Source organism: Abramis brama, assembly GCF_963993115.1.
Source record: "Abramis brama genome assembly, chromosome: 18".
In the NCBI taxonomy this organism is placed as follows: Eukaryota; Metazoa; Chordata; class Actinopteri; order Cypriniformes; family Leuciscidae; genus Abramis; species Abramis brama.
In genome coordinates this window covers 34,879,011-35,023,189 of record NC_139980.1, presented here as the reverse complement: position 1 = coordinate 35,023,189, position 144,179 = coordinate 34,879,011, and the positions used below count along the sequence as shown (strand labels likewise).

Genomic DNA, 144,179 nt, shown 5'->3' with positions numbered 1-144,179 from the left:
GTTACTGTTGGTAATACACTAAGACGTCATGGTTTGAAATCATGCATGGCACGGAAGGTTCCCCTGCTTAAACCAGCACATGTCAAGGCCCGTCTTAAGTTTGCCAATGACCATTTGGATGATCCAGAGGAGTCATGGGAGAAAGTCATGTGGTCAGATGAGACCAAAATAGAACTTTTTGGTCATAATTCCACTAAACGTGTTTGGAGGAAGAAGAATGATGAGTACCATCCCAAGAACACCATCCCTACTGTGAAGCATGGGGGTGGTAGCATCATGCTTTGGGGGTGTTTTTCTGCACATGGGACAGGGCGACTGCACTGTATTAAGGAGAGGATGACCGGGGCCATGTATTGCGAGATTTTGGGGAACAACCTCCTTCCCTCAGTTAGAGCATTGAAGATGGGTCGAGGCTAGGTCTTCCAACATGACAATGACCCGAAGCACACAGCCAGGATAACCAAGGAGTGGCTCTGTAAGAAGCATATCAAGGTTCTGGCGTGGCCTAGCCAGTCTCCAGACCTAAACCCAATAGAGAATCTTTGGAGGGAGCTCAAACTCTGTGTTTCTCAGCGACAGCCCAGAAACCTGACTGATCTAGAGAAGATCTGTGTGGAGGAGTGGGCCAAAATCCCTCCTGCAGTGTGTGCAAACCTGGTGAAAAACTACAGGAAACGTTTGACCTCTGTAATTGCAAACAAAGGCTACTGTACCAAATATTAACATTGATTTTCTCAGGTGTTCAAATATTGTTCAATATAATTATGTTCAATATATGTATATAATTAGTTCAATATAATTATGTCTCTCACAGTGGACATGCACCTACGATGACAATTTCAGACCCCTCCATGATTTCTAAGTGGGAGAACTTGCAAAATAGCAGGGTGTTCAAATACTTATTTTCCTCACTGTAATTGATGCTATATTTTCACATAGCTTCATGTTTTTTTATCACTCTCATGTATGAATAATGCAATGATAGCCACATAAATACAGTTACTGTAGTATAAATGCTACAGCTTGATACATTTCACACCAGCCATGCGTGTTTTAACAGTGAATTCTGTTCATTACGCAGCTGTCAATCAATAGTTCCAGCAAAGCCTCATGGGAAGGTGTTTTCTACACCCATGAGAAACATGGGCTCTATCAACTGGATAATGTCTCTAATGCAATTTCCCTTTCTCAAGGGTTCACTGGCCGCCAATAGAGTCCATGTCCATGACTTGTTGCACTAGTCTTTTCTTCACTATTGTGCCGTATATCCGAGTGAGACGGTTTGTGGAACAAGAACTCTTCCTTTATATTATACAAATGTGTCATTAAATGTCTACAAATTTATAAAATTGATCCGAGATCAGGTAAAAATATCGTTCTTGAGTTCACAGAGATCATCGCCCCCTAGTGGAGAAACATTGACATTAGTCAAGTCAAGTCATCTTCATTTATACAGCGCTTTAACAATATAGATGTTTCACAGCAGCTTTACAGTGATAACAGGAGATTACAGTAACAGAGATTGTTCAGGCTTTACAGCAGCTCTAGAATAAAGTTATTGTTCAGATAAAGTTAGTTTTTATTGATTCACTTCCGTTGCAAAGATCATTAGTTATTAACTAAATAAATTACAAAACAGTTCTGAAGTAACGAAGCCTCGTTTACTGAAATCACGTGACTTTAGACTTCCTTTGAACACAAATCACAAACACACGTCACTACTTCATGAACTGGATCATTTAGTATCATTATTGTTTTCATATTCACGTCCACGTTCCCCATTGGTGTGTCCTTCCCTCCACTAGATCAACAAGAAGTATTAATTCATGTATTTATAAGGGTAAAGCAGAGGAACAAGGCCACAGTGATCACATGGGGAAGTTTTTAATCGAGCCGATGTGAGCATCCGACTGAATGATGCTCGTCGACGCGTGTGTGTTTATCTGAGACACAGCTGCCAGAGTGTGTGTGTGCGCCTGGACTGAAGAACCGGGACATCCGTGCGGATGAAGATGATAATATTTCCCCGTAATGACGGAAGCTCATTTCCACTGCACAAGAAAAAAAAAAATCATGCTTTGGTAAATCTTAATTATGATTAAAAGGAAAAAATATGAGATAAAAGGTAAAAATTTGGACAAAAATTGTGATTTTAATGTCATAATTTGTCATAATAAAGTCAAAATTATGATGACATAAGCCATAATTAAGTCAACATTACAAGATACTAAGACAGAATTGACATAAGTCACAATTATGAGACAAAAATGAGTCAAAATGATGACATACTAAGCCATTATTATGACATAAAAAGGCTAAATTATTTTTCAAAATTAAGTAACATTTTTTACATACTAAGCCATAATTATGATAAACCGGGCCATACAACGATAATATTTCCCCATAATGATGGGCAGCAGATAATTATGATATAAGTCAAAAGTATGAGATAAAAAGTCAAAATGATGACATAAAATGCAAAATGATGAGACAAAAGACAAAAAAATTATATACTAAGCCATAATTATGATACAAGTCAAAATTATTTTTCTAAGGCACGTTCTGGCTTAATCTAAGCCCTGTCTGTGAAACCACAACTATGAATCATAATTATGGCATATAATTCATAATTATGAGATTAAAAATAATTATTTCTTATCTGTGCATTTCCTGCTTCTGTTGGTTTTGTAGAGCACATTTATACTTCCTCTTTTGCAAACTGCATTTCTTCTTTCCTTCTTTTTATAATAGCTTTTGTTAACGATAATATGAGTTCATCGCTTTCCAAATGAGTATCCCTACACGCATAATCATAGCATGGAAATGAAGGGTCACCGTGACATAAACGCACACGATGATATGCTAATTGCTCATCAGCCCCAAAAGTGCAGTGTGGGAAGTCTTTGTAATATATTAATGTGATCCATCTAATTTATGCACAGCGCATTAATCTTTATTCCATTCCTGAAGCTGTTTGGCATCACCATTAGCCAGCAGGTAATAGCATAACGGACGTGTCACGCTAGGAAAATACAATATGCTAATCAGTTTGATTTGCCATTTTTATCACGTTTAATAACCTTCAGTGTCTGGGTCTTCAGGATGATTTGTGTGTTGTGGATGAAACTCAAACGGCCCATGAAAAGCCCGTGAAATGCAACAATGTGGATGTATTTGTGATGAATTGTATTTGCCTTGCTGTGATGAACTATAGAAGAAGAAAAATAAATCTAAATAATGACAAACTAAAATGAAATGAAATGAAAATCAACATTATTTTTAAAAAAAAATGCTGAAATTATGCTTAAAAAGGTCAATTATGACAGTCAAAATTATGACAAGTCGTAATGATCACATAGAAAGTCAAATCTCAATTTCAAATTTTCAGGGTCAGAATTTTTTATTTATTTCATAATTTAATGACATGTCATAATTATAGCATGTGGAAATGATGACATAATTAGGATTTTTTTTTGTCATAATTTCAACTTTTTGTCAATTTTGACTCAATTTTGATTGATTTATCTCATAATTATGACATAAAAAGTCATCATTATGAGATAAATAAATCAAAATTGAGAGTCAAAATTATGACAAAAAGTCAAAAATTGACAAATTGAAATTGTGACAAAGTTGAGATTATGTCCTAAAAAGTTGAGATTATGACAAACTAAGTTATAATTATGAAATATTTGACATACAATTCATAAATTATGACATACTAAATTATAAGTATGAGATATACAGTCAAAAGTATAAGATTCAAAGTCATAATCATGACATATTAAGTACAAATTAATTTGAGTTTTATACTTTTTTCTCATAATTTTGACTGTCAACTTTTTAATGTAATAATTATAAGTCTATTACAATTTCCCAAAGCACGTTTTTCTCTTATATGTCAGAAATGGGCTTCCAAATGACACAGATGCCCATAAACATTAAATTGAATAAGTAAAATAATAAATGAAATGGTCACTCAAACTGTGAGATGATATTATGATAAAAAAAGTCAAAATTATGACAAAGGGTTGAAAATTATGAAAAAGAGTTGAATTTATAACATAGTGAGTCATAATTATGAGATTAAAAAAATTAATTTTAGATAACATAAAAGTCATAATTATAACATAAAAAGTCTAAATTATGACAAAAAGCTGCAATTATGACAAAAATCATATAGCATATAGCATTTTTATTTCATAGTTTTAACTTTTTGTCATAATTTTGACTCAATTTTGATTTATTTATCTCATAATTATGACAAGTTGAAATTATGACATAAAAGTCAAAATTATGACATACTAAGTCATACTTATTAGATAAATAAAAATTAAAAAAAAGTTGAAATTATGACAAAAAGGTAATAATAATGACAGTCTGAATTGACAAAGTCATTTTCTATTTAAAGCATTAGAAACACAGATGACGATCAAAGAAAAACAACAGCTTGACTTCCTGAAGTCGTGAAATGAACATCTTGAAGCTCTGGTGTGTTTCAGCTTGATGAATTACGCCACAGAAACACAAATCTGCACCTTTAATTGCCTTCATTGTGGATCAGAGAAGCAGCGACACACTTTATAACGTATCCAGAGCTCTAAATCCTGCAGGTTTATTAATCTCTGTATGCTAATCAGTTCAGATGATGAAAGAGCAAGGTCAAACATTCACAAGCTGCAACAGCTTTTGAGTTACAATATCGCTTTGCACCGCAGGACATGAACTTTAACTTGAAACCTTGACATTTTATGACTTTGAGCAAAAACTCTTCCAAATTTCTAAATGGTATCAAGCTGCCGTTGAGAAAAGCAACACATCCAGGGGTCAAACTGACATTGGACTTCAATAACAGTAGAACATAAGTTTGATTTTGCATTAAAACACATTTTCAGGACTATCTCAGAATCTTGCTTCAAAAAGACTTCATATTATACTTTTTCAACCCCAATTCATTTTTATTATAGCACTAGCTTTTCTTCTTTTCTTTTTTTTTTTTTTCTTTTGCTTCATACATGAATTAATGTTTAAGGATTAACTTAAATCCTCTAAACGCTTTTAAAATACTCCACACAAGTTGATAATTCCTTTATTTTCAATCATATTTTACAGTTTAGCATATTTTATATAGTTTTGAATACATGTTGCATACATTTAAGCTCATTTAACAAATATTAAGAGTAAAAATTCAACATTTAGAAGTAATTCAAGTGTAATGGACCAGTCTCTACTGTGCGGAGGAACTTCAGACCGAAATATGCTGTGACTCCATAACCTGTCCATAAACAATCAGTGGACAGTTCTGAGAACATATTTTAACATCCCAAATATTTATATTCTGTATCTTTTTTTAATGAATTCATAAAATGTTATGTAAAGCATCAGATGTTTCCATCACGCAAAAAAAATTGTCTACATGACTCAAATCGTGCCCCTGCATGTTGCTTTGCATAAGATTAAACGATATACAGAACAATAATGAATTTATAGATGAAATCAAATGTACACAAACCTGTATTTTACCGAAGACATGCATCAATTTGACGGAGTTGCACTGCTCTCTCCTGAAGAGGTCACAAAAGCCCAAAATAAATAACCCAAATCCCTAGGTTGTCAGGTCTGACCCAAGATCTGAGTAACTACCCAAAAACTGGGTTGTTATGTTTGATCCAGGATCTGGGTAACACAAAAACTACCCAAACACTGGGTTGTTACGTCTGACTCAGGATCTGTGTAACACAAAAACTACCCAAACACTGGGTTGTTACGTCTGACCCAGGATCTGGGTTACACAAAAACTACTCAAACACTGGGTTGTTACGTCTGACCCAGGATCTATGTAACACAAAAACTACTCAAACACTGGGTTGTTACGTCTGACCCAGGATCTATGTAACACAGAAACTACTCAAACACTGGGTTGTTACGTCTGACTCAGGATCTGGGTTACACAAAAACGACTCAAACACTGGGTTGTTACGTCTGACCCAGGATCTATGTAACACAAAAACTACTCAAACACTGGGTTGTTACGTCTGACCCAGGATCTATGTAACACAAAAACTACTCAAACACTGGGTTGTTACGTCTGACCCAGGATCTATGTAACACAGAAACTACTCAAACACTGGGTTGTTACGTCTGACCCAGGATCTGGGTTACACAAAAACCACTCAAACACTGGGTTGTTACGTCTGACCCAGGATCTATGTAACACAAAAACTACTCAAACACTGGGTTGTTACGTCTGACCCAGGATCTATGTAACACAGAAACTACTCAAACACTGGGTTGTTACGTCTGACCCAGGATCTGGGTTACACAAAAACTACTCAAACACTGGGTTGTTACGTCTGACCCAGGATCTATGTAACACAAAAACTACTCAAACACTGGGTTGTTACGTCTGACCCAGGATCTGGGTTACACAAAAACTACTCAAACACTGGGTTGTTACGTCTGACCCAAGAGCTGGGTAACACAAAAACTACTCAAACACTGGGTTGTTACGTCTGACCCAGGATCTATGTAACACAAAAACTACTCAAACACTGGGTTGTTACGTCTGACCCAGGATCTGGGTTACACAAAAACTACTCAAACACTGGGTTGTTACGTCTGACCCAGGATCTGGGTTACACAAAAACTACTCAAACACTGGGTTGTTACGTCTGACCCAGGATCTGGGTTACACAAAAACTACTCAAACACTGGGTTGTTACGTCTGACCCAAGAGCTGGGTAACACAAAAACTACTCAAACACTGGGTTGTTACGTCTGACCCAGGATCTGTGTAACACAAAAACTACTCAAACACTGGGTTGTTACGTCTGACCCAGGATCTGTGTAACACAAAAACTACTCAAACACTGGGTTGTTACGTCTGACCCAAGAGCTGGGTAACACAAAAACTACTCAAACACTGGGTTGTTACGTCTGACCCAGGATCTGTGTAACACAAAAACTACCCAAACACTGGGTTGTTACGTCTGACCCAGGATCTGGGTTACACAAAAACTACTCAAACACTGGGTTGTTACGTCTGACCCAGGATCTGTGTAACACAAAAACTACCCAAACACTGGGTTGTTACGTCTGACCCAGGATCTGGGTTACACAAAAACTACTCAAACACTGGGTTGTTACGTCTGACCCAGGATCTATGTAACACAAAAACTACTCAAACACTGGGTTGTTACGTCTGACCCAGGATCTATGTAACACAGAAACTACTCAAACACTGGGTTGTTACGTCTGACTCAGGATCTGGGTTACACAAAAACTACCCAAACACTGGGTTGTTACGTCTGACCCAGGATCTATGTAACACAAAAACTACCCAAACACTGGGTTGTTACGTCTGACCCAGGATCTGGGTTACACAAAAACTACTCAAACACTGGGTTGTTACGTCTGACCCAGGATCTGGGTTACACAAAAACTACTCAAACACTGGGTTGTTACGTCTGACCCAGGATCTGGGTTACACAAAAACTACTCAAACACTGGGTTGTTACGTCTGACCCAGGATCTATGTAACACAAAAACTACTCAAACACTGGGTTGTTACGTCTGACCCAGGATCTGGGTTACACAAACACTGGGTTGTTACGTCTGACCCAGGATCTATGTAACACAAAAACTACTCAAACACTGGGTTGTTACGTCTGATCCAGGATCTGGGTTACACAAAAACTACTCAAACACTGGGTTGTTACGTCTGACCCAGGATCTATGTAACACAGAAACTACTCAAACACTGGGTTGTTACGTCTGACTCAGGATCTGGGTTACACAAAAACTACCCAAACACTGGGTTGTTACGTCTGACGCAGGATCTGGGTTACACAAAAACTACCCAAACACTGGGTTTTTACGTCTGACTCAGGATCTGTGTAACACAAAAACTACCCAAACACTGGGTTGTTACGTCTGACTCAGGATCTGTGTAACACAAAAACTACCCAAACACTGGGTTGTTACGTCTGACTCAGGATCTGTGTAACACAAAAACTACCCAAACACTGGGTTGTTACGTCTGACCCAGGATCTGGGTTACACAAAAACTACCCAAACACTGGGTTGTTACGTCTGACTCAGGATCTGGGTTACACAAAAACTACCCAAACACTGGGTTGTTACGTCTGACTCAGGATCTGTGTAACACAAAAACTACCCAAACACTGGGTTGTTACGTCTGACCCAGGATCTGGGTTACACAAAAACTACCCAAACACTGGGTTGTTACGTCTGACTCAGGATCTGGGTTACACAAAAACTACCCAAACACTGGGTTGTTACGTCTGACGCAGGATCTGGGTTACACAAAAACTACCCAAACACTGGGTTGTTACGTCTGACTCAGGATCTGTGTAACACAAAAACTACCCAAACACTGGGTTGTTACGTCTGACTCAGGATCTGTGTAACACAAAAACTACCCAAACACTGGGTTGTTACGTCTGACCCAGGATCTGGGTTACACAAAAACTACCCAAACACTGGGTTGTTACGTCTGACTCAGGATCTGTGTAACACAAAAACTACCCAAACACTGGGTTGTTACGTCTGACCCAGGATCTGGGTTACACAAACACTGGGTTGTTACGTCTGACCCAGGATCTGGGTTACACAAAAACTACCCAAACACTGGGTTGTTACGTCTGACTCAGGATCTGGGTAACACAAAAACTACTCAAACACTGGGTTGTTACGTCTGACCCAAGAGCTGAGTAACTACTCAAACACTGGGTTGTTACGTCTGATCCAGGATCTGTGTTACACAAAAACTACTCAAACAGTGGGTTGTTACGTATGAACCAAGAGCTGAGTAACTACTCAAAAACTGGAAAAAAATAACCCAAAGAATTGACCCAAAAACTCAACCCAGGATTTGGGTAGAAAAAATAACCCAAGATTTTTTAGAGTGTAATAATAAAAATAATCTACAGTATGATAGATACTTAATTTACTTGTTTACATAATTGCCCTGCTGATTCTAACCATCTAAACAACAAGTTTTGACAGCTAGAATATTCTGCTTCAAAGCCGCCATCACTGTAATCCAAAACATTTGAAGTCCAAATAAAGTCAGTGTGACTAATAATTTCCAGCACTTTCCTCATAAAAACACATGACAACTCGCCTCTGAAGTGTGAAGCTCACACTTAAACTCTAATCGCGTCGAGCTTTCGGAAGCTCGTGAATAAACATGAGCTGCATGCGTTTAATTACCGCCCCAATTTGAGCCTTTCGTCAGTCTGAGGTAAAGAGGGGATTATGATATTACACCTGTGAGATGATGACATGTATCTGAAGCTGAAGCAACACGAGTCCGGCTGCTGAAAGCGAGCGGTTCTGTCGGTTCTGATGGCTCTTAACTCCACGTCCAGATGTTCGGGCTCTTATCAGGGTCTGCAGAGGCTCAAACGGCTTCAGTCGAGCACAACCCGGATCAACCTCTGATGCTCGACTGTGGAAACTGATGCTTGACATTTCTCTCTAGATTTATACTCTTTCTGCATCTCACCATGTCTTTAGAGAAAACTGATTTAGTGGGGGTTTTTATGATAGGAGATGTCCTTAAATCATCTAAGAGGCCATATGATGCCCTTGATGTTGTGTTTGGGCTCTACTAGAACAGGAAACAGAAAATATAAAATTAAAACTAATTTAAAATATGGATAAAACAAATATAATAGCATCTCCAAGATACTAAAATAAAACTTTTTTTTGCCAAAGAATAAAAAGATATGCATACATGTAAACGTAATTTTTTTTTGAATGTTCAAAAAAAAAAGCATTCCATTGTATCATTCTTCAAACATTATGGGAACGTTACTTTTGAATGTTCTGAAACAAGTAGCAACATTTTAAAATCTTTAGCTAAACTTTCAACTAAAAATCATAAACGTTCCATAAATAATGTATTTGTGCTAATGTTTTGAGAACATTATTATAGACCAGATAACTTTAAACGAACATTCTATTTTCCATCCATCCAAATAACTTTGAACAAATGTTTTATTAATGTTAATGTAAGAATGTTTGTTCATATCTTTGACAGAACGTTGTGTTCGCTGGGAAAGATCAGCATTAATATTCTGCTCAGCATCTTCTGTTCTCCAGAAGACAGTAACTGGTGTTGGTTTGTGAACACACACGTGTTCTGACAGTGATGTTGTCATATGAAGCCGAGTGTGTTTTCTGTGTGACTCGAGACAGGTTCGTTTCACACTGACGTTTACAAGCTCTCTTAATGAGACGTGATTGTGTTGTGTGTCCTGACAGGTTAGCTCTGATGTCTCTGTTAATGTGACGCAGGTACAAGGAAAGCGAATTACAGACAATTAAATGTGAAATGTCACTGACAGGCCTTTATCGTGTCACACGCGTGAATCAGACACTGTGTTAATAAACAATACATGAAATCGCTGCAGAATTACAGAGCTTTCTTTGAGACTTCATGTTTGTCTTCTCGTCTACTAGACGGCACATATTAAGTGAACTACGTTCTTCCAGTAACGTTAATAAAATGTTCATTGATAGATGGATGGATGGATGGATGGATGGATGGATGGATGGATGGATGGATGGATGGATGGATGGATGGATGGATGGATGGATGGATGGATGGATGGATGGATGGATGGATGGATGGATGATTGGATGAATAATAGAACGTTTCAGAGCGTTCACTGAATAATAAAGTGAATTGGTGACTGTTTATTATAAATAACTGTTGTTGTTTATGATCCTAACGGAGGGGGTGTTGCGTCCCGTGACAGATCTTGCTATACATCGAGTTCCAGAAAGGTTTGCGTTTAAGCAATAATGTAGTTCGACATATTTTTTTTATATAATACATTTTTTTATCTATAATTTTCTTATCTATTATCTTTCATTTTTTTTCTATAATTAATCTGTGTGATCGTGACGTCGATGCGTGTGTGTGTGTGTGTAGTCCAGTGGCTGCAGTTAAAGACCAACTGGAGTCTCTCTGTGTGTGTGTGTGTGTGTGTGTGTGTGTGTGTGTGTGAGTTTGTTTTCATGACAACTGAGGACATTTTTATGATAACACACCTGCAAATGAGGACACTCGGGAAAATACGTGATTTATGAGGACATTTTGGGGGTCCTCATTTTTCAAATGGCTTTAAAAACATACTAAGCAGTGTTTTTTTTTAAATGTAAAAATGCAGAATGTTTCCTGTGATGGGTAGGTTTAGGGATAGGGGCAGTGTAGGGGGATAGAATATACAGTTTGTACAGTATAAAAACCATTACGCCTATGGAATGTCCTCACAAATCACATAAACATGGCTGTGTGTGTGTGTGTGTGTGTGTGTGTGTGTGTGTGTGTGTGTGTGTGTGTGTGTGTGTGTGTGTGTGTGTGTGTGTGTGTGTGAAAGAGAGAGTAATCACTATTTCTCTTTAGAATAAGAGCAGGAGAATGAACTGAAGTAAATAGAGTCCATGTTGATTTCATGCGACACAAATAATGGCTTCAGTCGATACCAATTTCAATACAACAGCAAAAGCTCTTATGAATGAGGAAAACATTGTTTCTCGGGCAATTATTCCAGACAAGTGCAAGAAACGACTTACAAACATTGAAACAAAGAGCATTTCAGGTCGAAATGCAAAAAGAATTTACATTCAGAATCTGAATAAAACACTAAAGCAATCAAACACAACACAAGAAGATTTAATGACTGCCAGTCCTCGATTATGAGATATTATTCATTCACACTGATTTGCTGCTGTTGGTGTTTGACTGTGAAGCTGTAATTAAAATCAGCCGTAGAGTCTCTAACTCCAGGCCAAACTTTGTGTTCATGTTCGATTGTAGAATTTCACATTCAGACAAAACCAGTCAATCTCTTTTTATTTATCAAAATATTTACTCCTGTTATTAATGATATATCAGACAGCATCAGCTCACGATCACCAGGACTCAGATGATAGTTAATGAATGTGTACTTTATTAGTTCAGGGCTGTTAATTAAATATGAGAGAATATTGAATTGGAATATGCAACAGCATGTCATAAATCACAAAGCAATAAACTTTGACTTCTTTACTGTCACTGTAACACAGTCACAACGACATTCTGTGACACAATCCATTTAAAAACAACAAATCAGACAAACATTAAATGAGAAACAACATATTTCAATGAATGAATCCAATGATATATAAAAAGAATAAATAGAAATATAAAGACACGTCAAATCGAGACAAGCTATTTCAATTCTTAAGGTGCTAAACTAATAAATAACTGATTACAAGAATAGTTAAAGAATGATGACAGCAGCATAAAAATATATTGTGATATGCGAAATACTGAAAACAGTCTAAACACAATTATTCTATATAGGAGAGTTTTAGAGGAAATAAAGTTATAGAGTTATAGTAAAAAATCAAAAATAAACACTGTGCATGATCCAATCTAATTAAAGAACAATGAGGCTTTAGTTCATTTCAAAGTGCCGTCTATTGCATCACGACTAAATTGTTTCAGGAATGCATCCTGAGAGATCGTACGTGTGTGTGTGTGTGTGTGTGTGTGTGTGTGTGTGTGTGTGTGTGTGTGTCAGCTGACCGTCTCATATGATCAGAGAAGAACTCCATCTGTTCTTCACAGATTCTGCTGTATGATATAAACACAATCTGCCGAGTGTTAAACACGGACTGAGACTCTGCATATGTGCGGAGAAAAAAGCAGACAGGATCCAGGAATCCATTAATGAAAACAGAGTATGAACTTAACAGAACTTTGATGAATAAATCAAGTCAAGTCAGCTTTATTTATAAAGCGCTTTTTACAACACAGAGTGTTTCAGAGCAGCTTCACAGAGATAACAGGAGAATAATGCAACAGAGTTTGTTTCCAGAAGAAATAGCGTCACAGTCCAGCTTAAGTCAGTCCAGTGATAGTTCAGTTTTGTTGTAAAAAAGTTATTAATTTAGTTCATTTATATATATATCCGCTCTGGAGAAAAGCGTGATGTCATCGTCCAGCTCAGTTCAGTTCTCATATAATGCTGTCAATGCAGGAGATCAATAATATTGTTGAATATTAAATTAAATGTCCCCAACTAAGCAAGACAAAAGCCAAAGGCGACAGTGGCAAGAAAATCAAAAGTAGGCTTTTACACTTAAAACTCAGCCAACATATCCGCATCTGCCGATATATGTTCATTTTTAATGTTATTGGCCTGATAAGAAAATTTGGCTGATATATTAAAGCTGATAAATATTGTATTATTTCCTTCAGCTGAGACACTTCAGCTGAGACTGTTCAGCATGATGGTTTTGAATTGCTTGAAATATGATTGAAATCACTTTTGAAATATGACTGGAAAATACAGTCAAGTGCAACGTGCAGTGCAGGTCTGTCATATCGGCTTCATAAAATTATTACGAGAACATTATAATTGTGTGTTTGGAACGTGGATTTTAATGGAGAGACGTTTGTTTTTGTAATCAGGCTCTCAAAAATGATTAAAAAAATTTGGATTTAGATTAATCAGCCAATATATCGGTTATCGGCTTTCAGATATAAAAAATTATCGGTTATCGGTATCGGCCAAAATGTTCATATTTTGAACGAAACATAAATTACTATGTGCCGGACAAAAGATAATTCATTAATTAGGTAACACTTTATTTTAATGTGTCCTTGTTACACACGTTACATGTATTTACTATAGTAATAACTCTAAATTATGCATAATTACATGCAATTAACCCTCAACCAAATCCTGATCCTACCCAAACCCTATAGTAAGTACATGTAGTTAATTATTATTACTCAGTACTTAAATCTATAATTACACTGTAACAGGGACACATTAAAATAAAGTGTAACCATTAATTATAATATGATCACGTGTACGGTGCAACTCATATTTAAACAATCTATTGCTATCGCTTTGTGTTGTTTACTTTTGTACACGTATGCTTACAGATACAATTTTGATTGTATTATTTGTGTCCCCTTCAAAAATTGCTTTTGAGAAATGTTATGTTTACTGAATTTAGGTACTGTGGCCGACAGTGAGATCAATGAAACCATCAGAAGATATTTGACGTTCATGTTCAGCTGTGACAGTATTCTCCCGTGTTTTTTGTTTGCGGTGTCTTCAGCGTGTTGACGTTTGTTCCAGGATCATTGAATCTGTTTCCCAGCTGATGATTTGCGTGCTGATAAATCACAGCCTCAGGAATCACGTGTCATCTACATGAAATAACCCTGTCCTTCTACAGAAACGGTTCCCTGGTGCCGTTTGATGGACGATCTGGTAAAGTGTGTGTGAGGCCTGAGCTTTGAAACGACTTCCCGTCGCTCGCAGCGAAGAACACGCCATATCAAGCCTTTGATCACGCCTGCGAGTCTGTGGATTCATCTGTTAATATTCCCTGTTTCCATTCAGCAGGTATTTAAGGAAAAAGGTCTTAGTGGGGTTTGAAGTTAAACAGTTTGATGTTCACTTATTAACATATGACCAGCGCATTTAAATATCAACACCTGTTCAGTATTCAGCGTCGTGACCCACCCTGATAAGAGGTTAGCCAATCATAACACGTCATTTACATATATTCTTAAAGGCACAGCAGCAGAAACAGCCTGTTTGCTTGAAAAGGTCAGAGAAAACGCTAGAAAAACATGTAAAGTGGCAAAGCTAAAGAATCACAGGTAATAAGGGTCGCAGTTTAGAGTATTTTTATAACAGCAGATCCGCGACCTACTAGAGAGACAGGCCGAGCTACGAGATCGGCGATTCGCGCTTGAAACATCACGCGCCGATGCTCACAAGTCAGTGGTTAGTAACCTTTTGACTCCGACCTCGTCTACTCCGTGTGTTTCTCTGCCCAGGATGCGACCATCCCTGGTTTCATTCACTCCGGCACCGACTCAACACCATGGACCCTGGGTGATTCCACAGCGGAAGACGCGGGCCAGGACCAGAGCTAGGACCTCTCCGCCCCTCCCGGCCTTCGAGATCTCCACCCGGAACCGCTTCTCCCCTCTACGCGAGACGGAACGCGACGCTGTGATCATCGGCGATTCCATTGTCCGGCATGTCCATGCTACCATAGGTAAAGGTAAGGTGCACACTCACTGCTTTCCTGGTGCTCGTGTTCTCGATGTCGCTGCACAGGTTCCCGGGATTCTGAATGGTGACGAGCCCGTCGGAGCTGTCGTGCTGCACGCGGGAACGAACGACATCAGGCTGCGGCAGTCGGAGGTTCTGAAGAAGGACTACAGGAGCCTGATCGAGACGGTACGCAGTACATCGCCTGAAACAACGATCATCGTGTCTGGACCGCTTCCCACTTACCGACTAGGACACGAAAGGTTCAGTAGATTATTTGCTCTAAATGAATGGTTAATGTCATGGTGTAATGAACAGAGACTGCTCTTTGTAAATAATTGGAATCTTTTCTGGGAGCGACCTAGGCTCTTCCGTGCTGATGGCCTTCACCCCAGCAGAATCGGAGCGGCTCTTCTGTCGGACAACATCTCCAAGATGCTACACACCATATGACTAGTAAGTCAAAGTCCAAATCACACTCTTTGCTGTCCAAACTTAATTGATATAAGTACCAATGTAGAACATTATATTGAAACTTTGTCTATTCCTCGTTTAGTGAGATCAAATAATAAATCTACTGCAGGATCTAGGAAAAATCTAATTGTGATTAAACCAGAAAATCTCAATATTAGTGAACAAAAACAATTTATAAAGCTAGGTCTTTTAAACATTAGATCGCTTACACCTAAGGCGGTTATTGTAAATGAAATGGTCACAGATAATAGTTTCGATGTATTTTGCCTTACTGAAACCTGGCTTAAACCAAATGATTATTTCGGTCTTAATGAGTCTACTCCACCTGGATACTGTTACAAGCATGAGCCCCGTCTGATTGGTCGTGGCGGTGGTGTTGCTATAATCTATAAAGATATTCTTACTGTTACTCAGAAAACAGGTCACAGGTTTAATTCGTTTGAAGTACTTGTGCTAAATGTTACTTTCTTAGATGTAAGAAAGAAATCCCTATTATCTCTAGCCTTGGCTACTGTATATAGACCGCCTGGGCCTTACGCTGATTTCCTAAAAGAGTTTGCAGACTTTCTCTCAGATCTTTTGGTCAATGTCGATAAAGCATTAATTGTTGGAGATTTTAACATACACGTAGATAATTCAAATGATGCGTTAGGGGCTGCGTTTACAGATTTATTAAACTCCTTTGGGGTCAAGCAAAACGTAACTGGTCCCACTCATCGTCTTAATCATACGCTAGATTTAATTATATCACATGGAACAAATCCAACCGATATAGATATTATACCGCAAAGTGATGAAGTCACTGACCATTACATGGTCACTTGCATACTACGTACCGCTGAAATTTGTCATGTTGCGCCACGTTATCGACCAGGCAGAACAATCCTTCCAACAACTATAGATAGATTCTCAAATAGCTTACCTGATCTATCTCAGCTGCTTAGTGAACCCAAACAAACAGATGAACTAGAGGAAATGACTAGCACTATGAGCACCATTTTCTCTAGTACATTAGACATCGTTGCACCAATTAGATTAAAAAAGGTTAGAGAGAAAACTAAAGCACCATGGTACAACAGTGCTACGCATGTTCTAAAGAGAGAAACTCGTAATTTAGAGCGTAAATGGAAACAAACTAATTTAGAGGTTTTTAGAATCGCTTGGAAAGACAGCATGTCACGTTATAAAAAGGCCCTAAAAGCAGCCAGGGCTGAGCATCTCCGCAAACTAATAGAAAACAACCAAAATAAACCTAGGTTTTTATTTAACACCGTGGCTAGACTAACAAATAAACAGACGTTACCTGAGCAAAATATTCCGTTACAGTGTAGTAGTAATGATTTTATGAATTTCTTCACTGAGAAAATAGAAAGCATCAGAAATACAATTGTAAATGTACAATCTTTAATGGTGTCTTATGATTCAGCCTCAATTATCGCCCCTCAAGAAAAACTACAGCGCTTTGCAACTATAGGACAGGAAGAGCTAAATAAACTTATCATTGCATCTAAACCAACAACGTGTTTATTAGATCCAATACCAACTAAACTACTGAAGGAAGTGTTACCTGTAGTGGAAGAGCCTCTTCTCAATATTATTAACTCGTCTTTATCCTTAGGGCATGTTCCAAGAATATTCAAGTTGGCAGTTATAAAACCTCTCATTAAGAAACCACAATTAGATCATAATAACCTAGCAAATTATAGACCAATTTCAAATCTTCCATTTATGTCTAAAATTCTAGAAAAAGTGGTGTCCGCTCAACTGTGCTCTTTCTTACAAGAAAATGACATCTATGAAAAATTTCAGTCAGGATTCAGGCCGCATCATAGCACAGAAACTGCGCTCGTTAAAATCACAAATGATTTACTTCTAGCTTCTGACCAAGGCTTTATCTCAATATTAGTTTTACTTGATCTTAGTGCTGCGTTCGACACTATAGATCACAAAATACTCTTAGACCGACTACAAAACTACACTGGTGTTCAGGGACAGGCATTAAACTGGTTTAGATCATACTTATCAGACCGTTACCATTTTGTCTGCTTAAATGGGGAAAAATCGAAGATAACGTCAGTAAACTATGGAGTACCGCAAGGATCTGTGTTAGGCCCTCTGCTATTTTCAATATATATGCTACCACTTGGTAATATTATAAGAAAACATGGAATTAATTTCCACTGTTATGCTGATGACACTCAATTATATATTTCATCACGACCAGATGAAAACAATAAATTATCTAAATTAACAGAGTGTGTTAAAGATATAAAATACTGGATGACATGTAATTTTCTGCTATTAAATTCAGATAAAACGGAGGTATTACTTATTAGTCCAAAAAACTGCCCACAAAACCTCTTACAATACAACTTTAATTTAGAAGGGTGTCCTGTTACTTTATCCTCTACAGTAAAAGACCTGGGTGTTATATTAGACCGCAACTTGTCTTTTGAAAATCATATTTCATATGTTACAAGAACAGCCTTTTTCCACCTTAGAAACATTGCTAAGCTACGTAACATGCTATCAGTTTCTGATGCAGAAAAGTTAGTTCATGCATTCATGACCTCGAGACTAGATTACTGTAATGCTTTATTAGCAGGTTGTCCTGCATCCTCAATAAACAAGCTACAGTTAGTCCAAAATGCAGCTGCTAGAGTTCTTACTAGATCAAGAAAATATGATCATATAACACCAATTCTGTCGTCTCTACATTGGTTACCTATAAAGTTCCGTATCAATTACAAAGTATTACTACTGACCTATAAAGCCCTAAATGGTTTAGCTCCCGTGTATTTAACGGAACTTCTATCGCCCTACAATCCATCGCGCTCTTTAAGATCACTAAATTCGAGGCTTCTGGTCATTCCTAGGATATCTAAGTCCACTAAAGGAGGGAGGGCGTTTTCACATTTAGCTCCTAAACTGTGGAATGGCCTTCCTGATATTGTTCGAGGCTCAGACTCGCTGTCCAAGTTTAAAACTAGATTAAAGACGCATCTCTTTAGCCAAGCATTCACATAATACCTACCTTTTATACTACAGTTGAATCAGATTGAATGCATTAATATTACGAACAGCAGCTACGCTAATTATTTCCCATCTGCTTTTCTGTTATCATCTCGGGACGCCAGTCCCGAGGTAAATACAGATCGTCAGCTCCAGTTTGTATCCAGCCTCTCATGGAAACTACAGATTCTCCAACACCCGTGCAGAGACGACTCGGCGCCTGTGAAGAGACGACTCGACGCTGGCGATATGTTTATGCCCTAAATCAATACATGATTAACTAACTGTATTTCTCTATGTACATTTCTGAAATGCACTTTCTGTAAAGCTGCTTTGAAACAATATGTATTGTGAAAAGCGCTATACAAATAAATTTGAATTGAATTGAATTGAATAACATATTTAACTCGTGTTCAGTCATATTTAGACCATCTTTAATGGCTTTTAAACAGGGACATGTTGTGAACTGCAAAATATTGTCTTTTAAAATGAGGTAAATTATTGCACTACAAGTAAAAGCAGCGAGTGAAATGATCTGGTTCTGCTCTGCCACTGTTTCATAAGTGCATAATGAATGCCTGGATATATAATGTGATAGGATTCGATGTTTTTAAATGACAATGAAAGAATGCATTAAATGAAAACTTGTCCAAACCACATTTCACTCCTAAAATCAAAAGAAAAGGGAATTTTTTTAAAAGAAACTAAAGCCATTTCAGGACTTTTTTATTTTATTTTATTTTTTATTTTTTGCATTTTCATTATTGTTAAGTTAATTTAGGTGGATATTTTAGTTCTCAGTGCTGATTCTCATTACTGTATTTCTGTACCGCTGAGCTGAACATATAGATCAGACAAGCAGCAACATCAATGGCTGGGTCTGGGAAAACTCCATGTTAACAATCAACACCAAGATGAAGGTTTATCAAGCCTGCGTACTGAACACACTGCTCTACAGCTCTACCAAGAACACAGACTCAATGTTTTCCATATACATAATTTAAGAAGATGAGGAGAGAAAAAAAACGTATTTTCTGACAAAATGTTCAAAAGTTATTAGCAAAAATAGCCATTTTATAGATTCCTGTAGGTGGCGCTGTTCCCAAATTTGGCAGGGACCCTCAGATCATGGTTCCGATAAAGCGCACCAATTTTCGTTTCGATTGATCAAAGTTTGGCCGAGATACAGCCTCTGAACCAGAGAGTACAGACGACAGAGAACAGACCCAACGTCCACAGAGACGAACATGATCTTCACACGCCGTAATTGCAACTGAACATGTCTTTCAAGAATCGGCTCTACAGTCAGAGCAGCAGTAATGATGTAACTCAAACGTCTAGAGACACCAAGACACAGACTCCATTGACTTTTGAGACATAAGGAAACCATATAATTTCTGTATAATGCAGGGTTCACCAATCTCGGTCCTGGAGGGCCGCTGTCCTGCAGAGTTTAGCTCCAACCAGCTCCAACACACCTGTTTGAAAGTTTCTAGTAAGCCTAGCGAGACCTTGATTAGCTGGTTCAGGTGTGTTTAATTGGGGTTGGAGCTAAACTCTGCAGGACAGCGGCCCTCCAGGACCGAGACTGGTGAACCCTGGTATAATGTACTGTGATAAAATACTTTAAATTTTACTAACCAGAGCACAAAAGTTTCATCAACTGTAATATTTCATCATTTTTCATTAATACACTTGAAGAAAAAAAGTTCCAAATGGGTTCTATATAGAACCCTAGGGTTCTTGACTAATCTTTAAAGAACCCTTTATGCCAAAAATGTTCTATATAAAAACGTAGGGTTCTTGACAAAATTTCATACTTTATGCCAAAAAGGTTCTACATGTATAAGTCTTAAAAAAACTTTATACCAAAAAGGTTCTATATAAATCCCTAGGGTTCTTGACTATATTTTAAACAACCATTTATGCCAAAAAGGTTCTATATAGAACCCTACAAAAAAATGAAAAAAAAAAAAATTGTACTTTCAAGTTTTCTTAATTTTTCTTTTGGGTTGAAATATGACCTGGACGTGTTTTTTGAGATTCACTGAAACATAATACAATTTGCACCGAGCAATAAATTCAACAACAACAAAAAAACAAAAAGCTCAAAATATGTTAAAAATGTTGCACTTAAAGAAAGAAGCTGCAAATCCTATCTAATGATGTCGAGTTAAAAGCAAACTCCTTCAATTATTGAACCCTGTGCGAGGACTCGCGCCAGAGACACTCAAAGCAGCTCGCGCTCATCAAAGCAACATTCAGCACAAACACACACTCGTCTCCGGCCATTACATGAGAACTCGATGATGATGAATGTCAATGACATTAAAATATTTCTGAGGAGTGAAACACAAGGGCTGAGAGAACAGCATGTCAAAAAGATTCATCCCGAGTAAGTGACGTGAATTAGTTTCATAAGACGCTTCTGCTCTCGTTCCATCACAGAGGTTTGATTGTGTGCGTTTGTGTTTGTGTGTGTCTCCATTCAGCCTCAATCCTGGCGATGCTGGGATTTCACAGAAATCTTTCTGAGACTTGAATATTTCAAAGCCATCAGAGAAAATTGCTGCGAGCAGATAATGGGCTTTCAAATGCCTGCGAGCTGTTTCTCTCCAAACACCATTTGCCATCCGTGAAAGACTTTTCAAATGAGTGTTTCTGGCTCTGCTCGGCCCTCTGATGCTCCGTGTTCATGGATTTTTAGTTTGTATCTGATGATTGACGCTGTTTGCCAAGTCAAGCATCACTAGTTAATCTATTCCTGTCGATAGTTACGTTCACAATACAGCATGTCTTCCTTTACCGTAAAGCTGAAGTATGCAATAAATAAGAATTCAAAGATATTCACAGACAAACTGTGACGATGGGCTGCAATAATCGCATGACGAAGGAAGATAACAGAAAACTTTTTATTTACAACATAACTCTGAACACTCATGCAAATTCATGAATAATACTCAAACCCAACATAAACAACACTGAACCATGAACAAAAGGATCTAAGGGTGCATTTACACGACAACAATGTACATAAAATGCATTTTTGAAAAGTTCCGTGTACAGATGACATTGTCGAAACGATCCCCATTCATACGGATCCGTGAAACCGCTGTATTATGCATGTCAGGCCAGTAGTTGGCGATGTTAGAATTTGCAGTGTGTAAATACCAATCTCCGCTGGTGTAGTAAATCTACACTTTGCTGGATAAACTCAGTATGTTTTGGTTGTGAAGTACTGCCGCATGTATATAGACTGAACAAATAACACGCATGTGCATCACCGTTTTCAGAAATTCACGTTTTTGTAGTTTAGACAAACAATAATGGTATCATGTTCAAAAACTTGTACTTTGAAACTTTTGCATTTTCAGGCCCCAAAAACCCTGTTAATAATGCATTTAAAAGTTAAGGGCTTAAATACACACAGAGACAAATCAACATAACATGAAACAGGTGCGTAACTCAAATCAGAAACCATGGCGACTAATAAATAAGGAATGATAACTCAGGAACAGAGAAAACGAAACCAAAACACAATGAAACTAAACTAAACATAACCCACAAACAGAGACTACACTGCAAGATTTTTTGTTTTGTTTTTCATTTGTAAATTAAACAAAGACTTTATATAATACTATTACAGTCTTTCTACTTCAAAAGTTCACTTTTAATTCAAACTGTTACTTGATATTTAGACTGGATGGATGGATAGAATGACAGATTTGGTTAGATAGATAGATAGATAGATAGATAGATAGATAGATAGATAGATAGATAGATAGATAGATAGATAGATAGATAGATAGATAGATAGATAGATAGATAGATAGATAGATAGATAGATAGATATCTACATTATACAGGCAATATAAGGCACAGTATGAATAAACTCTAGTCTGAACATCCAGACATGAAAACTTCACCTTTATTAAGAATCTGCTTATGCTGATTATGACGAGTGACAGGAGGCAACAGCTGCTTTCAATCAAACGCAATTATATTGGCTGTCAATCATGCACAACAATAACAAAAGCAATGCCAACTGTCATTTGAAGGCACCCAGATCTCCTCATTAACAAGCTGTGGGTCTGATTGAGATTAACACATTAGCTTTCCATCACTAACATATCAATTATGCAGCCGACGACGGCTTTAGTTTTCCTTTGAATAGGAGGTTGCCGAAGCTTTGCTCGTGTCCTGAGGGGACGGATTATGATGATGGTGGGACTATAAAGGTTCTTTGGACAATTTTATGTTTCTTTCTTCTTTTTATCCTCTCTATTGATCAATAACAATTAGCTTCCATGATTCTTCTCAAAACTCAGTCTGAGTTTAAACAGGTTTTCTCCATCTTTATCTGTCTTTAGTGTGTAATGTTGTTCTTCTCTGTATCAGTGTCAGTGTTTCTGAACTCCTGAAACGCCTCCACTAGGGATTCTTATATTGACCGTTGAACCAAACGTACATTTTTTGAGAGATTAATACTATCAGTTAAACGGTTTAAAAGTTAGCCTAAAAGTTGTATTTTTTAAGTTTGCTGCATGGTTAAAAAAATGATATATATAGCCTATATTTGTTAACTCACGGGACACATTCGTGGGACCATTCGACAGAAAGAGCGACAAAATTACATGCAAAATATACTATTAACTATTAAAGTACAGCAGTAGTACAAGCACAATGCAATATCACCGGCGAAGCAAACATCCACAAGCAAATGAAAGACGCTTCCCGAAGCTGGCGAGACCTGATCTCTGTATTCCCGGGACATCTGAGCCATCGGAGAGGGTGTTTCCAGACTAACCCCACATCATGGAGACATGTTACTTTTTTATAATAAAACTAGACAAGGTGTGGATTGAGGTCGGCCTGCTATTTTTATTTGATGAAAAAAGATTGCCGGTTTTTCAAAGCTTCAAACGGATTAATTTGTTAATTAAGTAAAAAAAAATGGTTTAGTATTTATGTTTTTTATTTTATTCTGTTTTTCTCTGTTGTCACTGTCAGAAATGCTGCAGGTGCGGGAAAATGTAAAGTAATAAAAACATTTTTTTTTTTTTTAACGGGTCACAAACACTCGTCAATTTTATTTTTATTTAATAAATAAAATACTCAGATAACGAGCGGCGGTTGTCGGTCGGGAAAATTAACCGAAATGATCATCCCTATCCTCCTGGTTGAGTTAGTTAGTAGTGTGTTAAACTGGCGGTTATGGTAAGGGGCGGGACATTTCCCAAACACACTCGAAGCGCTCGACCAATCACAACACACTGCTCCAGCCGACCAATCAGAACACAGTGTGCTTTTCAGAAGGAGGGGCTTCATAGAGACAGGAAGTAAACAGAGCGTTACTGACAGACTGGGAAGAGAGGAGCCGCAACAATGGAGAATATGAGGAGAATAATCAACATTCAAGCAGGAAAACCGACTCTAGTAGAGACCAAACTCAACATCAAGACTGTAAAAAGGCATAGCAGGTCCTCTAAAGAAAATCCTGCAGGTTCTGACTGGTAATGATGACATTGTGGCTTCATTCATGTACATCAATACAACTTGAATGCAGCATAAGAGTTTCTACAAACAACAACAGGATTTCTCTAACAGAGTAACATTTTCATCATATCTTAACAAAATGCTAGTGCATATTTTAAACATTTAGCTCTCGGATGAATGGCTCTGAGTGTGTAGTTAGCTGTGAATATGCAGGGAAGGTTAATCACAACCCGGTTATCCAGACATGACTGTGTCTTAATTAGAAAATCCCCCTGATATCTCACAGCATTAACGCAGTTCTCACAGCGGAAACTCAGTGCTTTATATGCATTTCATTAGTGAGCGTCTGTGCGCTTCAGACATTTCTGTTTAATGGGTAAAAATGCAGAATTAGTGTCACAGCTTTGGTGACAATCAAACGACACATCGCTGTGGCGACCGGACAAACAGGTGGAGTAAACAAGATTAGTTCGCTAACTTTTACCACTTTATAAAATGTTGTTTATGTTCGGGGTAACGTACATCCAACCGGTCGATATTTCAGAATAAACCCGACAGGGTGATCAGGATCAGGCCTTCATCACACACACACGCACACGCACACACACACACACAGGCGCACATAACTTTGTGGGGACTCTCCATAGACGTAATGGTTTTTATACAGTACAAACTGTATATTCTGTCCCCTTACACTAACCCTACCCCTAAACCTACCCATCACACACACACACACACACACTAACCCTACCCCTAAACCTACCCATCACACACACACACACACACTAACCCTATCCCTAAACCTACCCATCACAGAAAACTTTCTGCATTTTTACATTTTCAAAAAAATATCATTTAGTATGTTTATTAACCCATTTCCCTCATGGGGACCACTGGCTGGTCCCCACAATGGAGGTGATCTCAGGTTTTACTATCCTTGTGGGGACATTTGGTTCCCACAATGTAATATAAACAAAAACACACACACACACACACACACACACACACACACACCTGAAGGGGTTATTCTGAGATAACACACAGACACAGACACACACACACACACACACTGAAGGGGTTTATTCTGAGATCACACACAGACACACACATACACACACACACACACACACACACACACTGAAGGGGGTTATTCTGAGATCACACACACACACACACACACACACACTGAAGGGGTTTATTCTGAGATCACACACACTCACACACACAGACACACACACACACACACACACTGAAGGGGGTTATTCTGAGATCACACACACACACAGACACAGACACACACACACACACACACACACACAGAAGGGGTTTATTCTGAGATCACACACAGACACACACATACACACACACTGAAGGGGGTTATTCTGAGATCACACACACACACACACACACACACTGAAGGGGGTTATTCTGAGATCACACACACACACAGACACACACACACACACACACACACACACACACACACACACACACACTGAAGGGGGTTATTCTGAGAGAACCACCGGCTGGATGTCCATTATCTGCTTATTACATGGATACTTTCCACATCAGTAAATAATAAGACACGAAATATTGATCTGAGTCAAAATATTTTATTAGGTCTTTAAACGCAAAGCTTCGCGGAGAGATCAAACTAGACGGACATATGAGATACTGTATACAGTCATAACACTTATTACACAGCATTTCAACACATTAATAATTATGGGGATTAGAGATATTGATTTCAGATTAAACTGTTTTAAATCGTACCTGTTTGTATCTTATAATCCAACAGAGTACAGAACAATAGTCACAAAATGGCCGCCACTGCGTTTGTGTGAAACAAGAGCGAGCGAGTCCACGATACTGGATGGCATAGTTAAAGAACTGTACACAAAATATTAATTCGACTGAGTTTTAATATTTTATTAGCTCACCAAATGCAAAACTTCCACGAAGAAAACGGTTCCTAGCGCTGCTGACTTCACTGACCCGGATGAGCCGGTGTTTCTGTTGTTATCGAGGAATAATCTACCGCTAAATGCCGCGATTGACCAATCAGAATCAAGTATTCCACAGAGCCGTGTAATAATATTATATAGGCCCAATTTCTTTGGGAATCTGCTGCAAAAACACTCTCCTGAATGCTTTATACCTGCAAAACACTGTAAGCCTTCAATTTACACTGGTTTGCACTGATGGTTTAGTTGTGATATGGATATTTACACTGCTCAGACGAAAGCACAAAGAAATTGGACATGTATTAATGCACTTCACAACCCCAGAGATTCAAGCTTAAGAGGCTTTTGATGATGTTTTTCTCACCAGTGACAGATCGAGTCATGCCGGGTTTTATCAGGAGGGGTCGTGTGGAGTTTTTCCCCCGGGGAATGTTTTTCCGCCTATGATTTTTTTTTAACCACAGCAGAAAAACAAAAGCGATGTGGATCACAGATGGGGACGTGTCTGCTCGATCAACACTAAGCTGAGAGCAAACGCTTCTGTCTGAGAGAAAGCCAAGTCAAGCATTGCTATTATTACTCAACAACCCCTGAACGTGTGTCGTCCTGCAGCACTTGTGCTCACCGCGTCTCGTTCAGGACAGAAATCATCTTAAAGCAGAGATGCACCAATTACAATTTTTCCGATTCCGATTTCCGAGTTTGACCTGCCGATGCCGATTTTAGCCGATTCCGATTTAAATTTTTCTAACCACTTTACAGCACACACAAACATTTATTTTATATCTTTTCTTTAATAGAACATTCAACATTTTTGAATAGAACATAGGACATTTTTTAACAGACAATCTCTATAGACCTTATGTAGCCCCGCCCCTTGTGTAGCCCCGCCCCTTGTGTAGCCCCGCCCCTTGTGTAGCCCCGCCCCCTTTCAGCGCTGCGCTCGTTGTCTTTTGACTTCCGGTCTGTATTTTCACAGCGATCTTACGTATTTATGAATGAACAGCTCGTTTTAAAATCTTCCCGGTCGACTGACATTTGTTAAGACATCTGCTTTAAACATTACAATCCTCATGATAACTTTCGTTAACTTTACATTAAGTAAATCCACTTCAAAAGCTAATTACTCCTGGACAGCAATGCCATAGAAATATACAGAGCGACTGCAAAAACGGAAGTTCAAAGACAATATTCGAAAGATGGCGGCGCCCTCGTTTCTCTGGGGCATAAGGTCTATAAAATAAAACTATATAAATTAGTCCTGGCATGGGAAATTCACACACATCTCTTATGGAAGAACCATTTCCTTCTTTTCATATCCAATATCCAACTAAGAAAATGTGATATATTTAGCAAACTCAACTTCTGTATGCTATATGCTATATACAAATATAATATATTAATAATATATATACATTTATTATTTTATTATTTATTATTAATAATATATTAAATTTAATAATTGAATGGAAATGTTCTTAGAACATGTTGTTATACTTAAAGCTTCCTACAGAACAACACATCATGTTTTCATATATTTAACAGCAGAAAGTTATTCATATTCTTATTCTTACAGCGAGTCTTCCTACAGATTGACCTTAAAGAGCATTAAATCTTATCCGGTCTAAACTTTTAACGTCCCAGTGGAAACGAGGAACACGTTAATGAATCAGTGTCATACTTATTCTCTCCCTGCTGGGCTCATTATGCCGGTGTGTTTGTCTTTCTCCGCACTCATTTACTATTATTGATTTCTTCCTACGCTTTCAACCTCTTTTCCAATATCAGTAAGTAAGCAGTGCCTATTAATCCAGAGTCTTTACACTGCGAAACTCCCTGTGGTTTTGGCCAGCTGCCATTCGCCCTACATATGGGAATAAAACCAATCCACACACAACGTGGGTGCGTGCGATAACAAACAAGACAGAATGCAAACTTAATTTCGTTTCACGAGCTTCATAAGAAAAAGAGCTGACAGGATTGAAAGAGACGTATTAATTCGGTCTCACACCGTGAAGCTGACAACACACACACGTCTCTGTCATCATTACGCCGTCACGGAGACGCTTTTGTTTTTGTGAGAAGCAGTGTTATTACCTTCTGATATAGTTTCCAGACATTCAGCGGGATCTTGAACTACATTCCTCTCCACATCTTCAGAGTCAGAGACCTTCTTCCAGCCTGATTTATTCTGTTCAGTGCATAAAACATAAATCATACAGAGGTGTAAAGAGTACCTGAAAACCATACTAGAGTAAAAGCACAGATACCTTACAGCGAAAATGACTCCATTACAAGTTACAAGTCACCAATTCCAATACGACTTGAGTAAAAGTCTTAGAGTATCTGATTTTAACAGTACTTTTAAAGGTGCTCTAAGCGATGTCACATGTTTTTTAGGCTGAAACATTTTTTGTCACATCCAGCAAACATCTCCTCACTGTCTGCTAGCTGCCTGTCCCCTGAACACACTGTAGAAAAGCGCGGTCTCTGTAGACAGCCCAGGCTTCACACACGGCAAAACAAACTGGCCCAGCCTGGACCACGAAACATAACAAACAGTGTTCCAGCCAATCACCGACAGGAATGATTTGGGGGTGGGGGTGGAATGATGCGCGTGCACATGAAGGGGGGGGGGGAGGAGAGAGAGAAGCATGAAGAGGGAAGTTAGCTAGAGGAGAGATGTCCTACTAGTCGAGCTAGCCTCCGTTTTGTTTGACAATACTTTGAACGTCAACAAGAAGTGACATCACCCAACATCGCTTAGAGCAGCTTTAAAGGGGTCGTCGGATGCCCATTTTCCACAAGTTGGTGTGATTCTTCAGGGTGTTCATGTAAAGTTTGTAACATACTTTGGTTAAAATTCCTCGATGGTTGTGTAAAACACCCTTTTACCTCCTCAAAAACAGCTCTGTTCACAGCGACCCGTTTCGGTGCATGTCTCTTTAAATGATAATGAGCAACTGCTCACCCCTCCCCCCTCTTCCACGGGGCGTGTCGATTGGCTGAGGGCAGAAATATGCTAATATGGGAAATATGCTGTCGTGGGCGGAGCATGAGCATTAGCATTATTGAGAGTGTTTAGACTTTTTGAGGATTTAAAAAAAATAAATAAATCATTGTGTAGTGGTTGTGTCCACACACTGCAAACACACATTTATATACTAACACCATATAAAAGTGAATTTTGCATCCGATAACCGCCTTAAGTATTTTACTCATACTGAACGTAGGCTCAAAGATGAACTAGTCCTCGACACCAAAGATACATGCCAGTGAAAATAAACAATTGATTTGTAAGATGAGAAATCGTGTTTATTTTCTAAAATCAAGATAAAACTGAACACCTCAATATTGCAATAAATAAAGACATCTAAACATCTATTAACTCCCGAGTCTCAGTTAAGCTCAAGAGCTCAAGAAGGGCATTAGTAAACCAATTTCCTTCAAAAAGCTATCATCAATATAGTGGATAAATAAAATAATGTGAAGTAAAATTAAATAGTCAAAGCCTACTTGCACTGGATGTGGTTTCGGCCTCATCTCGTATATGAAACACCAGCGATTGCACTCGCATTCGTGTAAAGTAGCATTGTTGACAAGTTTGTGTGAGTAAAGTTAAAACACACAGATATAGTTCCTTTAGACGGCGATGTCACTTCTTTATAGCAGTGATAAACTGCTGCAGAAAAAGTTAGTGCCATGCAAAATGTACTGTGTAACTGCATTACTCTTCACAAATGGACTGGAGTAAAAAGTAAATTTACTTGTTCAAAAATGTAGTCTAGTGGAGAGTAAAAGTTGCTAATATATTTGATAATACAAAGTCGCCAAAAGGATACTTAAGTACAGTAACTAATTACATTTACTCCATTACTTTACACCACTGAAATCATAATGAATGAATATGAACATTGAAAACATGAGTGTTTTCTTACTGTAGGTTTAAAGGTTACACTGTGTTTCCACTGACCCTAGACCAGACTTTAATGAGATTACCTGATTTATTTACTTTTAATATATAAATAATCATATTTCTAACCCTCTGGTGCTGCTCGTGTGGCAGTCAAAAATGATTTATTTCATTGAAATACTACTAGTTAGATAATGTTATTTTATTAAATATTTTGTATTTTTAGGGGATTTTATGGTACTGAATTATATTTATGCAGTAGTTATATAATCCGTTTATTCACTTCTTGAGCATTGACGTGAAAATGTAAATTTTTACAACTTAACCAGAAGTTTGGTGTCTTTTTATAAAGACACTTGGCAGATTATTTCTGAAGTGAATAAAGTTTTGAAAGAGTGGACTTAAAGTTATAGAAGTTTAAGTTCACAAAAATACTATTTTAAATTTTTATATGAAATATATATTTTATACACGTTTTACTTTAGAACTGTGAGAAAATCCACTACCACTATGCTTCCACATTTTTGACCACGGACAATAAAACTATTTTTCTTCAGTACCATTTAACCTTTAACCTTTTACATATTATGTAAATTATGATTCTTTATTTATTTATTTTTATTTTTGTGTTTACAGAGCAAGTGCAAAGGTTTCGTACCATTCCCATGAAGCAAAAACAATTTTTTTTTTCATTTTTCATTAAAAAAAAAACATTTTTCAGTCAAAAATATATAAATAATTTATATATATAAATTCTATATATTTTTAATATAAATTCTATATATTGAAGGTAAGACCCCAAATGTGAATAGAACTGAAAAAATGGATATCAGTATATTTCTACAAGTTTTCACAAACAACATGTTTAAATATCCAAATTAGGTATTATCTAATTAAATATACACTCATTTGCATACATTTCCAGAACAGAAATCCGAACATTGGATAAAGCCAGGATCAAAATTCTAGTTTGATCTTGTTGACAGTGGTTTTACAGCGGGGTTTCTGGATTTCTCTTTTTATTACACCATAAATCAGTAAATACTATCGACAGACTGATAGAAATACATTTCCCCATGTGTTTAGGAATAAAATGTTCTAAAAATCAGGTGAATTATATATATGAACAAAGTCCCTTCAGAATGTAGATATGAATAAAGCTGCAGAAGTGGAGATTTCTGACTCAACTTTAAAGAGATGAGTCTATGAGGCGCAAAGGGATAAAGTGCAAAACAAGTTTTAAAAGTGTATTTTGGATATGTGATGTTACAGAAGCGAAACAGATCTCAAAATTGACCAGTGCATGAGAAAAACAATGTTTTGCCTGTAGAGTCTCGCCTTAACAGACAAACTACGAATCATTCATGATCATTCTGTCATAATTCAAGCCTGTACGACTTCATACGCAGAAGAAACTTTGAAGAATGTAGTTCAAACACCACTGGAGCCCATTGACTTTTATTGAATGGATAAACATTTCTACTTTTGTGTCCAACAACCAAAATGAGAGTTTTTTCCTTTCTAACCAAAAAACAACCAAAGCACATTATATGAAGAAAGTTTGTGGCAGAAAGTTCTGAATGTTTCTGGTCCCGTAGAGATCATCTGAAACTGCATTAGGAGACTCTCTCAGGCTCGCGGGCTGAATATTAGATTCGGGAAAAGTCAATAGAGGACCTTGTGATTAAAGTGAATAAATATTCTCGCCCCTCAGAGCGATCTCAAATCCTGCATTTCTCAAACGCTTTCCTGAGTTTTCTTTATTTATTATCGACCGGATAATGCTGACGCGCACTATCCTGCCTCGTGGCTTTATATGAAAGTGCATGTGTGTGAACAGAGAAACTCATGAACGGCTTTATTAACTTCACCTCGTCTGTCGCACTATATCTGCACTCTTCATTTGAGATTTGATTAATCTCTGTATATTTCATATACAATATGAAATACAAACTTACTGCAAAAAATGCTTTTCTTACTCAGTATTTGTGTCTTGTTTCCAGTCCAAATATCTAAACATTCTTAAATCAAGATGCATTTACTAAAGTAGGAAAATGCCATAAGATATTATGTCTTGTTTTATGAGGGAAAAAAATCTAAATGAAGTGAGTTTTTGCTTAAAACAAGCAAAATGATCTGCCAATGGCAAACTTAAAATTGAACTTAAGATAATTTTGCTTGTTTTAAGCAAAAACTCACTTCATTTAGATTTTTCCCCCATAAAACAAGACATAATATCTTACAGCATTTTCCTACTTTAGTAAATGCATCTTGATTTAAAAAAAAATTGATATTTGGACTGGAAACAAGACAAAAACACTGAGTAAGAAAAGCATTTTTGCAGTGATGCGAACCACCAGCCCGTTTCTTGCGGTGTTTTTACATTTACACACTGTAAAAGCTGTATATAAAAGATTATCGGAGAACGTTTTACAAGAAAACATACTACTAATACTATATTACACCTATAAAAATTGGTGTAGAAACAATTTTCACTCAGAAAATGATTGTAAATTTCACAATTAATTACAAAGAAACGGCTGAAATAGCATTTCTTACCAATAATCTTCATTTACAATTTAAAAAAATAATTTTATACAGTTTACACCACATTTTGCTCAGTGCATTTACACATTTGTCAATTTTATCCATTGCATCTAAAGTATTCATATGCATTCAAAACAATCCTCCATATTCACTATTATTATTATTATTATTGGCTAATATTTCAGTCTACATTTCGAGCGGTGACTCTCGTTCTTCAGTAGAGATGTTTGTGCATATTAATTGTGTGTGTTATTCTCACAGCGGTCGCCCGGCCCGTGACGCCCAGACCTGATTGGTATTTCTGAAAGGTTTTTAGCAGCACTGGAGACAATTTACTTCACCTCCTCGTGTTAACTCATTTATTTATGTGTGGCGAATGAAGATTTGGCATTGTTAGTTACACAAACACAATGACATCTCAGGGAGATTAAAGCGTCCCGTCCACCGCGGCGCATGCTGTGAATTAATTAGCTGGTTATGAACAGAACGATCCTTTGGTGTATTAAACACTGCTCACACACACACACACACACACTGCATTACTGAAGCTCAAACATGCTGCATCGTCTCAGAGAATGCTTGCATTAACACTGGTGCGTCAATTCAAAAAGTTACACATACAGTATATGTCCATAGTGCACAAAAATGTCTGTCATAAAACTTCTTAAAATTTTGAAGCGTAAGTTAAGACTTAAGTTTGGTCTCATTTTAAAGAAGATTGGCAGATTATTGTTGAAGTAAAAAAAAAATGTAAAAGTGACAAACAAAAAAAGTTATAGAGGTTTATGTTTATGAAAATGATTTATGAACATTATTTTATATAAAATATCTATTTTATGAAAAATGTTGAACTCTAAAACTGCTAGAAAATCATAAATCTAAACAAGTCGTGGTCCAAACTTGAGGATTATATCTCAAAAAATGATCTTTCAGTCAGAGGGCTCTATCTTGCACCCAGCGTAATTGACTTTGACTCATTCCTATTTCTCACCCGACGCACAGCGGACTTTTCCCTCCACAGACGCACATCGGTAAACTAGGGAATGAACTTGCGCTCCCGGGGGCGGTTCAGCGAAAAGAGGAGGCGTGTTCCAGCGCAAACGTTCCCTGGTGCTATTTTGCAGTTCCAGAAAACAATTCCGCCACAGACCAGGAGAAACCTAGTCTAAAGTCAGCGGCGCGTTATTCAGATGCTGTTTTAAGGGCGCATGTTTGGCCATAATGTAGCGTGTGCACAACACACACACACTTTGATTCTCTCATCACACAGACGCAGCAGTTTTCATTATTGCAAATCATACATTATTACAAGGAAAAATATTACCACACGAGGGAAATCATTGTGGAGTCCATGAAGATGTGAAAAAATAGGCATAAATCTAGCTTACACATTTACCCAAATTATTATACGCCTGTTTAACCGAAGCTAATCTGGGTGTGTTTCTCCATCCCCAATGTCACTTCTCTGTGTTTTACGGCCCTGACGAGAACGTCGGGCAAATCCGCCGTTATAATAGCAATCCGCCATGGAACAAGCGCGCCTGCTCTTAAAGGTGCATTGCGCAACATTTCATGTTAAAAATACCCGTTTTTCTAACCCATACATGCTTAAACAATTGCCTGATGGGCTGAATGAGCCCTTCTCTGATCACTGCGATTGCCTCTATAATCCTGTACAGTAAAATAAATAAGAGGGATTCGGGACGGAATTTGAGACTGGGCGTGACGTCATGCGCGTTCACGCTCACCTGGTAATGTCTGGCAGGTTTGGGTATTCGCCGCCATTCTCCGTATCAGCGAAGAGAACTCGAGCGACAAAACTTTAGTCAACTTTCGACAAAAGTAAAAGATGGATTCAAAGAGATCGGCTTGTAGTTCATTCCAAACCCCAACGCAAACTCCACGTAAGACAAAGAAAAGAAAACATTTGTCTAGTGCCACAGGCGTCGGAATAAGACGAGAGTCAACATCGGGAAGGCTTTCAACAAATGGAGAGATCTCCGGTCTGCACACACTAGGAAGCGCCCGCGCCCTCAGATCACTTGGACGTGGCTGTGTACAAAAGGTAAAAACGATATAAATACTGTTCGTTGGAATCTCCGGTCTGCTCTAGGGCTCAAACGGGATCCTCAGTTGGCTTTTTTCTTGATAAAACGGTAAGATATAGCCCAGTCTCTAATGTCTGATACGGCAAATCTATGACAACAAATGATGTAATAATCTATGAATATTACCTTGAGACATTTGAGTGTACTTTGTTGACCAACTGTGTATGGTATGATTATTATTTTGAGCTTTTACAAAGTAATAACAAAGTAATAACTTATATTGTTCATGAACGTGTTTCCATAATAATACAATCATAAGTGGATACAGTAAACACATAAAACAGTTCAACATGGAGATAGATGGAAACAAAAAACGAAGTTTTCTACTACCCCCGTTTTTCCCTCACACATAAGTGTGTAATTTACTCAAATGCCTTTCCTTTCACATATTTAAAATGACTTGCAGATTTATAACTTTATTACCTCTGAAGACATTATGTAAACAAAAGATTTGTGCGGCTGATGCTCCTTTGGTTATGAACAGCTCGTGCAAGCGTGCGTGTGCGTGTGGTCCATGAGCGTGCACACCTCTGGTTGCAGTTTCGCTTGTCGCCAGAGGGGGCATAGTTCTGCAAAAACTCAGAGACTTGCGCAATGCACCTTTAAAGGGAATGTGAGATGACGCTCTGATTGGTTTATTTCACGTTACGCCCAAACTACACCTATGAGTAATGAAGCGACTTCAGACCAACACATTTTAGATTTGCGACCCGCCCACAAAGTTACTTGCGTTTCAGATCGTTAAAATAGGGCCCAGATTGTGTTTGGATGCTGTAACACATTTCCCCATTAGATGCAGTAAAACTCACTGGGACACAGTGACACACACACACACACACACACACACACACAATTATCGCTGCATAATTTATCCAATTGGCTCTTTAATAGGCCGAAGCAGAAAACAGGAATAAAGCGAGTATTTGCTTTATAGGCCAAACCTGAGAAAATGGCAACATCTGGGAAAAAAAATTGTAAAAATGTAAATTTTAAAGCCTTGCCAATAGACTGAAAGCCTATTAACAAAGATTGCATCATTTTACAGTTAAATAGCCCGATTAAAAATCGCCGTTTTAATGGGTTTCAATGGGGACATTTTTGTCCTGAAGGTCCCGAACTTTTTTGTGTTACTAATGCAAAATAGATTTATTAAAGGAAATGGCGGTGAAATAGGAAAAAATTCCAGTAAAAATACACACCTGTGCCAAAATGTATGCAGTTGGCATTAACACTGGCAAAATTATAAATAAATAAAAAAATGGTCGCACAAGGGTTAATACACTAATATCTTGATGATAAAATGTTTACCAGATATGCAATATAAATTGCTTAGAACAGAAACGATGCATGTTTATACGCAGGAAATGGAAGGAAAAGCAGTGATTTTGCATTTAAAAGCCTGTATGCATTCATGGAAACAGCACATATTATGCAACCAAATCATTTCAAACAAGCATACTGATATTTTATAATTAATAAATACATTCATGAAAAACAGCAAAATTATGGGTTGCACACATTTCATAGAATAGTATGATTTGATGATATATTTGACTTGTTTCAGTCATGTGAACTTATTGAAGTTTTCAAACAAAAATCCCCTTGAAAACTGTAAATAACAGTAAACTGTCAGTATATGATGTGATGTTGACAGCCGGCTCATTAGAAAGTGTCAGCTGTGACATTTCCAGTGTAGAAAATGGACTGTAAGTGTATGACTTCCCAGCCACTACAGATGCTGATGGACTCGTGTGTCACACTGAAAGGAGCAATAACAACATGCAAAACACACATCTGAAAACCACACACTGCCGAGAGAAGCCATCAGGGATGATGAAGACACAGAGAGGCAGTTTAAGGGCTGGGATTATATGCCAGAAAATACATCAAGTCATTGAAAAAAACAAGATGAAGTGTCCAAATCAAGCGGTCTCTCTCGTGAATCAACACTGAAGTGAGTTAAACTGCAGTTCATCGACTGGCCACTAGAGGCCGGCTGCAGAAGAGACTCAATCCCATAGAGCCCCATGTTAAAATGCCCAACTTTACAGCAGAATAAAACATGTTTACAGTCTGGTGCAAAAAGTGGTTTTGGTCTATATTGCTAATTGAGCCCTTCATGACGACTGTGAGGGGGTGAATTATTTTATAACTCATCCATTTAAATTATATTAAGCCTTAAAGTTCTGCATGATTAAGAGATTAAGATCAAGATGGCGACGGCCGGCTCCGCCCACTTTAAACTTCGAAAACGCTCTTCTGAAACACTACAGGTGACGTCACGCACACTACGAACATATTATATACAGTCTATGGTTTAAATATATCCACTTTTGAGCTGATGTATATACAGTATTATAAACGGACTCATATTTTAGCAAGTATACAGTCTAATTAAAGGCTTTGGATTCATTCCAGTAGTGGCGACTTGCACATTCACTTTCCTAAAGGCGTATCAAATTAAAAAAATGAAGAAAATTGCTAAAAAAAAATTTATTCTGCTTTTTTCCATGTTTGTCTGTCTTTAGTGTGTGTAATGTTGCTGTTTGAGGATGACAAGAGGAGTTCTTCTCTATATCAGTGTCAGTGTTTCTGAACTCCTGAAACGCCTCCATTGTATCTTGAGTTTCTTCTGGGAACGAACACGTCACAATATTCCTCATTATAATAATTCATGCGCAGAATAAAGGGGCGGGGCCTGGTTGAGTTAGTTAGTAGTGTGTTAAACTGGCGGTTATGGAAAGGGGCGGGATATTTCCCAAACACACTCGAAGTGCTCGACCAATCACAACACACTGCTCCAGCCGACCAATCAGAGCACAGTGTGCTTTTCAGAAGGAGGGGCTTCATAGAGACAGGAAGTAAACAGAGCGTTACTGACAGACTGGGAAGAGAGGAGCCGCAACAATGGAGAATATAGGGAATATAATCAACAAATCTAATCTTTGTATTTATAAATTGCTTTACTGGTAAGAGTGGCTGCACAGCGTCTTCTTAATGACCTCTGGGTTTTACATGCTTTTGTTTTCCAAAACACTTCAGAGAAACTAAACCGACCCATAATAGAACTTTGTCTGGTAGGTTTGTGTGTGTTTTGGGTCGTACGGCTGAAATTAGGAAAGTATAAGTTTCCTGGCTCGTTAAACACACACTCTGTCTCCTATCGCTGCTCTCGCTGATTGATTTTCTGTTTGTGTTCTCAGTAATTTCCGCTGCTCTTGTTGACTGACCTCCATCATTTGCAATTATATTCAATGCCCAAATTTCCCTGACACTATATTTCTCACTGAAAATGCAAACGCTGCAGTTTAAACATGTTTCACCAAGAGAAATCAATACTGCAACTTCATGATATTAACAAAAGAACTGAACACCAAAACAATTAATGATAGAAAACATAACAGTCTATGATATACAGGATATTATATGTCCTTCGTTACATCAGAAACGAGTGAGTGTGTGTGTGTGCGCGCGTGTGTGTGTAAGTGTGTGTGAGTGTGTGTGTGCGTGTGTGTGTGTGAGAGTGTGTGTGAGTCGCTTTAGATAAAAGCATCTGCCAAATGCATAAATGAAAACAAGACAAACACATTCTCACACACTCAAATATCATCATCAGATTTGTTGACTAATGACCTGAAAATATGTCAATTAATAGCAAACAACATGTTATTGTAGTTTAGTTTAAAAATGTGTAAAAACACACACATAGTCCTAATAAGAGCTCAAGACATCATGACCGTAAACACATCTTAAACTTCTTTTAATTAGAATTTTACAACCAAAATGTCATGTATATCCAATAAGATGCAAATTAAACTCATTAGTAAGGCCATTAAACCAGTGGATGTTAGAGATGATCTCGTCACGCTTTCCCCGCCGATAAAAGAGTGTGTGACCCTCAAAACATTCAAGCTCACAATATAACCAACTCATTCTCATTATTAACCAGGTTAAAAACAGGTTAAAACACTGAGATTAAACTCACGAGAGTGTCCTGGCCAAGAGAGACATGCAAACACACATCAAAACACAATCAAGCATCACAACAGCAATTCTGCAAAGGATAAAACACATAATCTGTTAAAAGTAACTTAAAGGGGTGGTGTAATGCCCTTTTCACAAGATGTAAAATAAGTCTCTGATGTCCCCAGAGTGTGTGTGTGAAGTTTTAGCTCAAAATACCCCACAGATATTTTTATATAGAATGTTAAAGTTGTCACTTTTTGAGGGTGAGCAAAAACACACCGTTTTGTGTGTGTCCCTTTAAATGCAAATGAGCTGCTGCTCCCGGCACAGGGGGCGGAGCTACAAGAGCTTGCACTCCCACACACATGCACTGAACATTTCTAAAACTTTTAGCCTTTTATGTTCAAACCGGATTCAGAAAGATGGAGAGACTCAAGAAGAAGAGACAACATGTAGAAGCAACAGGACATTTCTGAATGGTTAGTTGATGAATTTATGAAGCTGATGTGTAGTTATCTTCTAGTCATTGATTAGCATATTCTGTCTTGATAATCTATAAATCGTGTTCCGGGGGCGGGGTTTATGTAAATTCTAGGGTTGGTGATGTCACTAACCCAGGAGGAATGTGTTGTAGTCTCTACCAGCCGTTTGTTGTAGTCCTTAAAAAGCGATTTCTGTAAAAGCAAATATCTCCCTTTGCTTTGAACTTTGAGCGTTGTAACTTTGCAGATGTTGTTTATGCTCAAACAGCAACATTACACACTAACTAAAGTTAGAAAAGTCAAATCATACTCAACCACCCCTTTAAGACTCGTTTAGTGATGGAAGTGTAGTCAGCTTTAAGATGTTCTGTAAATTATTCAGAAGAAGCATTATATATAAAGCCTGATTTTCTAACTCATTTTATGTTTGTCAGATTATGTTTGTACGTGATTCTGTCACGAATCTCTCGCGCGATTGTGTGAAACACCTCCAGCTTCATTTCTGCTGAATAATTCATGCTTCATTAATTGGAAAGTAAATGAATTCCAATGTTTCCATACATGAATAATGTGAACGATTAGTGTGTCTAAATCATTCAGCAGCATCTCGTGAGAAACCAGAGTGTGTTTCACCTGACGCTCTTCATGCAGAGTGTGTGTGTGTGTGTGTGTGTGTGTGTGTGCAGTTTATAGACACTGCTTATCAAAAACTTTGGAATTATTACGATTTTTGAATGTTTTTGAGTCTCTTCTGCTCACCAAAGTTGCATTTATTTGATCGAAAATACAGTAAAAATTGTGAAATATTATTCCAATGTAAATCATCTGTTTTCTATGTGAATATATAGTAAAGTGTAATTTATTCCTGTGATCAAAGCTGAATTTTCATCATCATTACTCCAGTCTTCAGTGTCACATGATCCTTCACAAATCATTCTAATATGATGATTTGATGCTCAAATGATATATTTTTAAATCTTTTTTTAAATCTTACTCACCCCAGACTTTTAATAATCATAAATGCTCTGAAGGATCATGTGACACTGAAGACTGGAGTAATGATGCTGAAAATTCAGCTTTGATCACAGGAATAAATTACACTTTACTATATATTCACATAGAAAACAGATGATTTACATTGGAATAATATTTCACAATTTTTACTGTATTTTCGATCAAATAAATTCTAAATATTAAAAGAATATCACCAACCTCAACCTTCTGAACGGTGTAGACCTGCTAATGCATGATCTCAGCTTTACTTCACATTAAATAAAATGCCATTTATACTTTTTAATAACTAGAGAAATCAAAACAAATGAGCATTTCAGAGTTTCTACATCCCGATCATCACAAGTCTGTTTCCAAACCCGAACCCGGACCCGTCCTGCAATCTGAGGACCGGGAAACACAGCGTGAACAAAAGCCCATCTCAGATCCTGATATGAAACATCGAGCGCATGATTCCTCACGTCCACAGGTTGTTTTCTCATATTATTTTGAGGCTCATATCAGAGCAGATTCAATTTAGACGAAACATGATGGATTTTGAAGATTTGGGGAGATTTTTTAACCCTCCGTCGTTTGTTACGAGGACAGACTGAGACACAATATATAATATTGATCAGATTTGCAGAGATAAAACATGAAAACATAAAGGCTTGTGATGCTCTTGATCATTCTGACGGCGTGGAAAAGAAAGAGCTTGTTGGAAAACGTTCATTTTCCTTTATTTTTCTGCTAACACTGTAAAATAAGGTTTCGTTTGTTAATTCATGAACTAACAATCAGCAATATATTTCATAAACTAAAACTAATACTGAAATCAAAACGTTGTTGCTTTAAATAAAATAAAGCATTTCTCATTTTACTATCACGACTAAAACTAAAATAAAATTATTAAAAACTATATAGACATATTAAAAAATTAAGTGACTCAAAATATTAATAAAAACTACAGAAATATCGCAATGATACTAAAATAACACTGATTTTTGGTTAGCATTTATTAACCTTTGTTAATGTTAGTTGATAAAAATGTTCATGTAAACTAATGTTAACAAATACAACTTTTGATTTTAAAAATGTATTAGTAAATGCTGAGATTATAACATTAGATTAATAAATGCTGTAGAAATGTTATTGTAAAGTGTTGCCATATTTCTTATTGATTGTATCCATATTTCTTTTACAAGTCTCATACAATAAATTAAAAATGGTATATCAATGAATGAAATGTGTTGTATTATTTATGGTATAATCTTTTATAAATAAAGGATAAATGATTTTTCCTCCCCTGTTGTTCTGGTCACTTTTTGCTTCTGCTGATTTATGATAAATCAGATGACCTTTATGATATCAAAAGTCAAAATTATGATATACTAAGTGGGAAATCTTATGACCTTAAACATTAAAATTATGACATTTAAAGTCAAAATTATGACATAAAGTGTCAAAATTATGACATTAAAAAGTAAAATTATGACATAAAAATTCAGAATTATGACAAAGTAGAAAATCTGAAATAAAAAGTCAGAATTATGACATAAAGAGTAGAAATGTTGACAAAAAGTCATAATAATGATATACTAAGTTTTAGGACAAAAACTCATAATGACATAAAAGTCAGAATTGTGACATATTAAGTCAATAAAAAGTATAATTATGGCATAAAAAGATCGAAATTATGATATACTAAGTGGAAATTCTGACTTTCCCTTTAAGAAGCCATGATTATGACAAAGTCAAATTTATATACCAAATCATATTTATGAGATAAAGTCATATCATGGCATAAAAAGTCAAAGTAAGGACATAAAAGTAGATGTAAATGTATGCCAGAAAACTTGTTTAATAAGTTTCTGTTCTGATTTGTGAGGATATGAGCTTCTGCTGGGGTTTCACTGGAGGAACTGATGGAAATACGTCTGTGTTTCCGGGAGCGTTTATAATGTAAAGGAAATTCCACTCATTATTTCTCAGTGAGACGTAATTAAACTGAAAGTCCAAACTCAGATTTCAGCTTCCGTCTAGATAAACGTTTGCGATGTGCGTCTGTTAAACTCACGACGGTGGATTAGAGTCGTGCTTCTACATGCAGAGTGAAGCTTTGAGGGATTTAAGTCTTGGAAAATGTTCAGTTGTTAAACCCACGTGTGGAAAACTGAGCTTTCTGTGTGAGAAGAACATCTCTAGTGCTTCTCAGGAGTCGACATCTAATAACTAGTGCTTCTCCAACAGGAACTTTAGGAGAGATAAATACTTTTAATCTCCTCGTGAGTCTTCAGTAATGCAGAGTTCGAGCTGTAAAATGAAGGTAGAGCAGCTCACACTCCTAAAAACACAGTCATTAATCAATGACATAAGAAGTCAAAATTATGACATATAAAGTTATAAATTATGACATTAAAAGTTAAAAATTATGACATATAAAGTTAAAATGACATAAAAAGTAAAATTATGATATAAAAAGTTAAAAATTATGACAAAGTAAAATTCTTACATTAAAATAAAATTATGATATGTAATGAGGAAAATCTGACATAAAAGCCTTAATTATGACATAAACATAAAATTAGGACAAAGTTAAAATTACATAAAAAGTCAAAATTATGACTTAAAAAGTCAAAATTATGACATACTGTATCATAATTATGAGATGAAAATTAATAATTCTAACATAAAAAGTTAGAATTATGACAGTTAAAAATGACATAAAATGTCAAAATTATTACATAAAAAAGTACAATTATGATATGCTAAGTGGAAAATCTGACTTAAAAAGCCTCAATTATGACAGAAAAAGTCAAAATGATGACATACTACATCATATTTATGAGATGAAAAGTAATCATTCTAACATGAAAAGTCAAAATTATGATATAATAAGTGGAAAATATGACTTAAAAGCCTCAATTGTGACATATAAAGTTAAAATTACATAAAAAGTAATTTATGACATGACATACTACATAATACTTATGAGATGAAAAGTAATCATTCTAACATGAAAAGTCAAAATTATGATATAAAAAGTGGAAAATCTGACTTAAAAAGCCTCAATTGTGAGATATAAAGTTAAAATGACATAAAAAGTAAAATTATGATATGCTAAGTGGAAAATCTGACTTAAAAAGCCTCAATTATGACATAAAAAGCCTCAATTGTGAGATATAAAGTTAAAATGACATAAAAAGTAAAATTATGATATGCTAAGTGGAAAATCTGACTTAAAAAGCCTCAATTATGACATAAAAAGTCAAAATTATGACATACTACATCATATTTATGAGATGAAAAGTAATCATTCTAACATGAAAAGTCAGAATTATGATATAATAAGTGGAAAATCTGACTTTAAAAGCCTCAATTATGACATCAAATTTTAAATTATGACATTTTAAGTTAACATGACATAAAAAGTCAAAATTATGACATGACATACTACATAATACTTATGAGACGAAAAGTAATAATTCTAACATAAAAAGTCTACATTATGATATACTAAGTGGAAATTCTGACATTAAAATTCGAAATTGACATCATTTAGAGCTTTTATCTCGTAATTCTGACTTTTTATGTCATAAATATGCTTTACCAAAGCATGTTTTTTTCTTATGTGTCAGAAATGGACTTCCATCCACACAAATGTCCTCAGTCTTCAGAGTATAATATTAATATTGAGAGAGATAGCAAGAACCCTGTTGCTCAGTTATTTTCTCTTCTGTCCATCAGCTAAAGCAACTCGTTCACTCAAAGCCACACAAACTGTGAATGTGTCATTATAGATATGAAGACAAATCAGAAGTTAAAGTGTCATTGACTGACCAGCAAATCCAGACAAAGCCGTTCTCAGCATGATCAAACACATCTGGATGTTTAAAGTCTAAAGTTTAAAGTTTCTTCTCTATTGTTCCATATATCCGAGTGAAACGCTCATCAAACACGGTCAAATTTGGGCGGGGCTTGATTTAGTCTGTGGGGAATTGATTGGATGGTTGTGGTTTGCTATTGGTGGATCTCATGTGAGTGACAGGTTATAGCCCCGCCCTCATCATCAGAGAAGAGAAGAGATGTTCAAGATTATTATTAACATTAACATATAACACTGATATATTCCATGATTTCATGATGAGTTCCAGCTCTTCTGTTCTCATTCAGGCTCAATAAGTCTTTCCTAACTAAGTTCAGAACCAGAATATAAACTGATTTCCCTTGATGCCTTCAGAGTTACGGCTTTAAACTGAATGTAAAACTGCCTTGGTGATGAGGAATGTGTTTTGCTTATGGGTTTTATGATATGGTCACTGAGGCTGTGAATGCACATGAATTATTGTATTTGAGAGTTTGACTTTGATCAGCTCAATATGTGTGTGAATCTACTGCCCTCGTGTGTGTGAACTTCAAACTAACTCGAGCCCAATGTCTCAGAAAATAGAATTACATTATATGTATTCGTATAAATAAATGCATTTACTTAAATATTACTTATATTAAGTATAAATAAAATATATTTACTTTTTTATGTTTTTATCTGCTATTCTTAAGGACTTTAAACAGGTTTTGCTTCAGCTGATAAATTCTATATCAGAAAGTATAAAGTCATGATTTTTATATTTTTTTTGTAAATCACAGTTTTAAATTGTAAATTTAAAGGTTGTTCTGTACATTTGCTTTTCTGTATTTTTACAAAATTATTTGCCAGTTTTCAGCAATTAACACAAATAATCCTTCATTGCTTCATCTGTCACAACAAATATGAATATTTTAATCCATATTTTCCCTAATCTGCAAGTCTCTTGCTGAAATAATTCATCAATAATAGTCCGGCTGAAATCACTGTTCAGTTAAAATGACATAAAAAGTCAAAATTATGACATAAAATGTAAAACAAATTACATTAAAAGTTAAAAAAAATATATATTACATACTGTGTCATATTTATGAGATGAAAATGAATAATTCTAACATAAAAAAAAAATGATATACTAAGAGAAAAATCAGACTTAAAAAGCCATAATTATGACATAAAAATTACATATAACATATAAAGTTAAAATGTATGACATAAAAAGTAAAAATTATGCCTTACTACGTCATATTTATGAGATGAAAAGTAATAATTCTAATATAAAGTCAAAATGATGATATACTAAGTGTAAATTCTGACATTAAAATTCAAAATTGACTTATAATTTAGAGCTTTTATCTTATTATTCAGACTTTATATGATTTACCCGAACATATGTTTAATATGTGTAAAACTACAGATTATACTTCTGCATTTTCCCGCCCACAGACAGTCGACAGAGGGTTATTAATAGAACAGTTATTGTGAGTATACGATTATCACTGATAATTGTATGGTATTATGTCTAGATTGTCTACTATTTAAACAGCATTATGGTAAAACTAGAACACAATGGCAATTCTTACCTGCGACAAATTGACAAAAATAGCCGTTTCTTTCAGTTTTTCCCCTGTTTGGCCTAAAACACAGTAGTGGTCCAGTTTGAAACGTTGACAACAAAGATGAAAACAAACAGATTTTTCGTCGCGGTTTTCTCTCAGTATTTGCGGTTCTTTGAAGTGCTTTTAAACCACTGCTTCGTGAAGCTTCGAAACCTTTGCGAATCGTTTGTTTCGAACAATAATCGGCTCTGGGTGCGCATGCGCGTATCTGCCAAAGTCACGTGATTTAAATAAACGCGGCTTCCTTACGCAACTGTTTCAAAATATCAACGATTCGCATCTAGAGGTAAACCCATGAACCAGTGTCAATTGTTTTTACGTGACATCAGATCAACTTTATACATTTGTCATTTTTAATTACGGTACATATTTGTGTAATAAAAAAGGAAGAGTTAGTCAACAGTCTCTTAGATTGCAATAGTCGGGTTTCAGAAGTAAAACCTCCATTTTCTCCATAGAAAAATTGATTTGTAACAATAACTTATAGGCCTAAACCTTTAAAAACAGCCCTACTGTGAGCTATGAGGTTGTTCATTGATAGTATTTGCTTCTGTTGAAGCTGTCAGCCCACATTATTTCAACTTAGTTTAAAAAAAATCATGTTTAACAGCGGAATTCATGGTGAAAAACTACAGTATGCTGTACAGAAAATTCCACCAATCAGAGTCAAAACAAGCAAAACGCCCAAAAGATCTCTTAAGCCCCGCCCACTCCCATGAAGCACTGCGAATGACATAATCGAATCGATCTCCCTACACTCTCAAAATATTTCTATATTTCAATACACAAGCATATTTTGCAGACAATATATTTATATATATATATATATATATGTGTGTGTGTGTGTGTGTGTAAAATTAGAAAATTAAATGCATAGTTTTATATTCCTCCGTTGTTTTTAATTGGATTCTGCTGCTTGCAATGCTTCATGGGATTGTAGTTCTTTTCTTCACTAAAGCCATTAAGTTCACAGTCTTGCGCCTTTATATTTTTGTCCGATTTTCAAATACTTTTTGCTTCAAATCAAAGTTTGTAATGTTATGATTCACCTCGTGGCTGGTTGGCTTGGTTCATGGCTTATAACAGTTTATTTAACAATTACTTTTTTTGAAATCCCTATGGGAGAAATTAATGGAAAAATACTTCCAGAAAAAAACTTTGCTGAAAAAGTGGGCGGGCACTAATGTAAGCCCTCCATAAAACAAACAAAACTGCAAATTAATAAAATAACACATACAGACACTTCACTTTTAATGATATTTGATGATTTGTTAAATGTATTTAATATATTACACCTGCATGGGAACAATACAAGTCGACATTATGACTAAAAGTATATCCTACTCAAGCAAGGCGGTGTTTGACTTTGGTCAAGCGTATCCAATGGGAGCAGAGTGGGAGTGGCCTTGTACGGCAGCATGCCCAATGCATTATGGGTGTTGAAGTTTTCTTACCTATTTGGCAAAAGAAAAGACAACAGCCCCTTTACTCCGCATTCTACGGTTTATTTGTCTATGTTTGTGTTTTTAATCTGCTTTAATACAAACCATGTGTAAATTCATAAGTCGACTCCATTGCTGAGTATTTCCTCCTTAAAACTGCAGTGAACCAAAGACAGTCTCAAAAACATGCTTTGAAATCGCTGGTGTTTCTGACGTCACAAACTACCTTGTAACCAATCAGATCAACGTGTGATCGTCAATGACTACGTTTACATGCAGCCAATAACCCGTTCAAAACCGGGATATTAGCAATAACCCGGTCGCGCACGGCCATGTAAACACCGGCAAAAACCCGGATATGCTCATATCCCGGTTTTTAAAAACCCGGATATTATACCTGGGGTACCCCTTTTCTAACCCGAATTTTGGTCATGTAAACGTGTATAAAACGCGGCATATCCCCATCAAAAGGAACATTTATTTGTGTTCTGCGCATGTTCTATTCGCAAGGAATCTTGGTCTTTTGAGTAGAGACGGCGCATACAAAAACCTGCGTGCCGTATACCGGAAGTAAACAAGAAGTAGAGGTAAACATGGCGAGACGCAGCACAGCACCACACTTTTGGAGCGAGGAGGAAAGCGCAAACAAAGACGATTGCTATCTGCCCCGAACTATTCATTATCTGCGTACTGCTGTTGTTGTTGTTGTCTATGGATACAGGAAGAAGAATCGGAAATGACGCATATTGCGTCTTAAGGTTGTCCGTACGTCCAGACGCTAACCGTGCGTCGCCGTTTACATCGGGATACTGCCAATTGATTACAAATTCCATGTATACAGGAGTAACTCTCTCTGCTCACGCATGTAAACGGGTTATTCCGAATGTTTCAGAAACCCAAATAGTGACCTTAACCCGACCATAACCCGATATTTGACAGCTTGTAAACGTAGTCAATGAGTGGATCTCTGAGCTGAGTGAGTGAGTGGAGGCGGGGCTCATTTGCATATTCATAGAACCGCGTATACTAAATGAGGCAAGGATGTCGAGTTACATTCAAGCTATTATAAGGCATGAAGTAATCTTTTTAAAGGAAAAAAGTTTAAATATGTCCTTTTGGAGATTAAAGATGAGTTCTAAGGGATAAAATTATTGACTACAGGGGATTTCATTGGTCACGTCAATCACAGTACTGATTGCCTACACCAAACACTGATCCTTAAACCTACCCATCACTGTATCCTTAATAAATTAAAATATAGCTGCGAGCAGCGATTGTGGGCCCAAGCTGGTGGCACCGCCACCCTGGTGCCTTTAGTTACACTAAAGGCACCGGGGTGGCGGTGTCACCGGCCTGGGCCCTCCATCGCTGCTCGCAGCTATATTTATATATATATATATATATATATATATACATTATATATATACATTATATATGTATATATATATATACACATTATATATATATGTAACAAAATATATATACACATTATATATATATGTAACAAAATATATATATATATATAATTTTATATAGAAATAAATGGTGTATAATTACATTTTTAGAAGATAGGAGTTTTTTAGTGTTTCCTTTTTTGACATTAATTTAATCCCTCGCCATAGCAAAACCGTTTGAGATATTTATTATCTGTTTACAATTTAGCATCTTTAATGTATTTTCATCATGTTAAAAAAGTTTGGTGGGAATAAAATAAACCACTTAAGAGGAGTGGGTAAAAATACAGAGGCTGATTTTGCAAAGAAATCCACATTCAAACCAAAATATCTGACTTCCTGTTACTCGGAGCTAATTACTGTAAATTAGAAAATTGTCCAGCTCGATGAGACCAATATGTGTACTGATTTTTGTGACTGTACATAAAATTAACCCCTTCACTTTTGTCAAAAGCATTTAGAAAGTGACACACTTCCTGCTGCCAGTTGGTGGCGCTATAACTTTGACTCACAATAGTTACATACATGTGATCGGCCTCTTACCACGAACACACTGCTGAAGTTTCATCAAGATCAGTTAATGTATGCAGAAGTTATAACACTTCGTTTTTATCTTTTTTCGCCATAAATTCGTTTCCTCGCCACGGCCAAACCGTTCGAGATATCAAAAATCCGGCCGCAATTTAGAATCCTCAATGTCTTGACTTCATGCTGACCGAGTTTGGAGGCGAGTGGATGAATTCTCTAGGAGGAGTACATCAAATTCCACAGCATGCATTTTCAAACAACCCATAATAGCCAACCATTGTTTCCTCGCCACGGCCAAACCGTTCGAGATATCAAAAATCCGTCCAGAATTTATCATCCTCAATGTCTTGACTTCATGCTGACCAAGTTTGGAGGCGATTGGATGAATTCTCTAGGATGAGTACATCAAATTCCACAGCATGCGTTTTTCAAACAACCCATAATAGCCGACTTCCTGTTGGGCGGAGCTAATAACTTAGAGTGCGGAAGTTGTTCGGCCCGATGAGATCTATATGTGTACCGAGTTTCATATTAATTCATGCAAGCGTGTTTGATCTATGGACCAAGTTTTCAGACCGTGTCCAAGGGGGCGCTGTTGAGCCCCCCTGCCATGCCCGGGTACCAGCTTCAGCCCGGCTCTGATGGCCGCAGGTTCTGACCTGTGTGGAAAGTTTCAAGAGTTTTTGAGCACGTTAAGGGCCCCAAAAGCCCCTGAAACCTTGAAAAACAAAGATTAAATGGAATAGACAAATCCCCCCCCCCCCACACACACACACAGAGAGAGAGAGAAAATTCTCCAGAAAATCCACATTCAAACCAAAATATCTGACTTCCTGTGGGTCTGAGGTAATGATTGTTATCAAAAATCTGTTCGCAAGAATTCATCCTCAATGTCTTGACTTCATTCACACCGAGTTTGGCGGCGATCGGATGAATTCCCTAGGAGGAGTATTTCACATTCCATTGTATGCGTTTTCCAAACAACGTATAATAACCGACTTTTGTAAAACTTAGAGCATGAAAGTTGTTCGGCCCGATGAGATCTATATGTGTACTGAGTTTCATATTATTACATGCAAGCGTGTTTGATATATGGACCAAGATTTTGGACCCCATTCCAGGGGGCGCTGTCGAGCCCCCCTGCCACGCCCGGGTACCAGCTTAAGTCCGGTCCTGATGGCCGCAGGTTCTGACCTGTGTGCAAAGTTTCAAGAGTTTTTGAGCATGTTAAGGGCCCCAAAAGTGGCAAAAATGAAGAAAAAAAAAAAAAAATGAAAAAGAAAAAAAAAATACTTACGAAAACAATAGGGCCTTCGCCCTTTCAGGGGTTGGGCCCTAATAAGCTGCAGAGCGGGATTTCTGGTGATGTGGTTTGGGGGGAAATTAATTATGCGACAGTGGTCACGTGGTACAAGTAGGAGCTCTCAGGGCATTCCCAGCTTACAAATTTAAATTATGTGCTGTTTTTAAGAGCTGAAATCTCATAATGGACCCTTTTCACAGACTGTTATTACGCGTTCCCACAGTTATCAACTTTGCAAACCTTGTAAAGTTTTCATATTTTTTATTTATTTATTTAAAGGGTCTATTATGGTAAGTAAGTACGACATAGCGTGAACGCACCATGCCGCGGTTCCTTTAAGACGCCCCATCTTCGCCGTGATTGGCTGTTACATGCACGTGGTGAGTGTGTGTGTCGCATTGATCATGATGGCGGCTGATCTAGTGCGAGCGTGGAGCGACGAGCAGCTCAAGACTGAAGAAGTGCCGAAGAAAGAGCTCATCAAATTCATCCAGGATAACGGAGCACACTCGGTAGTGTACACACTACACACTACAGCTGCGCGCTCCCGCGTACCACTCAACACACAACACGCAACGCTGACACTGCGTGCAGAGAGTGTGTGGCAGAGGAGTCATGTGTCAAAACAGTCCAAATCAAATGCATGTTCTATATATGTAGAGAGAGAGAGAGAGGGAGGGAGAGAGAGAGGGAGAGAGGGAGAGAGAGAGGGAGAGAGGGAGGGAGAGAGAGGTTCACATATTTACTTATTAATATGTGCATGCGTCATTATTTCAAACTGTATAAAAACAAGTAATTTATAGAGATACATTTGCATAGCAATGAAAATTAAATGTGCATGATAAAGCAGAATTGTATGCATTATAGGGTATTGTGGAATATAAGTGATGTGTGTATAGGTTCATATATATGTGTGTATACAGGTTAATATATATGTATATGTATGTATGTATATATATATGTATGTGTGTGTGTATATATATATATATATTGATCATCTTGTCATTTGCAGTTTCTAGCTGAACACAAACTTCTTGGAAACATTAAGAATGTGGCAAAGACGGCCAAAAAAGAGCAACTTATTGAAGCATATAACCAGCTGTTTGAGAGCAAGGTAACAAACACACAGAACATCTCATATTCAACATTATTACAGCCAATAATAATAGTCTATTTATAATCGCATAACTATTGTTACAATCACAACCGATAACATTCAGTCTTCGCCCATAATCTAAAAAGAAATGAACCTGAAACCGCCAGTAGGTGGCGGCAAATCACTGTCTTAACGAGTGAGTCATTGAATCATTCACTCAAATGATTCGTTCAAAACTGCTGATTCATTCAGGGACAGAGCAGAAGTTTGTGAGCCGATGATTTGTGTTTCTCTCAGAGGTTTAAAGGCACAGAAGTGGACGTGGTGACAGAAGAGGTTCAAGCTGTTAAAATCCACGACAATCCCAAAGAAATCAAGACAGAGACGGTGGATGAGGTACTATCTTCATCATCATCATCATCATCATAATCAGAACACACATGAGTGTTGAATCTTCATTGGCTATGTTGTTTACATGCACAACTTTTGTTTCAATCAGAATGAATTCAGTTGGAATGAATCTGACTGTAGTGTTTACATGAACGCTGAACATGTGATCGGGTTGATGTGTGTGTTTATATTTCACAAGCTTCAAATCGGAATATATTTTTTGACATGCACGAATATAAAGAGTTTCCTGATGTTTGCGCTTAATAACTATTCTCCTACATTGGTTCTTTATTTTTTTTAAACGGCAGACTTAATATTGATGCATTTCTGGTCATAATTTGGAGATAATGAGCGTATGAGCCGTTGTGCCGCTGCTTATATTGATCACACAGTAAAAATGGCCAAAACCAGTCGTGTGTCGATGAGAGTCTGAAGCAGCACTGGAGGGCCGTTGTCCTGCTCCACTCCACACACGCAGAAGAGGAGGATTATAGGAGGACGAGACACTCGTTTATACCACACTTTATTCAACAGGAGAACAGCTCGTTCAGCGCATCACACGTCATTACGCTATTTCTACATCATTACGCTATTTTTACGTCATTACGTCATTTCTACGCTATTCCAACGTCATTACGCTATTTCAACGTCATTACGCTATTTCAACGTCTTTACGCACGTCATTACGCTATTTCTACGTCATTATGCCATTTCTACGCTATTTCAATGTCATTACGCTATTTCAACGTCATTACGCTATTCCAACATCATTACGCTATTTCTACGTCATTATGCTATTTCTACGTCATTATGCTATTTCTACGTCATTACGCTATTTCTACGTCATTGCGCTATTTCAATGTCATTGCGCTATTTCTACATCATTACACTATTTCTACATCACTACGCTATTTCTGTCATTACGCTATTTCAACGTCATTACGCTATTTCAACATCATTGCGCTATTTCTACGTCATTGCACTTTCTACATCACTACGCTATTTCTGTCATTACGCTATTTCTATATCATTACGCTATTTCAACGTCATTACGCTATTTCAATGTCATTACGCTATTTCAACGTCTTTACGCTATTTCAACGTCTTTACGCTACTTCTACGTCATTGCACTATTCCAACATCATCATGCTATTTCTACGTCATTACGCACGTCATTACGCTATTTCTACATCATTACACTATTCCAATGTCATTACGCTATTTCTATGTCATTATGCCATTGCTACGCTATTTCAATGTCATTACGCTATTTCTGTCATTACACTATTTCTATGTCATTACGCTATTTCTGTCATTACACTATTTCTACATCATTGCGCTATTTCTACGTCATTGCGCTATTTCTACGTCATTGCGCTATTCCAACGTCATTACGCTATTTCTATGTCATTACGCTATTTATACGTTATTACGCTATTTCTACGTCATTACGCTATTTCTACATCATTACGCTATTTCTACGTTATTACGCTATTTCTACGTCATTACGCTATTTCTACATCATTACGCTATTTCTACATCATTACGCTATTTCAACGTCATTGCGCTATTTCTACGTCATGATAGATTTTGTATTTTCAGTCATCAGATTCATTTACATTGTGACTTAGATTTAATCAACTGAAAACAGTGGCTGTGTGAACCAAATGGCCCACAGTCATATGGCCCATACAGACAAATGGCCCATAGAAACTGATGGGTGTGAAACCACATTGCTCAAGGTAGATTGTAGTATAGATCGATCTCCTGTGGGAGGTCCTCACAGTTTTCCTTTGTTTGTAGCCCTTTTGTCTTCATGTATAAAGTTCTGTCTCAGACACAGAACGTTGGGTTAAGATTGTTGAAGGGCGACATGCTAACATCGCTGCTGAAGGACTGCTACACTACAAACCTTCAATAAATTCTTCTCCCCACTCTGGTCAAGCTTACTTATTTTATGTATTGGAGAAATCTAATACATTGGCGAGCCACCCAAACCACTGCTCGGCCAAATACACCAAAATCTAACAGTCATTACGCTATTTCTACGTCATTGCACATGCGCAGTCCTTTCGGTTTCAGTTTTCAATCCGATCAAGTGTTTACATGTTCTCTCGATCAGATTAGAAAAGAAATAAACCATCCCTTTGAATCCGATCGGAATCTCATTGGGATCGAGCTCAGTCGGATCGATTAAGGTGTTTTTGCATGAAGGCTTTCAGTCAGATTGAGCGATCAATGCCATTAACTAACAGATTATTTGGTTGCATGTAAACGTTGCCATTGAGCTCGTGTGTTTCTCCTCAGGGTCCTCCGAAGTTCACCAAGTCCATCCTGAAGAAAGGAGACAAGACGAACTTCCCGAGGAAGGGAGACACTGTGAGCTGCTGGTACAGCGGGACACTGGAGGACGGGACCGTCTTCGACACCAACATCCCAGCGTGTGAGAATATTAATACTGCATGTGTTTTTATATAGAATTAGACTTGTTTTAATGTGTTCTCGGGTCTCAGGGTAATATTTTATCCAATATCCATCCAGTGTTATTTTAGTATCATTGAGCTACTATTATAGTTTTTATTTATGGTTTGCACATTATTAAACATTATTGGAAATTTGCATTTTAATAATATTTAATAATTAATAATAAGTTTGAGAACCACTAGTGAGTCGCTGTAAATCATCTTTAGTTTGATTCTCTTCTGTTGTTCCAGCTGCAAAGAAGAAGAAACAGTCCAAACCGCTGAGCTTCAAGGTCGGACTGGGCCGAGTGATTCGAGGGGTGAGTCACGATTCATTAGTTATCTGAGGGGTGAGTCACGATTCATTAGTGTTTCGAGGGGTGAGTTACGATTCATTAGTGATCCGAGGGGTGAGTCACGATTCATTAGTGATTCGAGGGGTGAGTCACGATTCATTAGTGTTTCGAGGGGTGAGTTACGATTCATTAGTGATCCGAGGGGTGAGTCACGATTCATTAGTGATTCGAGGGGTGAGTTACGATTCATTAGTTATCTGAGGGGTGAGTCACGATTCATTAGTGTTTCGAGGGGTGAGTTACGATTCATTAGTGATCCGAGGGGTGAGTCACGATTCATTAATGATTTGAGGGGTGAGTCACGATTCATTAGTGATCCGAGGGGTGAGTCACGATTCATTAATGATTTGAGGGGTGAGTCACGATTCATTAGTGATCCGAGGGGTGAGTCACGATTCATTAGTTATCTGAGGGGTGAGTCACGATTCATTAGTGATTCGAGGGGTGAGTCACGATTCATTAGTGTTTCGAGGGGTGAGTTACGATTCATTAGTGATCCGAGGGGTGAGTCACGATTCATTAGTGATTCGAGGGGTGAGTTACGATTCATTAGTTATCTGAGGGGTGAGTCACGATTCATTAGTGTTTCGAGGGGTGAGTTACGATTCATTAGTGATCCGAGGGGTGAGTCACGATTCATTAATGATTTGAGGGGTGAGTCACGATTCATTAGTGATCCGAGGGGTGAGTCACGATTCATTAATGATTTGAGGGGTGAGTCACGATTCATTAGTGATCCGAGGGGTGAGTCACGATTCATTAGTTATCTGAGGGGTGAGTCACGATTCATTAGTGATTAGAGGGGTGAGTCACGATTCATTAGTTATCTGAGGGGTGAGTCACGATTCATTAGTGTTTCGAGGGGTGAGTCACGATTCATTAGTGATTTGAGGGGCGAGTCACGATTCATTAGTGATTTGAGGGGTGAGTCACGATTCATTAGTGATTTGAGGGGCGAGTCATGATTCATTAGTGATTTGAGGGGCGAGTCACAATTCATTGGTGATTTGAGGGGTCATTAGTGATCCAAGGGGCGAGTTACGATTCATTAGTGATTCGAGGGGTGAGTCATGATTCATTAGTGATTCGAGGGGTGAGTCACGATTCATTAGTGTTTCGAGGGGTGAGTTACGATTCATTAGTGATCCGAGGGGTGAGTCACGATTCACTAATGATTCGAGGGGTGAGTCACGATTCATTAGTGATTAGAGGGGTGAGTCACGATTCATTAGTTATCTGAGGGGTGAGTCACGATTCATTAGTGATTCGAGGGGTGAGTCACGATTCATTAGTGATTAGAGGGGTGAGTCACGATTCATTAGTTATCTGAGGGGTGAGTCACGATTCATTATTGATTAGAGGGGTGAGTCACGATTCATTAGTGCTTTGAGGGGCGAGTCATGATTCATTAGTGATTTGAGGGGTGAGTCACAATTCATTGGTGATTTGAGGGGCCATTAGTGATCCAAGGGGCGAGTTACGATTCATTAATGATTCGAGGGGTGAGTCACAATTCATTAGTAATTCGAGGGACGAGTCACGATTCATTGGTGATTTGAGGGGTCATTAGTGATCCGAGGGGCGAGTTACGATTCATTAGTGATCCGAGGGGAGAGTTACGATTCGTTAGTGATTCGAGGGACGAGTCACGATTCATTGGTGATTCGAAGGGTCATTAGTGATCCGAGGGGCGAGTTACGATTCATTAGTGATTCGAGGGGTGAGTCACGATTCATTAGTGATTCGAGGGGTGAGTCAAGATTCATTAGTTATTCAAGGGGTGAGTTATGATTCATTAGTGACCCAAGGGGTGAGTTACGATTCATTACTGATTCGAGATTCATTAGTGATCTGTATGATTCATTGATCACCAGAGATCCTCAGATGACAGTGTGTGTGTGTGTGTGTGTGTGTGTGTGTGTGTGCAGTGGGATGAAGGTGTGCTGACGATGAGTAAAGGTGAGACGGCGCGGTTGGAGATCGAGTCGGATTGGGCGTACGGGAGGAAAGGCCTTCCAGATTCAAAGTATCCTTCGTTAAACGCTTCACTAATTGATTATTTGATCATGTTCTTCAGACTGATGATATGCGATTGTTACTTTGGCCTTAACCATTATTACCCAGAATCCCACCGAACGCAAAGCTGATATTTGAGGTGGAGCTGGTGGCTATTGATTGATCATTTCAGTCGACCGACGGGAACCACGTGACGGAGGTTTAGAGGGAACGTTTGTTTAGACATGTTCATTATTAATCACAAGTTATTCAGCCTGACAAAGAGAAGTTTTCTGACTATTTTTGCATGATTGTAAAGCTGCAATAAAAACAAACCCTGAACAGTGTGTTGTGTGCCGTTCTTACACATCCAGCTTTCAAAAACTAAAACTTATCAAGAACTGTATTTTATATATATATATTATGTGTATATAACTCTATAGATATAAATATAAATCCGGTTTATAGTTGCAAATCTGAATATATAGTTAGAACTCTGAATATATAAATTTAAATATTATATATTCAGAGTTCTAACTATATATTCAGGATTTATAAATATATATTCTGACGAGCTATATATTAATTTACATTTCTATATTAGGAGTTATAACTATATATTCAGGATTTACATTTATATATTCAGTTTTATAACTGTACACTCGTATTTACATTTTATATTCAGAGTTATAACTATATATTCAGGATTTGCATTAATATATTCAAGAGTTATAACTATATATTCAGAATTTACATTTATATATTCAGTTGTAACTATAAATTTAGGATTTACTTTTATATGTTATATCTATATACTCAAGACTTATATTTCTATATTCAGTTATAACTATATATTCAGTTTTATAACTATATACTCATATTTATGTTTTATATTCAGAGTTATAACTATATATTAAGGATTTACCTTTATATATTCAGTTTTATAACTATATTCAGAATTTACATTTATATATTGTTATAACTATATATTCAGGATTTGCCTTTATATATTCAAAGTTTTATAACTATATACTCGTATTTACATTTTATAATTCGGAATTATAACTATATATTCAGGAATTACATTTATATATTCAGTTACAACTATATGTTCAGGATGTATAAATCTATATTCTGACATAACTATATACTTGGATTTACATTTATATATTCAGGCCTATCTATATTCAGATTTACATTTATATATTCACAATTTACATATAATTATTTCTTGTTTGGCTCCCCATTATATACACAAATTATGTGTGTGTGTATATATATTTATATGCACATGCATGTATTTTCCATAAATCTGTGATTGCACTACAATTTTTCCTTAAATACACACTATAAAATAGATGAATATATTGATATTTCACGGATCACATGACATGCACAGTAAGCCTGAATGAATGAGACCCATGTCAGCTCAAGCATCTTTATTATGAGCACATGTTTCTCCAGAGAGAGAGTGATCAGTGATGGGTCATGTGATCAGTGATGAACATGATCAGGGTTTAGGAGTTGGCGTTGGGACCCTTCTTCTTCCCGAATGTGGGAACCACGTTAACGAAGCGACGGTTGTACTGGATGCGACGCTTGGCGCGGCCCGTCTTCTTCTTCTTCTTCTCCTGTTTGTCCACCTACACACACACAGACAGAACTGGAGTTAGCCAACAGAACTGCATCTGAGGAAAATACAGGAAATACATTTGATTTCAGAATAATGATAAACAAACGACTCACTTTGGGTGTCTGTCCTCTTACTTTACCGGCACGAGCCAGAGATCCGTGAACTTTACCTGATCAACACACACACACACACACACATTACAACTGAGAACTGAGAACATTCTGGTAAAACACAGGGAACATTAGCCATGGATCTGAGAGCATTCAGATGAACTGAAATACTAATGAATAAATATCAATTATAAATTAATTAAAATTAAATTATAAATGAATAAATTAAATTATATAGTATATAACATTAAAATAATTGAAATATTTCATTATAAATTAATCAAATTAATTATAGATTATATATTAATTGAAATATTCACTTACAAATTATAAATCAATACATATTTATAAATTAATAAAATATAAACATTTTAATTACAATTATATAATATTAAAGTGAGTGTGTGTGTGTGAGTGAGTGACAGTGAGTTAGGGGTGTAACAGTTCACAAAATTCACGGTTCGGTTCGATACGATACACTGGTGTCACGGTTCGATACGATACACTGGTGTCACGGTTCGATACGATACACTGGTGTCACGGTTCGATACGATACACTGGTGTCACGGTTCGATACGATACACTGTCACGGTTCGATACGATGGTGTCACGGTTCGGTTCGATACACTGTCACGGTTCGATACGATACACTGGTGTCACGGTTCGATACGATACACTGGTGTCACGGTTCGATACGATACACTGGTGTCACGGTTCGATACGATACACTGGTGTCACGGTTCGATACGATACACTGGTGTCACGGTTCGATACGATACACTGGTGTCACGGTTCGATACGATACACTGGTGTCACGGTTCGATACGATACACTGGTGTCACGGTTCGATACGATACACTGGTGTCACGGTTCGATACGATACACTGTCACGGTTCGATACGATGGTGTCACGGTTCGGTTCGATACACTGTCACGGTTCGATACGATACACTGGTGTCACGGTTCGATACGATACACTGGTGTCACGGTTCGATACGATACACTGTCACGGTTTGATACGATACACTGGTGTCACGGTTCGGTTCGATACACTGGTGTCACGGTTCGGTTCGATACGATACACTGGTGTCACGGTTCGGTTCGATACACTGGTGTCACGGTTCGGTTCGATACACTGGTGTCACGGTTCGATACGATACACTGTCACGGTTCGATACGATACACTGGTGTCACGGTTCGGTTCGATACGATACACTGGTGTCACGGTTCGGTTCGATACACTGGTGTCACGGTTCGATACACTGGTGTCACGGTTCGGTTCGATACGATACACTGGTGTCACGGTTCGATACACTGGTGTCACGGTTCGGTTCGATACGATACACTGGTGTCACGGTTCGATACGATACACTGGTGTCACGGTTCGATACGATACACTGGTGTCACGGTTCGATACGATACACTGGTGTCACGGTTCGGTTCGATACGATACACTGGTGTCACGGTTCGGTTCGATACACTGGTGTCACGGTTCGGTTCGATACACTGGTGTCACGGTTCGGTTCGGTTCGATACGATACACTGGTGTCACAGTTCGATACGATACACTGTTGTCACGGTTCGATACGATACACTGGTGTCACGGTTCGATACGATACACTGGTGTCACGGTTCGGTTCGATACACTGGTGTCACGGTTCGGTTCGATACACTGGTGTCACGGTTCGATACGATACACTGGTGTCACGGTTCGGTTCGATACGATACACTGGTGTCACGGTTCGATACGATACACTGGTGTCACGGTTCGGTTCGATACACTGGTGTCACGGTTCGGTTCGATACACTGGTGTCACGGTTCGATACGATACACTGGTGTCACGGTTCGGTTCGATACGATACACTGGTGTCACGGTTCGGTTCGATACACTGGTGTCACGGTTCGGTTCGATACGATACACTGGTGTCACGGTTCGGTTCGATACACTGGTGTCACGGTTCGATACACTGGTGTCACGGTTCGGTTCGATACGATACACTGTCACGGTTCGATACGATACACTGGTGTCACGGTTCGGTACGTTTTCGATACAGCAAAAAGAAAGAAATGCCAGAGAAATTTCCTTGATTTAATTTTTTTTTTAACTAAAACTAACATCATAAAGTATAATCATTTTTAACTGAGCAATGATGGAGCTATACTTGACTCTTCTTAGGAGCATATAAAACAAAAACAGCTCCTTAAAAAAAATGAAACGTAATATTGTAGTAGTTATAAACAAAGGTGTATTTTATTTCAGATTAACATTTGAGGGCAGCAATTTTATTCATAATGTCGAAATAAAACCGACGTAATGCGCTGTTTGATCCGTAAATAACGGAGAAATATGAATGTTTCTCACTAGATCTCGCAGCGATGTTATTACTTCAGTGTAGGGATGGGCATCTCCATACCTAAGGCCGATACGATACGCATCTCCATGCATAGCCAACGATACGATACATTAAAGATACATAAGCAGCTACCGATGCGATGCGATTCACTACTATTACGATGCAGTGCGATACGATTTCGATGCGATTCAGCGCGATGCGATTCAATGTAATATGCTATGCAATTATAGATAGTTAACTTTTATTTATTTAAAAATAAATATCAGACATACAGCAAATCATAAAGTAGCTTAAGTGCCTGACTTTTAATGGCTCTTTCACAAACAAAAGATTTGGTTTTCACACAAAAAAAAAATATATTTTTTTGGCAGGTTATAAAATATAAAAAAAAATTTTTTTTTCAGCTGAAAGAAGATGCTGTTTTAACAAACAATAATAAAAATAAACGTTCATAACTGTATTCAAATGCAAATATATATATATCCTACTTTAAGGTTGTAGGTGACTCATGACACGCATCGCACTCCGTAGTGTTGTGATGCGTCATATTCACGTAGCAGCTGCAGCAGTGGTGATGAGAGAACGCGCTTGAGCAACAGTTGAGTGATGGTGATGAGACGCGAATGAGGGGAAATCGCGTCCATCGCGCAGTGCTAAACGTGTCTATCGCGCCGCAAGACCACCAGACGCGCGTCAACGCGTCTTTTTAACATGGAAACCACTAGCTCCAGACGCTCTATTCGCGTTCGTTGTGGACGCAGCAGTTATATAATAAAATATTGGTCACAAAATGATTGATCACTTTCTAAATAGTAGAAGTATAGCGCATCTACTAATAAATATAAATGAATAAATCGTTTTTTACCGATGCAAATATGTTAGAAACGATGCATCGCGATACAAATGTCAACTTATCCGATGCACACTTATTTAAATCGATGCATCGCATCCTTAGCTTTTATGCCGATGCGAATCGGTGAATCTTACCATCCCTACTTCAGTGGCGAATTCAAATGCTTTCTTTACTGGATCTCTTAGCGCTGTGTAGTAACAGTGTCGCTTGATCAAGATCGGCTCGCGCTGCTTTGGTCCAAACTGATAAACGGTCCGTGAAGCACAAAATAACGAGTAGCGCAGTTTCGTTCCGCTTACATTATGTTTGTCATTTGATGTTGGGCAATGTTGTGGTCGATTATCAGCCTGCATGTGAAATAACGAAATGTTGTTCGGCAGGAAAAATTGTCCAACGAACCGTTCAGTTTGTAATGCGTACCGAACCGAAAGCCTCGTACCGAACCGTTCAATACGAATACGTGTACCGTTACACCCCTTGTGTGTGTGTGACTGTGTTAGTGTGCGAGTGTACCTCCCAGGAGTCTGGCGGTGAGCTCCAGTGTGTGTGTGACTGCGGTGTTAGTGTGAGTGAGTGAGTGTGTGTGTGAGTGAGTGAGTGAGTGAGTACCTCCCAGGAGTCTGGCGGTGAGCTCCAGTGTGTGTGACTGCGGTGTTACTGTGAGTGAGTGAGTGTGTGTGTGAGTGAGTGAGTGAGTACCTCCCAGGAGTCTGGCGGTGAGCTCCAGTGTGTGTGTGACTGTGGTGTTAGTGTGAGTGAGTGAGTGAGTGTGTGTGTGTGTGTGTGTGTGTGACTGTGGTGTTAGTGTGAGTGAGTGAGTGTGTGTGTGAGTGAGTGAGTGAGTACCTCCCAGGAGTCTGGCGGTGAGCTCCAGTGTGTGTGTGTGTGTGTGTGTGTGTGTGACTGTGGTGTTAGTGTGAGTGAGTGAGTGTGTGTGTGTGTGTGTGTGTGTGTGTGACTGCGGTGTTAGTGTGAGTGATTGAGTGTGTGTGTGAGTGAGTGAGTACCTCCCAGGAGTCTGGCGGTGAGCTCCAGTGTGTGTGTGTGTGTGTGTGTGACTGTGGTGTTAGTGTGAGTGAGTGAGTGAGTGAGTGAGTGTGTGTGTGTGTGTGACTGTGGTGTTAGTGTGTGAGAGTGAGTGTGTGTGTGTGTGTGTGTGTGAGTGAGAGACTGCGTACCTCCCAGGAGTCTGGCGGTGAGCTCCAGTGTGCAGTGCTCAGTGACTCCGCAGCTCAGAAGTGTGTGTTCGTCTTCCAGTGGAGATCCGGACAGCAGAAGCACCTGCTCCTCCACAGACAGACCCTCCAGAGCCTGGACCTGAGCCTACACACACACACACACAGCATGAGCGCGAGCGCACACACACACACACACACGTCTGAGAACACACTGAGGCTCATGCTCACCTTGATGTCATGGACGGTCTCGTGTCCGGACACCTGGAGTGTGTGTAGAGACTGAGCGCGCAGGAACAGCTGCATGATGAGCTGAAACACACACACACACACACCAGATCAACACACACTCAGACCAGACTCAATCAGGGGTGCGTTTCCCGAAAGCATCGTTAGCCAACTATGGTCGCAAGTTCCCTCGTTACCAATAGAGTTCAGTGGACATTGCGATGAACTTGCGACCATAGTTGGCCAACGATGCTTTCGGGAAACGCACCCCAGACCCGCTAAGACCAGACCAACTCACTGAACCAGACCAGACGTCACGGATCAAAAGTAACAATGATATATTCAAACTTATATATATATAAACAATACCATTAAAAAGTTTAGGATTGATACGATTTTTTATGTTTTCGAAATGTCACCAAAGCTGGATTTATTTGATTAAAAGAAGTAAAAATGGTGAAATATTATTCTACTGTAAATCAGCTGTTGTCTATGTGAATATATAGTAAAGTGATGAAGATTTGATGATCAAGAAACATTTATGATTATAATCAGTGTTAAAAACAGTTCATATTTCTGTATGAAAACATTGATACATTTTATTTCTCAGGATTCTTTGATGAATATAAAGTTTAAAAGTGCAGAATTGACCTGAAATAGAAAGCTTTTGTAACATTATACACTATAATTCAAATGTTTACTTTTTTTTGTGGAAAGAAATGTATACTTTTATTCATCAAGGATGCATTTATACATTTATAATGTTAACGTTACAAAAAGATTATATTTCATATAAATGCTGTTCTTTTTAACCTTCAAATAATCCTGAAATAAAAATGTAAATAACTGATAATAATCATAAATATTTCTTAATTTTAATCTTAATGGTCCGAAACAGGTTTTATTGTCCTTAAACCAACTAATTTCTGATGTATTTTGTAACGGAAACCATGATTTCATGATAACGTTTTCATGATATTTGTCTTTCTGCATTCTCTTAAAGTTACTGTAACTGTTTATCATCTTTTAAGAGATATGAGACTAAATGTTTAATGACAGATATTAGCAGAAACTCGTGTAAGAGTGAGTGTGTCGCGTGCGCGAGCGCCGTGTGGATCACCCGGAGAAAATAAACGCGATTTTAAGGCTTATACTGAGATATTTCGGCTCAGGGTTTGAACATAACACACGATAACGCTTATGAATGCAGTTCATGCAGCATTAAAGTACATTAAAGACGATAAACGCGATAAATAAGTGATTTGATTAGCAGGCCTTACATTTGATGATGCTAGTCGTTCCACAACTGGACGAGGAAAGGAAAGTGCGCATGTGCGGAGCAAAGAACTCTGGGAAAAACGCGGCCCACGTGATCGTGACGTATGCAGCAAGGCTAAATTATTTTTTTATTGAATAAAAATTAACATTATGCGTGCGCGTTCGCTCAAATGCAGATATCGAACGTCATACAATGATGCATACATACATAAAACAGAAAAAGAACAAGAAAAAATAGAAACAACAACAAAAATGAAACAATGTTAATTTTATTAGAAAATAAGTGGAAACTTTGGGAACCACATTTCCTACATTTTATAATGACGTTAAAGTATACACAAACCTTTTGGAACAAATTATTTATGTAAAAAAAAAATCCTGAAATGTATGTAACTATGTGATGTTTTTAATGTGTAACAATGTAATGCATTTAGTTCTTGTGGAATTGAATAAAATGTATTTAAAAAAATTAAATAAAAAAGAACAGATGTGTGCAAACATTTTGAGAACACTAATAAAGACCAGAAGATTTTGAAGAAATGCTTTATTAATGTTACTGGAAGAACCATGAGAGAACGTTCCTTGATAGCGGAGTATATAGGCTATATTTCAAAAAGTAAATGTTAAAATTATTATCCAGTACAAAATGTCGATTATTATTGTGTTTGTTTCCTTCTTGAGCATCAGTCCCTCGATGAATAGATGATCTCAGCGTCATCATATACAGTCACTGTTGAGAAGATTCTGGAAAACCAAAGAAAATCATCTGTTTTCATACGCTCACGTTCTCTGGGAAAGAAGAAAAATTAGGCGTTTAAGACTTTTAATTTGACTGACACACATTTTTAAGAGGCCAATGGTAAACAAAGCCAGCCCGAATATATCAAGTACAAAAATAAAATTAGTTAAAACATGATTTATATTTTGATATAAAAATATAAGATGAGAAATAAGCAAAGCTTTTATCAGTGAAACGCGCGATTTAGCGGAATAAGCCCCGCCTCTTAAATAAAACAGCCAATCATAGACCGTATTCAGCGCGGCACCATGACAGGTTTGAAATCGGGGCTGTGAGGGATTATAGACTTGCTGTGTTTTTAATGGCATCCACTGTAAAAAGATCCTAGATCACTTATTTTCACGAAATTTCGTCAGCAGAACAATTCAAAAACACATTAAATAACAGTACAACCCACTGAAGAGATGTCTATTCCTCACAGCATCGCGTTCATTCCCGCTATTAATCAAAAATGGCGCTGCTGTGAATAATGTCGTTAGAAGCTCGTCACTGTGACTTATGACTGCGCATGCGCGTTGACTGAAACGTAGTTTATGGTTATGATTAACATTTAGGAGACAGTTGTTGTCAGATTTTATTGGTGACTTAAAATTGCAAGCTTGTTGAACAGCTTTGGAAAATCAGATGTGTTGTTCAGAGAGATGACTGAGGCGTTTCCAAGATGGCCGCCGAGTGACATGACTTGGCTTTTCTCCACTGACATCAGACAGTTCTCAAAATATACAATCTCAGATGCTATAGAATAAAACGGTTAGTTTGTTGCTAAACAAAATGCAAATAGTACATTTAAAGCAACAGTTTAGACAGGGCTGCCAACTTTTGAGTTTAGCTTGGAGCGAGAATTATGGGTTTGTTTGTTTTTTTTGGGGGGGGGGGGGGGGGGGGGGGGTGTAAAAAATAAATAAGTGTATTGTGATTGTCAAAACATTTAGTAACGAAACAGAATTGTATTAAACTTAGTGACGTTACAGTTTTTACATGGTGCATAGGCTACGGTTTTAAATATTGCTCGACACAAATTTAACAATTTCAATTTAATTCTTGTGATTTGATTCCAATCTTGATTCGTTTGGATAAATGTGTACAGTAGGTAGGCCTACATGTAAATTTTTCTTAAAATAAATCTCACCTAATGCTGTAAACATACTTATAACATTATATTATAATAGTGCACATATTTTGCAAAATACTCCTATATAGCAAATTTTCTAATGTCCTATGGTCATTAAATGGCTTTCCTGAGGTAAATGTAACGTTATGTTACATTGATCTCCAGCTTTTGACCTCTTTCCGCAGTTGAAAAACACTGACTGATATGTATGAGGCATATACATTTCACTAAGTTGTACTGTATCTTTCAACATGCCTATTGTTCATTTAGATGATCGGTTCACCTGCCGCTTGAACTGAGGCGCTACGATCCGTCACGTCACATTTACAAGCGTCAAAACAGCATTTGTTTGAATTTTGTAATAAAATTGATAGAATCTGAGAATTAGTTTCATATCAAAAGTGTAAATTGCGTGAGAGTTGGCAGCCCTGTATAGATATTATAATGTTAGTATAAACATTCAAACAGCCGCATGAGTAAATGAACCACATTCACAGGCGTGTAGGATGTCAATCTCTTTATTATGAAACCAAGTCAAAATAAAAAAAAACGTCTTCATGTCACGTTTATCTCTGAAAATAGGATCACATTGATTGAGGAGAGCAGATTTCATCTCAAAGTGTTGCATTCTCCACTCCTTCCACACAAATGTAAATCGTTCACCGAACACAACTAAACCTCCAAAAGCACTAAACCAATTAAGCTTCATTAAAAACTCAGTTGCACTTAGACAGAGGGAAGGGGGGAAAGCTGACTTTTCAACAGAAGAGAACACAGAATGTCTGATGCGAGACGGTGTGTGTGTTGCAGCAGTTCGAGCGGGTGTAAAGATGCAGGACTCCTGATGGTCATTATGTGGGAGGCGGTGGGTAGTACTGGTTATACTGACCGTATTGACCGTACTGACCCCAGGAATTCTGACCTCCCCACGAATTATATTGCTGGAAGAGAAAAACACAGATGGTTGTGAGTGTACAGTTGTATAAATAGGGTTCGTACAGGTACTGTAAAAGGACACTGTTTAATGGTGCACATATTTAGGAGGATCTGTTGACAGAAATGCAATATATTCATATCACTGTTTTCAGTGGTGTATAAAGACCTTTCATAATGAACCGTTATGTTTTTATTAGCTTAGAATGAGGCATTTCTCTACACACACCGCGGGTCCGCTTACATTGACGTGTTGTTCTTCGTGATAAGTGAGCTAAAGTCAGTACAATGATGAACAAGTCACAATAATATGCGCAATAACATCATTTTACTGAATAATTAAGTAAACAAATTCTTAATTTATCTTGTAAAGAAACCTGATTGTTTAACTGGCTACTCTCTGCTGTCTCAGACGATGACATCACTTCCTGTCGGCCAGCATAACTTCTGTTGGGTGCAGTTCACAACCTCACCACTAGATGCTGCTAAAAATTACACGCTGCACTTTTAAAGCACTACTTTTTGGTTTTCAAGGAACCCAATCAGAGATCTCACTAATCAAACAATATCCATTATCTTCAAATTTAAAAATAAAAAAGGTAAATAGACGAATAAAAATAAACCAATAAAAACAAAATGGTACAAATAAAGTGCAGCAGATTCAATGACTGTGGTAACACTAGACTGTGGTAGCTGCAGCGCTGATTGTGTGAAAAGATTGTTGTATTGATCAAATTAAACACTAATTTCACATATATTTGCCTTCAATAATTCAAGCACTTTTAAAGTACCCTTTCATAAATTTGGCTGTTTTCAAGGGTTTTCCAGGACTTACATTTCAAAAAGTCAAATTCAAGCACTTTAAAGGTGCAGTATGTAACTTTTTCACTCTACTTAAGCATAAAAATACCATAATATGTTTGCATATATTGAGGAAACATGCTAAGTTCACACACTCGTTTCTCTGAAAAACTCTTCTACTGCCAGTTATTTTACTCTGAAATGTGTGTTTCCAGGCTGGAATGTGTTATTGTTTTGGTCTGTGAAACTGCATGTTGCCAATTTTCATTGTCTATTGCGCTCGTTCCTGTTGCAGTGAGCCGTGTCGAGTCTGAGGCGGCGGGAGAAACGACGATCTCTGATATTTTGAATTTGGACTGCAGTTCCTATTTCCACCACTAGTCATTCTTACAGACTGCACCTTTAAAGCACCCATAAAGACCCATGTTCAGGCATCTATACGGTCATAAACTGACCTGATACCAGTTGTTATAGTTGTATCCTGCATTGTTGGCCTGCATGTCCATCATCTGACCCGAGGCTGCTGATTGGTCGTCTGTTCGCTGTCTCTTTGCATCCGGCTCCTCTGAGCTGCATCATACCAGACAAAACACTCATCTCAACTTTTTGTTACAAGTTCTCTCAAATTGCTGTTTTAAATATGCAAATTAGCCATCTTATTAAATATGCACTCATTTGCATACATTTCCAAAACAGAAATCTAAACATTGGATAAAGTCAGATTCATAATTACTGTTTGATTTAGTTGATGTATTAAGTTTTTCCCAGAGGGGGTTTTGGATTTCTCTTTTGCAGAAAATACCGTCGACAGACTGAAATACATTTTCACCATGTTTTCAGGAATAAAATGTCCTGTATATCAGGCGAATGAAATGAACAAACCGTCAGAATATAGATATGAATAAAACTCTAGTTTGGTGCATGTAAAGCTGCTGAAGTGGAGATTTATGAGTAAAACTCGCTGCACTTAAAGTCCCCTGTGGTGTAAATCCAGCTTTTAATAATGTTTATACATCTATGTGGTGTTTTTAATATGCTTTAAGACAAACCATGTGTAAATTCATGAGTCAAACCCATTCCTGAGTATTTTCTCCTTCAAACTGTATTGTAAAACTAAGTATTCTCTCGGCTCTGTCATAAGTGAACAAAGAAACCGGATGTTTGTCAGTTTTATCCGTGAATTCGGTCCTAAAGTGACATCAGCCTAATATTCCTACTGTTGTCCGTGTCATTAATGTTAATAAAAACAACAAAATACAACAATAAAGATAAAACTATATTTAATTTCTACAGTGAACAAAGTGTTTTTACATGTAGGCCTATTATTAATTTCTGTACCTGAATACTGTTAGACTTTGTAACTTTGTTATTTAGTATTCATCTCTGCTTGTAATTTGTGTATTTGTTCTTATTTTATTACTGTCTGTTCACTTGTTTTTAATAATGTTTGAACTTCATCAGTTAGGCTAGTAGTTTTTGATGTGGTATGATCCGACCCGTGGCTCAAAAACTGTAAATGATCCGAACCGTGAATTGTGATGCGTTCCACCACTAGTAATAAGCACAGATTCACATAATGGCGTGCAGGAGATCCTGTGAGCGTCTCTTACCCGTTCTCTGCTTTCCTCTTTAACGTCTCCTGCTCCGTCTCGAGCCGCTGATGCTGTTCGTACGCCGCCACAAGCCTGCGGTTAAAAACAGTCGAGTTAAAAACAGCTTCCCTAAACTAATGTTCAGGGTAAAGGTCCCTACACACGGAGTCAGAAATACGACCTTGTGTCAATCACCTTTACACACTGCCTCTGAAACTTTCATCCGTCATACAAAAATTCAGATCGGGTTCGATTTTCTGCGTTTTTCGCATCCGTAGCATTTTGAGGTGTTTTTACAATTCAGAGCCAACGAATGACGAATACGAAAAAACACATGAAAATATCGGACTCTGTGTGCAAGGAGCTTAAAGGTGCGGTCTGTAAGAATGACAGCTAGTGGTTGAAATCGGTACTGCAGTCCAAATTCAAAATATCAAAGCTTGTTTTAACGGCAGAAAGACGTCAGTACACTCCGTTTTTCAGTTCAAATCCTCCGTTAATCTACTAACTCTCCTGACTGCTTTATCGGACAAAAATGGCGGATTCGGCGGATTATGATTGGTCAGATCACCTGTCAATCAAACTCCCTGCGAAGGGTCAATTGACAACGAAAGCCGAGGACACTTACAGACTGCAAGTTAATGAGTAGATTTATCCGCGTCTTAATATGCTCTCATTCATATTTTTAGATGGATCGAGGCTTTTTAGGTTGTGTGGAATCTGCAATCTCCGACCCAGTTTGTTTGTTTCCATGGCTACAATACGCTGTGTTTTCCGACAACTGGCATCCCGGGGTGTCGAAATACTATTGGCTGAACTGGCAGTGGGCGGAGTCTCACAGACCAAAACAAAAACCGACTGCTAACACGGAACGTGTAAAATAATCAGTAAAATAACTGTCTGTAAGTAGAAGTGTTCTTCAGAGAAGCGAGTACGTGATCTTAGCATGTTTCCTGAATATCTGCAAACATATGGTATTTTTATGCTTTAGTAGAGTAAAAATGCTACTACACACAGCACCTTTAAGAACAGAGGAAAGTTACGTACACGTTGATGTCACTGCCGAAGTCCTCGAGGAACTCGACCTTGCGCTGGGAGAAGGTGACGCGTGACTCGAGAGGCATCGAGCTGCTCAGCGCTCGGTCGAAGCACGCGATGATCTCCGGCTCGTTCTGCTGCACGTCTCCGCTGTACTCGAGCTCAAGCAGGTTCAGGTACAGCTTCGGGTTCGTCTGCAGGCGCAAACACACACACACAGTCAAACCAGTGTATTCAGACACCTTCAACTAGTGATGGGTCATTCATGAACGATCCCGTTCATTGCGTTTGTCACACGACAAATTAACCAAAGACTTAGAAGGTAAATTATCTTTGGCTGCAATATAATGATTTCTTAATTCAAAATATGATCAAGATTGCGGGGAATTTGGCTGTTAAAAGTATAACATTTAAAGCCACTTAAATGAACGAAATGACTCAAAGATTCGTTCATTCTGATGAACGAGAGAGTCACTAAAATGATCAGAACTTCCCATCACTACCTTCAACATTTCTCACATTATCAGTTTATTCGCAAGAAAATGCTAATAAAATATGAGCAGAACTCAGTTGATATTTGACTGGTTTTGTCCGTCCTTCTGTTAGACTGTCTCACACATGAATTATGTTGAATATCTGTCAGCTGTTAAATTTAACTACACAATTAGATAATACCAGTTTAGCTCAACCAATCACCAAGCAATGCTTCATTGTGTTCAGTCTGTGTGTAAAAAGAGCATTAGCAATTAAAGACAAAACACACTTCAGCAAAACATGATCAGCTCAAGTGTCCGAATCATTTTTGGTCGCAATTTTTATAAATTTTACTGGTAGTCGCTGTATGAAGAATTTTTGGGTATAATGTCACAATAGTAAAAGTATATATATTTTTAAATTATGTTATCATGCCAATAATTCTAGATTCATTAATAAGTCTGAAACTTGTTTTTTTTTATACTGCAATATTTATCACAGAGAGGAGAAAAAAATAATGACAATAAATAAAATAATTCAAAATAAAAAAAATTGCAATAATTTAAAAAACAACAAACTTATCAAATTAAATGGATTATGCATTGTTATACTGGTGCATACAAATGAAAATACTTAAATATTTGTGTTCATTCAGCGAAACTAACACGACCTCGTCTTTTTCGACGGCCTCCATCAGCACTTTCTTGGCCTTCCCGATGCTCTTCTGCACTTTGACCATCTGTCGCGCCAGTTTCACCGCGTAGAACGAGGACTCGCTGCTGTTCTTCCCGTTGGTGATGGCATCCCGCAGCAAAGCCTCGGCTTCGTCCATGTTCCCGTGCCGGCGCTCCAGACTCACCCGTCTCAACCTCACCATGGCCAGTCCCGGGACGCCCTCCTCGAACGCTTTCAGGATGCTCCGGGCCTCATCGATGCTGCCTGTCGGGGGGGCACCAGATTTGACAGAGATCAGTGTCAAACACGCATGCATACGGTGCACACAAAGAGATACTATACACACTACCAGTCAAAAGTGTTAGATCGGTAGATTTTTAGTTTTTATACGAAGTCTCTTCTGCTCACCAAGGCTGCATTTATTTGATTAAAAATATAATTTTTTTGTTCTGTTAAATATGACCATTTAAAATAACTTTTCTATGTGAATATAAAGTGTAATTTATTCCTGTGATCAAAGCTGAATTTTCAGCATCATTACTCCAGTCTTCAGTGTCACATGATCCTTCAGAAATCACTCTAATATGATGATTTGATGCTCGAAAAAAACTTTTAATCAGTTGTTTCCATTTTTTCAGGATTCTTTCATGAATAGAAAGTTAAAAAGAATCGCATTTATTTGAAATATAATCTTTCTTTTTGTGACACTGAAGACTGGAGTAATGATGCTGAAGCTTTGATCACAGGAATAAATTACACTTCACTATATATTCACATAGAAAACAGCTGATTTACATTAGAATAATATTTCACAATATTACGGTTTTGTTTTTTTGTATTTTTAATCAAATGCAACTTTGGTGAGCGGAAGAGACTTCTTTAAAAACATTTAAAATCTTACAGATCTAAAACTTTTGACTGGTTTTGCCAATCTCAACTGCTTGATCGTCATAAAATGTAACTTAAGGCATGAAAATATTAAGATATAAGCATTAACATCATAATTTTCTGTAAAGCTGCTTTGAAACAATGTGTATTTATTGTGAAAAGTGGGATAAAAATAAATTGGACTTGACAAATTACCAGATTTTCTGGAAAATAAGTCGCACCGTGTCAAAATTGAATTGTTGAGAGAGAAAAAAAAAACATTGTATAAGTCACATTTTATTACTTCTTTCAGAAATTATGTAAAATATCGGTAAAAACAAAACATTTACAAATATTAAACTATTCAAGCTGGTTTTCGCCACAGGATAAAACATTTTAAAAGATAATTGCGACTTTTTATCTCACAATTGTGAGTCACAATTATCTTTTAAAATGTTTAGTTTAGTTCATCACTACAGAAAAATAAATAATATATATATATAAATATATATATATATATATATATATATATATATATATATATTATATATTATATATATATATATATATATATATATATATATATATATATTTTTATTTTTTTTTTTTTTATTTTTTTTTTTTTTAGAACAGGAATGAAAAACATACAAGTATAAATGCCATTCACTATAAATGACAATATAAATGCCAAGCCAGAGCAAAACTAAAATGCATTCTACAAATTTTGTTGCTAATTTGAAATATGTTATATGTGGAATTGTGTTATTTCAGGATTCCTCCATTCAAATAGACTTTCCTTGAAAGTAACTTTGCTACGACGCAAGTCAGTAGAGAAGATTAAAACGTCATCAGCGTGCGCTAGTGGTAAATGAACAGCGCAAGATTTGTCAGTTGTGGTTTTTATGTGCGCTGGAAAAAGGAAAGAGGAGAATATGGATGTGGGAAAAGAGGTCAATTTTGCACATGGAGCTTGAGGCAAGTAGTTTTAAGGTTTGGCGTTGATCAATACGCCATTTTATGTTGCATTTTTATCTACTTACATTCCAGAAAATACGGTACTTGATTTTTAGTATTGTTTAAAGGGTTAATACACCCAAAAATGTACTCACCCTCAAGCCATCCAAGGTGTATGACATTGTTCTTTCAGTTAAACAATGTTATATTAAAAAATATCCTGGCTCTTCCCAGCTTTATAATGGGAGTGAATGATGACAGATTTTGAAGCCCAAAAAAAGCGCTTCCATCCATCATAAAATAAATCAGCCGTACGTACGGCTCCATTAATAAAGGCCGTCTGAAGCGTTTTTTGTAGGAAAAATATCCATATTTATACCTTTATAAACTATCATCTCTGGCTTCCCGTAATGGCCGTACGCGAGTCCATTCACTCCCATTATAAAGCTGGGAAGAGCCAGGATATTTAATGTAACTGTGTTCGGCTGTAAGAAGAAAGTCATATACACCTAGGATGGCTTGAGAGTGAATAAATTATGGGATCATTTTAATTTTTGGGTGAATTAACCCTTTAATATCTGTTTACCAAGTCAACAGCGTAACGTTTTACCTTGCTGCTCCTCAAAGGCCGCCCAGAGCAGGTGAACGGTGGGTTTCTTGGGAAGGTGGACAGTGCACGCCTTCTTATAGATGTGCCGAACGCCCTCGGTGCTGTAGCTCTCCAGATACTTGGCATACTTCAGGAGAGAGAGAGAGAGAGCAACAGATAGGGAGAGAGAGAGCGAGAGAGAAAGAGAGACATAGCGAGAGAGAGAGTGAGCGAGAGAGCAACAGATAGGGAGAAAGAGTGAGAGAGAGAGAGAGAGAGAGAGAGAGAGAGAGAGAGAGAGAGAGAGAGAGAGAGAGAGAGAGAGAGAGAGAGAGAGAGAGAGAGCAACAGATAGGGGGAGAGAGAGAGCGAGAGCGAGCAACAGTTTGGGAGAGAAAGAGCGAGAGAGAAAGAGCGAGAGAGAAAGAGAGAGAGAAAGAAAGAAAGAGCGAGAGAGAAAGAGAGAGACAGAAAGAGAGAGGAGGAATAACAGAAGAAGAGGGAAAAGAACACATAAAACTTGAGCTTTCATTTCACATCCCCTGCACTGGTGAATTTCCACAAGATCGTTTTGAGAATTTCTGTTTTAAACCCATCAGCACCTTCATGGAACCAATAAGATAAGTTTCTGTAAGGTAGAAGGAGACGGAGAGGTGCAACGTAGTTGGCAAATGCTGCAGTCAAATCTTGTGTGGCAAAGCAGGCCATCCCCTAATATAACAGATACAGTCAAATATCAACGTTACACGCAAAGAGTGCAGCAAGTTTTTACTGTGGAAGTGATGATATCGTTGATGGGGAAGCAGAGGGTTGGACTGAGGGAATGGAGGCGGGGAACGCGAGCGCGTGTAGCTAACCTTGATCCAGAACTCCTCGTACAGCGCGCAGGCGATCAGGCAGCGCTCGAACAGAACCACCACGCGCTCCGGCGTCCCGTTCTCCAGCTCGAAGTCCAGGTACTCCCTCCAGTTGTGCAGCTGGGTCTTCTCCAGCGCCTTCACGTGGAAGTACGGGCGCTTGATCTGCGGGGGGGAACACAGCGCTCGTCAGATGTAGTCAGGTGTGTGTGTGAGTGTGTGAGCGAGCGTGTGAGTGAGCGTGCGAGTGTCAGAGTGAGCAAGTGTGTGAGCGAGTATGTGAGCGAGTATGTGAGAGTGAGCGAGTGTGTGAGAATGAGCGAGTGTGTGAGTGTGAGCGTGTACCTGTGAGTGTGTGAGAGAGCATGTGTGAGTGAATGTATGTGAGTAGTGTGTGTGTGTGTGTGTGTGTGTGTGTGAGTGAGTGAGTGAGTGTATGTGAGTGAGTGTTGTGTGTGTGAGTATGTGAGAGTGTGTGTGTGAGTGAGTGTGTGAGTATGTGAGTGAGTGTGTGTGTGAGTATGTGAGTGAGTTGAGTATGTGAGTGAGTGTTGTGTGTGTGTGTGTGTGTGTGTGTGAGAGTGAGTGTGTCTGTGTGAGTGTGTGTGTGTGTGTGTGTGTGTGTGTGTGTGTGTGTGTGTGTGTGTGAGAAAGAGTGTGTGAGTGTGTGTGTGTGTGTGTGTGTATGTGAGTGAGTGTGTGTGTGAGAAAGTGTCTGTGTGTGTATGTGAGTGAGTGTGTCTGTGTGAGTGAGTGAGTGTTGTGTGTGTGTGAGTGTCTGTGTGTGTATGTGAGTAAGTGTGTCTGTGTGAGTGAGTGAGTGTTTGTGTGTGTGTGTGTGTGTGTGAGTGTCTATGTGTGTCTGTGTGTGTATGTGAGTGAGTGTGTCTGTGTGAGTGAGTGAGTGTTGTGTGTGTGTGTGTGTGAGTGTCTGTGTGTGTATGAGTAAGTGTGTCTGTGTGAGTGAGTGAGTGTTGTGTGTGTGTGTATGTGAGTGTCTGTGTGAGTGTGTGAGTGTGTCTGTGTGAGTGTGTGAGTGTTGTGTGAGTGTCTGTGTGTGTATGTGAGTGAGTGTGTCTGTGTGAGTGAGTGTGTCTGTGTGAGTGAGTGTCTGTGTGTGTGAGTGTCTGTGTGTGTGTGTGAGTGTCTGTGTGTGTATGTGAGTAAGTGTGTGTGTGTGTGAGTGAGTGAGTGAGTGTTGTGTGTGTGTGTGTGTTGTGTGTGTGTTGTGTGTGTGTGTGTGTGCGTGTTGTGTGTGTGCGTGTGTGTGTGCGTGTGTGTGTGCGTGTGTGTGTGCGTGTGTGTTGTGAGTGTGTGTGTGTGCGTGTGTGTGTGAGTGTTGTGAGTGTGTGTGTTGTGAGTGTGTGTGTGTGTGTGTGTGTGTGTGTGTGTGTGTGTGTGTGTGTGTGTGTGAGTGTTGTGAGTGTGTGTGTACAATCGTTCATTCAAACTAGATTTTTCTAACTAAAACTTAAACTGAAAACTAAATATATTCACATTCACTGCTGTGATCGGTGAGATTTTCAATGCTTTTTAAAATAAGTTTCTTCTGCTCACCAAGGCTGCATTTATATGATAAAAAAAAAAAAGTTATAATGTTAAATATAAAAAGAAAAAAGAAAGAAAAAAAAAAGAATTTATTCCTTGCATTTTCAGCATCATTACTCCAAGTCTTCAGTGTCACATGATCCTTCAGAAACGTAAGAGAAGTGCGGACGCTTGATCAGCGGGCGAAACCAGCGTTCGTCAGAGGTGTGAGTTTGTTAAGGGGGGCGAGACGGTTAAACTACAAGCCGTTCATTAAAACTAGATTTTTAATCGATGGAATGATCGGTAGAATACTCGATTACAAATACATAAATAAAAACATGCACCCAAATAATCAGTTTATAATCAGATTGACGGTTCAACCGAACCGAAAGGAATCGTGCTGCCTTGAAATAATGCAATCAACTGGAAATAAATTAAGCAAATAAATGCATGAATCCAACATTTCCTCAATGGGATTTAAGAAATACCTTGTGCACGTCTAGTGCTGTGATGCACATCTCAACAGATTTAGTCTTACAAACGTGCGTACATTAACGCATCATGTATAACGTATTTGGTCATTGGATGAGACTGAATATTTAACAAGTATTTGATAAAAAAAAAAGCTCACATGCAAACGAGTTTGTGAATCGGCAACATTTTTGGGGTTCATAAAGAATTTTCAGAATATGAAATCGGATTGATTTATTTCGATCAGTGCATGTGACCCTCTGACCAATTTCTTTTTTTGTCAATGAAATTAATGTACTATATTTTAGTTTGATAATGTTTTTTTATTTAATATTTTGTATTTTTAGGGGATTTTTTTTATAGTAAATTATATTTACGCAGTATTTATAATCCATTTATTCATGTTTTGAGCATAGACCTGAAAATTAAATCTCCAACTTAAACTGTGGTAAATCCTGAATGCTTTAAATTGATAGACTTAAGTTTGATCTCTTTTCAAAGACGACACTTGGTAGATTATTACTTAAGTTTAAAAAAAAGCGTACTTAAAAGTAACAGAATTTTACGTGCATTATGAAAAATGCACAAAAATACTATTTTCAAATTTGATATGAAATCTATATTTTCAAAATCATGTTTTACTCTAAAACTGCAAAATAATCAAAGCCATAAATCTAAACAAGTTGTGTTCCACATTTGAGGTTGATATCTCAGTAAATGATCTTTCAGTGAGAGTGTGTTCGGCTGCAGTACCAAACGCTTCCACTAGAGGAAACTCGTCTCATTCATTTCCAATGCGCTCGTTTTACACCGCGAGGAGCACAAGTGTGACGATTTTTACAGGACCATTAAACTTTTTCGAATCATGTCCATGATTTATTTTTTTATTTATTTGTGCTCACAAAGCAAGTGCCAAAACCTTTACCAAGTTTCTTACCATTCCCGTGAAAAAAAACATTTTTAAACTTAACATTTTTTCCGAGCACCAGAGGGTTAAACATATCTAGCATAAAAACACTCACCCCCTCCTCGAAGGCCCATCGCTTGCTGACTTCATGCTCGTTGTGGTTGAACACCTCCTGCCGAGTCTCGATCACCTTGTGCCTCATGTTCTCGATCTCCGTCACTCTCTGAAGGGCAAAACACAGAGTCCTGAGCGTTGCGTCGTGAAAGCGCAAACATTTTATCTCGTCTGATGTCCAGCTACGCAAAAGGTCTACGTCACCATGAGTTTGACAGAAACAGTACGGTTTGCACACCCAGTGAATCAGCTGTGGCCCAAGCCCCGGTGCTGGGAAGGGACGGTGTCATTTCGTCACGAGCCCGTCCCACTTTAAGCCCAAGTCCCTGATTGGATGCCAACCTGGACCCTCAGGTTTTCATTGGCTGCTAACGGAAAGACACCTCTTCAAACCTGCACACGTTTTGCTTGTCTCCAGGATCAGCTAGACGCCCCTGCCTCCCTGTGCCATGTTTGATAACCCCACAGATGGCAGGTTGGCTCTCTTACCTTTGCGGGATCTGGCAGATCCTCCGTTCCCGGCGGAAGCTCTTCACCAGGGGCGTCGTCTCCGCTAGGCTTGTTAGCATTAGCTAGTTCCACCCGCAGCGCCACGAACTCCTCCTCCGACAGGAAGTGCTTGGGGTTGTTGCTCTGCACGTGTTCTTTGAACCTGAACAAAGAGTCAAATTTAAAACCTGTACAAAGAAAATTGAAAAAAACAAAAAAACTACCATATGACATTTTGCGCAAAACCTTCGTGATATTTTCTAAATGTCATGTTAAAATGCCTCATTCTAAGCTAATAAAAATATAACGGTTCATTATGTAAGGTCTTGATACACCACTGAAAACATAGTTATGTATATGATATTGCATTTCTGTCAACAGATCCTCCTAAAATATTACACAGTGCACCTTTAATGTCATCAGGAATTTCTCAGTAGCCGCGTTTCCATTACAGAGTTGCGCAAAACTTTTGCAATATTTTCTAAATGTAGATTAAAAACGGTTGCGAAATGACGGCGTTTCCGTTAACCGATGTTATGCGACTGAAACGTAATTTTGTCCTCTTGCGATAAAGTCCTGGTTCACGTAAATCGCAGCCGCCGCACTAGCCATTATTTTTAATGGAAGGAGACGTATTATACGCGTTATCCAAGCATTAATGGCAAGGAAAGCTCCTTAAACTGTGAGGCACATATGCAGGGTTCGTACAGATACTGTAAAATTAAATTCCAGGACTTTTCAATCACTATTTTTTTTTGGTTTTCAAGCACTACAATCAGAGATCTCACTTATTAAACAATATCTTTATTATCTTTCAAATATCTAAAAAAGGTAAATAGATAAATAAAAATAAACTAATAAAATGGTCAATGACTGCGGTAACTTTAACCATTGAAAGGACACTATGACAAAGATATCGCTTTCCTCTTTCAAAGTGATCTTTCCCGCCATAAATATATTGACCTGAAGAATGAAAGCTGTATCATATACTTGGATAAGAGGAATATTACGCTCACAGCCATGAGAAATGGCTCTATATCTATATCAGACGGGCTGCAGCGTTAATCTTGCATGAAAAGACTGTTTTATCGATAAAATTAAACTAATTTCACATATATTGTCTCCAACAATTCAAGCGCTTTTCAAGTACCTTTTCATAAATGTGGCCGTTTTCATGGTTTTTTTTTAAATGTGGATGATTCAAAATCAATTCTCAAAGGCCACGAATCGATTATTTCCCATATTTATCACCCAGAAGCCAGTATTAGTTTTCCTCCACTTCACAGGCCTGCAGCCTCCATATACAGCTAATGCTGTGAGATTGTGTGTTTTATCTTAAACATAAGATAACCTGATCGTGTTTGATCAAGGCGTGCCACTGCTACGACTCCTCCAACTTTCAGAATCAGTTTTTCATCTTGCATCAAAATCCTGTCTATCCATTGTATGCATTTGAAATAGAGTTGGGTTCTGCTTTAATGTACCCAAGTGTACGTAAAATAAAAAGTTTAATATACAGGTTTGTGGCTCTTAATTTCTTTTTATTAACCACTTGTAAACTTATGTTCACTGTTGTTTTTTATAAATATAGGATTTGTTTTAAATCTATTCATTGAGTCGAATCGAGAATCAAAATCGAGCTTGCGAATTGAAACATCTGAATCGATACCCAGCCCTAGTCACAAATGAACTTCAGAAGCAATGCATTATGGGTTAACGCTGCAGACATCAGAATAGTGGTCGACCGTTATTGTTTTTTGATGGCTGATGCCGATATCTTAGAGAGCAGTGTGTGGCCAATGGTCAATGTAAAGCCGGGAGATACGCACAATTTATATTTATTTTATCAATATTTAATAAATTAGAAATAAATTTAAAACTTTTTTTTTTAAATAAACATGCTTATACTTTAGATGGCAACTTCTTGAATCTGCAATCCTATTACAGTATCCTATTTATTTATTTTTACAAATAAAGTAGTTTAAAAATACGTGAATAAAAAGGATGTAAACACTGTAACGGCACTCAGTAATCTGGTCATTTCGTGCGCACTGGTAATCAAAGACAAGGTAACGCTAATTTTCCATACAGCACACAGTGAAAACGAGATGAATATGACAGTGGGCAACTGGATATAGCATAGCATATTTTAAAATGAAGGATTTAAAGTATTTCGATCACGTCTCCGGTTTAGAAAAACTGATCAGCCGATGCCGATATTTTAAAAATGCCAAGTATCGGTCGACCACTACATCAGAAGTGTTGGATGCGAGTGTATGGTGCTCACTTCTGGAAGTGCTGCGAGTACAGCTGTGTGGGGATGCAGAGGATCCGGTCGTAGACGGCCGTGACGTTGGCCAGCTTGTCCTGCTCCGTCTCCCAGGCGATGTAAGCCTCCCACAGACGGTCCGAGCGGAAGTCCGTGCCACAGGCCAGAACCGCGTGCTCATAGGACCTGAAGGAACACAAGCACAGCACTGAACAATGGCATCTGCATCCGTTTTTTTGTAAAGGTCCTTGCACACAGAGTCCGAAATTCTCGTACGTTAAAAAATTAAATACGACCTCACGTTGTGTCACTCGCGTTCACACACTGCCTCCGAAACTTTCATCCGCCATAAACATTTTTTTTTTTTTTTTAATCGGATCGGGTTCGATTTTCTGCGTTCTCCCTTCCCTGACGTCCGTTAAGGGCTAAAAACTAAAAATGAACTCCCAAAACTTACTGCCAGATTCTGGAAGATGAATTCTTCAAACAGTGGCACAAGAGGATGTGGTGCTGGTCCTTCAAGAGTCCCTCTCAATCTGCCTGTCTATAAAGCCTATAAAAATACAGTCTTCATGTATTTTACTACACTTCAGCTTGTGATTCTTATTAAGAGGGGGACTCTTTCCCTAACCTGAGTCTCTGAGATCCCGATATCCTGCACTTCTGGAGACTCCAGGTAGTTCCAGTTCTGGAAAATGGTGGCGCCGGAGACTAAAGGGGTCCTGATGGTTTCACACTCAATTCTTTTGCAGTTAACATGTGTCTTTTCTTCTCCACCTGTTTTTGTCTGACCCTGCTGACCCAATGAGCATTTCACTGTCCAATGGTCATGCTTTAACTGCAATGTCTAGTATTGCATTAGAATTGCATCCTTCTCCTGGGCATTTAATAATGTTTGACTTTTCAGTCTGAGTTAAATCTCTTTTTTTTTTTTGGCTTATTTTACCTGTAAAAGAAAACGTGCCTAATAATTATGCACACATGAATATAAGGTGTTTTTCATTTCCAGTCTTCAGGAACAATTATATATCACTTATAAATGATAAATACAAAATTAATAGTAGTTAAGATTAATGTGGTTTGGAATTGGTAAAATGTGCCTTAAAAAAAAAAAATTCTAAGGAAATCAATGTGCCTAATCGTTCTGCACGCAGTGGATATTTAATTTCTACAGTGAAGAAATGGATCAATTTACATTTAGTCTTAATTATTAATTTCTGTACCTGAATACTTCTGTTAAACTTTATTATTTAGAGTTCATCTCTGCTTTTACCAGTTAGGCTAGTAGTTTTTGATGTATCGGAGAACTTCAAGTGAGTGAGTGATATATATATATATATATATATTTATTTATTTATTTATTTTTTGCTGAAATAATCCGTGGCTCAAAAACCGTAAATGATCCGAACCGTGAATTTTGTGATGCGTTCCACCACTACTTGCATGTGACTTGTAAACCAAGAAGAAAATGCAACATTGTAACACATTAAGTCCTGTTTCAGAACAAAGCAAACATGTGAAAACGTGTCCAATTTAAGAACTCGTGAATAACACACAACAAGTTAAACTTGTCTATGAGACTCCTGATGTTCTTCCGGTTAGTGCACTTACGCTCTGATGCGGTTCTCCGCCTCCCCGTCGCTGGTGTCCTGGTTCTCTCGCAGGAACGTGATGTAATGAAGCCACAGGTCCACGCTGAGCGGGATGGCCTGAAGACCTCGCCGGTACACCTGCAAACATTCAAATCAGTTCATTTCTTTTTAAAGCACCTTTATAAAGCAGGATATATACAGGAATCATGGAGTTAAATTTAATGCCTTTTAAGACTTGTTTTAAAGGGGTCATCGGATGCAAAATTCACTTTTATATGCGATGCGATCTGGGAAAACCCATCGGATGTCGCACTGCTACGTTTTCAGTAAGGTCTAAAAATAGATTGAATGTCAGGTTGTTGTTTTTTGTCAAAATTGGGTTTTCATTAAATTATTATTCTATAACATCTTGTCTATCATATCTGAATATATCTTGGCCAAATTCACTAGTTTAATGCAGAAAAATAGCGAATTATAGTGGCAAGCTGAAAAGACTGTCTTTCTCTTCAAGAACCAGAAAAAAAAAGCCCATAGCTCTCCTTCTCTTAAAGGTCCCATGACATGCTACTTTTTGTAGGCTTTAATATAGTCCTTAGTGGTCCCTAGTACTGTATCTGAAATCTCTTTCCAAAAATTCAGCCTCGGTGCAGAATTATAGCCACTACAAGCCAGTCCCAGAATGAGCTTCCTTCAGACGGGCCGTTTCGGTGTCTGTAGCTTTAAATGCTAATGAGGAGGAGAAAGGCGGCGCAAGGTGGAGGGTGGGTGTGGCCTTGACCATCTTGCGCAACGCTACCATGCACGTTTATGTTGGATATATTGCAATGGCACGAAGACACGCAGTCGTTCAAGCATTTCATTTGACCCAGAATCTGATCCAGATGGAGAAGCAACGGATGAAGAAGTTGCAACTCAGCGGCTCCAGCAGGACGTTTCCGAATGGTTAGTTTACAATATTATGTCTGGATACGGTACTTTATTCGGATGGTTTACAGTTATCATCATGTAGCTAACGCTAACCTACTGTTGCCTTTTCATGAGAGATCTGTAACGTCTGTGTTTATCTTATTACAATTACATCAAGCTCTGCGATCTTGAAATGCGGATATCGCGCGCACCATATAACCAACAGGAGAACGGTTATCCAAATAACAAAGAAGTGTACAACACTCGCGTTACAGTGTGTGTAACTTGATGCTGTCTACCTTTACATTAGCACAGGTAACTGCATAGCTAATGTGACAGCCACATTCTACGTGTAACAAGCTAGGTAACCATAAACAGTAAAGCAACACACTTATATATCATTTGTTGACTTGTCCGACATTCAGCAAGCCCAGCTCTGTATTGACCCTTCGGGGTTTATTTGTACATCCAATTATTGAGCAATTATTATGCTTCGCTCGCTCAAAAGCCATGATATCTCTCGTGGACAAACTAAAATCGTGCGCGCGCGTTCTACTTCCTAGCTCATTTTCTCATGGGCGAGAAATATTCTCTGGGCGGGCAAAGAAGAGAAAGGGGAGGAAACATTTCTCCTTATAACGTCATAAGGAGGAGATTCAAGATCAGCCCGGTTGAGCCTCCATTTTCTCAAAGGCAGAGAAAAATAGCAAAAGCTCGATTTAAACCGATTAAAATTTCTAGAAACTTGGGGACCATATACAGGCTAGGCGAACTCATATTAGTGTTAAAAAACCTCAGAAAGTGGAAATGTCATGTCATGGGACCTTTAACACTACAAAGACAGTTCCCCTATCAAAATAAACCACATAACAGAACGTGCGTTTCCCTTGATCAGACTCACCTCATCAGCCATCTGGATGTAACCATGTTTCCTCTCAATATCAGCATATTTCTTCCAGTACCCATAACAGTACGGATAGTGCAGGAAAAACGCATCAAATGCCTTCCTTGAAGCCACCAGGTGGTTCTGAAACAAAAGAAATGCTGATGAATGCTTGTGATGCTTTGGTATTAAAGGATTAGTTCACCAAAAAACTGAATTCGCTCCAAACCCATAGAACTTGTTTATCTTTAAAACACAAATGAAGATGTTTTAATGAAATCTCAGAGATTTCTGTCCCTTCACCCAAAACTCTTCAAAACATTCATAAAGAGATTATAAAATAAAACAATATGAATGGAGCAGTCTTCTGAAGGAACCCAATCGGTTTATATTATGGGATGCACCGATGTGAACATTTCAGCCGATACCGAATAATTATTTATATTTGAAAGCCGATAACTGATATATTGCCCGTTAAATCCAAATCTTCATATAATTTGAGAACCTGCTTACAAAAACAAAAGTCTCTCCATTAAAAGCCACATCCCAAACACACAATTATAATGTTCTCGTTATAATGTTCTGAAGCTGATATGACAGACTTGAGCAGCACATGTTGCACTTTACTGTATTTTCCTTTTTTCCAATCATATTTCAAGCAATTCAAAACCATCATGTTGAACAGTCGCATCTGAAGTGTCTCAGCTGAAGGAAATAATACATTATCAGCTTTAATTTATTGGCCAGATTTTCTTATTAGGCTGATAACGATAACATTATAAATTAACATATATCGGCCGATAACGATATGTTGGCCGATATATCGGGCATCACTAATTTATATGATGAACCGATTTAATCAAGGCTTTTACTCACATATAAAAATTGATCAGCGAACGTACATAAAGCACTCAAACATGGTAAACAGAAGCTCAACTGTACTTGATGATGATCTCTTTTGTATTGCGATATATTGTAGTGAATAAACTTTCAATGGAGGGACTTTTTATCAGAAATATCTTAATTTGTGTTTTGAAGATGAAAGTCTTCAGTGATTTACCTCTTGCTCCACGTATTGCAGAAGGTAGACCCATCCGTTAAAGTCTTCCGGGTTATCTTCCACGACCTTCGAAAGACGCTCGTATTCTGTGGGAAACTCCGGCTCTTGTGGTTCGGTTGGTTCTGTTGGTTCTGCTGCTGTTTCGGCTCCTGGTTCTGCTGGTTCTTCTTCTTTGGGAGCGTCTTCCAGCTCCATATTGGAAGGGCTCTCGGAGTCTCCCGTCTGTTTCACCAGATCCGGCTCCACCGATTGGTCCACGACGTCTCCGTTCGATTCCGTCGGCTGCACGTCAACCGGGTTTGAGTTTTCCAGAACGGGATCTGAAGGACTGGTCTTCGGGTCAATGTTTTCCGCTGCGGATTTCAGATGCTCCAGCGAGAACAGCTGTAACTGTTCCACGGCGGACTCGTGGGTTTCCGGTTCTGGGAGAGGGGGAGCCGGTGCCGTGGTCCAGTCGGGTGCGGTCGGTTCTGAGCCCTCCATCGCAGACGAGTCCCCGTTATCAGGGGCGTTCGTGTCCAACATCCCGGTCATGGGCTCAGCTGAAACAAACCGATGGGAAACCGTTACGTAAAACAGGTTTTTGACCCCCAAACATGATCATTGTCATTGAAGCGATGCGTTTTTGTAAGAAAAAAAAAAATCCATATTCATTTCTGTTATATTAAAAAATATCCTGGCTCTTCCAAGCTTTATAATGATGCCTTAGAATTTGAAGCCCAAAAAAGTGCATCCATCCATCATAAAAGTAATTCATACAACTAAGAAAGAGACTTTTTGTAAGAAAAATATCCATATTTATAGCTTTATAAACTATAATCACTGGCTTCTGGTAACAACCGTCATTGAAGCCATGCATTTTTGTAAGAAAAGTATCCATATTTACTAGTTATATTAAAAAATATCCTGGCTCTTCTGAGCTTTATAATGGGAGTGAATGGTGCCTTAGATTTTGAAGCCCAAAAAAGTGCATCCATCCATCATAAAAGTAACCCATACGACTCCAGGGGGTTAATAAAGGCCTTCTGAAGCGAAGCCATGCGTTTTTGTAAGAAAAATATACATATTTATAACTTTATAAACTATAATCATTGGCTTCCGTCAACGACCGTACGAGAGTCTAGTTCCGGCGGAAGTGACCTCTGACCCGACACACGACAAGCGCAAGCTTAGGTGACGACCGAAGCAAACAACAAACTCAAGCTCCTCCCACATCTCGCTTTAAAAAGTCTCATTTTAGACTTTAAATTCGTGACCAATTCGGGTTTTTTTTTACTCTATCCTCTGCGCTTCTACGTTCGTCAATAAGTCATGCGTCAGGTCAGAGGTCATAAACTCACGTATGGCCATTACTGGAAACAAGTTAATAAAGTTATAAATATGGATATTTTTCTTACAAACACACTTCACTTCAGAAGGCCTTTATTAACCCCTGGAGTCGTATGGTTTATTATGATGGATAGACGCACTTTTTTGGGCTTCAAAATTAAAGGCTCCATTTACTCCCATTATAAAGCTTGGAAGAGCCAGGATATTTTAACATAACTGTGTGTTCGGCTGAAAGAATAAAGACATATACACCTAGGATGCCTTGAGGGAGAGTAAAGTATGGGATCATTTTCATTTTTCTGAAGACAACAATCATCTCATAATACTTTTGCTGGCAAAATATGTAAGTTGTAATGCAATATGCGCTATTAGCACAAGATAACGTTAGTTTTCAGCCTATTTAAACAGCAGGTTTAAATATCGATTGATATGAATGAATCTACAAACTCTGTGCAAACCGCAAGTTTACATCAAATCAACTCAGATGTTTTGGAATATTCACTATAAAACACACACACAAAAAAAAAACATGAACGGAAATTAAAACTTCAAAAACCTTGAGAGTTTATTTATAGTTATATTAAATGTTTGTAGCGTTTCCTGGTCAAACGACACACGATGGTTCGTCGAAGTTAGTTTGCTAAAAAATAGTTAACGTTAGCCTACTGATCAAAACAGGCTTTACAACGCGTTCGATTTGTTTTAAAAGGCTAATCAGTTTTCAAACCAGGAAAATATGTTATACAATTATGAAAACGTTTTCAATAGCATCGGTCTGGTTTCGGCCTGCTCTTTTCACGCGTTAGCTGAACTGCTAACGACCCGACGCCGTTGATTTACCTCAGAGTGTTCTAGAAAAGACCGCGCGCGAATCGCGGGAAATACACGGAAAGAAGGATACTTACCAGAATCTTCCATGAAACTGGGTTAAAACGGCAGATATTTGCACAACTTCTTCGAAGTTTTTATGCGGCTGATAACATGTGGTCGAACGGCCGCGCTCTATCGCATTCAACACCAGCTGCGACGAGGAAAGGACACGAATGCTTTGCGCATGCGCACTGCGCTACGAAACTCAAAACACAAAATAAAAGGCGCCGCGGCCCAATTTTATTATTATTTTTTTTTAATCAATTTGGGATAAATATGAAAGCCATTTCCGCCACATGAAAAATAAATAATGCTTATATCTTGATTATGACATAAAAAGTCATTATGGAATACTAGATACATCATAATTTTGACTTTTTTTGTCATAACTATAACAAAATTGTGACATAAAGAGTCTTAGTTATGACATACAAAGATAAAAATCATGACTTTTTATGTCATTATGAATTTTAAGCCAGAAATTCTACTTTATCTGCATTCAAATCTAGTCTTAAAGCATATCTATTTTCGTTGGCTTTTAATACATTGTAATGTCTTGTTTCGTTCTTCTCTGTTTCCTTTTATCTGTTATCTTATGGTCTTTTATTTTGTATTGTACAGCACTTTGGTCAGCCTTGCTGTCATTAACTGAACTGAATTCAACTCAAAATGATGATTTACAGAAGCAGATCCATAAGATTAGACAAAATTTGACGTTTATTTGAAACACCTGATATCAAAGTGTAGTTATAGCACTATGAAAATTATATTTGCGGTAAATGTATAAATGTATAGGCCTTGTGAAACAATATCAACCTGCGTTGAATGAAACCCTAAAAATGGCCAAAACCCCCTTTTTTTTTTCTTTTTTTTTACTTCATTCAACAAATCAATTCACTGCATATTAAGTACCTGCATCCCGTCTATATGTGTTTTATTGGCACAGAAGCTTTACTTTTTTGTTAAGATGACCTAAAACACAAGATTTTCTTTCTTTAATTATTAAACAAAATATATTGTATAAACACAGTAGGCTATTGAAAGGTCTTATTATGAAACTGATATTCAACTATTTTATTACTTAGTTACAGCAATAGTCCTGTTTTGGTTGAATTGAATAACTGATACCAGAGTATTTTCAAGACCTTAGTTTTTACATATGATCAACATTTCAAACTATTCGGAAATAAATGTTGGGTTTTTCCAGTTCATGGATGTAATCGGCTCTTGAGTTCAGGGTTAATAAATAAGGAAGTTGACATGCAAATTCTTTGAAAATAACACAGACATCAACCATTCAGCTTAATGCTGGTTAATTTATTTGCTACACGTGTAAAAGCCCATTCTTAGGGGAGAAAAATGCAAATATACATGTATTTAAAAGATTTGCATGGTGATTTATGATGATGTACAAGGCATTTTTTGAAATCGATGGCACGTCATAAGCTCCGCCCTTTTAACGTAAAAATGGCGCTAGTGAGGGATTGGAAAGACAGTTATGCAAAAGCTCTCCGGTTTATGTGGTCGAATATTAAAAATGTTTAAGTGCAATGCATATCTGAACGGGTATTTTAAAAAGAGTTGCCTTTAAAAAAACCAACACAATTATATTCTTCCGAGTCTCAATGTCGTCCATTTCATTCATCTCGCGCTTATGAATCCTACTATAGCGAAGGTTCACGTTCATCTTTTGAATATGAATGAGATCATGCGTGCGACCGTTGCTGGATTAATAATTAAAGGGACAGTTCACCCAAAAATGAAAATTCGGTTATCACTTAGTCACCCTCAAGTTGTTCCAAACGTATGAGTTTCTTTATATATAAAGATATTTTACAAATATTTTAAAGAATGTTGTTAATCAAACCATAGCCTACTATGGAAAAATACTATGGAAGTCAACTGTCTGGTTACCAACATATATGTATATTATTTTGTGTTAAGCAGAAGAAAGACATATTTTCAGGGGCCAGTTGCATAAACATAGCCATTAAGATCTGGTATGACGTCTAGCAGTTATTGAAAGGGCATTCAGTCTTTTCAATATCAAATTAAGCCAAGTTTTTATGTAACTGATTTAAAAAAGTTATGAACAGTCTTATAGAAAAACAAATTGTTGTCTAACTTGTAAGACTAGTCTTAGCGGTTTATGCAACCGGTCCCAAGACATTCTTTTATCTTGCTCAATTTATATTTTCTTATATAAGTTTGACATAACTTTTTTCAGAATAAGACATGTTTTACACATCTGTGTTGGGGAAAGTTACTTTTAAAAGTAATATAGCCTATTACAATATTGCATTACTCCCTTAAAAAGTAACAAATTGCATTACTTAGTTACTTTTAATGGAAAGTACATACATTTGTTTTTGTTTTGTTTTATATATATATACACACACACACACACACACACATGTTTAATTCAGTTCTATTTCCTACTCCACCCACCTTTTGTCTCCCATTACTTTTAGTTGAAATAAATTAAACTTCCAAACAAAATTATTTGAAATATGTGTGAGAACATCTTATTCCCTATAGCATCCTATAGAAACTTGATTTCACAGTTCTTCTCAAAAAATAATAATTTACAGGTTACGAAGAACTTACTTAAAATTCCCATTAACTCCAAAAACCAAGGAAATCCATTTTAAAATTATAAATGGTGTATATCCATCCGGTGAATTTGTACAACAAAGATTTGGATTTGAAACTAGTAATTGTGTTTTTTTGTGATAATATTGAAACTACTGATAATTTATTTTGTCATTGTATATGTAGAGGCTTAATGGCTTGATATTCATGACTGGCTTCTTTACCCAAAGGTTCCTCATCTCGAAGTCTTCTCTCACAAAGACATTATTTATGGACTTGTAATGGAAAACAACAAAGATGATTTTTTGGTTAATACCATCCTTATTCTAGGTCATTTTTTTATACACAAATCTCAATTTCTGAAAGTGAAACATTCTGTGTATTTCACAATGAGTTTTTTTCTTATACAAATGCCCTTAAAATGATGAAAAGTAAAAATGCAAAAAACTTTTTGCTATTATAGAAGAATATGAATTGAAAAGTAAACCCTAGCCCCCCCTCTCTTCCTTTTTTTTCTTTCTTTTCTTTTCTTGTTTTCTGTAATGTACTTTTGCATCTGATCCTACTGTCATAGTGTTATGTATTTTCGTTGCCATGTTGTTTGTACATGACATATTGTTCAAAAAGAAAAAATATATAAATATTTCTTTCTGGAAAGCTGATGCAGTTCTTTGATGTGTGGAGATGTTGCTGCATAGTGGCCAATGCAGATAAAGATATAAAAATATAAAAAAATATATATAAATATATATATGTATATATATATATACACACACACACACACACAAACACACACACACACATATATATAATGCATATGCAATGCATTAGCCTATGGGCATGCACACACACACACACACACATACACACAATATGAATATATGTATATGTATTATACGTAATATATGAATATATATTACAAACACAAACGTTTATGTTAGATGCAATTAATCACAACCACCAACACTGGTATAATGTGTAATGCATTATAAAATATAGCCTATTTAGATCTGTACAGAGAAACCTAAATGAGTAATTAATAGGTATTAACTTAGCTTTATATAAATATATAAATGAAACTTTCCAAGGAGACAAGCTTATTTTACTGTGTAATCAATTCAATGGCAAATGCCAGTCTGTTGAATATTAACTACGATGTGCTGACGCAGCTACTATCCGTCCAATGGCGAAACACGCCTCATGAATATTAATCAGCAGAGCCTTCGCCATAGTAGGAAGCGAACGCCAAATGGCGCAGTGCGCGTGAGCTAGTGATGGGAAGTCCGGCTCTTTTCAAAGATTCGGCTCTTTTGGCGCGGCTCCCTTAGAAGAGCCGGCTCTTCATTTATTTCAATGGCTCTTCTTTTAGGATCACTCGGAGCTTTCTATTTTAGTCCAATTTCGCAATTGTGAATGATTTGTGTGTTGGTAAGCAATTTTTTATTCAGTGTTTTCATAAAAGCCTTATTTTTATGCATTTGTTCGTTACAAAAAATACACAGTTACTATTATTTAACATTTTAATACAACTTTAATTGAACAATTGAACACAGAACCACAGCAAACAAATCAAATAAATAAAGGCAAAAGTTTTAACATTAGCATTTAAATCCGGCTCCCACCACTACACTCTCTTCGGAGCGTATGTCCCTGGTGTGATCGTGGTCTGTCCTCGCATGTGTTTGGCCGCATGGTGTGCCCATCCAAATAAAGACCCGTCCCAAATAAAGATTCGGCTCTTCTCGTTCGTTACAAAGAATCGGCTCGTTCGCGAACGACACATCACTAGCGTGAGCGAGAAAGCGGAAGTAGCGGCTGAAGCGGGTCCGCACCTTTTCCGGTAATACCGAGAGGAGAAGCAACACGACCGGGACCGAGAGAACCAGGACCGGAGAGAACCGAGCCGGGCCGCGCGATATACGAGGTGAAGCGGGGGTCACGTTCAGTACGCGTACGGAAACTAACGTACGAGAGTAAAGTTAGTTGTGTTGGACACCCCTCCCTTTTCTCATCCGCTTTCTCTTGTGTTTCAGGGACAGAAGAGGGGAAAGAGGAAGAGAGGGTTTGTTTGGACCAGAACCAGAACTGATGATCTGAAGTGTGTGTGAAGGGAATGAGCGCGAGCGAGCGGCGACCCGACAGTCGGTACACAAGAAGGAAGTCAGAAAGAAAAGGCCTATTTTTGTTTTTTCTTCATGCATGTTGAGGTTTGGTCAATGCAAACTCACATTTCCCAACTGTATTAGATCAATTTTTTTTTTTTATTTAAGGAAAAGCGTTGAGTCATATGTATTTTTGTGAAGCTGCAGGACCAAAAAAACACACTTTTTGCAACATACATACTATATATGCACAGCCAACAAAATGGGGAAGATGCTTTCCAAGATCTTTGGCAACAAGGAGATGAGAATATTAATGCTTGGACTTGATGCGGCAGGAAAAACGACGATTCTTTACAAACTCAAACTGGGACAGTCGGTCACGACCATCCCGACCGTCGGGTTCAACGTGGAAACCGTGACGTATAAGAACGTGAAGTTTAACGTGTGGGATGTTGGCGGTCAGGATAAGATCCGGCCCCTGTGGCGACACTATTACACCGGCACACAAGGACTGATCTTCGTAGTGGACTGTGCGGATCGGGACCGGATCGACGAGGCCCGACAGGAGCTTCATCGCATCATTAACGACCGTGAAATGCGCGACGCCATTATCCTGATATTCGCGAACAAGCAAGATCTCCCCGACGCCATGAAGCCGCACGAGATCCAGGAGAAACTCGGTCTGACCCGGATCAGGGATCGCAACTGGTACGTTCAGCCGTCCTGCGCTTCGACGGGCGACGGACTCTACGAAGGGCTCACCTGGCTCACGTCCAACTATAAATCATAATGCGAGTCAAAACTTAGAAGCAATTAACCAATAACTCGTTGAGTTTTCTTTTCTTTTTCATACGCCCGTTCTTTGCTTTCTTTCAGCACTCTGTATAATCCTTCTGTTACGTTTCGAATGTTCGTAAAGTAGCGCCGTACAACGATTAATCGCGATTAATCGCATCCGAAATAAATGTTGTGTTTGCATAATATGCGTGTATATATATATATATATATATATATATATATATATATGTATGTATGTATGTATGTATGTAATTAAACATATATATTATGTGAGCAGAAACTTTTAAACTTTTGGATGCGATTAATCGTGATTAATCGTTGCACGGCTCTACCGTAAAGTATTACTTAATTCAGAAGCTGTGGGAAGGTTTGTTTTTCGTTTTGTTTGTTTTTTGTCTGAAGATCCAGTTGTTCTAGTCCTAAATTGGCAGCTTGTTTGTTTACCTCTGTGCCATCATCACTTATATACCGAATGTATGGAGAATAGCTGCAGTGCAGAGCATTCAAATAAACACCAAACCAAGCAGAACCAGTGTGTTTTCCATGAAGATGCTGAGCGTTTGATTGCATTTCAACACTTTCCCCCTGAGCTGCTGGTGATGTAAAGCCAGGAGAATTATGGGTAATGAAAACAAGTCTTTCTGAACTAATCCATCTATGATAACCGGTCTCAGTCCTGGTTCTGGTGCCGGTTCTCTCTGAACTGCGCCAATCACACCGAGCCTCTTATGTCTCCTGATAAATTAATGCTTTGTTTTATTATTTTGACTTCTATGTTATGCTGAATAAATAATAAAATCTGTATATATATATATATAAATATATATCAAGTATAATGTGATTGTATCGTCTTGACTTGGAAGAACGTGCCAGTGCCTCGAAATGCAGAATTCAGTTTAAGTTTGTTTGTGATTTTCACAATACGTGTTGTTTCAAACCAGCTTTACAGAAATGCTTGTTTCAATGTTACAATTTAGGAAGTGTTTCATTGTCGTCATGTCAAGAATGACTTTAACACACGCAGAATGTCGTTAGTTTTGTATAGGGATGTATAGGGATATACCGATATATCGGCCACCGTATCGGTATCGGCCGATATTATGTTCATTTTTAATGTTATCGTCCTGATAAGAAGATGTGGCCGATATATTAAAGCTGATAATGTATTATTTCCTTCAGCTGAGACGCTTCAGTTTCGCACTAATCAAACATGATGGTTTTAAACCCGAAACCTAAAAATTGCAAAAATTGATTGTTCATTGGAGGGGTCCGAGACTATAGGACTTTTGTCGCACTTGAACCACGAATGCACGCAAAAAATGTATGGATTAATTTTGTGGTTGAAATTTTAAAAAGTAACAAATCCTTCCCTCTCGTGTCAATTTGACCCCCTTAGGAATGAATGGAATGTGAGGAATACGTCAATGCACATAGAAAAAACTAAAAATGCTCAAAATTAAAACTAAAATTACTAAAACTTTACCAAAATTTTTTTTTTTTATAATGTCTAAATGTGTATCTGAATGCATACTGAAGAGAAATGACTTTAGGAGCCAGTGGAAACAGCTCATTTGCTCCATCTAGAGTCATGAAATATCATATTATTTATTTTCCACAAGAGGTCGGCAAAGACACCAAATGTAAGATATTTAGAGCTGAGTTAAAAGGGTTATGCATGAAATAGTGAGTTATTTTGAATTTAATTTGAAAGAATGAGAGGAATGTGCTTAAATTAATATTTATTTAATTATTTGTTGATCAAATCTAGTAATTTAAAGGTAAAAAAAAAATTGCATTAAAAAATATAAAAAAATATCAAAATAAAATAATCTGGACAAAACATTTTTAGTAGAATTATCGGTATCAGGCAAAATTTTCATATCGGTGCAAAAACCGTGTGTTTTGGTAGAAGGCTTGTTTTCATTTGTATGTCTGATATTGTGAGGTGAATTAATCATGACTTCTGTGTTTCACGTCTGAAAAGAGTGTTAAAGTTCATCATTAGATGATGTGAAGACGATGTTCTCCAGAACGCGTTTCTGTAAAGCTGCTGTTTTGCAATCTTTGAATAACAAACATCTCAAAGATGAATTAAATGCAGTTTCCTGGTACACGTCGCCAATGCTTTCATAACTCATATTTGACTAATGCATCATGAAAACAGGTTCTGTTCACATTTAACCCCGTAATTAAAAGTGAAAAATAAGAAATTAATGTTGAGTTTAAAATTAAGACTGTGATACATTTTTCAAACACGCTTGGGGAAAACAAAAAAGGTTAATTGGTTTATTTTCTTAATGCAACACATGATTTCTTACTGTGGTTTGATTTTGCTGTGAATTGTGACCTGATGGAAATTTCAGCGGTGAAAAAAGGTTCAATGGGGTTCTTGATTTAATTTTAAAGAACACTTTATGTCAAAAAGGCTCTATGTAAAGAGAAATGTCATAAAGTCCCCCTGTAGTCAATCATTTTATCTCTTAAAACTCATCTTTAATCACCAAAATGACACATTTGAGTGTTAAAAAAACTCTTCATGCCTTAAAATATCTAGAATGTAACTCGACACCCTTGCCTCATTTAGTATGCGTGGTTCTATGAATATGCAAATGAGCCCCGCCTCCACTCACTCCCTCAGCTCAGAGATCCACTGGTTGACGATCACACGTTGATCTGATTGGTTACAAGGTAGTTTGTGACGTCAGAAACACCAGCGATTTCAAAGCGTGTTTTTGAGACTGTCTTTGGTTCACTGCAGTTTTAAGGAGGAAATACTCAGCAATGGAGTCGACTTATGAATTTACACATGGTTTGTCTTAAAGCATATTAAAAACACCACATAGACACACAAACAACATTAAAAGCTGGATTTTCACCACAGGATGTCATTAATTAAAACTATAACATGATCCCATGATGGGATGGTCCTCTACATGAACAGAACCCTTTAAGGTCCATATAGAACCTTTTTGCATTATTATCAATATTTTTTAATTTTTTCTCTCCTTTAATTCTTTCTTCTGTCTGATTGATCTTCTGTTCTGTATAAACGGCTCAAGTTCCTCCTATAGTGTGTGTTATAGTTACTCTTGCATTAGAAAACACCACTAACATGTGTTCCGGTTTACCGAATGTTTCTGGGAGGATTTTCCACTCAACCTTATGGAATGTTTGGGATGTTCCCGATGTTTTCCTCACTCATTTTCACTCCCGCTGTTGTTGATCTGCTTTTTATAAACACAGAGATCTCAGGAACTTCAGATCCGAGCCTTTTTTAGTGTTTCTTGAGTCGAGCTGAAACACTGCAGCATTGATATCAGTGATAGAACTAAATCATGGAGTTTTTCTCTCAATCACACACTCTCACACACACACATTCACTCACACTCATACATACACACTGTCACATACCGGTACGCACACTCACACTCACACACACACACACACACACACACACACTCACTCACTCACACACACACTCTCTCACGCACACTCACTCACTTAGTCACACACACACACACACACACACACACACACACACACACACACACACACACACACACATACATACATTCACATATGCACACTCACTCACACACTCACATACACACAACGAACACTCTCTCTATCTCACACACACACACACACACCCACACACACACTCACTCACTCACTTACACACTCTCACACACTCACATACACACAACGAACACTCTCTCTCTCTCACACACACACACACACACTCTCACACACACTCACATACAAACACACTCACACTTACACACACACACACACACACACACACACACACACTTGGATGCTCTCCACTGATCAACACTGTAAAAAATTATATGATCAGTTTGTCACATCAAGTGTCGAGAGTCAATATGTGTTTTCATTACTTTAAGTCTTCAAAATAATTTTTACTGTACATGAGATTCAAATTGATTATAAGTCAGATTAATTTATTACTGTAGAAACATTAGCTGATGACATGCAATTGGATTGTACTTCAAAATGTAAAGTGATCATGAAACAGAAGTTTCTCTGGTCTGTTCTCCTCTATAATGTGTTATTATATCATAATCATATCTGAGTGAAACAAGAGCAGATGTGGGCGGGGCTTGATCTGTGGGGAGTTGATTGGATGGTTGGATGGTTGTGGTTTGCTATTGGCTGATCTCATGTGAGTGACAGGTTAAAGCCCCGCCCACATCATCAGAGAAGAAATGCTGCAAGAGGAACTTATTCTGATTCAAGATTTGTTTCCATATTTGTATTGACATTTAAAATTTGTTTTACTTTTTGTATTTTCCATTTAAATTTTAGTTAAAGTTTTAGTCATTTTGTTGTCATTTCTTTTTTTTTTAGTAAAGACATCCATATAGTGTTTTATTAATATTTTGAGTTCAGTTTAATTTTCCATTTCCATTTTAGTTATTTAATTTTTATCAGTTAGTGTTTTTTTGTAAACATCTATTAATACTTTTTGTTTGAGTTTTAGTACATCAAGTTAAAATAAATGAAAGTTTGACTTTTACTATTTCTATTTCAAGTAACAAAAATATTCTGTTTCATATTTCTGTTCTCAGAGCTGCTATTATTATTATTATTATTATTCTGTTCTCTTTCCCACAAACAATCCCTGGGAAAGAGGAAATCACTGAGCTCAGTTTCCTTCCTTCCTGTTGCAGGAATGCTGAAAACATGCTATAACAATCATAAATAATACGTGCAGCGGGGATTCATAACGCTTAGTCACTCATTAAAATCCAGAAATGAAGATGCGTATAACACTCACATTGCTTAAAACTAAATATATGAAATATCTGAACGTGAATCTCCCAAACAGTGACTTTTTACACGAAAACAAACAAAAATAATATATTCAAAATATATTCTTAATATAGTATTGTTGATTTCAATAAGTTGCTTCACACATAAACGATGTGTATTTCAGCTTTGTGCTTAATCTTTTTAAGTTAATAATACTCAAAATGTAGTTACAACCACTTCATGTATTATATTAATGACCACTTTAGGATTGGACTTTATTTAAATATGAGAATAGCCCAAAAAAAGTGAATTTGAGTTAGTATTTATAATAAATATTATTTTATTTAGTCTATTATGATATGGAAATTAAAATAAATAATGTATGTCGCCTACAACAAAACTAAATGATGCAAACAATTTTTCTTTTGTTTTGCATAATAAATCATTTATTAAATAAACAAATGGTTTATAATGCATATTATTTTATTAAGTCTATTATGATATGCAAATAAAAATCAAAACCACAAAGAAAAATGTTCTGTTGCCTACAACGAAACCAAATGATGCAAACAATAAAAAATTGCATTAAAAAACAATCCTTTATGAAATAAACATGGTTTACAGTAATTTCCTCTTTAATATTAATAATTATATGATAGGCTATTACATTTGCAGTATTTGTTCGATGTGCTCGACTATTAAAACATAGTTCTTAAACGATATTTAGTTTCTTCTCTATGATCCACGATGTTGGCTTATGCTAGACTTCACAATCATCAGACACATTTTTACTCTGTTTTACAGTGACGTAATGCTCAAAGGCAATCCGGGACACGTCATAGCGCGCAACGCCGAGGGGTGCGCGCGCCTCACAGATTTATGAATGAACGCACAAAACGTCACCTTAATCCTTCACTAATGTCAATCACACACACTATCCGAAGAAATATCACAGAGTCAGTGATCTAGGACCAGGTTGGCGTTTATAAAGCGCGCGTTGGCATCGCGCGTCCCCCCCGCGCCTCACATATGGCTCGCGCCACTCCGCCGCTTCTGGACCAGATGAACGGATTCGCTCCGGGTTCTTCACGCGCTATGATCCAGCGAAGAGCCATGCGCTCGAGACGCGATTCCCGCGCGCGTTCCGTGTAAACCCGACGCTTCTCACCAACGCTTGATCGGTTCTGCTGACTCGCGCGGCTCGACCCGGTTCTGTGACACCGAGAGTGTGTGTGTGACTAGAGGAACAGTGTGTCCAGTCCCATGTTGCAGCCGAACCAGCACGAACATGCCCGCTCAAAAGATCCGGTGAAATACGGCGAACTGGTGATTCTCGGGTGAGTGATGATGATGATGATGATGATGATGAAGCGCATTTACTACAGCGGCGCCGGAATTGTGACTCACAATGTAGAGTTAAAAATAACCCAACTATGGGGTGGTATAGCAGAACCTTCCCATCTGTGGGTTATTTTAACCCAATACACTGGGTTAAAAGCAACCCAACAGTTAACTATTTGTTTTTATTTATGACATTACTTTAATAAATAAAATACACTTTGTTTCAAAATGCAGATTGTTTATTTGTATAAAACAATAAATAGGCTATGTCTCAACAGATATAAATTTTTTGAATTGCAAACTAAATATTGGTGAGTCTAGCATTTAATGTAAATATAGCTTGCATAATTGTGTACATAAATTAAAAATACACAAGTGTACATACAACATACATATTTAACCCAACAACCGGGTTATTACTAGAAATTACGCAACTTTAAAAATGACGTTTTTGGAAAAAATAACCCAACATAGTGACCCAATATGTGTAACCCAACAGTTGGGTTCAAAAATAACCCAATGTTTTTTACATTGTATACAATATGGCAACATTTAAATGAATTTGTTACAATTTGGCAACATTGTTGCATCACTGTGCGATAGTTCTGAGATCTGACTTATAATGCGATTTATGTTATTATTAAACAGTGTACATCACATTTACATTATTACAAATAAATAATTTTATTGTTGCGGCTCTATGCTGCTGATTGCTGATGAACTGTTCAGAAAGGAGGGCTGTGAACCTGTTAATGAAGTTATTATTAACTAGTTCTCGACCGATTTTTACAGAACGATGCTGCCGATATACATAAACTATTTGATGATCGTAAATAAGGTCTATAGGAAATTTAGACGAATGCACTACATGTTTAAAAGACACTTAATATCCAGTAATATTATTGATCTGAATCTAAATTAGTTTTATATATGTGATGTAGTTTGCATCATTGATTCTGTAGTGCTGTAGAAATAAAGCAGATTTGACTTGACATGCATAGTTTCTGTAAATTAAGCAGTTTATCTCAGAATTGTTTCATTTATGCATTAGGAAACAAAAAGAGTGGTTTTGCTTGATAAAATATCCATCAACGGTTGATAAATCAGTCCATCAGTGTTATTAACAGAGTGAGCAAGGCTGAGAGCGAGTGACATAATCCACTCAGGAAATGAGAGCGTAAAATGTTTCCGCCTACACGTCTGTGTGTGTGTGTGTGTGTGTGTGTGTGTGTATGGCAAGCCATTTTAACATTTAAAAGCTAATTTTGACTATCCGGAATTAACATTGTAGATATCAACAATGTCTTTCTGACTAGTCGTAATTACATTTTGGATAGTTGGAATTGTCATTCAAGATATCTGTAACATAATTGTGACTAGTCGAATCGACAGATAGAGATATCTGTAATTCAGTTTTAACTAGGCAAAACTGAATTACAGATATCTGCAATGACGTCATTGAAAATGACATTCAACTCGTCACACATCTTAAATGACAATTGCAGATATCTGTAATTCAGTTTTGACTAGGCAGAATGAAAGTTAAAGATATCTCAAACGTCATTATGACTAGTGCAAATTATTGTGCATGACGTTGCTCTATTTTAGATATCTATTTCCCCTCCCCGCCATATTCAAAGAAGAAGTGGGTTAATTTCCTTATTTCTATGAATGGAAGAAGAAAGAAGCAGTCATGGCGTTGGCTGTAATCGAAAAAAACACCAGAAAATGATTTTTATATAAAAAAAAAAAAAAAAATGTTGCAATACTGTTTATGATCATGCTTAAAAGGTTATTGTTGCCGTAAGATTTATGCGTGAAAGAGATTCACACTAATTCACTTTAATAAAGATGCTGACATGCATGCTATTCTTGCCATGGAAGTACAATAACATTAACTTCCTTAGATGAGAAAAAAGTTCTTAGTTCAGATTAGTTCTTATTTTTTATTTTATTTTTTCAGTTTGAAACAGTATCTAACAGCATTAAAAAGACGATTAAAAACTCTGGTTGCTCCGACATGGTGCTAATCAGTGCTAATTAAAGTTAACAGTTAACAGATGTGATTTGATGATTTGAACAACACGCTCTGCTCCCGCCTAAAGTATGATGCATACAGATATCTACAACGTCATTTGGCCTAGTCAAAACTCTAATTCAAGATATCTGTAATTACATTTTGACTAGGCAGAATGAAAGTTACAAATATCTCAAATTTCAGATTTCTCTAATCAAAATTAATTTCAAGATATCTATAACTTGATAATAAATATCTACAATTAAATTATGACTATCCCTAACTCCAGTTTAAGAGATCTGCAACGTCATTTTGACTAGTCATAACTCCAGTTACAGATATCTACAACGTCATTTCGCCTAGTCAAAACTTAATTTAAGATATCTGAAAGGGAACATGTAGATATCTTGAATTGAGGTGAATTAAAGATATCTTGAACTGGAGTTATGACTAGTCAGAATCAAATTGAAGATATCTCAAACTAGAATTACAGATATCTACAATTCAGTTGCAGATATCCGTAATTCACATAGTGGATATCTGCAACTGAATTGTAGATATCTGTAATGATAAACCCCATACAAATGAATGGCAAAAGTGACGTCATTTGTCCTAGGAAGAATGTCTTTGTGGATATCTGAAATGACAATTATGGATAGGAAGAATGTAGTTGTGGATATCTGAAATGTTCTTTTTGACTAGGCAAAACTGAATTACAGATATCTGCAACACATATCCAGTCTAGCTTTTAAATGTTAAAATGGCTTGCCATATGTGTGAGATACTAGGAAGTGATTGTGCAGGGCAGGAACTCCTCTTATATCCACAGACTCGCTGCTTCATCATGCTTCACCTTCACCTTCTTCACATGAGAGAAATTAGACCATAATCAGTTCCAGTCAGCTTTATTTCCACGGCGCTTTGTTTCAAAGCAGCTTCACGGTCATAAACAGGAACAATAATGATCATAATCTGCATTTCAAGAGCAGATCTGTGTAAGGAAACTACTGTAACTTCATAATGCTGCTCTGGTCTACATCCATGAAGGATTGTGTTGTTGTGCTGCTTTTTATTGTCATCCGTTGGTCTTGTTTTTACCCTCTGGTGCTCTTCAGTCATTTTTGACTGAAACATGTTAGAATTATTTTTAGAAATGTTTGACTTCATTGGAATGGTACGAAACTTGGTAAAGGTTTTGGCACTTGCTTTGTGAGCACAAATAAATAAATAAATCGTGGACATGATTCGAAAAAGTTTAATGGTCCTGTAAAAATCGTCACACTTGTGCTCCTCGCGGTCTAAAACGAGCGCATTGGAAATGAATGGAGACGAGTTTCCTCTAGTGGAAGCGTTTGGTACTGCAGCCGAACACACTCTCACTGAAAGATCATTTATTGAGATATCATTTGTTTAGATTTATGGCTTTGATTTTTCTTGCAGTTTTAGAGTAAAACTAATAAATAGTAAAAAATGTATATATTGCATATAAAAATTTAAAATATTATTTTTGTGCATTTTTCATAACAATAAACGTAAAATTCTGTAACTTTTTTTAAGTTTACTTTTTTAAACTTTATTCACTTCAGCAATAATCTGCCAAGTGTCGTCTTTGAAAAGAGATCAAACTTCAGTCTGTCGCTCTAAAGCATTCAGGATTTACCACAGTTTAAGTTGGAAATTTATTTTCAGGTCTATGCTCAAAAAGTGAATGGATTATAAATACAGCGTAAATATAATTTAGTGCCATAAAATCCCCTAAAAATACAAAATATTAAATAAAAAACATTATAGAACTAAAATATAGTACATTAATTTCATTGAAATTGATAATTTCTGTAATTTGACCGACACGCGAGAAGAGTTTACTGAGTACTTTACTGAGATATTAATGCATTTGAATTGTTTTTATTTTAAAACTTCAGGTTTTCCAGAAGTTTCTCATCCACACATCTTTCTGCACATGCATACGCTCACTGAGAGGATACAGAGACTAATACATTTTTTTTTCTTTATTAGCAAAATATCCAGGGTCTCAAAATTGCCCTCATGTTTTTACAGAAATTGCGCGAGTAAATGTTGTCTTCTCTGCAGGAATGTAATATAAAGATTATACAAAGTATAATTTATTTTTAACAACACAATGAAAGTCGGGGTAGCATGCGACTAGAGGAAAAATAAGCATTTGAATATTTCATTGTGAGTGTGAGCCTGTGTGAGTGTGAGTCTGTGTGTGTGATTCTGTGTGTGTATGTGTGTTTTTCTGCGTGAGTGTGTGTGTGGTTGCATGCATTCATGCGGTCTCTGCTGTCTCATTGCTGAAGCAGCACTTTGACCTCTGCACACACACACACACACACACACACACACACACACACACACACACACACACACACACTCTCAGTGTTATGATGCTCCGGCAACATCTATGCCATATTTGAATATTCATCCGTTCATAAGCCCTGAAATGCTGTGGTTTATATAAACACGTGTCAGTATCACACACACTCGGAGTCTGAGCCCAGCTGTGCCATTGACACGCAACTCGCCTCGTTCTTTCCTCGAGTCTCAACAAAAGCGCCTTTCTCTTCTGATGGCTCACACTGAGGTTAGTGTTAGATCTGAGTCGGTAATTAGCTTATTATGGACGTCACATGCCTCTGAATATCCTCAAATCTCTTGACTAAACTCTTGAGTTTTCAGTGCTTGAGTATATCTATAGAAACAATAGATTTTATGTTTATTTCAAAGTATGCATATATATTAAAATATTTAAGTATTTTGAGAGTTTAGGGAGATCGACCCACTTACATTGTTTCGACTCTTTGATTGGTAGATTTTCTGTACGGCATCATGGGTTATATAGTTTTTTACCATAGGTTCATCATATGTTAAACATGATTATTTTAAAACTAAGTCGAAATAATGTGAGTAACATTGTTACACCAGTAGGTGGCGACAAGTGACTGTTAAAAATGTGTTTGTCATTGAATCATTCATTCAAGAGATTCGTTCAAAAACACTGATTCATCCAGGAATAAAAAAGTGAATTCTTTGAGTGAGTCATTGAATCATTCATTCAAACTGATTTTTGATAATTAATTCCATTTAATTAAACATTTTAAATAGGCCGCACTGCAGCAGTTAACATTTAGTCAGAACCTCTAATAAATTACATGTTATTTTGTTTAGTTGTGTGTTTAGAATTGTGTGAGAATAGCCATCTCTATTTCATTCTGTATTTATCCAGAATCATGCAGCTCTAATTTATGTCAGTCAATATGAGAAATTCAGTCAATGAGAAATCTGGTCTATGAGAAAATACACTTCCCAGTGCACAGACTTACCGGATCACTGAGTACTTTTATCTATAGTTATTTATCTATGCCTTTATTTGTGGAAAAAAAATATTTTTAATTACAGAATCTATAAGTTTAATTCTGTTTATTTTACAGATTTATATTTTTATCAAGTTCATATTATTGCACGTTGCATATTGATATATTTTCCAATTAACTATTTCTAATTTCCAAGTCCTTCGGATGAGACGTAAAACCGAGGTCCTGACTCTCTGTGGTCATTAAAAATCCCAGGATGTCTTTCGAAAGAGTAGGGGTGTAACCCCGGCATCCTGGCCAAATTTGCCCAGTGGCCTCTGTCCATCATGGCCTCCTAATCATCCCCATATACTGATTGGCTTCATCACTCTGTCTCCTCTCCACCAGTAAGCTGGTGTGTGGTGGGCGTTCTGGCGCAATATGGCTGCCGTCGCATCATCCAAGTGGATGCTGCACATTGGTGGTGGTTGAGGAGATTGCCCCTTCTATGTAAAGCGCTTTGAGTGCAGAGAAAAGCGCTATATAAATGTAATGAATTATTATTATTATTATTATTAATTTAGAAAATATGTAAAATAAATATGATTTTTGTTGCTGTAAATGTTATGAACATTATTTACCATCCTTAAATTAAATAATGTGATGTTACATATAGCCTATTGACTTTATATCAGCTGATATCAAAAAGCCCATATCGGTTGATCAAAAATTCACTCATCCAAAATGTTCATGTCTTTCTTTCTTCAGTCCTGGAGTGTTTTTTTTGCGGAAAACACTCCAGGATGTTTCTCCATATAGTGTCTTCAATGGGGTCCAACGGGTCGAAGGTCCAGATGTGAGTTTCAGTGCAGCTTCAAAGTCTCGACACGATCCAGCCGAGGAATAAGAGTCTTATCTAGACAAACCAGCGGACATTTTATGACAAAATAAACATTTATATACTTTTTAACCACAAATGCTAGTCTTGCACTCGCTGTGATGAGACACACATTACGTAATCACGTTGAAAGGTCAAGCGTGACCTAGGCGTAAGAACCGACCCAGTGTTTACAAAGCCAACGTGCAAAGACTAAGTCAAATGGCACTTACAAAAAATAAAATAAAATAAAATAAAAGGTAAAACAACGATGTTGGACGATTTTGAAGTTGGTGGAGTTTTTAGCCCTACTCTACATTTCTGAACCGGAACACGCATGACCTTTCAACCTTTCAACGAGCATATATAAACGTTTATTTTTTTTATAAAAATACCACTGGTTTATCTAGATAAGACTCTTATTCTTCGGCTGGGATCGTGTCGAGACTTTGAAGCTGCACTGAAACTGAAATTAATCCAATCCTGGAATGTTTTCCTAAAAAACCTTCATTTCTTTTCGACTGAAGAAAGAAAGACATCTTGGATGACGAGGGGGAGAGTAAACTATCAGGAAATTCTGAAGTGAACTAATCCTTTAATAACTAATCCTTAAAGTGTTATTTCACATTAGATGACTATTTGTGTAGACTTTACCAGTAAAATATCTTTTGATATAAGCAGTTATTGTAACCATTACTCAGACTGTGATATAAGATTCAATTCAATTCACATTTATTTGTATAGCGCTTTACACAATACACATCATTTCAAAGCAGCTTTACAGAAAATCCATATTACAATTTACAGTGATCTGTTATCAGAGGAAACTGTCAGAAATGTACATATACAAAATCACAGTTACCAAAAAAGATATTAATTTAATTAATAATTTAATGCAGAAACAATGAGCTCATTGAAGTAATGAATAATGAAGATGCTAAAGAACATGTGTTTCTGTAGGTATAATGGCTCTCTGCCAGGAGGAGACCGGGGTCGTAAGAGGAGCCGCTTTGCTCTTTACAGGAGAGCGAAGGCTAACGGCGTCAAGCCGAGCGCGGTGCACGTCCTCAGCAACCCTCACGACAGCAAGGTGCGTTCCATTCAGCACATCGCAGGTGCAGTGCATTGTGGGATAGTGAGAGTGTGTGACCTTTGTTTGCAGGCGGTGAACAGCAGGGGGCAGCACAGCATCTCCTTCACCCTCTCCAGGAGCCAGACCGTGGTGGTGGAGTATTGCCACGATAATGACACCGACATGTTCCAGGTGAGTCCAGCATGAGAACCTTTTTTTCAAGGCTTGCACTTTGGAACTTATTTCAAGGTTTGCGTTCTCGAGTTGCCAGACACTGTTGTTGTGTGAGTGAGCGGCCGGAGCGCGTTAAGGGTTTTCTGTTAGAACGGTGTGTGTTAGCGGCCGCTAAGTTAATAACTCATGATCTTTACAACGGAAGTGAATCAATCAAAACTAACTTTATCTGGACAATAACTTTATTCTAGATCTGCTGTAAAGTCCTGAACAATCTCTGTTACTGTAATCTCCTGTTATCACTGTAAAGCTGCTTTGAAATAATCTTTATTGTTAAATATGATGTCTGTAGTAACATAATTTTTCATTGAGATATTAGACTTCTCTGTGTCAGAGTCATTCTGCAACTCGTCGGTTTGTAATACATGGACATTTCAGAGCAGATTCAAGGTATATATTCAATAGTATATTCAATAGTATAGACTAGGGTTGGGAATCAAAAACTGATTCCAATTCTGGAATCGAATACTTGAGGTCAGGAATCGGATACGTGTTAAAAAATTTAAATTTCGATTCCTCTTATTATCGATTCCTTTTGTGAGTATTTCAATACAACTTTAAATCACTAGCTGCGTTTACATGGACACTTATAATCGGATTGACGGCTCAATCGGACTAAAAAAACCTTCATGTAAACACCTTAATCGATCCGATTGAGCTCGATCCGAATGAAATTTCGATCGGATTGAAAGGGGTGATTTATCCCTTTTGTAATCCGATCGAGAGAACATGTAAACACTTGATCGGATTGAAACCCGAAACTGAAAGGACTGCTCATGTGCGATGACGTTAACTAGCGTAATGACGTATGACGCGCGGAACGAGCTGTTCTTCCTGTTGAATAAAGTGTCATTATTAATAAGTTTCCCGTCATTCTAAAATCCTCATTTCACTCGCGCGTCTGTGAAGTGAAGCAGGACAACGTCCCACCAGTCCTTGTTTTGGATTCTCATCCACAGACGACTGGTTTTGGCCGCGGGCAGGGGCATTTTTACTGCGTGATCAATAAGCAGCACGGAAAAACGGTTAATATGCTCTAAATTATGACCATGAGACGAATTAATATTACGTCTGCTGTTTAAAACAAATAAAGAACCAATAGAGGAGAATATGCGCAAAAAGCGGGAAACTATATATTCGTGCAGTGTGCGCATGTCAAAACATCAGATCCGATTTGAAACTTGTGACATATAAACGCGCACATCAACCCGATTACTTTATTTATCATTCATGTTAACACCTTGAGTGTATTAGATCCGTGCGGCTCTTAAAGTGACAGTAATATTCCTGCCGTCTCTATAATAACACTAATATTCCTGCCGTCTCTATAATAATAATAACACTAATATTCCTGCCGTCTCTATAATAACACTAATATTCCTCTGCTCTATAATAACACTAATATTCCTGCCGTCTCTAATAACACTAATATTCCCGCTCTATAACAACACTAATATTCCTGCTCTATAACAACACTAATATTCCCGCTCTATAACAACACTAATATTCCCGCTCTATAATAACACTGATATTCCCGCTCTACAATAACACTAATATTCCCGCTCTATAACAACACTAATATTCCCGCTCTATAATAACACTAATATTCCCGCTCTATAACAACTCTAATATTCCCGCTCTATAATAACACTGATATTCCCGCTCTACAATAACACTAATATTCCCGCTCTATAACACTAATCAAACAACAAAAGACATTCGTTCTTGACTGAATAACTTTTGTAACTATATTTGTAATGTATTTTATTTATAAAGTTCAGTGTTATTTTTTCCTTTGATTACAGTTTCTGAACCTGAACACCTGAAAATTTTAAAACTGTTTATTTCAATCGTATCTTTGTTCAGCTGTATCTATTTGTCATGATTGCTAATTTATTTGCTCTTTTTTAATTAGTGAGTGTTTACTTGTCTTTAATAATGCTTGAAATGTATATTAGTTCGGCTAATTGTTTTTCTATGTTGTTTTTAAACCACAGGCAAACGTTCGTTGTGTAAGTGTTCTTTAGCCTGTTGATTTTTGTTCATGATATTCAGCTACAATTAGATGAAGACTAAATGTAAATGATATCTAAGGTTTTATTATTTTTTTTATTTACCTTATTGGAATCGAAATTCGGAATCGATAAGATTAAAATTCAAACGATCCCCAACCCTAGTTACGTCCTTGTTCTTGCTTGTGTTGGACTCTGAGACTGATGTGTCCCATAATGCCGTGTGCAGATCGGCCGCTCGACGGAGAGCCCTATAGACTTCGTGGTGACGGATACGCCGGGAGGGTCCAAGGAGAGCGAGGACTCGTCTTCGGCTCCCAGCACCATCTCACGCTTCGCCTGCAGGATCGTCTGCGACCGCAACCCGCCGTTCACCGCGCGCATCTACGCCGCCGGCTTCGACTCCTCCAAGAGCATCTTCCTCGGAGTGGGTGTTTATCCTGGGAAACATTGCAGAATAACACTGAACAGGATCATCATTTTTAGTAGGAAATAAACATTTTGGCCGATACCGATAATTCTTTATAATCGAAAGCCAAAAACCGATATATTGGCCGATTAATCTAAATCCCGATTTTTATGTAATTTTTGAGAGCCTGATTACAAAAACACAAGTCTCACCATTAAAAGACATGTCTTAAGCACACAATTATAATGTTTTATTATAATTTTATGTAGCCGATATGATAGACTTGCACATGTTGCACTTTTCTGAAGTGATTTAAATCATATTTTAAGCAATTCAGAATCATCATGATGAACAGTCGCATCTGAAGAGTCTCAGCTGAAGGAAATAATACATTATTTATCGGCTTTAATATATTGACCAAATTTTCTTATCAGGCCGAAAACGATAACATTTAAAAATGAACATATATCAGCTGATAAATCTAAATCCACATTTTTATATAATTTTTGCCTGATTACAAAAACAAAAGTCTCAGCATTAAAAGCCACGTCCCAAACACACAATTATTATGTTTTTATTATAATTTTATGTAGCTAATATGACAGACTTGCCCTGCACATGTTACACTTTACTGTATTTTCCTTTTTTCCCAATCATATTTCAAACAATTTAAAACCATCCTGTTGAACAGTCGCATCTGAAGTGTCTCAGCTGAAGGAAATAATACATTATTTATTGACTTTAATATATCGGCCAAATTTTCTTATCAAGCCGATAATGATAACATTATAAATTAACATATATCGGCGGGTTCAGATATCGTAGCGATATATATCGTGCATCCCTCGTTGCTACTTAAGTTTCATTGTGACTTTAAAAACATATTTTTAATATAAAAATATTAGTGGCTACCATCCAACCCCTAAAAATTAGGGATGCACGAAGTTTTTTTACATTCATGCATTAGGCAGTGGCGCATTATGCTTTAATCTGTTTTTGCATTGCAAAGGTGGTACAGTAGCACTTTAAAAGTGGCATTTAAGTTTAGTGCCACTTTATTAATCCCACAAGAGGTTATTATATTAGGGCAGTGGCATCACATCACAAACATACATTAAAAACAATCATATTCCACATACACTTCTACTTATTACAACATTCCAATGTAGGCATCTTTACACACTGTTTAGCGGTGGCATGAATGCATGTACACTTTTACAGTTGTATACTTTGATTCCAGGGTCTGAGGCCTTAACTCAGCTGTGCAAAGACGCAAAATTAATTTATCATATCATTTCACATATCATTCCTAGTGTAAATGCATCTCTCATGCAGGAGAAAGCAACTAAATGGAAGAATCCGGATGGTCACATGGACGGCCTGACGACCAATGGCGTGCTGGTGATGCATCCGCTGGGTTTCCCAGAAGAGCCGAAGCAGGGTGTGTGGAGAGAGATCTCGGTGTGTGGAGACGTGTACGCCCTCAGAGAGACCCGATCCGGACCCATACGCGGACCTCTGGTGAATCACACACATCCAGAGTAGGATTGCTACGATAGTCAGTGTTGCTGGTTCAGAATCAACACCGGTTACATCACTTGCCCACCGCAGCACCGCCCCCCACCGTCGTTTTAAATTGAAATTTTTGTAATAAAATCATTTAGTTCAGTTAGAGAACAGACACTACAATTAAAAACTGAACGTGCCTGCTTAATAAATCGTGAGCTGAACGAGAGTCGCAGCGCAGATCAGCAGCAGGAGTCAGATTTCATTAAATAATCTGTATTGTTGTGTTTTTCATTAAGAATAATAGGTTAATGAACTTACGATTCAGGCAATCCGCCCCCGAATTGACGCTAATTTGAAAGCGAAACTAAAATGCGCACGGGCATTCATAATGGTGCGCGTCCACGGGCGCGGAGAGCAGAACGGAGCGAGTGTTTTCAGTTCATTTCTATGGTAGGAAATAATTGAACACGCTCGCTCTGCTCCACACCATTACAAATGCTTGTGCGGATGTGCGCATTTTAGTTTCACTTTCAAATTAGCGATTTAAAAGCCCCGCCGGTGATACCGGTATTACTGATGTTGTCACACGTTGATTAACCGGAGGGAAAATATCCTCACCGTCATATCCCTAATCCAGATACAGGGGACAAAATATGCTGTTTGCATCTTTAACTCTGGTGCTCTTCGTGTGTCGGTCAAAAATTACCAAAATTATTTTTTTTATTTAAATGAAACTTATAATAAAGTACTATATTTTAGTTTGATAATTTTTATTTCATATTTTGTATTTTTAGGGGATTTTATGGCACTAAATTATATTAATTTAATTAATATATATTCACTTTTTGAGCATAGACCTGAAAATAAATGTCCAACTTAAACTGTGGTAAATCTTGAATGCTTTAGAGCGACAGACTGAAGTTTGATCTCTGTTCAAGACGACACTTGGCAGATTATTGCTGAAGTGAAAAAAGTTTTAAAAAGTGAACTTAAAAAAAAGTTACAGAATTTTATGTTTATTGTTATGAAAAATGTGCAGAAATACTATTTAAAATTTTAAATGAAATATATATTTTCAAAAACATGTTTAACTCTAAAAACTGCAAGAAAATCAAAGCCATAAATCTAAACAAGTTGTGTTCCAAATATGAGCTTGATATCTCAAAAAATGGTCTTTCAGTGAGAGTGTGTTCAGTCCGTCTAGCTCCCACTAGAGGAAATTCGTCTCCATTCATTTCCAATGCGCTCGTCAGTATTTCTTGTTTTGTTTAAGTCATATTTTCATTTAGTTAGTAATAATAATAACTGTGTTGCCATATTGATAATCACTCATTTTGACAAACAAGCAGAGCAAACCTGCAGTGTTCTCCAGTGCAGGCACACACACACACACACACACTCAATCACACACTCTTCCACACTCACTCTCTCTCACACTCACACACACACACTCGCTCACTCACTCACACACTCACTCTCTCTCACACTCTCTCTCACACACTCACTCACTCACACACTCACACTCTCTCTCTCTCACACTCACTCTCACACTCACTCTCACACACACACTCGCTCACTCACTCACACACTCACTCTCTCTCACACTCTCTCTCACACACTCACTCTCACACACTCACACTCTCTCTCTCTCACACTCTCTCTCACACTCTCTCTCACACTCACTCACTCTCACACACTCTTCCACACTCACTCTCACACACTCTTCCACACTCACTCTCACACACTCACACTCACTCACTCTCACACACACTCACTCACACACTCTCTCACACTCTCACACTCACTCACTCTCACACACACTCACTCACACACTCACTCACACTCTCTCTCACACTCTCACACTCACTCACTCTCACACACACTCACTCACACTCTCTCTCACACTCTCACACTCACTCACTCTCACACACACTCACTCACACACTCACTCACACTCTCTCTCACACTCTCACACTCACTCACTCTCACACACACTCACTCACACTCTCTCTCACACTCTCACACTCACTCACTCTCACACACACTCACTCACACACTCTCACATACTCTCTCACACACTCACTCTCATACTCTCACACACTCTCTCACACACTCACTCACACACTCTCACATACTCTCTCACACACTCACTCTCATACTCTCACTCTCTCTCTCACTTTCTCACACACTCACTCACACACTCTCACATACTCTCTCACACACTCACTCTCATACTCTCACTCTCTCTCTCACTTTCTCACACACTCACTCACACACTCTCACATACTCTCTCACACACTCTCACACTCTCTCACACTCACACACTCTCACTCTCTCTCACACTCTCTCACACACTCTTACACTCTCTCTCACACTCTTACACTCACTCTCACTCACTCACACACACACTCTCACACACTCACACTCACTCTCTCACACTCTCACTCACTCTCACACTCACTCACTCTCACACTCTCTCTCTCTCACACACTCACTCTCTCACACTCTCACTCACTCTCACACTCACTCACTCTCACACACTCACTCTCTCACACTCTCACTCACTCTCACACTCACTCACTCTCACACACTCACTCTCTCACACACACTCACTCTGTCTCTCTGTGTGTGTGCAGGCAGTGGGCGAGAGCAGTGCTCTACAGGACGGGTCTCTGGTGGATCTGTGCGGAGCGACTCTCCTGTGGCGTACGGCTGACGGTCTCCTCAAGTCTCCGTCTCTCCGGCACCTCGACACACTCCGCCTGGAGCTGAACGCGGGTCGCCCGCAGTGTCCCGTGGGTTTGAGCACGCTAGCGTTCCCGAGCCTCCCGCGCTCACACAGCCTGGAGGAGCGCCAGCCGTGGGCGTATCTCGCGTGTGGACACGTGCACGGCCGGCACGACTGGGGCCGGCGCCCCGAACGCCACCGCGAGGAGAGTGTGTGTGTGTGTGCTGGGAGCCACGGGGAGTGTCCCCTGTGCCGGACCGTCGGCCCGTACGTGCCGCTGTGGCTCGGGTGTGAACCGGGTTTATATGTGGACGCCGGCGCCCCGACGCACGCGTTCGTTCCCTGTGGACACGTGTGCTCGGAGAAGACGGGCCGGTACTGGGCCGAGACGCCTCTGCCTCACGGGACTCACGCCTTCAGACCCACGTGCCCGTTCTGCTCCGCCCCGCTCGCGCACTCACACACACACACACGCCTCATCTTCCAGGGGCCCGTTGATTGATGAAGGGGCCGAATGGGGGACGAAACGGGTCGGGAGTCTCAACAACAGGTCGAATAAGTTTTCCGAATAAGTCGAACTGCTTTTTAAAGTCTCTTCTGCTCACTGAGATGCGTTTATTTGATCAGAAAACACAGTCAAAACAGTGTAAAATAGCTCAAACCGGTCGAATAATCATGTTTTTAGAGTCTCTTCTCCTCACTAAGGCTGAAATATTTGATCGAAAATAATGCATTTGTAGTTAAAAAGTATATAATTGTTTTTTTTATTTATAAAACGGCCGCTGGTTTGTCTAGATAAGACTCTTATTCCTCGGCAGGATCGTGTCAAGACTTTGAAGCTGCACTGAAACTCACATCTGGACCTTCGACCCATTGGACCCCATTGAAGACACTATATGGAGAAACATCCTGGAGTGTTTTCCGCAAAAACCTTAATATGAACATCTTGGATGAGTAAATTATCAGGAAATGTTAATTCTGAAGTGAACGAATCCTTTAACTACCGCTTAACCGCTTAGCTCTAATGCTTGCTTTTCCGATAACAAGCTAATTTTGCCATAAAAGACGCAACAAAATGCAAAAAAAAATCAGTCATTGTGAAACAAAATCACTGAACCTGTTCATGAGCAGTTGAAGGCAGCATTGATTTCTTTAAACTAAATCCGAAGAGATTCCCGACCCTTTCCGAACCTCGACGGCCGAAACTCTCTCAGTACATCAACCGAACCTCAACATCTCACACACACACACACACACACCAGAAACAACAAAACAACAGAAACCTTTATTAATACGCTTGTTTTCAGCAATAAGCTCAACTAGTAGATCCACCGTAGAGATGCAAGCGGTTCGATCCGTGTTTCCCTAAACCTCGAAGGGCTTTCCTCGCCTAGCCCTCACGTTTTCTTCTTCTTCTCCTTAATTTCTTCTTCTTCTCCTTTATTTCTTCTTCTTTTCCTTTATTTTTAGGATGTTTTAGCATTAAATGACAGTCGTAGCTGCAGTATACGCTGTAGTCGTTTGAAATTGTCGAGATGTCATATTTTTCTACATGACTGTGTTACTAAGCTTGTTTAGTAACTTGTTTTATATACAAGTGTTTCACATATAGCAGTATATAGATTATATATATATATATATATATATAAATATGAATATATTATCTTCTGTGTATGATTTGAGTCCAGGAGAGTGTGTTGAAGAAGGAACGCCTCACTGTGCCGACGACACGCGTCCCGTATGATGAATGTAGGACTCCGGCGCTTCGTTACCGTCTACGATCTCCTGGTGCTAACGATGATTCTAACGATGATTCTAACGATGATTTCTAACGAATGATTTTTTTCTTTCACGCTGAACTTCACTGATTGTTTCTCTTCAGAAAGGCGGCATCGCTTTATGATAACTTTCATCAATGTGTCATGAACAAACAGATAATTATAATCTATATTAGTGGTTGTCAGTATTATTATGAACACTCTTTTGTATATTTTAAGATTTGTCAGAACCGGGGGCAAGAGTACAAAACACACACACACACGCACTTACACACACACACACACACACACACACACACATAAGAGGCTGAAATCAAGATGATTAATCTCGGATAAAGCATTCCTTTATTTTTGTTATGTTTTTGTTGAATTTTGATATTATGTGTAACAAAATGTCTTTGTGTTCAGGTTTGACTAGTAAAATTAATGCAAAAACTGACACTTCAAATCAACGTCTCAAAAAAAAAAAAATATATATAAATCTTGACAAATGTAGTCTTTGAGAATGTCTAAATTTTATCCAAAGCGACTTGCATTGCATTCAAGCTATACATGTTTTTAAATTAGTTACTGCATTTTTACATGAGTTATTAGAGTGTGCCAAGTGGACGATGACACCTCAGCAAAGCAGGACACAGACGCATGACATTTAATGCGTAAAATGTTATTGATGAAAGTTATTTTTATAAAGTGTTCCCAACAGTTGTCACACACATGCCTGCACACTCACACTGTGCATCTGAGCATTATAAGCTAAGCACTCGATAAAGCTTTGTACTGCAGGGTTTAGAGATTAAACTGCTCTACTTTACCTCACAAACTAAAGAACAGACCTCAGTTTACGACCGATTTTAGTTTTTTTAACCCTGCCGATAAAGCCGAATTCTCTAGAAGCTCGTTTCCGCCACAGAATATTTTTTTTTAAAGATAATTGCGACTTTTTATCTCCCAATTGTGAGATCTCGCAATTCTGACTTTATTTCTTAGTCTTGCGAGATATAAAGTCGAAATTCTGACTTTTTCTTGCAATTACGACTTAATATCTCGCAATTGTGAGATAAAAAGTCGCAACTACCTTTGTTATTTTTCATTCTGTGGCGGAAACAAGCTTCCATAATTGACCTAAATCGTGTTCCCTTGATATTATGAGATGGTTAAGCATGAATCAGGTTTATTTCTAGGACACTAGAATCGCTGCATATTAATGCAATAGTCGTTTGCTCAATCTGAACCTGTATGCACTTCGTTTTTCAGTGGAACTTAAAATAAAAGGACACATTTTGAAGAAACGCATATTCTTGATGCAGCTCTTTTTAAAAAAAAATCCATATGCACAATATGTCAAGTTATATATTATGCTTTATGCACTGATTCATGTTGATATTAAAAATGCTGCATTGGTGCGTTGCACCACGTTTAACATCCTGAACACTAAAATGCTGCTGATTCTCAATGTCACGCGCAGAAAAGAGCTTCGTCAAGATGATTTAACCTTCATCCTTCTCTCACACTTTCAAACACATCTTTCCCTCGTGGGTTATAATGACCCGAAGCCCTAAAATTATACTTAACTTTTTTTTTTTTTGTCCAGAAAGCTTATTTTATGTAATTTTGATAATATTTTTTCTATTTTTTTAATGCAATTTTATTTTATTTTTTTTACCTTTTAAATGACTAGATTTGATCAATAAATAAATAATAAATAAATAGTCACATTCCTCTCATTCTTTCAACTTAAATTCAAAATAACTCACAATTTCATGCATAACCCTTTTAACTCAGCTCAAAATATCTTACATTGAGTGTCTTTGCCGACCTCTTGTGTAAAAATAAATAAAATATTATGATATTTCATGACTCTAGATGGCCTTATAGCTCTATATGGAGCAAATGAGCTGTTCCGCTGGGTCCTAAAGTCAGTTCACTTCAGTATGCATTCAGAAACACATGTAAACATTTATAACATTTTAAGTTTGAATTTTGATAATTTTTAGGATTTTCTTTGTGTACCGAAGCATTCCATTCATTCCTAAAGGGGTCAAATTGACTCGCGGGGGAAAGATTTGTTACTTTTTAAAACTTTTTTTTGTGTGTGTGTGTGTATTCGTGGTTCAAGTGCGACAAAAGTCCTGGGGTCTTGGACCCCTCTGATGAACACTCAATAAAAAAGAGTTTCGGGTCAAAATGACCCGAGGGAAGGATGATACGGGTTTGGATGGACATCACATTTTCTCTGAACTGTGTCTGTAATCTGGACATGTTTCTCCCCTGAGACTGGGAAACTCGTCTCTGTTATTAGACATCAGAATCTGCTGATCTCGTAGCTGTAAATCACCTGCGTTTCCACGTCTTCCGAACGACCTTCCACTCACATCCAGCTCAGGTTTACACTAGTCGAAGTTTACAAATGTTGGTTAGCAGGGTTAGGACTGTCGATCGTGTGCCTGCATCGGTTTTCCGTCTCAGAGGTCGACGGGAATGACATTTCCAGTGTTTGTTCAGTTCAGTGTGAGAAACGACAGACAGGATCGCTTGTGTTCGTTCCTCCTGAAGAACTCGTGATTGATCAACAGTGTTTTTGAGTGTTGTCTGTTTTGTTGCTTTCGAGTGAGATGTGAAGATACTGCACCTTGTGTTTGACCCACTGAATAAAAGCTCTATCTCAGACACGAATCCTGACCTTTGACCTTTTACACTGCCACAATGCACTTAAACTTGTACGAACCAAACTGATGCTTAAACCCAAGGTGCACTGACAATCACAAATCATCATCACGTGAATAAAAGTGATCTTTTCAAAATGCATACAGGCTTTTTATGTTCAATTCTTTACATTTATAGTAGTTTCACTTATAAATGTGCATTTCTAGATTGAAATAATTTAACCTGTTATCTGCCACCCCTTTATTCCCCGCATTGACTTGAAAATGCACTATCCAAACTTAAATGTTTGTAATTCCAATGCTTTGGAATATAGACCAAAGGCTGGTCTTGTTTTAAAGAAGACACTTGGCAGATTATTGTAGAAGTGAAAGAAATTATGAAAGTGAAAGGGAAAATTTTTTATGAAAATGTCAAATGTAAGAATATAATATTTATATAAAATATATTTTACAGAACATGTTTTACTCTAAAACTACAAGAAAATCAAAGCCATAAATCTGAAGAAGTAGTGTTCCAAATTTGAGGTTATCTTTATTTTGAAAATCCGTCACCAAATATTAAAACTAGAGATTGTACGCTTTCAAATTATATATTTGTCAAGATCAGTTTAGGTTTAGTATAGAATATTACTTACAGTTTTAAATATGTAATGGCTGTGGGCCCCAAAATGACATGCATTGAAGACTACCTTAAAAATATTTAGATTTTTGTATTGTGATGCTCCAGAGCTCTATAGGTTTGTGTTATGACAGACATTTCAGTCATATTTCTGCTGTAACATGGTGTTCACACTAATAAACAATCAGCAAGTCTGGATAATGAAGGTGAGATTGCACGTGTCGACCAGTAGAGGCCGCTGTCGCTCTTCTAATCACTACGTGATGACGTCACGACGACCGTTGGATTCAGACTATCGCCTCAGAACACAGGTGAGCAGTTTTAACTCTCTCAGGGCCTCAAAAGTTAGACTTTTATGAATTATCCTAGTTAAAGTCCCCCTGTGGTGAAAATCCAGCTTTTAATGTTGTTTATATGTCTATGTGGTGTTTTTAATCTGCTTTAAGACAAACCATGTGCAAATTCTTAAGTCGACACCATTGCTGAGTATTTCCTCCTTAAAACTGCAGTGAACCAAAGACAGTCTCAAAAACACGCTTTGAAATCGCTGGTGTTTCTGACGTCACAAACTACCTTGTAACCAATCAGATCAACGTGTGATCGTCAACCAGTGGATCTCTGAGCTGAGTGAGTGAGTGGAGGCGGGGCTCATTTGCATATTCATAGAACCGCGTAGGCTATACTAAATGAGGCAATGGTGTCGAGTTACATTCAAGATATTTTAAGCAGAGGTGGACAGTAACAAAGTACATTTACTTGAGTACTGTACTTAAGTACACTTTTTGAGTATCTGTAGGCTACTTTACTTGAGTATTATTTTTTCTGGAAACTTTTTACTTTAACTTCACTACATTTGAAAGACAAATATCGTACTTTTTACTTCACTACAATTCTGTCAAGGTCCTTGAGTAGAAAGTAGTAACGTCAGTCAGGGGATGATTTTGGTTGGAAATGAAAGTTGGATTGACATCAGAAACCGACTGATGTTGGTTTCTGACATCAACCCGATTTTCGTTTTCAACCACAATACAACGTCTGTCCAACGTTGGAGATTAATGTCAATCCGGCGTTGGATTCTGATATCAACCTGATTTCATTTTCATCGTTGGGTTTGGTCTTCTAAATGCAAATGTTGTCATTGTTTTGGTGCACACTAGCTTATAGATAACAATAAGGTTAACATATTCATACTAAAAGCCAAAAAACTTTAAATAGGGCAATATTTGAGGGAACAGCCATTTGGGTGTCCGACACCATTGTGAACGTTATTGAGTGCATTTATTCAATTTCACATTCAATCCCACTACTGGAACTGTGTTCTAGAAATAAATGTGATATTGATATGATGGTACGCAGGCATAGATTCAGAGGCATAATGTACTGTAAGTATTACACACAACAATGCAACAATAATAAAACAATGCATTGACATTTACTTTTGATACTTAAGTATTTTTAAAAACAAGTACTTCTGTACTTTTACTTAAGTAAAAATCGGTCTTTACAACTTCTACTTGTAACAGAGTAATATTTGACCAGTAGTATCTATACTTTCACTCAAGTAAGGAAGTTGTGTACTTTGTCCACCTCTGATTTTAAGGCATGAAGGCATTTTCAAGGAAAAAAACATTTTAAATATGTCATTTTGGTGATCAAAGAAGAGTTTTAAAGGTGCCTTGTGTAATGTCCGCCAAAAAATCAATTCATACTCCACATTCCATACCAGATGGGGGCAGTATACCTCCAGAAAGTGAGTTGGTCTACTCTAGAGTAACAACCGAGAAACGGCATAGTCTCTATGCTCCGCCCCTACCTTCACAGTGATTTTGAAATATTAAATTCAATTCAATTCAAATTTATTTGTATAGCGCTTTTCACAATACATATTGTTTCAAAGCAGCTTTACAGAAAGTGCATTTCAGAAATGTACATAGAAAAATACAGTTAGTTAATCATGTATTAATTTAGGGCATAAACATATCGCCAGCGTCGAGTCGTCTCTTCACAGGCTTCGAGTCGTCTCTGCACGGGTGTTGGGGCATCTGTAGTTTCCATGGGAGGCTGGATACAAACTGGAGCTGACGATCTGTATTTACCTTGGGACTAGCGTCCCGAGATAACAACAGAAAAGCAGATGGGAAATAATTAGCGTAGCTGCTGTTCATAATATTAATGCATTCAATCTGATTCAACTGTAGTAGGCTATAAAAGGTAAAATATGACATCTTCAAGCTACTCCCCTTCACCTTTACCAGTGAATATGTTCATATTTGTTTTGTTCATATTACATTTTTAATGTTAGTTTGAATTACATTAATTTGACAGACAGCATTCGCTGATGTTGACCAAGCTAGCGCCAACATAACCAGAGCTGCCAACTCTCACGCATTCACCGTGAGACACACGCAACTGACACTTTTCACACGCTCTCACGCCACACATCAGCAAAGAGGACACAGAGACCGACAGACTAGACAGAGCAGGTTAGTTATGATATAAAAAACTCTCAGCTCTCAGATTCTGTCAATTTTATTACGTTTTGGCGCTTGTAAATGTTACACGACAGATCCCTAGCGCACGTGAACCGATCATCTCTACTAATAGTAAAAAAACACGAACACTGAAAGATACAGTAGGCTACGACTTAACAAAATGTATTCCTCATACATAATATCGACCAATCAGTGTTTTTTATCAGCGTGAAGAGGTCAATAACATAGCTGGAGAACAATTATGTCAGATTTACCTCAGGAAAGCCATTTAATAAACATAATATAGGTCATGTAGTTGGCAAGAAAAAAAGAGCTATAGAGATTGTGCTATATATGTGTACTATATTACAATACTATATTTATGTACGTTATATATACGTTTATCGAACAGCCTTCGATACATTTCTGTTATAACTTCCCGAAAAAACTACACAAACATATAAAACAAACTTCTAACGAAATACTAACAGCATCTTACTTACCAATCCAAAAGAAATGTTGCAAGTTCGGAGTCGAACCTCATTTCTTTCATGTCCATTAGTTGTCTCCAGCGATGGAAAGCAGTGCCAATGTTTACTCTGGTTCTGTTCCTTTTTTTATCAGATTTTATTTGAATGTAGTAGTGGACAGTAGGCTACTTTCCACACGATTGACATCAGGTTCAAGTGCCCACAAGTATGGAATTCCAAAGCTGCCAATATTAAAAATAAATAAATACATAAATAAATATACAAATAAATGTAAAAAATAAAAAATAAAAAAATAAATAAATATATAAATAAATATACATAGAAAAGCAAAAAAACGAAAATAAATAATTATTTATACATTTATTTCCTTATTTATGTATATATTTATTTTTTTCCATATTTATTTATTCTTTTATTTATTTATACATTTATTCATTTCTACATTTATTTATTTCTACATTTATTTATTTTTACATTTATTTATTTCTACATTTATGTATTTCTACATTTATTTATTTATTCATTTATTTCTTCCTACATTTCTTCCTGCGTAGGGTAATGAGGAGGGCGTGGTTTACCTCAGACATAGCAATCGAGCTCAGAGTAAGCGAAGGCGAAGGGTTGAGGCCACAGTGACACCCTGTATGTATACCATAAATATGTATGATGGAATCAATGAAGTGATAGGCCTACGTTTAATATGAAACTAAAACAGACACCAGGTGGCAGAAAGTCACTGTCTTAATGAGTGAGTTCAATTGAGAGTTGTGAAATACACAGAATCAAAAACAACTTGACGTTGAAGCGGTTCAGCTGTGGATTTGTTTCTGATCATTTCTATTTAGGCCTATGCGTTATTTAAATAATAATAATAATAATACTAATAATAATAATAATAAATAAATAAATGACCAAATGTTCAAAAAGTTGGCAGAGAGGGGTCATGTTCGGGGAAACAACATAATTGTTGATAGGCTATTTTTCGGGGCCATGAGTTTAATGCGCAAACCTGCGTGACCATATAGCAACTATTCAGAAATGGAAATTACGAATGCATTAATATTTTGTTTTGAATTTAAGAAAAGTCGATTGAATATTTACAGGTTTGTATCTCGTTATTATTTTCAGAATAGTAAAGTCTTTGTAACCAACCATAGTGATCAAATATCGAAGCTATCTCTATCTAATAGGCTACTTCAAAGATCAAATCAAATTATTTATTGTTAAATTTTGTAAAAATTTCTGTAGCCCAAAAACATAACAAAAAATAGCTAGTAGCCTACATAACTTTTTAATTTGTATTATTATTATCATTCTTTCTTTCTTTCTTTCTTTTTATTATTATTATTATTATTATAGGCTATTGTTATCATCATCATCATCATCAGCTGGCAAACCATTATGGAGTCTATTTAAAGGGAATGATTGTGGCGGGGAGTTTGGTCAAACTATGGCAGTGATAGCCTACAGCGAATATAACGGGCTGAAATAAAAGACGGCGCCGTCCACGGAGACATTTCTATGTGCACTATTTCATCCGTGAAAACCTTAGTCCCCTGGCTATCATGTCAGAATCTGCAATTCAAAATAAATTTTGCCTGCCACGGCAGAAAATTCAGCAGCTTGTGGATTAACGTGACGTTCATACATTTAATAAGGTTGCCCCTGGACATGAGTTTATGGAGGTAGGCTAAAGACTACCACCGCTTAATAGAATAAAAAAAATGTTTCTGTTGCTGTCAGTATTGTTTTTGGAAATTAGGCTACATTAAAATGCAATGGTCTCGTTTCAAAAGCATTGGTCAATATGCTTGCGTCGACGTCACTGTAGCCTATATGTGCCCTGCTTCCTTTCCGTGAGTTCTGACCGAAAAATGGAAAATATCAAGCGCTTCCGTTTCAGAGTCCCTGTTTCATGTTTGTTAGCCCAGGACATTTTACAAATCCAGACCAAACGATGTTCTACGGCCATGTCCGGAATAAAGAGTAGCCTATAGCCTATCCATGTCACACAGTAAGATTTAGGATTTTGACTATATACCTCGCAGTCACAGACCGTATCAACGTCAGTCAGCTATACTTATTGTATTTCGCCACAGGGTGTCACTGTGGCCTCAACCCTTCGCCTTCGCTTACTCTGAGCTCGATTGCTATGTCTGAGGTAAACCACGCCCTCCTCATTACCCTACGCAGGAAGAAATGTAGGAAGAAATAAATGAATAAATAAATAAATGTAGAAATACATAAATGTAGAAATAAATAAATGTAAAAATAAATAAATGTAGAAATAAATAAATGTAGAAATGAATAAATGTATAAATAAATACAAGAATAAATAAATAAATATGGAAAAAAAAATATATACATAAATAAGGAAATAAATGTATAAATAATTATTTATTTTCGTTTTTTTGCTTTTCTATGTATATTTATTTATATATTTATTTATTTATTTTTTCTTTTTTACATTTATTTGTATATTTATTTATTTATGTATTTATTTATTTTTAATATTGGCAGCTTTGGAATTCCATACCACAAGCCGTGCAAGTTATTCGTGTATTGCATGTTTGGCTGGTGGTTATGTTGCCCGCATACCGCCTCCCATGGAGCGAAACTGGTATTACGACACCTGTCGGGCCGTGGCTAGTAATGCTAATGCTAATTCAGGTTGATATCTCTGCAGCACTATAACTTGTCATTTTTTAATGACATCATCGCCCTTATTTCTTCTCATTATTTTGATGCGTGTAGCTCATTTTTTGGATATTTTTAACTCAATTCTGACACATGGCACCTTTAAGGGATACAATTATTGACTACAGAAAGAATGTGCAAATATCCATAGCTGAAGGCATTTTTATCAGTTTACATTATTACAAGATTGAATTAAAAGATCAATTAAGAAGTTTCTTGATCTTTTGAATATTTTAATTTAGTCAGAGAATGTATTTTGTGCAAAAGGCTCAAGTGATGTGAACATGGACAGAGCATGTACCGCGAGTGTTCGCTCAGACCACGCCCCTTTTCTGACATGTTGCGACATGCCCTGGCTTGTAGAGAACGGCTGTCAGTTCAGTTTCAGTTTCAGTTAAGCTAATCTTCACATTATGTTCGTGTGCGTCAGTGACCACAGGTAAGTTGAAACTATATCATATAGATAAGTTTATATTAGTAATTTATGTTAATGTTTATAGTCAGTGACAGCCTTTATATCTGTTGTATGTGTAACTTATATGTTATTCTCATTGTAGTTACGTTTCAGGACATGTTTAGCACTGTTTATTTAAGTAACTAGGAAGAGTTATTAGCCTCAATTGTGTTTATGTTAGTTAACATCGATGTTTATTTCCTTTCCTTTAGAACCACACCTTCACTGTAAAGTTTATGAGAAATAGTGCCTGTGCATCTGTATTTTAGAAGTATATTTATTAAAACCATTCAACGACTATCCCTGCCTTCCGTGTCCTGACTAGACACCCCATATTGTTGACAAATTTCCTTAACCAGTAGATCTCCATTACAATTTATGGTCCTTCGAGCCGGATAAAGTCAATGATATGGCAACCAGTAAAGAAGGAATCAGCCTCCCTGTTTCACCTGTGCGCCCCAAACGGCTCAGTGCAACACCCAAGATATCTGGATGATTTTTTAGTCGAATATCCAGATCAGCATAGCTTAGCGCAGATGCACAGGCACAAAGAGGAGAGGGAGCTACGCAGTCCTGCTAGAAGCATATCCTCAATGCCACCAATGCAGAATGCAAATGAAGCCATTGTTCATCAAGCTTTGGAGACAGCGCGACAACAGAGTGAAACGGCCAAGAAACAAACAGAGCTTTTGGAGCTTTTCCTGCAGCACCATTCCCCTCAGACCTCAGCTTAGTGGTCAAGGAGGTCATCAAGGCATCAGACCCCAGTACGCCAACTCTACCCAGACAGAGGAGGTGAACCACAGCCTTCGCCAGCCCTTGTTCCTCACCACCACAGAACTAAGGATAACCCAAGCGTAGCTGCAGAACTAACCCATCAGCTAGAACAAATGACACTTCCTCCGCCTCTCAGCCGAGTCACTCAAACCCCTCGGCAGATGCTCGATCCACGCTATGCCGTTCAGGATATCAAGCAGGATACTGAACATGATCCAGCCGCTCATCTTCCGCCCAGCCATCCCAAAGGGTCACCCCAGGGTCTACAGCAGTCAGTAGGCTTGTTAAGAAATGCCACATCATATAGCTCACTCTCGTCCTACCCCAAATCGAGTAATTGTAAGCCCAACGCAGCCGCACCCAGCAGCCAACACGAGAAAGGTAGGGAGCTTCAGTTGGGAAATCCACATCTGGTGCCACCTGAGCCTCATACATCACATCTCCCACATGTGGTTCCTCCCGGATCGCTACATGTAAATCCAGCTTTCGATCAGATGATGCCTCTACCCGTGCACCAGTCAATACATCAGCCTCCTTATGTACCCCAACCTTTCTACCAAGGGAACCCAGCCATGCTGGCCCATTATCCCTCCACCGGGTATCAGCATGCACCCCCCAATATAGAAGGCCCAACATTTCCTGACTTTACCAAGGAGGATAGAGCTCAATATGTGGAGCTACGCTTTTCCCTTAGCACACTCCTTCATCCTTCTCAGTCCGAGCATTACAAGTATGCCATCTTGCTGAAGCATGTCAAGGTGCCACATGCACATCGCCTAGTGCTAGCTCATGCAGAGTCTAGTATGCCCTACTCTGAAGCTCTGAAAGCACTGGATGAACGCTATGGACGTCCATATCAGTTTGTGCTGAAGGAGATAGAGGACATGGAATGCCTACCCCCCATCCGAGATGATAGGGCTCTTGATGATTCTCCATCAGAGTGCAGTCGCTTGTCGGGATGCTGAAAGCTCTCCGAGGTGAAGGCCATGAGGAACTCCACTGCGGCTCCAATGTGAAGCGGCTTCTAAGCAGGCTCCCCAAGCACCAGCAAGAGAGATTTCGTCGTCAACAGTATAGGAAGGATCCGGATAAACTGAAGCTAACGCTCACTGACTTTTCAGAGTGGCTGAAGGCAGAAGTCAGATGCCTGGACATTGAACCCTCACTTCAAGCTCACAGTGAGAAGGACAAGAGAGAATTCAAGCAGCAGAAGTCCAAGGTTAAGATCACTACTGTTATGCATGGGACAGGCAGTTCCAGTAACTATCTGTTCGACAAGCCCTCCCAAGCAGCTCATTCTATCCGAACCCAAGGGAAGGGTAAGATATACTGCCCTTACTGCGAGGCAGAACACTACCTCAGCCAATGTGAGAGTTTCGCTAAGCTTACTAAAGCAGAGATGGTGGACTGGATTAAAGTCAAGAAAAGGTGCTGGAGATGTGGACAGTCTCATCTAGCTTCAGCTTGTGACCTCAAGAAGCCGTGTCGCATTTGTAAGTCAAAACACCTCTCCGTCCTTCACAAGGTCAACCAGAGGAGTGAAAACGAGCCCACCATCACCTCGACAGCAGAGACTCACTACCTGGATCAGCCGAATAGATATAGCCAGGTGCTGTTGAAGATTGTCAGAGTCAATTTGCAATACCAGGATAAAGTGCTTGACACGTATGCAGTGCTGGATGATGGCTCTGAGAGAACCATCCTGCTTTCGTCTGCAGCACGCCACCTAGGAGTACAGGGTCAAGCAGAAGACCTCACACTCCGTACTATCCGCCAAGACATCAAGATACTGTCAGGCTCACGTGTGTCCTTTATGATCACTCCCGCTTCCCAACCATCAAAGAGGTTCTCCATTCAAGGCGCATTCACAGGTGAACACCTAGGCCTCTCTCAGTACAGCTACCCAGTTACCCAGCTCCAGAGAAGATATCGGCATCTACAAGGTCTGGCAATCCCAACCATCGATGGTGCTCAGCCAACCCTCCTGATTGGATCGGATAATGCTGATCTGATCGTTCCGATTGAGCCAGTGCATCTGGGTCCCCCTGGTGGTCCTGCAGCAGTCAAGACTAAGCTTGGTTGGACACTCCAGGGTCCAGCAAAATACCTGCAGCAACAGCTTCCCACCACACAGTGCTTGTTCACCACAGTTTCCTCCCCTTCTGTTGAGCTGTTCAGTCAAGTTGAACGGTTGTGGCAGTTAGATACACTGCCTTTCAAAAGTGAGAGGTTGGTGACCAGATCCAGACAGGACAAGTACTCAGTGGACTTATTGGAGGCCGAGACCATCCGTGTAGAAGTAAACGGAGTACATCGGTACGCTACACCCCTTCTACGAGTCCCAAACATGCCCAAGCTGAAAGTTTCAAAGGAAGTTGTGATGAAGAACCTGCGAAACACAGAGAAGAGGTTAGTACAAGACCCACTGCGTGCATCTACCTACCAGGAGGAGATCAAGAAACTGGAGATTGCTGGGTACGCCACCAAGATTGACTCCTGCGAGGTGGACTCATCTGAGGAGTCGTGGTTTCTGCCCCACCACATGGTCAGACACAATGGCAAGGAACAGATTGTTTTCAACTGCAGCTTCCAGTTTGGCAGACAAAGTCTGAATAACTACCTCCTTCCTGGTCCAGCCTTAGGACCCTCACTCCTTGGAGTCCTCCTGCGCTTCAGGGAGCATCGAGTCGCAGTAAGTGGAGACATTAAAGGGATGTTTCACCAGGTCCGCCTGCTGGACAGAGACAAGCCCTTGCTGAGGTTCCTTTGGAGGGATCTAAAAACGGACAAACAACCATCAGTGTATCAGTGGGAGGTTCTGACGTTCGGGACGACGTGCAGTCCCCGCTGCGCGATCTTTGCTCTTCAGAGACACGTCAATGAGTCAAGTCAACCAGGGGAAAAGGTCCGCCACAGTGTAGAACAGTGTTTCTACGTCGATAACTGTCTGCAGAGTCTACCCACCGTAGAAGAAGCCAGTAACCTTGTGACGAAGCTTAGAACCCTTCTAGCTGCTGGTGGCTTCGATATTCGTCAGTGGGCCAGTAACCAGCCAGAGGTGATTCGCAACTTGCCTAAGGAGGCCAAGTCTGACAGAAGTGAAAGATGGGTTTCTCAGACGCATGGTGAAGCTCAAGAAATGACGCTAGGCCTCAGCTGGCACTTCATGGAGGACACACTCCATTACAGGCATCGCCCGGTTGCCCCAAGCCAGACGACCATGCGAAACATCTATAAGATACTAGCAAGCCAGTATGACCCCCTAGGTCATATCCTGCCCTTCACCACAAGGGCCAAAGTTTTGGTCCAGAGACTGTGGGCCAAAGACCGCGACTGGGACGACCCAAACTTACCGGTCGACCTCCTGCAAGCCTGGACTTCATGGGAAGAAAAGCTCCCTCAGCTCCCAACGGTTAGTCTCTCCCGGAGCTACTTCCCACTGGACGTGGATGTAAGTGCCATCACCCTCGAGCTTCACGTATTCTGTGATGCATCAGAGTCCGCCTACGGGTCAGTTGCTTACCTACGTGGTGAGGATCCTCATGGCCAAGTCCATGTAGCCTTTGTGCTGGCACGTTCAAGAGTGGCACCGAAGAAACAACAGTCAATGCCACGCCTTGAGCTCTGTGCCGCCCTTACCGGAGCTCAGCTTGCCCAGATGATCCAGCGAGAGCTCACCCTTCAGTTGATGGACACAGTGCTGTGGTCTGACTCCACCACAGTACTTACCTGGATACAGTCAGAGTCCTGTAGATACAAGGTGTTTGTAGGGACTCGTGTATCTGAGATTCAGGAGCTGACGGATCACCGGTCATGGAGGTATGTGGACACACAGAATAACCCCGCGGATGCTATCACCAGAGGGATGACACTATCCAACCTAGCCAAGCCAAATCAATTCAGCCAAGGTCCTGCCTTCCTTCGGCTACCACGTGAGAATTGGCCAGCCACAACTTCTTTCGTGGAGGTCCCAGATGAGACAGAGATGAAGAGGTCTGCGTTCTGTGGCATTATGTCAGCCATTACTGCTCCAGAGATCCCAGCCGCTGAAGACCACTCTACCTTCGAAGATCTCCTTGAGGCAACGAGTAGGTCACTGCATGGGGCGGCCTCCCAGTCAAGCGCCCTCAGTGCAGATGACTATGCAGAAGCAGAACTCCGAATCCTTCAGAGAGCACAATATGATAGCTTTTAAACAGGGAAAGCACTTCCATCCAGCAGTCGGCTCTTGTCACTTGCTCCAGAGTACGACGTCTCTAGGGGCCTTATCCGAGTAGGTGGTAGGTTGCGCCGTTCTACTAGTCTGGAAGAAGATGTCGTACACCCAATTGTGCTAGAACCTAAGCACCATATTACCAAACTTATCATACGACAGTATGACAACAAGTTACTCCATTCTGGATCGGAGAGGGTCTTTGCAGAGCTCCGACGCAAGTTTTGGATCCTCCAAGGCCGCGAAGCTGTGCGTCGTCATCAGAGATCATGTCCAGAGTGCCAGAAATGGAGAGCAAAGCCTGCTATTCCTAAGATGGCAGATCTGCCCCCTTGTCATCTCCGCCTCCTGAAGCCTCCATTTTATTCAACAGGAGTAGATTGCTTCAGCCCATTCCAGATCAAGCGAGGTCGGAGTACGGAAAAGAGATGGGGAATAGTTTTTAAGTGTATGACCACCAGGTGCGTTCACTTAGATATGCTGCCCAACATGAACACTGACTCGTTCCTTATGTCACTCAGAAGGTTCGTGGCTAGACGGGGAACTCCCTTCGAGCATCTCTCTGACTGTGGGACCAACTTCCGCGGAGGGGAGCACGAGCTCAAGGCAAGTTTTGAGGCCATGTGTGAAGAACTGCAGACCAAGTTGACTAAGCACCAGATCCGTTTCCAGTTCAACCCACCAAATGCACCTCACTTTGGTGGAGCCTGGGAGCGGGAAGTCAGATCGATTAAGGTTGCACTCTACGTTACTCTGGGAGCACAGACAGTGACCGAAGAAGTCTTGCAGACAGTTCTGATTGAGGTAGAGGGAATCCTTAACTCCAAGCCACTGGGCTATGTGTCGACAGATGTAGCCGATGTGGATCCCGTAACCCCCAACTACCTCCTCATGGGGCGGCCCGACTCTTCGCTTCCTCAAGCGGTGTACCTTGAGTCTGAGATTCTCAGTCGAAGAAGATGGCGGCACAGTCAGGTGTTAGCAGACCAGTTTTGGACCCATTTCATACGGAACTACTTACCTTTCTTGCAGTCAAGGCAGAAATGGGTAAAGGACACAGAGAACCTCACTATTGGTACAGTGGTGATGGTAATTGACCAAAGGTTACCTCGTGCATTGTGGCCCGTGGGACGAGTCACGAAGACCATTAGGAGTGTCGATGGTAAAGTGAGGACTGCTGAGGTGCAAGTGGACGGGAGGACCTACACCAGACCAATGGCCAAGCTCATTGAGCTGCCGGCCATCCCGGAGAATGCCTCGACAACAGCTCCTGTGGATAGTTGAGCCTTTCCAGGAGATAATTCACACCGTGAATTATGGGGCGGCTGTGCAAAAGTCTCAAGTGATGTGAACATGGACAGAGCATGTACCGCGAGTGTTCGCTCAGACCACGCCCCTTTTCTGACATGTTGCGACATGCCCTGGCTTGTAGAGAACGGCTGTCAGTTCAGTTTCAGTTTCAGTTAAGCTAATCTTCACATTGTGTTTGTGTGCGTCAGTGACCACAAGTAAGTTGAAACTATATCATATAGATAAGTTTATATTAGTAATTTATGTTAATGTTTATAGTCAGTGACAACCTTTATATCTGTTGTATGTGTAACTTACAGTGAGGAAAATAAGTATTTGAACACCCTGCTATTTTGCAAGTTCTCCCACTTAGAAATCATGGAGGGGTCTGAAATTGTCATCGTAGGTGCATGTCCACTGTGAGAGACATAATCTAAAAAAAAAAATCCAGAAATCACAATGTATGATTTTTTAATTTATTTGTATGATACAGCTGCAAATAAGTATTTGAACACCTGAGAAAATCAATGTTAATATTTGGTACAGTAGCCTTTGTTTGCAATTATAGAGGTCAAACGTTTCCTGTAGTTTTTCACCAGGTTTGCACACACTGCAGGAGGGATTTTGGCCCACTCCTCCACACAGATCTTCTCTAGATCAGTCAGGTTTCTGGGCTGTCGCTGAGAAACACGGAGTTTGAGCTCCCTCCAAAGATTCTCTATTGGGTTTAGGTCTGGAGACTGGCTAGGCCACGCCAGAACCTTGATATGCTTCTTACAGAGCCACTCCTTGGTTATCCTGGCTGTGTGCTTCGGGTCATTGTCATGTTGGAAGACTCAGCCTCGACCCATCTTCAATGCTCTAACTGAGGGAAGGAGGTTGTTCCCCAAAATCTTGCAATACATGGCCCCGGTCATCCTCTCCTTAATACAGTGCAGTCGCCCTGTCCCATGTGCAGAAAAACACCCCCAAAGCATGATGCTACCACCCCCATGCTTCACAGTAGGGATGGTGTTCTTGGGATGGTACTCATCATTCTTCTTCCTCCAAACACGTTTAGTGGAATTATGACCAAAAAGTTCAATTTTGGTCTCATCTGACCACATGACTTTCTCCCATGACTCCTCTGGATCATCCAAATGGTCATTGGCAAACTTAAGACGGGCCTTGACATGTGCTGGTTTAAGCAGGGGAACCTTCCGTGCCATGCATGATTTCAAACCATGACGTCTTAGTGTATTACCAACAGTAACCTTGGAAATGGTGATCCCAGCTCTTTTCAGGTCATTGACCAGCTCCTCCCGTGTAGTTCTGGGCTGATTTCTCACCTTTCTTAGGATCATTGAGACCCCACGAGGTGAGATCTTGCATGGAGCCCCAGTCCGAGGGAGATTGACAGTCATGTTTAGCTTCTTCCATTTTCTAATGATTGCTCCAACAGTGGACCTTTTTTCACCAAGCTGCTTGGCAATTTACCCGTAGCCCTTTCTAGCCTTGTGGAGGTGTACAATTTTGTCTCTAGTGTCTTTGGACAGCTCTTTGGTCTTGGCCATGTTAGTAGTTGGATTCTTACTGATTGTATGGGGTGGACAGGTGTCTTTATGCAGCTAACGACCTCAAACAGGTGCATCTAATTTAGGATAATAAATGGAGTGGAGGTGGACATTTTAAAGGCAGACTAACAGGTCTTTGAGGGTCAGAATTCTAGCTGATATACAGGTGTTCAAATACTTATTTGCAGCTGTATCATACAAATAAATAGTTAAAAAATCATATATTGTGATTTCTGGATTTTTTTTTTTTAGATTATGTCTCTCACAGTGGACATGCACCTTCGATGACAATTTCAGACCCCTCCATGATTTCCAAGTGGGAGAACTTGCAAAATAGCAGGGTGTTCAAATACTTATTTTCCTCACTGTATATGTTATTCTCATTGTAGTTACGTTTCAGGACATGTTTAACACTGTTTATTTAAGTAACTAGGAAGAGTTATTAGCCTCAATTGTGTTTATGTTCGTTAACATCGATGTTTATTTCCTTTCCTTTAGAACCACACCTTCACTGTAAAGTTTATGAGAAATAGTGCCTGTGCATCTGTATTTTAGAAGTAGGCCTATTATTAAAACCATTCAACGACTATCCCTGCCTTCCGTGTCCTGACTAGACACCCCATATTGTTGACAAATTTCCTTAACCAGTAGATCTCCATTACATATTTATTATTTTATTTTACCAGCCAACAGTCTACTGTTGGTGTCAAATTACTGTAAAATAGTTTTTTATTACACTTAACTGATTAATTCTTGACTTGTGATAGATATTTTTGTCATTTGTCTAGCTGGAAATAATTTACACACACAATATTTTAGCATTATATGTCGAGTGACGGGCGTATTTTCTCTTGCCAGAAAATCGCAACTGTCGATGCCCGGTTTGTATGGATCACAGAGTCGGTTCTTCTGTATTGGTCAAATGAGTTCGCGCAGGTTTATCCAAACTGGTGAAAAAGCTAATAAGCTATTATAATAATTAAAACCGTAAAATTAATAATAAATTAACAATTTTAAAATAATATTAAAAATCTCAGGAGACCTTCAAGTAAATGTTTTAGATCAAAGAGTTGCTGACGGGAAAGTATGTGAATACTCGGTTCGCGATTCAGTCTGAATCATTTGGACAGTTCACTCACTCGCTTTTTTATCACGCTGTAAAACAATAACGCGATGCTTTAGAACACGTAGAACAAAAAAGCGCTGGATGAAGTGGAATATTTACACACAAACACCTCAAATAAACATCCAAACTAGCTTTATAAAGCATTTTACTTCATGCAGAGTATCTAAACATTCACAGAAACACTAAACCAAACTGACAGAAGGCCACATTATTAAAAGATAATTAAGAGAAACTTCTGTGTCATTTAAATGAGTCTTATATAGATTATTTGCAGTTCATAGTTACATTAACAATATAAATATAATATAAAATGTGAACATGCAAAATCACCAGAACTTGCTGTAATGTTTTAACTGTCATGTGCCCTTCAGAGTTTCACTATTACATTCACTGATCTCATACATCTGATTCATATGCATTGCATAATTAATTGTTTTGTTTTTCTGTGATGTTTTCTATGAAGATCTGCTGATTTCATCACTGAGACCATGTTTTCTAGCTGTCTGATGTAGAAATTCGCAAGAAACACTTGTCATAGTATTGGAAGCGTCACATTAGAAAACTGCACACTTTTCATGAATGTACTGCATTGTTTTTCAGTGTTTATGAATTTATGCTCCTACATCATATCTGCATATTCCAGATATTGTGGACGGGACTGTGGGAAATATCAGCAGCACGACTTCAATAGAGAAAAGACAAAAGTTTTGACAATAGAATAAAAAAATAAAAAAATCAAGAGACAGAACTAGACAAAGACTGTGTGAGTGTGAGAGAGAGTGTGTGTGTGTGTGTGTGTGTGAGAGAGAGAGAGAGACTGTGTGTGAGAGTGTGTGAGAGAGACTGTGTGTGTGTGTGTGTGTGTGTGTGTGTGTGTGTGTGTGAGTATGTGTGAGAGAGAGTGTGTGTGTGTGAGTGAGTGAGTGAGTGTGTGTGTGTGTGTGTGTGTGAGAGAGAGAGAGACAGAGAGAGAGAGAGATTGTGTGTGTGAGATAGAGACTGGAGTGATCAGATCGTCAGGAGTCGTGATTGTGTCTTTATCCTTTTAATCTGTCCGACTCCTATTTTCTCTCTACGTGTGTGTGTGTGTGTGTGAGAGAGAGAGAGTGTGTGAGTGAGTGAGTGAGTGAGTGAGTGTGTGTATCTATGTTATGTATTGTATGTAAGATAATAAACTCCAAACGTAAATGATTTAATACTTTATTTTTATTTACAGATTAATTCTTCATGGCTCCATGTACATCTCTAAGACACTGAACACCCTTTTACTGTAAAGATATTTCACAACTTTGACAAAAAATATTTTTAAGAAGCAATTAAGAAATAGCATAACAAGCCTGCAGTGAACTTATGATTCATGAACTGAAAGATTGTAGATGACTTCATATAGATCTGATTGTCATTAAAACAACATTTGGCATCATAACAATCATATTTACAGTGAAAACAACTATATGTACAGAATTTCATGTCATGATGTAATGTGAATATAAGTTAGAAATAACCAATAACACCATTTAAAAGAAATACTTGAGGCCCATTTTACATTCATATAAAATATAGAAGTGTTATAATGTCTTAAATGCTGATTTCAATAAGAACTGAAGCACATGAGCGTAAGTTTAAACATGAGCAGATCTTTCACCCGACACACATTTATTAATTTTGATAACATTTTAATATGCAATATTTTCTAATTGAAACTATAATATGCCTGGTGATGTATTTTAGTTCATAGATACAACTTGCAGAAATCTTGAGTTTGAATGAATGCACTAATATATCACAACACTGTTTTATTCATGATTCTGATGATTCAAGGTGTTCAATAATATCTGATATGATTTCCACACGTTTCTGAACTAATGATGGCGTCTTACAGCAGAAACTTGAATGTGTCTTTCAATTAAAGGAACGCGCCGACTTTTTGGGACTTTATCTTATTCACCGTATCCCCCAGAGTTAGATAAGTCCATACATACCCTTCTCTTCTCCATGCCGTAACTCTGTCTGACGCACCCACCGCTAGCCTAGCTTAGCACAAAGACTGGAGGTAAATGGCTCCAGCTAGCATACTGCTCCCAATAAGAGACTAAATAACTTGGGTGGAGTGATTTGCTCGCAGCGCCTGAGAATCCCCGTGGTGAGGAGCAGAGAGTTCGCTCAGAGTTGGAGTAAATCACTCCGCCTGAGTAGCAGTGCTTTGCCTTCTGAGAATATAGTTCCCAGTATGTATACGGTTAGAAGATGGCTGTGTCTCATGTGACCTTGTTATTCATACATGCTGTGACTATACAAATCACAACATGTAAATAGGAAAATGTTGGCGTTATTTTGTCACTTATTGGGAGCAGTATGCTAGCTGGAGCCATTTACCTCCAGTCTTTGTGCTAAGCTAGGCTAGCGGTGGGTGCGTCAGACAGAGTTACGGCACGCATGCAGAAGAGAAGGGTGTGTATGGACTTATCTAACTCTGGGGGATACGGTGAATAAGATAAAGTCCCAAAAAGTCGGCGTGTTCCTTTAACACGTACGGTAAACATGAAACTGTTTTGAATGATTGATAGTGACGGTTCATCCGAGTGGCTTTTCTTAAAGGATTAGTTCACTTCAGAATTAAAATCTCCTGATAATTTACTCATCCAAGATGTTCATGTCTTTCTTTCTTCGGTCGAAAAGAAATGAAGGTTTTTGAGGAAAACATTCCAGGATTTTTCTCCTTATAGTGACTTCAATGGGGTCCAACGGGTTGAAACACTTTAATAAAACACACGAGTCTGACCCCGTCTTCTTCCTTCCACACACTGAAATCATCACAATAGTTAAGTGTAATTTATTCCTGTGATCAAAGCTTTAAATTAATTAGCATTTGTAGCAAGTTGCTAACATGAATTAGCATGTTGTTAGCATGTTTTAACACATTGTTGACATGAATTAACATGTTTTAGCATGTTGCTTGTATGAATTAGCATGTTGCTAGCATGTTTTAGCACATTGCTAGCATGAATTACAATTGCTCAACATTATCATGTTTTACCACGTTGATAGCATGAATTAGAATGAAATAACATTGTTAGCATTTTTATGAAATGTTCGCTGGTTTGTCTAGATAAGACTCTCATTCCTCGGCTGGATCGTGTCGAGATTTTGAAGCTGCACTGAAACTCACATCTGGACCTTCAACCCGTTGGACCCCATTGAAGTCTCTATATGGAGAAACATCCGGGAATGTTTTCCTCAAAAACCTTAATATCTTTTCGACATCAACATCTTGGATGACGTGGGGGAGAGTAAATTATCAGGACATTTTAATTCTGAAGTGAACTAATCCTTTAAAACATTGACAGGGATTTTAAACTATTCATTAAATACTGATTAGTTCAAATGTTCATCTTACATACATCTTCTCAAAAGAGTGTCGATGCTATTGAAGAAACTCGTGTGAAATGCTGCTGTTTTCATCAGGACTGAAGCACAGATGCTTCCAGCGGGTCAGAACTCGTCCTCTGAACTGTCGGCCAGTAGCATGGCGTTGTCCGGGCCGCTACGCACTTCTCTGGGCGGCTGAAGAGGATGAACATTGAAGAAAAGTCACAAGATTAAAACCATCAGTACTCAAATGATAGATTAATAACACAATTACCATGTTGCTAGCATGTTTTTAACAAGATGTTAACACAATTTGCATTTTGCCAGCATGATGCTAACATGATTACCATGTTGCTAGCCCATTTTGACTTGTTTTTATCATGTTTTAACCCTAAGCTAATTGCAATTAGCATGTAGCTATTCAATGCTAGCATGTGTAGCAAAGTCACAAGATTAAAACCATCACTATTCAAGCTAATCTGCTGATTTGCTTTGTACATTATGCAACATTGAGACTTCATTCACTCTTGCCAGTGTTTCGGCTGTGTTCAGAAATGGAGCGGCCCGTACCTTCCTCCTCTGCTGTTTGAAGCTGTCTCTCCTCTTACAGTTCCTGAAGAAAATGTGAGTGGTGTTCGCCGTGTGCAACTACACTGTTAGCATGCTCTTAGCAAAATTCTAACACGATAAACATGTTGCTAGCATGTTTTTAACAAGATGCTAACATTATGAGCATGTTGATAGCATGTTTTAACTAGATTCTAACATGATTAGCATGCTGCAAGCATTTTTTTAACAAGATAACATTATTAGCATTTTGCTAGCATGTTTTTAGCTAGATGCTAACGTGATTAGTATGTTGCTAGCATTATTTTTAACAATATGCTAACACAATTAACATGTTGTTAACATGATGTTAGCATGTTTTTAACAAGATGTTAACAAGATTAGCATTTTGTTAGCATAATGCTAACATGAAGAGGATGTTGCTAACATGTTTTTAACGAGATGCTAACATGATTACCATGTTGATAGCATGGTTTTATCAAGATGCTAACACAATTAGCCTGTTGCTAGCATGATGGTAGCTAACAACAGTGCTAGCACATTTTGACTTGTTTTTATCATGTTTTAACCCTAAGCTAATTGCAATTAGCATGTAGCTATTCACTGCTAGCATGTGTAACAAAGTCACAAGATTAAAACCATCACTACTCAAGCTAATCTGCTGAAGCTTTCAAAGGGCTCAAATGATAGAATTGGTGTGTACATTATGTAACATTGAGGCCACATCCACACGAAGCCAGAGCTTTCCCTATCCGATGTTTTTTTTTCCTCGTTCAAAAAAAAAAATCCGTAAACACGGCGTTGTCTCAAGAAATATCTGCGTACACACGAAACCACTGAAACCGACTCAAAACGATGTACTATACATGCCAGTCCAGTATGTGGCGCTTTAATTCTGCCACAGAGATGGCAAAAAACGCGGAGAAGAAGCACGCGCATAAGGCATAAATCTTTCTTATAGCCTACTTTCAATGGCATAAACCCTATGGATAAACCGTTGCGCACTGTATACAATAATATTAGGCACAGTAGCTGCTTCTTTTCTTTTATAGGTCTTTTTTTACCTATAACTTATATTGAAAATATTGAACAATATGAACGGACGCAATATGACATATAGCGGACGCATAAAGCTTGCACAAAGAACCGGCAAAAGTAATCAAATATGAATGTGTCAAAAATAGCAAGGAGATATTTTAATTGTTTATTAATAAACTATCTGTGTGGCTGCAAAGATGAAGTTGACGATGCTGACTCGCCACCTTCGCAGTATTATGACCGTGACATTTAGAGAAATGCACACTTGATACGGATTAGCCTACATAGCTATATGTTTCTTAACTTTCTTTTCATTTAGAATTTTTGTTCTATGTTGTTTAAAAGTTATTTCAAGCTTTCTAAATAGGCCTATATATATATATATATTTATATTTCTGAGTTTCGGTTCATTTATACAGCGAGTCCAGTTCACGAGCAATGCAAGACATATGGCGCCGGCACGTCCGTCTTGATTGTCTGCTATTTGCTTCTTATTGATTAAATCCAGGCAATTCGTTGATGAAACATGGATTAAAATTAAGATACAATTTATACAAAACGAAATTCACTTTAAAGAAAGGCTTTATACAAAACGAAACTTAATGGGGTCAAAATTAGGCCTATGTCTCCCGATATATCTTATGATTACTCATTCACTTTTCAACATTGATGAAATTAAAAAATAACATTATTTAAGCATAAATATGAAACTAAATACATTTTCTTTAATGGCTACAAGTAGGCCTACAGATAAATTTAATGTTGGAGTGGAATGTTTGCTGGTTAGTGCGTTTTTTGAATAATTCCCAGCGATCGTCGAATATTATTTTCGCTTGAAATGCATCCCTATAAAATATGAAATGTCTTAATCAGACAACAGACCAGCACCATATAATGAAGAAAATAGAAATAAATAAGTAAAATAAGAATAGCTATATGTAAATAAATAAAAGAATAAAATAGGCTCAGTAGGCTATAGCTTCTTCTGCAGCATTATAGTATATTTTTATACAAGCATATCGTCCGCAGTTGTTGCTGTTACGTGCGGTGTCTGACTAGTCGACACGTGGGGTGATGACATCATCGTTTCACAAAATGTACGGATTGGCCGTACACACGAAAACGCAAGGGTGGCGTTTTCAGATTTATCCACCTTGGGACCCGGTTTAAAAAAATAGCGGTTTCAGTCTCCGAAAACGCCGGATCCGTGTGGACGAAACGCCAATACGATAAAAAATGTATACGTATACAGTGAAACGCGTCTCCGTGTGGACGGCCCCTGAGACGTCATGATTTGATGTTATGCTTGACTCTTGCCAGTGTTTTGCCGCGTACCTTCCTCCTCTGGTGCTTGAAGCTGTCTCTCCTCTTGCGATGGATCAGTCTGATGCTGTAAAGAGCACCGACCAGCAGAAGAGCACCAGCTATCCCGATGCCAACAGGCGCCAACATCCCCGACACGTAACCAGCCTACCAGGGGGATAATCAACATGTTTCAATGTTTCTGAAAGAGTCTCTTCTGCTCACCAAAGCTGCAATTATTTGATCAAAAATACAGTAAAAACAGTGAAATATTATTACAATTTAAAATAGCTGTTGTCCATGTGAATATATAGTAAATTGTTTATTCCTTAATTAGCATGTTTTAGCACATTGCTAGCATGATTTAACATTTTGTTATAAAGCACATTGCTTACATGAATTAGCATGTTTTTAGCTGTTTTTAACACATTGCTAGTATAAATTAACATGTTTTAACACATTGCAAGCACAAATTAGAATGAATTAACATATTGTTAACATGTTTTAACATATTGCTAACATGAATTAACAAGTTTTAGCACGTTGCATGTATGCATTAGAATGTTGCTACCATGTTTTAGCACATTGTTAACATGAATTATCTTGTTGCTACCATAAATTAGCACATTGCCAGCATGTTTTAAAATGTTGCTAGTATGAATAAGTATGTTACTAGCATTACAATAAGCGTGTTGTTAACATGAATCATAATCAATAAGCATATTACTAACATATTGTTAGCATGTTTTAACACATTGTTAGTATGAATTAGCATGTTGCTAAAATGTTTAAACACACTGCTAGCACAAATTAGAATGAATTAGCATATTGTTAGCTTGTTTTAATACATTGTCAACATAAATTAACAAATTTTAGTGTCACTAGCATTTTACCTTTTGCTATCATGCATTAACATGTTTTAGCATGTTGCGTGCATGAATTAGCATATTGCTAACATGTTTTAACATTTTACTAGCATGAATTAGCATGTTGCAAACATGTTTAAACACATTGATAGCATGAATTACAATTACTTAATATTATGTTTTACCATGTTGCTAGCATGTTTTAACACATTGCTAGCATGAAATACAATTACTTAATATTGTTATCATGTTTTACCATGTTGTTAGCATAATTAGAATGAAATAACATTGTTGACATGTTTGCTAGCATTACTAAACATGTTGCTACCATGTTTTAGCACATTGCTTACATGAATTATCTTGTTGCTAACATGAATTGCATATTGCCAGCATGTTTTACCATGTTTCTAACATGAATAAACATTTTTAGCACTTTGCTAGCATGAATTAGTATGTTTCTAGCATGAATAAGCATGTTTGTTAACATGTTGTTAACATGAATCATATTGAATTAGCATATTGCTAACATATTGTTGGCATGTTTTAACACATTGTTAGTATGAATTAGCATGTTGTTAACATAGCATATTGTTAAAACATTGATAACATGAATTAACATTTAGCTGACATGCTTTAACACATTGCTAGCATGAATTAGTATGTTTCTAACATGAATTAGCATGTTGCTAGCATGTTTTAGCAACATTGTTAACATTGCTCAGAATGAATTAGCATATTGTTAACATTTTTTAACATGTTGCTAGTATGAATCAGCATGTAGCTATCATGTTTTAACACACTGTTAACATGAATTAGCATGTTGATAGCATGTTTTAAAACATTGCTAGCTTGAATTAGGATGTTGATGTGTTTTAGCACACTGTTAACATAAATTAAAATTAATTTGCATGTTGTTAACATGTTTTAACACGTTGCCAACATGAATTAACATGTAGCTAGCATGTTTTAACACATTGCTAACATGAATTAGCATGTAGCTAGCATCTTTTAGCACGCTGTTAACATGAATTAACAGGAAATTACACTATTCTATAAATTCATATAGAAACAGCTATTTTAAATTGTAATAATATTTCACTGTTTTAACTGTATTTTCGATCAAGGTGAGTAGAATAGACTCTTTCAGAAACATGAACTAGTGTGAATATGCGCACCTTCTCTCGGATCAGCTCCACCCAGCTCCGCACTGCACACAGCAAACACAGAACGTTAGTAGTGAAGCTCCTGACGAGACTCATGCTAGCATGGCTGTGTGTGTGTTCTCACCGAGGCCCTGGTTCCGCTGCACCCAGACGGGGGGAGGGGGGATCAGGCTGTAGGGCGGCCGCGTGTGTGGAGCCAGGGTGCTCTCCATCAGGTCCTCTTCACTCTCCTCCTCAGACTCCTCCTCCTCGTCTTCATCAGGCTCATCTGTAAGACAGAGATGTCGGTTCAGCTACTCAGCCAGAAGCTGATAGCGTGTCAGAAACTAGCGCTTTAAACGCACACGCACCAACCTTTAGATTCCAGATCTTCGTGAACAACCGCCAGGGTCTGATGGGTAACTGAGCTCTGTGTGATGTCATCGTCTGCAGGACCAATCAGAATGCTTTACAAAAATACATTCGTTCATCTTGTAGAAGCTGATATGATGTTAAGGTGTTTCTAATCTAATGTTTAGTTTTTATTTAATTATGTTGGCTTGACTATTCTACATCTTTTCTAACCGATCCGACTTACGGTTTTCCTAAAAATGACGATTAAAAATGCTATAGACTTACATTGAGGGGGTCAAAACTTTAATTCAGTAACTCTATTAGTATTTAAGCTACATCCACTACGTATCTATCACTGGGAAAGCCTAGCAACTAGCTTAAGACATGCTAACAACAAGCTAAATCATGCTAGCTACATGTTAATTCATGCCAGCAAAGTTTAATTTCCTGTTAAAGTGTTAATTCCTACTAGCAGTGTGCTAAATCATGTAGCAACATGTTAATTCATGCTAGCAACATGCTTAGTCGTGCTATCAATGTGTTAAAACGTTAGAAACATGTTAATTCATGAAAGCACCGTGTTAAATCATGTTAGCAACATGCTTAAAAATACTAGCAGTGTGTTAAATCATGTTAGCAACATGTTAATTCATGAAAGCAGTGTGCTACATCATGTTAGCAACATGTTAAAACATGCTAACAATCTGTTAAATCATGTTAACAACATAAATCATGTTAGCAACATCTTAAAAAAGTGTTAAAAAATCATTTTAGCAATGTGTTAAATAATGCTAGCAACATGCTAATCATGATAACCACATGCAAAATCATGTTAGCAACATGCTAACAATATAATAAAACATGTTAGCAATCTGTTAAATCATGCTAGCAGCATGCTAAAACATGCCAGTACATTTTTTTACTGTCTCTGAGTAAAACCTTCAAGCTCTTCAAAGTTGTTTTAAACTTTCAGACCTGGCTTTTTTTTTACCATCAACCTTTACTCATCTAGATATTATTATTATTATTATTATTATATGATTTGGAAGCATTCTCACTTCGCTCCAGTGACGCATCAGGTTCTGTGACGGAGGGTCTCGCTCCAGACGTCTGCCAGTCCAGCGTTCCTGAGATAAGGACATCAGAGGAATTGTGCACCGTATCCATGGACACCATTCGCTCCGTATCCATGGACACCATTCGCTCCGTGTCTCCCATCGTCACGGCAGCCGGCGCCACGGTGACGGACACTACGGATGGCGATGCGACGTCCTCGAAGATCAGAGGCAGGTCTTCGGATGGCATGGTGGCATCGGTGCCCAGCTCCAGCACGCTCACTTCTTCTGGAAAAGGGAAATGCAAAGCCAAGAGCATCAAACACAGAGCTGTTAACATTAATAATGAACGTGCAGACGCCTCTTTTAGCAGTCAGCTCCACTTTTCTCCAGTACAACTCAAAATAGAACGTAATTAGGCTGCCGTCGGCGTCCGCTGGGGTTCAGAGTGCTGCTCTACTCAGAACCTCTACTAATGCAAATGTTTTCAGCCCAGAACCAGAACTCTAAACTCTAACAGAACTTTTACTACAACTATTGGCTCTGTTCTTTGACGAAAGTACTTCATGGACAGATACACTGTTCCTTTGGGTTGTTTAACGTTAAAATCATAGACTGTAAAAAAATACGTTCCGTAGTGTGCGTGACGTCACCCGTAGTGTTTCTGAAGAGCGTTTTTGAAGCTCAAAGTGGGCGGAGCCGGCCGTCGCCATCTTGGCAGCGTCACTCCCGGATTACCGCAAATGTGCAGCGAGGCGGATTAGCTGAGGTGACGTGACGCTAACAGACAGCAGACAAACGCTAGTAGTGACATCAGCCGCAATCCACCTGTCACTCAAGTGGCCACGCCCTTAATTATGCACAGCTTTAAGGCTTAATTAAGACGGATGAGTTATTAAAAAAATATTCACCCCCTCACAGTCGTCTTGAAGGGCAAAATTAGCTGTATAGACCAAAACCACTTTTTGCACCAGACTGTAAACATGTTTTATTCTGCTGTAAAGTTGGGCATTTTAACATGGAGGTCTATGGGATTGAGTCTCTTCTGCAGCCGGTCTCTAGTGGCCAGTTGATGAATCTGGTGCTCTTCGCGTGTCGGTCAAAAATTACCGAAATTAATTATTTTATTTCAATTAAATGAATGTAATATATTTTAGATCGATTATGTTTTTTATTTAATATTTTGTATTTTTAGGGGATTTTTTATAGTAAATTATATTTACGCTGTATTTATAATCCATTTATTCACTTTTTGAGCATAGACCTGA

General features: G+C 38.1%; 6 protein-coding genes across 10 annotated transcripts in view; 3 read left to right on the top strand and 3 right to left on the bottom strand.

The window, feature by feature from the left end:
- The first annotated feature begins 50,617 nt into the window (after positions 1-50,617).
- fkbp3 (FKBP prolyl isomerase 3) lies at positions 50,618-56,905 on the top strand. The gene is made up of 7 exons (XM_084091944.1): positions 50,618-50,776; positions 51,277-51,378; positions 51,658-51,756; positions 54,058-54,193; positions 54,465-54,532; positions 56,497-56,594; positions 56,693-56,905. The coding sequence occupies exons 1-7, from the start codon at positions 50,636-50,638 to the stop codon at positions 56,745-56,747; spliced, it is 699 nt and encodes a 232-aa protein (XP_083948070.1). The 5' UTR covers positions 50,618-50,635; the 3' UTR covers positions 56,748-56,905.
- Positions 56,906-57,987: 1,082 nt separating this feature from the next.
- faua (FAU ubiquitin like and ribosomal protein S30 fusion a) lies at positions 57,988-64,263 on the bottom strand. The gene is made up of 5 exons (XM_084091032.1): positions 64,198-64,263; positions 62,921-63,001; positions 62,693-62,837; positions 58,310-58,365; positions 57,988-58,206 (listed from the first exon to the last, which is right to left on the bottom strand). Exons 2-5 carry the CDS (start codon positions 62,993-62,995, stop codon positions 58,081-58,083), a joined length of 402 nt encoding a protein of 133 aa, XP_083947158.1. The 5' UTR covers positions 62,996-63,001; positions 64,198-64,263; the 3' UTR covers positions 57,988-58,080.
- Positions 64,264-64,447: 184 nt separating this feature from the next.
- Positions 64,448-87,500, bottom strand: prpf39 (PRP39 pre-mRNA processing factor 39 homolog (yeast)). Of its 3 annotated transcripts, none has more exons than XM_084091028.1 (15): positions 87,341-87,500; positions 85,107-85,648; positions 84,065-84,190; positions 82,277-82,395; positions 80,684-80,851; positions 78,397-78,559; positions 77,909-78,016; positions 74,886-75,050; positions 74,050-74,176; positions 71,614-71,882; positions 70,479-70,663; positions 69,450-69,524; positions 68,295-68,409; positions 66,995-67,046; positions 64,448-64,984 (listed from the first exon to the last, which is right to left on the bottom strand). In XM_084091028.1, exons 1-15 carry the CDS (start codon positions 87,351-87,353, stop codon positions 64,968-64,970), a joined length of 2,244 nt encoding a protein of 747 aa, XP_083947154.1. In that variant the 5' UTR covers positions 87,354-87,500; the 3' UTR covers positions 64,448-64,967. The 3 variants fall into 3 exon arrangements, with proteins under 3 accessions (XP_083947154.1, XP_083947155.1, XP_083947153.1); XM_084091029.1 differs by having other exon boundaries at positions 64,448-64,939; XM_084091027.1 differs by lacking the exon at positions 64,448-64,984 and having other exon boundaries at positions 66,608-67,046.
- Positions 87,501-91,667: 4,167 nt separating this feature from the next.
- Positions 91,668-93,326, top strand: arf6a (ADP-ribosylation factor 6a). The gene is made up of 2 exons (XM_084091579.1): positions 91,668-91,821; positions 91,931-93,326. The coding sequence occupies exon 2, from the start codon at positions 92,262-92,264 to the stop codon at positions 92,787-92,789; it is 528 nt and encodes a 175-aa protein (XP_083947705.1). The 5' UTR covers positions 91,668-91,821; positions 91,931-92,261; the 3' UTR covers positions 92,790-93,326.
- A 5,283-nt stretch (positions 93,327-98,609) lies between these two features.
- LOC311068530 (E3 ubiquitin-protein ligase pellino homolog 2) lies at positions 98,610-114,610 on the top strand. Of its 2 annotated transcripts, XM_084091031.1 has the most exons (6): positions 98,610-98,910; positions 106,083-106,212; positions 106,285-106,386; positions 108,670-108,867; positions 110,185-110,370; positions 112,995-114,610. In XM_084091031.1, exons 1-6 carry the CDS (start codon positions 98,837-98,839, stop codon positions 113,586-113,588), a joined length of 1,284 nt encoding a protein of 427 aa, XP_083947157.1. In that variant the 5' UTR covers positions 98,610-98,836; the 3' UTR covers positions 113,589-114,610. The 2 variants fall into 2 exon arrangements, with proteins under 2 accessions (XP_083947157.1, XP_083947156.1); XM_084091030.1 differs by having other exon boundaries at positions 98,705-98,910; positions 106,083-106,386; positions 112,995-114,165.
- A 21,138-nt stretch (positions 114,611-135,748) lies between these two features.
- The window catches only part of armh4 (armadillo like helical domain containing 4), an 11,288-nt gene continuing 2,857 nt past the window's right edge, over positions 135,749-144,179 (bottom strand). Inside the window, exons 3-8 of one of the 2 annotated variants that reach the window (XM_084091577.1) lie at positions 142,915-143,199; positions 141,878-141,949; positions 141,648-141,791; positions 141,536-141,567; positions 139,528-139,662; positions 135,749-136,782 (exon numbers count right to left, since the gene is read on the bottom strand). In XM_084091577.1, coding sequence (XP_083947703.1) covers positions 136,711-136,782; positions 139,528-139,662; positions 141,536-141,567; positions 141,648-141,791; positions 141,878-141,949; positions 142,915-143,199 — 740 coding nt within the window. In that variant the 3' untranslated portion in view covers positions 135,749-136,710. The remainder of the gene's footprint in view (positions 136,783-139,527; positions 139,663-141,535; positions 141,568-141,647; positions 141,792-141,877; positions 141,950-142,914; positions 143,200-144,179) is intronic. The other variant, XM_084091578.1, reaches the window with a different exon arrangement.

Bases quoted from the DNA above. Each gene is read 5' to 3' on its own strand.
- fkbp3 (XM_084091944.1), top strand. From the start codon at position 50,636: ATGCACGTGGTGAGTGTGTGTGTCGCATTGATCATGATGGCGGCTGAT. The intron at 50,777-51,276 runs GTAGTGTACACA...TGTCATTTGCAG, and splicing joins AGGATAACGGAGCACACTCG to TTTCTAGCTGAACACAAACT. The intron at 51,757-54,057 runs GTACTATCTTCA...GTTTCTCCTCAG, and splicing joins AGACAGAGACGGTGGATGAG to GGTCCTCCGAAGTTCACCAA.
- prpf39 (XM_084091027.1), bottom strand. The intron at 82,396-84,064 runs GTGAGTCTGATC...GAATGTTTGCAG, and splicing joins ACATCCAGATGGCTGATGAG to GTGTACCGGCGAGGTCTTCA. The intron at 68,410-69,449 runs GTAAGAGACGCT...GGTATGATGCAG, and splicing joins AAGAGGAAAGCAGAGAACGG to CTCAGAGGAGCCGGATGCAA.
- faua (XM_084091032.1), bottom strand. From the start codon at position 62,995: ATGCAGCTGTTCCTGCGCGCTCAGTCTCTACACACACTCCAGGTGTCC. The intron at 62,838-62,920 runs GTGAGCATGAGC...GTGTGTGTGTAG, and splicing joins AGACCGTCCATGACATCAAG to GCTCAGGTCCAGGCTCTGGA. The intron at 58,207-58,309 runs GTGAGTCGTTTG...GTGTGTGTGTAG, and splicing joins TAAGAGGACAGACACCCAAA to GTGGACAAACAGGAGAAGAA.
- arf6a (XM_084091579.1), top strand. From the start codon at position 92,262: ATGGGGAAGATGCTTTCCAAGATCTTTGGCAACAAGGAGATGAGAATA.
- LOC311068530 (XM_084091030.1), top strand. From the start codon at position 98,837: ATGTTGCAGCCGAACCAGCACGAACATGCCCGCTCAAAAGATCCGGTG. The intron at 98,911-106,082 runs GTGAGTGATGAT...GTGTTTCTGTAG, and splicing joins GGCGAACTGGTGATTCTCGG to GTATAATGGCTCTCTGCCAG. The intron at 108,868-110,184 runs GTGGGTGTTTAT...TCTCTCATGCAG, and splicing joins CCAAGAGCATCTTCCTCGGA to GAGAAAGCAACTAAATGGAA.